Source organism: Maylandia zebra, linkage group LG6 (genome assembly GCF_041146795.1).
Source record: "Maylandia zebra isolate NMK-2024a linkage group LG6, Mzebra_GT3a, whole genome shotgun sequence".
In the NCBI taxonomy this organism is placed as follows: Eukaryota; Metazoa; Chordata; class Actinopteri; order Cichliformes; family Cichlidae; genus Maylandia; species Maylandia zebra.
Genome location: NC_135172.1, coordinates 35,319,181 through 35,422,703, shown reverse-complemented (window position 1 = coordinate 35,422,703; position 103,523 = coordinate 35,319,181). Strand labels below are relative to the sequence as shown.

The 103,523-nt window shown below is 40.3% G+C and overlaps 7 protein-coding genes across 8 annotated transcripts; 5 read left to right on the top strand and 2 right to left on the bottom strand.

The window, feature by feature from the left end:
- The first annotated feature begins 819 nt into the window (after positions 1-819).
- cp110 (centriolar coiled-coil protein 110) lies at positions 820-17,688 on the top strand. Its single transcript, XM_004539013.5, has 10 exons — positions 820-1,477; positions 1,734-1,853; positions 3,176-5,723; positions 6,376-6,503; positions 9,510-9,611; positions 10,123-10,233; positions 11,061-11,153; positions 11,310-11,426; positions 15,164-15,246; positions 15,464-17,688. The coding sequence occupies exons 1-10, from the start codon at positions 1,340-1,342 to the stop codon at positions 15,621-15,623; spliced, it is 3,600 nt and encodes a 1,199-aa protein (XP_004539070.3). The 5' UTR covers positions 820-1,339; the 3' UTR covers positions 15,624-17,688.
- A 37-nt stretch (positions 17,689-17,725) lies between these two features.
- Positions 17,726-25,516, top strand: sirt7 (sirtuin 7). The gene is made up of 10 exons (XM_004539012.5): positions 17,726-17,961; positions 18,067-18,204; positions 19,475-19,579; positions 19,662-19,732; positions 19,826-19,898; positions 20,440-20,538; positions 21,427-21,663; positions 23,305-23,385; positions 23,497-23,603; positions 23,764-25,516. Exons 1-10 carry the CDS (start codon positions 17,857-17,859, stop codon positions 23,963-23,965), a joined length of 1,218 nt encoding a protein of 405 aa, XP_004539069.3. The 5' UTR covers positions 17,726-17,856; the 3' UTR covers positions 23,966-25,516.
- A 2,969-nt stretch (positions 25,517-28,485) lies between these two features.
- On the top strand, positions 28,486-39,297 carry pcyt2 (phosphate cytidylyltransferase 2, ethanolamine). The gene is made up of 12 exons (XM_004539015.4): positions 28,486-28,794; positions 33,105-33,193; positions 33,783-33,944; positions 34,622-34,773; positions 34,853-34,894; positions 35,012-35,150; positions 35,259-35,341; positions 35,933-36,010; positions 36,401-36,466; positions 36,705-36,770; positions 38,011-38,099; positions 38,196-39,297. The coding sequence occupies exons 1-12, from the start codon at positions 28,670-28,672 to the stop codon at positions 38,311-38,313; spliced, it is 1,209 nt and encodes a 402-aa protein (XP_004539072.1). The 5' UTR covers positions 28,486-28,669; the 3' UTR covers positions 38,314-39,297.
- A 4,140-nt stretch (positions 39,298-43,437) lies between these two features.
- Positions 43,438-78,653, top strand: gnav1 (guanine nucleotide binding protein (G protein) alpha v1). Of its 2 annotated transcripts, XM_004539016.4 has the most exons (10): positions 43,438-43,490; positions 43,590-44,246; positions 44,465-44,556; positions 54,963-55,055; positions 55,553-55,713; positions 57,730-57,858; positions 70,846-70,975; positions 71,172-71,243; positions 74,379-74,466; positions 77,355-78,653. In XM_004539016.4, exons 2-10 carry the CDS (start codon positions 44,117-44,119, stop codon positions 77,543-77,545), a joined length of 1,086 nt encoding a protein of 361 aa, XP_004539073.1. In that variant the 5' UTR covers positions 43,438-43,490; positions 43,590-44,116; the 3' UTR covers positions 77,546-78,653. The 2 variants fall into 2 exon arrangements, with proteins under 2 accessions (XP_004539073.1, XP_076741251.1); XM_076885136.1 differs by having other exon boundaries at positions 43,455-44,246.
- A 14-nt stretch (positions 78,654-78,667) lies between these two features.
- On the bottom strand, positions 78,668-80,324 carry npb (neuropeptide B). Its single transcript, XM_004539017.5, has 2 exons — positions 79,815-80,324; positions 78,668-79,312 (listed from the first exon to the last, which is right to left on the bottom strand). Exons 1-2 carry the CDS (start codon positions 80,076-80,078, stop codon positions 79,184-79,186), a joined length of 393 nt encoding a protein of 130 aa, XP_004539074.2. The 5' UTR covers positions 80,079-80,324; the 3' UTR covers positions 78,668-79,183.
- A 4,602-nt stretch (positions 80,325-84,926) lies between these two features.
- On the bottom strand, positions 84,927-93,388 carry sgsh (N-sulfoglucosamine sulfohydrolase (sulfamidase)). The gene is made up of 9 exons (XM_004539018.2): positions 93,164-93,388; positions 91,292-91,452; positions 91,108-91,213; positions 90,657-91,033; positions 88,784-88,865; positions 88,504-88,707; positions 87,756-87,922; positions 87,035-87,252; positions 84,927-85,263 (listed from the first exon to the last, which is right to left on the bottom strand). Exons 1-9 carry the CDS (start codon positions 93,246-93,248, stop codon positions 85,080-85,082), a joined length of 1,584 nt encoding a protein of 527 aa, XP_004539075.1. The 5' UTR covers positions 93,249-93,388; the 3' UTR covers positions 84,927-85,079.
- Positions 93,389-93,446: 58 nt separating this feature from the next.
- slc26a11 (solute carrier family 26 member 11) lies at positions 93,447-102,283 on the top strand. The gene is made up of 15 exons (XM_004539019.4): positions 93,447-93,579; positions 94,115-94,237; positions 94,368-94,620; positions 94,764-94,956; positions 95,745-95,830; positions 97,635-97,851; positions 97,945-98,123; positions 98,266-98,338; positions 98,919-99,030; positions 99,110-99,165; positions 99,531-99,671; positions 100,001-100,128; positions 101,061-101,160; positions 101,235-101,368; positions 101,468-102,283. Exons 3-15 carry the CDS (start codon positions 94,417-94,419, stop codon positions 101,573-101,575), a joined length of 1,731 nt encoding a protein of 576 aa, XP_004539076.2. The 5' UTR covers positions 93,447-93,579; positions 94,115-94,237; positions 94,368-94,416; the 3' UTR covers positions 101,576-102,283.
- Positions 102,284-103,523: the final 1,240 nt, after the last annotated feature.

Below are 103,523 nucleotides of genomic sequence, written 5' to 3'. Positions count from 1 at the left end.
TGTAAATGGGTCATGGTCGGGAATGGAATAATGAAGGAACAGCCCACACCTGGTCATGAAACTGCGCAACATTCAACTGTCCCATTACTTTTGAGCCTCTGTAAATGGATCACTGTACAAAAAATGTAAACTTTAGTATCTAAAATAGAGAACCTGTTAACCTTCATACACCCAAGCTGTGTACTTGATTACTTTAAGATTATTTTACACTAGAACCATAACAAATATTTATTCTTTACTTGTTCTTAAACCATTGAGCACCACTGATATACAGGAAAACTATTACACACACAAAATAACACTCAGTTAGTTTAACAGAACACACAGCTTTAATTATAGTCCATCCTTACACACTTGTTAATGCGATACTGCTGCTGCAGGTGTTTTGCTTTCAGTCTGCTGCTCTGCTGCCAGTAAACCAGTACCTGTGTCTGTTTGGTCACATGCTGCTGACACTGCTCCCCCCCCCAGGTGAACACCTGGATTGATATGGGTGAATTGCGGGGTTGATAACCACCTTCATGTTACAACTTAGCCTTATAGGTGCTGTTGGCTTAAGTAAAGCCAGATAAGGAAAACATAAACTTGCTTTTTGGGACAGGGCCCTGGAAGAACAACAACAAGCAAATTTAGATTTTTAAATTCTTTGGATTCTAATTTTAATCGTAAAAATATTTAACCAGTAAATAAATAAATAAATGCGAGCGTTGTATTCCCTTAATTCTCTTCCGTCTGACACCAAAGTATCTCCATACTTTTCTGCATGTTTTTCTTTGGTCAGTCAGGCCTGTAGGGGGCAGTATCACGTTAGTCTGAGTTCAGTGAAAAGTAATTTCTTCTCATTATTTTTTAAGTATTAAATCCACTTCTTATACTTTGTCCGACGTAACGTTGTAGCGGTTTTCTTCCTTTCCCGTGAAATGCTTTTGTGTTGTAAAGGGGGTGTTTGTTGAACCCTGGTGTGAATCCACTCCGGGTTTTCGGCGCTCTGTAACCGTCACTGTCGTTCTTTACCCGGTTGTTGCCCCGGAGGAGAGGCGGTAAAAATGTAAACATTGATTCCCCCCAGTGGACCTGACCAGACTGTCTTTTGTGTTGCTTATAAGAGGACCAACAGTATAGCTGTAGCGTCTACCTTTGCTGAGTTTAACCCAGTGTCTTCTTTTTTTTTTTTTAAGTTTATGGGTCTACTTTTAAACGGTAACAAAAAGCAGCCAAAGCTAGCGTTATGTTAGCTAAGCTAGCTAGCAAACTAGCGTTAGCAAACAATAACTTGGTAGTAATTTTTTAGCCGTTAAACTGCCCAAAGTTAATCTCTACTGTGTTCCGATGAAGAGTAATGGAGGAATACGAAGAGTTTGTGCAGCATCTTCTTCCTCAGCTCAGGAGAAGAGAAGAGAAAGAGGAGGAAAACCACAGACCCTCATCTGCATCCTCTGTCATCCGCTTCTATGGACGATCCATCCTCCCTCCTCTGGTGCTGGACAAGTTTACGGCTGTCATCATGGTTGATCATTTTAGCAAAAGGCTGAACTTATTTTTTTATAGATAGATGCACTCTTAGTTTGAAGGAAAATGACGCATATTAATTCAGTCACTGAGACATGCTGCCTATCTCCCTTTAATGTAAATTATAGGCATCCATTAATAATAATGATAAAACAGAAGCAGACTTGTTTGAAATGAAACAGTATTAATTCCAGATAACTCATGTCTGTTTTGTGATGACACAGCTCTCAGAGAAACAGAGAGAGGAGATGCGTCGACTCAGAGACGAAGCTGCTGCCCACACAGTTCAGTTCAGAGATGATCCCCGGATGGCCTACATCCAGACGATTCTGCACAGCGTTCAGGTAATTTAAGCTTTGTTTTGTTTGTAACCTATGCTGTTGGCTCCTTGTGTGAGAGCAGCTTCAGTTGAGAATGACAGAGTCCGGGCACAAAATACGGAAGGAATATTGTAATCTTTAGTTTTCTTTTATAGGGAGAGAGACGTCTAATGTATAATAGTACATCACCATCACAGTTTGCACATATGATTTGTGGACTCAAATGCAACAATACAGTTTAATATGACAGAAGTAAATCTATAGCGCTTTCAGGTGCTGTATGGCCAGCTGTGCCATTTAACGTGAGTAATTACATGAAATAATTAAAAAACAAATTCTGCTTGAATCTGGACTATCCACCTCCCAAGAGGGTGGTCACTTTATATAAATTTGTCCAATACAGATGGACTCAAATATTGCAATTAATCAAGTATTCTTTGGCTGATAGCCTGCGCCGATACAAATAAGGTTATGCATTTACCCAATGGACCATTGATGCAGTAAAACAGTTGCTTCAGCCATCATGAAATGTCACTATACTGGCTCACAGGGTGGGCAATTAATTGGAATTAATGTAAGTTTTGGCTTTGGCTCTTGGCAGTTGTGCAAAAACTATCATTTTTATATTCAAACACAAGACAAATCTCTTATTTGTTTTGTGTTTTAAATCAGTTGCACACCTTTCATTTAAATCTTTTTAAGCCCCTCCTTAAAAACCCAAATCACTCAAAGTTCAGCTTGAGTCAAGAACACAGAAAACATTTGAGAACCTTTTGGTAGCAAGGTCTGTCTGCTGCATTGCCCGTCTGTCACTGAGGGACTCCTACCTGGTTTGCTTTTAGTAGTGCATGACCGAGTTGAATATTAGGCTTTGCCTGTCCATCTCTCTTCCTGTTGATACTTTGCTGGTCTTCCAAGGAAGTCTGCTGCCACCTGGGCCGTTTTTAAGCTTCCATCTGCCAGTATGGACATTTTGCAGTGGAAGCTGTGGTATATATGTACATGGCCCTTGGCAGATGGACTTTATGGTCCAAAACACCCACTACTCTGGGCCTAGCTCTACCAGACAACACACTGTACTCCACGTTGTACACCCCGCTTTTTAATAATTTATTTATTTGTTTGTATGTTGAAATTATTTTTAAAGTTCCAGGGTAATCCCCTGTAAAAAGATGTATTGAAAGTTCATTATATGCATAAGTGTTGAAAATTAAAATTACCAACTAAAATAGCTGTAATTATGTTTTTTGGCATAATCAGCGTTTGGCATTGTTGTATTGAACAGGGAAAAGCACATTTTTTAAAATCTCATTGCATTATTTTTGTTTCTGCTCATGTTTTTCCAGCTGAGGAAGACACCAACACTCGAGGAGTTGCTTCAAGAGTCAGAAATTATCACACAATCTTCATATTTCCGTAAAACCACTGGTGGACTGGTGTGTCCGGATGATTTTTTTGCGGGAAGCAGTGATAATGTTTCGCTCCCAGCTGCAGCGAAAGGAAAAGTTGGTGTTTGTCTTCCTCCACTGACATCGACGACATATAGTCCCTTTTTCGCCTCTAACGTGACACCTCAGGAAAATTACCAGGAAGGATGCCTTACTGACCAAGTTAACAGCCAACAAGGATCACAGCCAAATTTTTTACATAGTGCAAGCTGCCAGTCGCTCTCCTCAGGTTATGTCACCAACGAGAATGTAGAAAACTGTACTGCTATCCCTGAAAGGATTAATGCAGAAAACGAGAGCAATGTCTCCGACTACTCAGAAGGATTTTATAACACAGTGGGCTTTTTTCTTCACAACACCTCAAATACAATCGCCAAGATGCCAGATATTATCAGCCACCCTCCCATAGATGGAGAGGAATTAGAGAGGAGTGGGCGGGAGTCATCTTTTTGTGATAACTTAACAGAGTTGAGAGAAATTTGTTGCACGTCATTTGAGGAGGATTCACTCTTGTGTAATCCTTTACCAACAGAAAAATCTAAAAATGGTCAACTGGACAGTGTGATGCGTGATGATAACGATCCCTTTAGTTCAGTGCATGACCCTGACAAAGATGCACATTTAGACAAAAATGAGGACTCAGTTGCTTTTTTGGAAAAAAGCAGCTTTTCAGATAATCCAACACACACACAAAGCACTCGTCACCGTCTTACAACAGAACTGTGTGTTCAGCGTAGTCCCAGAGAGACTGAACTAGAGGACAACCAGGTAGATGAAGCAGACTCAAAGCTGTCTGAGGAGCCTTATCGTCTGAGCCTCCAGGCCTTGCTGAAGAAATCTCAGGAGTATCGACGGCGCCAGCGGATGCTTAGGAACCAAGCCAAAAACACTAAAATCCAAGAGAGAACCCAAGAACAGCCAAGAGCAAAGGCAGAGGAGCAGAGCAGCTCTGATAAGGAGAATGATGAGATCCCTTACAAGGACACTGTGACTGCAGAGGGGAAGAAGACTAAAGACAAGAGAAGTACTTTTATCTCGTCAGTGGAAACTTCGTTAAAGAAATCCTATGAGAATGAGCGGATGATTGAAAGTGAACTCTCTGGGAAAAATATGACACATTTAACAGGAGATGGAGATAATAAGGAAATGACTAGTGTTGATGAAGAAACAATCATCATAAGTAATAGGCTGAACAGTTCACAGGAGGTCTTAATAAAGCCAAAACAATTCAGTGCCTTCATCCAGCAACAGCCATTAGAAACTTCCCTTGTTAAAGATCCTCCAGCTTTTTTTAAAGGAGCAGGGAAATATCGCACAGTCCCAGCCCCTAGCTTCTGCAGGAGCCCTGTTCACTACAAAAGAAAAAGTGGACAAAAGGTTGATGTGGAGGAGACCTCAAAGGGGAAACTTGAGGTTGGTACTGGTTTGAAAGACCATCACAATTCTGAAGAAGTTAATCCAGGTCATCAAAACAGTCCTATAGTGGGTCCTCCCGGAGTGAATCTCACAGTTGAAGGGGAAGTAACAAGCATTTTAACTGAGAGTTCACAGCACATGGATCAGTTGGAGTCAGACCTGTCCAGTCTTAAGGTTCTGATCACAGATCTTGAGTCAACGGTGAAAGAAAACTTGAAAGAAGACAGTCACAGCCAAGCTGAGAGCAGCCTGCAAAGTGAGTTAAGTTTTAAGGGTATGACAAATGAGCAAATAAAAAGTGATTATTGGGAGGACAAGCAGAGAGCTCATGGTGATAATAGCAGTGATGCAGAGTACAGGAAGTGGTCGAGCAGACAGTTATATAACAATTACAGAAACATGCATGGAGACTTAGTTCCGGAAGCGACTGTCAGTGACACAGATGATGTTCCCCTCACAGTTAAGGAGAACGGGGATGAGCTCTGTGATTTTAGCGAGCGCAAATTGATCAAAACCTTATCTGCAGAGAGAGAAAGTTGGAAAAAAGTGAGCAGAGAAGCACTAACCGGGAGTTCTGCACAGCCTGGAGATTGCGGAAAGCAGCAGCCACCTGGTAAATGCATCCTTTCTGTGGCTCAGCAGATGCGCATTCCCGATGTTTTCCGAAATGTTCCATCTGATCCTCCTTTTCGGAGTTACATCTCAGTGCCTTCAGATAACACTAAACACCTTGTTGAAAGAAGGAAAGAATTGGCCCTAGAAGGTCACAACTCCACCCACTCACCATCTCTAAATCAGTCATATGATGTGGACACACCGTCTGGCCTGTGGTTCACTGAAAGATCAGGGTCACAAGGTCATCCTGAGCAAGAAAAGCATCTGACCCCACAGAGTGGCAGTGACGGTCAGGGAGGGGTGTCCAAGGTCAAACGGAGACTGCTAATGCACACGATGGAGGAGACACTGGAAGGGAGTGCCAATACCAGTGGGGGAGTGGACTCTGTCAGACCCAACTCCAGCACACCCAGAGGTAAGACGAGAAGAGGAAGTGTTGTTTAAATAACCATGTTAGTTATTAGATATTTATTCTCAGTGACATCATACAGAGCCAAGAGTAGAACAAACTGCCTGAAACACAGTGTTTAGAACAGTTTGAGGCCTGACAGTTTATACATGCACCAAAAATAGCCGACGTCTTTGTGTTGTTTTGTCTTGAGTTGGAGACTCTTGGTGTTTAATACAGGAGGGGATAGTGCATCACGTGGAAATGATGAGGTGTTGTGTAAAAAAAACTCTTTGATCGAGTGGTGACACCTTTCTTTCCATCGTGCCTCGGGTGCCTCAACACTATAAATGGTTAGGTGTGCTGGTAATGTTACAGCTCACCCAGACACTGACAGACACCTCGCCCATAATGATGTCTTTAGATTTTGGTTTAAGTGTAATATATGACAGAAAATAAAGGTAAAGAAAAAAGATAACAGCTCTTCTTTAATCTTTGTGCCACAAAAAGGGGAAAAGGAGAAAATATTTAGACTCAACCCCAGACTCTACATCATTAGAAAGCTAATTTTTCAAATCTTATAAAGTATAGTAACAGTTGTGCAAATGACCTGTAGGCAAATGTAGTGGGCCAACAGTGAATTTCATATGTGACCACATGTTGTGTTTCCTGTCTGTAGCTGCAGGGCAGTGGTGTGAAGGTCTCGGCAGTCAGAGGGATAAGCGAGAGCAGTTGAAAGAGATACACGCTGCTCAGGTCAGAGCGCTGCAAGAGGAGCACAGGAGACAGCAGGAGGAGCTACTACAGGTGAGACTTATTTTATTATTTATTGTATTGTACTATACATATTACTGCTATTTTGTTATTGGATTCATATATTTCCTTTAGATGATAGATCTGAAACATTTTTTTAAAAGTGTGGAAATAGACAAATGTGAAGCAAAGAAAAAGAGTGGCAGAAGGTTTATTTGAGAGTCCAGCTATGTACAAATTACTCTGTATATTTCAGGTATTTTCTTCCCAAACTCGTTTGTTTAATACTTGCTGCACCTCTGATGGTTTGTTGCCAATTTGGATCAAAATCTCCTGATAAAGTTTTAACTAATGGTACAGTGTAAGCACACATAACCCAAAGACTTTAGACTGATGTAAACACCCATTTTTCTGCTCTGTATGATGTCACTAAGAGTGGATATCCCTAATAGGGTAACCTCCTATTCAAACCTTTTGAGAATGAGGGGCAGCCAATCAGAAGAAAGTTGGCTTAAGTCATCTTGGTGGAGAGAGAGGATGCTCTGAGGGGCTACCCCATGGCCCAGTATAAAACAAATAAGGATTATTTTGAATTGTGACTCATACAAAAGTATTTTAGCAGAGTCCAAGAATAAATCTATAGAACTGACAATGAGAATAATCGGGCACTTTAATAACGATGATAATTATTTGCATATGTTTAGTTGGTAATACCAGCTCATCGTTATCGTCTTAGTGAGGAGTGTTTGATGTACAGAAAAAAAATATCAAATTAACCAATAGTGCTAAAAAAGTAATGTTTTTAGATCTCAGGAAGTGCTATGGTTAGAAAAAGTTTAGGGACCACTGCTGCAGCTAATGGATTTAATCAGAACAGCTTTAAAATATCATGCATACAGAGCTGACATCAAACATGTCGCCCAAGGTGTTTGCAGTTAAATAAAAAGAGTGTTTATACTTTATTTATTTTTTTATGGTAATTTCACTCTACATCTCACTGAGATTTATTTATTCACAAAAGATCTCAGAATATTAAGTGCTAGATGATATCGATGATAATTACTTACAGTAAGTCACACAATAACAAACCAAAAATGCTAATAAAAAATAAAGAATGATAACAAAGAATTGAATTAAATGGGAAAAAAATACAGGTGTAGGCTTATTACACCTGTCCTGTTTATTTATTAATTATTATTAATAATTTGTTCAATATGAGTTGTAAGTTGGATAGCTTGATGTAAAATAGATTGAAATAGATTGAAGACTTGAAATGTTATCCAGAAACTGCTGTATGCGCAGAAATATTGCATTTTATATGCTGAAAAACATTTTTATACTTTTCTTTAGTCTGTTGCTAAAAATATTCACATGCACAAAGAAAGTTGAGAAGAAATACAGCATTTACTCATATCTGAGTGGCATCTATTAATATTTTAGCAGTTCTTTTAGCTTCTTTTTTTTTACACAGAGTATTCAATCATGAGTTTAAATAAATAGGCCACAGATTAGAAAAGGAATTTAGACAGTTTGCTTCTGTTAATAGATTTCTTCAACAATGATAGAGAAGCGGTATAGAGCACTGTCAGGGTCATTCTGTCATTGTTTTATTTGATGCAATCTAAAGCTGTTTGTCAAGTTACATCAAGAAAATGGAAAAAATAATCTGAAATTATATATTCCTGAGACCCCCGAACAAGTGATCATTTATTCTAAGTCTAAATATGGTAAAAACGCAGTCAGTGATATTACCTCCCTCCCATTGGTCTGCTTCTTGCATTAGATTGCATCACGTATTGCTGTACAGATCTAGCACTGCGTAATTCCAGTACAGCAACCATAATTCACTCCGCCAAGGTTTCCGACTTCACCCAAAGTCACCTATGAGAAATAAAAACTGAGCTCCAGTTTTAATCTTTTAAAGACGAGGAAAACAGGCGTTGTGAGTTTCTAGCCAATTTACTGAGCGGTAATACAATACTGACCCTAAATGTTTCTTTGAAACTAGAAGCAGGCATTTGAAAAAGACTTTGGCATTGTTCCACATGTGACCATGTGCACACAAACGCACACACACACACACACACACACACTGTCACCCTACCTGTTAGAGTGAGCTTTTGGAGACCCAGGTCGTGGGCTGACTACAGACGTTTGCTCATTACAAGAGACCTTCAGACTCTCCCCAGTAAAAAAAAAAAAAAGGGTTTCTACCATAAATGTTTCATTACATCCCTAAGAGGCGAGCTGGCACGGTCGCCTCTTTCTGTGTGTGTGTGTGTGTGTGTGTGTGTGTGTGTGTGTGTGTGTGTGTGTGTGTGTGTGTGTGTGTGTACATGCAAGACTTCAAGGACGCCTGCTGTTCTCTGGCAACCGGTTCCTGTTTCTTCAGCTTGTGTCTGTGTTTGTTCTTGGCCCGTGTCCTTGCCCTGTTAATCACAGGCTCTGTTTAATTTATGTATCCTTAACAACAATATAATTAACATAAGCTGTTTCATAAAAAGACTTCTTTTTGACTCCCCTCCGTCCTTCCATCATCTGCGCTGTGATGAGAGCGAGCTGTCTGCTGGACTCTCTGGTAGTGGGTGGAGGGGATCGAGGGAATTGACACAGAAAAGGAAAGGATAATTTGTTTAATTCATGAGCGTCTGTGGTTAAGTGCCAGATCGTCCCGCTGAGTGCCACCGCTAATGGTCCCTTTGCCTTCTCCTCCCTCCTTTTTTTTTTTTTACCTCCTCTCTCCTCTGATCCCACTTTTTGTTTTGTTTTATACCTCCACCAACATTGTTTTTACTCTCTGGCTGTATTAATTTCCTCCATCTCTCTCGTCTCATCATCCTGGTCATCCCTCTGCTCTGCTGCTCATCTCATCCCTCTTACCTCTGTGCCCCATCTCTCCCCCTTCTGTCTCTTCGTCTCTACCCTCAATTAATTTCTTTCTCCTGCCTCATTTGCTGTCCTTTCCAATTCAATATTTTCCAACCTTGCCTGCTCCCAAATGTGCACTCACATACACATGAACTTTTCCTCTTATTCCGTATGTGTCTCTCTGTCTCTCAGGCGCTGGCAGTCCGTTATCGTCTCCTTCAGAGCGTGTCCTTCCCCTGCTCCATGTCAGGCTCACGTCTTGGGGACACGTTGACCTTTTCTACCCTCTCTCAGGTATTACCATAATATTTGTCCACTCATGTGGGTGATGCAGAAAGCTTGCCCTGCTCACCCTTTTATCTGAAGGATTTTTAGTCATCACCAGTTGGCTGACACGCTCATGTAAAACACACTCCACCCCCCACATGTCTTAATCCTCATCAGCATCCCTTTTTATCTGTTATTGTGCTTTTATACGTCTCCCCGCACAGCAGTTCAGCTTCAGTAGAAGTACATTTGTTCAACAAACATGTCTTTTTAATGCAACCGCTCTTGAATCAACAAGTGAGTGATGGCACATCAGCTGCTTATTATTCTGCTTATTATTCTCTATTATAATGATGAGCCACGAGTCCACTTGCGTTGATGCACTAAACAGATGCCAACCAAAAGACCTTGAGAAGCTGCGTGGGAAATTAATTGGTTGTCACTGATGGAATTAGCATTCTCCTCTCTCCTCCCCTCTGGTTCTCATTATTCACCCCTCTCTCATCACTCATTTTCCCTTCTTTCTCCTCTTCCTCAGCCTTCCAGCTCGCAGCACTACCGCCCCCTGCTGGCAGCGGCTGTGAAGGGTTTTCTAACTCGCAGGTTGCTGAGGACGGAGAGAGTGACACAGCTGGTGCGCACCGTCAGGGTGAGTGGAGACAGCAGCGACACGTCTGTTTCTTGCAGCACATGCTCTTATTGTCATTAAATGAGCTCTGCTTGTGTGCAGATGTGTACAGCTGTGCCTAATTTAATTTATTAGGATACCCTTTAGCTACAGCCATGCAGCTGCGATCCTTCCTGGAGTCCTTGACAGTGCAGCATACAGTCTAAAACAGAGACTTCCTCAATCAGGGGTCGCGTTAAACAAATATTTTCCATCACTTATGAGGTTTTTGCGTTCGTTTGTTTTTTAATAGTGACAGATGAATCTGATCATCTGGACAGGCTAAAACACTGGTAGTGGGTTAAGCATAAGATTAACCAACACACATGAACACAGTGTTGCTGGCAACATCTTGTCTTTTATACCATAACAAAACGCAACCACCAGAAGTCCAGTCACAGCCACTGGATGCCTTTGAAAAGTGTGAATGTTGCAGTGAAGTCTTCAATGTCTTACATTTGTTTGTAAAAACAACCCTCAAATGGACTGAGGGATTATTATACCATCCATGTTTGATATTTGAATAGAAGAAAAAAAAATTGGGGGTATCTTCAGCAGCTGAAGCAACTGTGTTCTTAATTTTGGTGAAATTTAAATTTTTACTAAATAACATGTAAACCAGCAGGTGCTGGCAGCGTTTTTTGTTTTTGTTTTTTGTACTTTAATTTAATCGTAAATCCATGAATATTTTAAATATCTATTTGACAGATTTCACCATTCAGTTTGTCTCTGTGTAAACATAATATTCATGATAAATATAACTAAATAATAGCGCAATCTTTGCTGTGTGTGTGCTTTTGCTCATTTAGGACACACAGCAGTTCCTGCAGGCCCTCCGGCAGCAGAGCACTCAGCTCTGCAACAAACAGGACCTCTTACTGGAGGAGAGAGTCACACTGCAGGTATAAATGTTGTAAACACATCTGTTAACCTCTCTGCTCTCCTGCACACCGTCAACTCAACAATTACTCGCTCCATTAGCAGTTACCACAACAGTTACTGTGACTGCACGCATTCATTGAAGCCATCGTCTGCTCTGTAATTGTTTGCTCCTCCAGCTGCGCGCTGCACTTTATGAGGTCTACGACATATTCTTCAACCTGTCAGCCAGAGAGCGAATGCAGCTGATCAGCTGGGACAGAGAGCTCGCCAAGGAGAGAGAGCTCAGACGACAGGTAACCTTTTCAGGAGATCATAAGCTGTGTTTACACATGTGGTCAGTAGTCAGGTTTTCTTCTGGTTCTCCAGTCAAGTGACTGTAAAGTGACCCTGGAGTATTTTAATGGCAGTCTTAATAAGAAAATTCACATTCTCTAAGTACTGTGGAAAAGTGCTTCAGTGCTTCCTTTATTACCACCTGTATTACTTCCTTTTGCAGAGGCTACACAGAATCTTTTGTAAGAGGAAAAGAGATAATGCACTCCCACAATTCACAGAAACACCAAAGAAACAGTCAGCATGACTGAGAAGTGATGCAGGTCATTTAAATGTTAATGAACAGTATGTTTTCCATTTTGTGGCATAACCTTTATTATGGTTGAACCTCTAAACTAAAAGGTGAACTCTGAATATACTACATTGCAATAGTAAAACTGAATGATATGATGTTGTTACATTGTTTGACAGACTTCGTGTGTGTGTGTGTGTGTGTGTGTGTGTGTGTGTGTGTGTGTGTGTGTGTGTGTGTGTGTGTGTGTGTGTGTGTATTTATATATGTGCACAAAATCATGAATTCATTTTAGTGCAGTCAGAGAAAGCTTTTAACAAAATGAACACTGGATCATCTCTCCAGCAGGAAGAGAAAATATGAGTGGATGGGATGAGCAGCTAATCATATTTCACTTTATGTTCTCTATTCCTTTGACTTAACCAAAGTGTCCTTCATAACAGGTGATTAACCTTATGTTTAACTCCTGACATGCACAGGATATGCATATAGTTAGCTGTAACTTGTTACAATACAATACTACCCATGTTCCGGTGTACCACACCTGAAGACTCATTAATTCATAAGACTGTGTGTTCATGTGACAGCAAGTCAAAAGGTTAAAGTAAGAAAGACTCATACTGTTTTGTTTTTGTTTTTTCCTCACTTTCACTATAAAATTAGGGCTCATGAGGATGTAAGAGTACACCAGCTGGGTCAAAAGACACATCACACAAATGCAGTTGTGGTTAGAAGTTTGTATACACTCACTGTCGGCATGAATGTCACAGAAATTTTGGTCTTTGTTTATTTTTAACTTCATTTTTCAGGGTGGAGTGGTACATCGTACAGCATATACATCACACATCTTTAATGACTTTTAAAAAGTCCAAAGATTTAATTTATTTTGGGTTTTCTGCAACCCACACAGAGTCAAGTATACATACAAGCTCAAATATATCCATGCACCCCCACTAATAGTTGGTTAAATTTCTTGCAGCAAGTTCGACCTTGGCCAGATCCTTTTTGTAGCCATTAACGAGCTTCTGGCACAGTTCTGGCTGGATATTTGGCCACTCTAGACCCAACTGTATGGAGCCCCAGAGCATGATGATGCCACCACCATGCTTGACAGCTGGGCTAGTGTTCTTACATTTGAAAGTCTCCCCTTTTTCCTCCAAACATACCTCTTGTCATGTTGGGCACAGGACTGAACCTCTGCCTCATCTAACCAGGAAACTGTTCCCCAGAAGGCAGTCGGCTTGTCCATGTGGTTAGCTGCATATTTCAGTGAAGCTGGAGGTGTCAGTTTTGGGTCAAAGACTTCTTTCTCTGCACCCTTTCAGTCCATTTTGAGTTTCAACTCATTTCACGGTGGATACTGATGCTGATGTTCCAGCAGTTTCCAGTTCATGGCAGTTTTGAGCCTTGGTGGTCCCTGTGTTGTTCCTGAACATCCAAACCAATTTCCTCTCATCTGAGCGTGACAGTTTGGGTCTTCTTTCAGACCCTGGCAAAGTGGTGACTAGGGCAAGGCAATATGGCCAAAAATATTTATCACAATATATATTTGAAAATGTGCGATAACGATATAACTGAGGATATAATTGACACAAGACAAAATACTTTACAACTCCACAACTTTATTAGTGCAAAAAAACCCATCAATGTATTTTCACTTAAACAAGCAGCTGTTTTTTATGTGCATTAAAGTTATATAAAAATTTAACAGTGCAAATGCAAATTCCTTGCTGACAGTTTAACCAAAAGGCATTTCCAATGGAAATTGGCCAACATATCCTCAGCATAACCATGTATAATATCCACAAAACTTAAAAAGAGGTTATACACACACAATACGGTAATATTATGTTGAAGCACAGTACGTATTACTCCACGAGGCTCCCGACTACGGTAGCCGTAATGCTCTGACATCAAGCAGTGCGGCTTTGTAGCTTCCGAAAGTCGTACTAAAACATTTTTTGACAAATTTCTGAGCACCGTGTACCACATAAAATCAGTTCGAAGTCAGTAAGCACAACCAGAATTCATACATAAGGCACACAGGATTATAAGGGGCACTGTCAATTTTTCAGAAAATCAAACGATTGATTTTAAGTGTGCCGTATTTTCCGAAAAACACGGTAATAACGACAGCCCGCTAGCATGCTCTACCAAAAAATGTGCTCTGGTGTGTATCTGACAGAAGAAAGCCAAACCAGTTCCACACCACTGAAGTTGCATTTTTACAAACCAATTCTGGTTCATCCGTTTCATTCAACGATCTGCTTTCGCCCTTCTCATTCTCTGTCGCCGCTATGCTTTTTCCGCCATGTGCGTATGGGGGGGGGGGAAGGCACTGTGCATGCGTATTTTACCCATATTATATCATGATATTTCATTTTCTTATCGTTGCCCAACATTATAACTGTATTACCATGAATGTTATGATATGGCCCAGCCCTAGTGGTGACACATAAAAATAATGTGAACTTTGATGCAGTTGTTTGAACTGGTGATGTTGGAATCTCTTTAGAAATGACTCCAAGAGACCTTCCTAACTCTGGTAAATCCACAATTCTCCTTCTTAGATCTTCACTGAGTTCCTTGGACTTTCACATTGTTCTAATTATTGATCAATCCGTTGAGTGCCATCAAACAAGTTCTTCTAATGCTGGCAAAGAGAAACTATCAGCTCTAGTTTGTGATCTGAGTTTCTAGGCTGAGAAGCAGAAATTCTAATATTCCATCAACAGTGTATAAATTTGCTTTTGATACTGGTGGCATACATGCCAACCCTCCCGATTTTTCTGGGAGAATCCCGAATTTCAGTGCCCCTCCCAAAAATCTCCCGGAGCCACCATTCTCCCGATTTTCCACCCGGACAACAAAATTGAAAAACCCCAGATTGGGCCGGTCAATTCCAGTTTCCAACAATGGCTTCTACTACTGCAGCTACTTAGTTTTAATATTACTCTTATTACTCATTCTGGGTCGCAAAATAAACTTTTCGAAAATTTACGCCAGCGTCCGGTTATATTTTAGATAACAAGGAGCAGACAGCAGAGTTTCACTCCACCGAGAGAGCTCGTGACGTAATTCTGAAGGCTAGACTGTCCAATTTCACAGTCGCTCATTTCTGGTCTAGCCGGCTTTCTGTAGTGCGCGAAGGCCGGGTCCTCAGGTGGACGCAGCCTCTGAATTTGGACAGCCCCGCTGTTTCCGGCTGGACAGTATTAACAGTGACATTTAACTTATTTTATCCAATAAATAAACATTGTAAAATTCTAATTTTCTGTATATATATGTATATGTATACCACTCCCCCACCCAACATCCCTTTTGAATGTCTCCCTAATTCTGAGGTCTCAAGGTTGGCAAGTATGACTGGTGGCTGCTGCAGAGACTATGTTCTAAATATTGTGCATTTTTACGTGTGTGTGTGTGTGTGTGTGCGTGCGTGCGTGCGCGCTTTTGTGTGTTTAGGGTTCACAGACTGGCCGCCCCAGAGGAAAGAGCTTTCTGTCAGCTGCAACACAGAAGTCGCTGGAGAGGAAAAGAGGAATGATGTGAGTTTTTCCTGCATCGTTGCTGTTTTTCTGTTTTCTTCACAAACCAAACCCAGTCATTACAAGTAACATAAGAACCACTGGAGTGGCTTTTTATTGCAAGGTAAAAATGCAGCAGTTCCTTTAATTTTGTGATGAATTGAAAATCCTGCACCACAGAAAGAAAAAACTTTCTTCTTCATTTCTTTGTCAGCTCTAAAACTTGTCTTTGTTTCAGGATCCAAAGAAAGGCTGCAGGAAGGCACCGCGGGGTTATGACGAGGACAGCACAAAAGTCTGGATTCTCTGCTGAGCCCCTGCCAGAAACCAAACGAGGACATTTCAGAGCAAATCCTCAGAGGGTCCCCAAGAGCGCTTCCTCCTCTAGACCCCAATGACACCTTCCTAATTGGCCCCAGTGAGAACTCCTAACGAGCCCTCTAGTGATTACATGAATAGAGTATTACTAATCATTTGAGAGTTTCCAAATCCAAAAACCAAATTTGATTCAAATGGATGACTAATGCATATCATTGTATTTCATCTCGGGGGCTTTGAGAACATTTTTGACACCATGGTGTCTACAGAGGAGCGGCTATGTCACGTCTGCTTCCGGCATTTTTTAATTTATTTATTTATTTAATTTTTTTTGCCATCTTCAGATTATTCATGTTGAAGATATTTGTGCGAAAATGTTGAGTTGACAGAAAAAATCGGTTGGCAGCAACTTTAAAGGGTTGTTCACAGCACCTGAAAGATTTATAGACTCGCAGCAGACGTTCTGACAGCTACAGTGAACAGTATTGATCATCTCTCTGTTCCTTTGGGTACTAGAGGAAGACAGCAGTTCATAAATTTGGGGTCAAATATTAGATTTGTGTTGGGAACAAATACTCTTTAGTAGGTTGTGCATTGTAGTCTTCAGATAGGCAATCGCTTTGTTTAAAGGTGACCAATTGTGCTTATTTCCAGCCTAATATTTTTATTCATGAACTCCACTAGAGTGGCTTTGCATGATTCACAGGTAGCAGATATCCTTATTTGTCTTTTGCTGAGGCTTGGTGCAGCTCCTCAGTCCATCCATTGTCTGAAATAAGATACTTTAGCTCCTCTTTTGTTAACTTTGTGACCACTTTGACTGAAATTTCAGGACCACAGATCCTGAAACATATTCTTAAAGTGTGACTGCTGTCACATGCCTTAAAGTTGGCGATCTAATAGATACACAGCAGCTTGTTTCACGTTTGCTGACATTGGCAGCTCTTTTCCTGCATAAGCTTTATAAACATCTATGAAACAGAATAAAATATACTTCAATCTTACTCTCAGATTTGAAACATAGCTTGGAGTTTTGTTCTGCTTATTTCCAGTTCCTTTTTTTGTTGTTTGACTCTACCAGCATGGCTTTGCATGATTAACAGTTAAAGGTTTTCCTTATTATCTGATACTACATTTTGGCGTAGCACCTCGCTCTCGTTCACTAGCTAAAATGAGCTGTTTTAGTCAACTTTCTCCTGATTGGCTGCCCCTCATAAAACAGGTTTCAAGCAGAAAGTGGGTGGGGCTTCTGTGAGAAGACCATATTAGGGATATTACCATTCTTTTAAAGCCAAGCGTAGATAAAACAGTTAGAGCAGTGTGAAGCCTTAACTTTTGTCTGTGCCAAAGTATTTATGACAGAAAACGAGAAAAATTATAATAGATCCACTTGATGATGTTAGGAAGTAAACATGTGGTAGATAAGCTTTTTCAGAGCAGACACTTTGGAAAAGCACCCTTGTATGTGCTGTGCTATATGGCTCAGTGTTACATTTAATGGGAAATAAGCATTGCTTGTGTTTTTCCTGCTGCTGTTATAAATCTTTGTCTTTTGTGGAAAAAACAGTATTTCCCCTTTTCCACAAAGACAATGCTGGTGCCCAGTGTAGTGCAGACTAGTCCCAAGTGACAAAAGCTGAGGCCAGCACTACGCTTCAGAGATCCCAGGCACGGTGTTTTAGGCCCTCAGGTCAGTGACCATGAGAAGGACTATCACAACAACCAGCAGGCAGTCGTCAGATTCTCTCTGTCATCATTTTTCTTCCCACAGTATTTCTTAACTTCTCGCAACTCAGCATAATCGCCACTAAAACCAGTTGAGAGGTGGGCCGGTTCTCTGGAAGGTCTCTGTGTGGGTGGAAAAGAGGTGCATTAGGACACCCAGCTGAAACACACCTGTTCGTTCATCCCCTTTGTGATTCGCCACCTCTTGTATTCACACATATTAAACCCTGCTTTTGTGATATGAGTAGTATTTTGTTCGTCTTCATATCAATGGCTGATACTTGAAGTGTTACTCTTCGTGTTGCCTTAAATATTTGTAGCTAAAACCTTTTGCAAATTTTGTATTGTTGTGGATTTTTGATTTGTTTTAAATGTTATTTATTTGTTCGTGTTTGATAATAATAAACTTATTTACACTGAGTTGTTGATGTGAGGTGTGAAATTGAGGGAAAGTACAGACTCCCACCGGCAGGGGGCGGTGTTCCCGGCTCCCGCCCGGTTTCTTTTTTAACTTCCGCTTCCGGTTGTATCTGGTGCTATGAGCTTTGTTTTGAATAAACGTCTTCTCGTCAGCTGATTGAAAACAGGATGGCGGAAGAGCAGGACGCCGGTGTTTCTTCTCGGACTCAAAGGAAAGCTTTGAGTAAGGCTAAAATACTACAGCGGGAGAGCGAGAGGGAGGTCTTCAGACTGGTGAGAGGGGGAAAACATGCACATTTACAGCTAGCAGGCTAGACTAGCTCATGTTTGCTGTGTCCATTGTGAGGCTTACCCGGTCCCTCTGTCCTCCTCCCGCAGGTCGGGCGGGTCCTGAAAAAACCGGAGTCTCAGCGGTCAGAGGAGGAGGCCGCTGCTCTGCTGCTGCACAGAGACACTGTGGAGGAGCTCTGCAAGAGACAAGTCCGCAGAAATGTGCTCAAGAGGAAGCAGGAAGAGGTGAGACTCCGGCCCAGAGAGGCTGGCCTGCTAAGGTTGGTTTGTCAGCTAGTGGGACAACTTCAGAACAGACGTGGAGGCAGCAGGTTTCTGGGTTGATTGTGTGAAGACTCAGAGAGGTTGAATGGTAGTCGCTCTTTGTGCACAAACTGTAGTAAATACAAAAGGACTAAAACCATTCTGGTAAATGCACTGGTACTCATATAGTGCTGTTCTGCTCTAAGTGGGCACTAAAAGCTTCATTTGCCCAATCACACACATTAATTTCTTACACCTAAGCACCTTTTTACACTTTTCACACATATACTCACACTCTGATGGATGCAGCAGGCTCAATTCGAGCTTCAGTACCCATGGATAAGTCAAAATGCAGACTGGAGGAGCCAGAGATTGAACCATTGGCCTCCTGAGCTACCACTCGGGTCCTCATGGATTGCTCATGGAGGAGCAGTATGAGGGCTCAACATCTACCCATGTGTGCGTGTGTTAACTCAATAAGAGTTAACACACGCACACATACACCCAGAAGCAGTATCTCTCAAAGAGCCCAGAAAAAATGTTAGCAGCTATTTTTGTTGGTTTGTAATCCTAGACGTAGCCAAAGTATGAACTGAGGAGCTGCACCAAACGTGGTTTAACTCTTTCCCCCCTAAAGACGACATTTGACAAGATCCTCTGTACCCTTAATGACATGTATTGACACCGCAGTACCAATATACTCTGGTTTGAGTTTGACAACCACTAGAATAGTTTATGAAGGTCAGCTGCATAGGTAGAGTCCACCCTCACCCATTTCTGATGAAAACCCAGTCATTTTGTTCTATAAGCAGGTCTGAAATATGGTAAAAACCACTTCGTTCAGAAAAGAGCTTCAAGGGTTATTCCTAGTAGGCTAAAGCAAGGTAGAAGGTAGAAAACTTCCTCTCTTAGAAGTATTTGTGGTGATTAAAAAAAGTTTCATTAAAGATCATGGTTGGGTGAAAGAGTCCTCCTGCTGTTGTGACGGCGTCTAGCTCTCTCTGCTGTGAGAGGGCAGCGAGGCTTCAGAGTGAAACGTACAGTAGTTTACTGCATGATTTTAAAAAATAAAACTGCTTCTTTTGCTTGGACTTCCTCCCTTCAGTGATCATTTTACATTATTTTGTCATGGTTTAAAAAAATCAGATGCAAACCACCGTCACTCCCTGACCCACTCTCCAGGCAAACAGTCTATTTCTGATTATTTTTGAAGCTCTAATGGTCTTCAGTACAGCTCTGATGTCTTTTTCAGGTATTTGATGGTGTTGATGAGCTGAAAAATAAAGTCAGGCAGCTCGCTGTAGCAGTCAAACAAGCCAGTCACCTGGTGGTTTACACCGGAGCCGGTATCAGCACGGTATCTTAAACTCTTCCTCTTCATTTTCGCCTTACTTTTCTTTTTTAAACTTTCACAAAACTGACGTCGTCTGTAATTTCAGGCAGCTTCTATCCCTGACTACAGGGGCCCTAACGGGGTATGGACGCAGCTACAGAAGGGTCGGGCCATTAGGTGAGATACAGAGTCTTTACTGTGGTATGAAATATATGTATTACTCTCCCCTAGTGTGTTGTTTGATTTATCTCTGCGTTTCTTTACAAACAGCTCGTCAGACCTGAGTAAAGCGGAGCCGACGCTCACGCACATGTGCATTAAGATGCTTCATAAGGAAAAGCTGGTATGTCACACCAAAGTCCAAAAACATATTTGAATTTCCATTTAAATGAGTGATTAGAGATTTGTAACTTCAGTTTCAATGGTTACTGCGACATAAAAACAGCATCTAAAGACTCATCCGTTAAATCCAATAATTAAAAAAAAAAAAAAAAGCTTCAAGTTAAAAACGTTATTTACTTTTTCCAGTTATTCTGACTTATTCCAGTCATTCCGACAGAAGCTTCAAAATAACTTCCAGGATGTTCCAAAAATGACAACTTATTCTAGAAGGATTTTAATAAGGTTAGCCAAGAAAAACAATAGCTACATTTACCAGAATTTTACTATGATAACAAGCAGATGTGACACACACACCTGAAACATAATTGGCTATTTGTGTTTCCTGGTCTGGCATTGATAAGGACAGGACAGCGTCCTTCTTTAGCGTTACAGAATATTACCTCAGTTTACCCAGGTGCTGCGTCTCCTCCTTGTAGCATCTCTGCTCGCATCACATTTAAAGGCAGTGCTTCATGTTCTGTCTTTGTTTGCTCTGTGTAAAGGTTAAGCACGTTGTGTCTCAGAACTGCGATGGACTCCACCTGCGTAGCGGTCTGCCCAGACACGCCCTCTCTGAACTCCATGGAAACATGTTTATTGAGGTAAGAACCACGGATCCTCAGTTCTTAGACTTTGTAGAAAGCCTGGAAAGAATTTGCTGTGATGTTTCTAAAAACAGCATCTAAGCCTAATCCCCTACAGATCCAGACGTGTTTGTTTCGCATCAAAAAATATTTCTCAGGTGCATCACGTCTTAAAAGCGCTGGAGGTTAATCTTGCCTTTCAAGAGCCATCACACACGCTGCTTAAATTGCTGCTCGACTCTCCACATAGGCCCGTTTAATGTCATTTGTGTGCTCCCATCACTGGCTGCCTCGTCATTTAGTGTCTGTGCAGTCCTGACCAAATATTTTTATGCAAATGGCAGGGATTTGCATGAGAATATTACAAGAGCTCAGGCTAAGTGATTAACTGTTAGAGGTGATCCAGACATTAAGTAAATATGTTTTTTAAAAGGATTGCAGACCAATGTGAGAGGGGCCAAAATTGCTGTGAGATGTCATTGTGATGTTATTGAGAAAGATATGACAAACTAATCCCGATCCAGATATCTTTCCTGGATGCAGGGATTTGATTCATTCATGGTGTGGAGGGAATTTTCAGCCTCAGGCAAAGTTATGCAGTCTCTGACTGCTCTTATCCTTTAAAATTTCCAGGCTTGGGATTAGTAAAGGTCTCTGAATTGAGTAATTGAATAAAGAAATTTGAAATGTAGAAGTGAATTGCATCAGCAGTGTAAAGCATGCATGGATGAGTGAACACTAAAAGTTGAAAGAGTAGAAGAAGCCCTAACATTAGATGTGTGTGCAGCAGGATTAAATGTAAAACATGAATTGATAAACATTATAATACATTTCTTACTGGCCTCAAACTCTTTATTCAGAGAGTTTAAACTGCTCTGAAACGCTGGGTTTCCCTTCTGTCGGTAGGTGTGCACGTCCTGCTCCCCGGTCAGGGAGTACGTGCGTTTATTTGATGTGACCGAGCGGACGTCGCTACACCGCCATGGGACGGGACGGAAGTGCAGCCACTGTGGCGCCGAACTGAGAGACACCATAGTGCACTTCGGGGAACGTGGGACCCTCGAGCAGCCTCTCAACTGGAGGGGAGCAACAGAAGCTGCCAAGATGGCGGATGTTATACTCTGTTTAGGCTCCAGTCTGAAGGTAGGATTTATAAAGCTGTCGGAGTCTGTAAATGTAATCTGGGTTAGGTTGCATACACTGTACAGTTTTATACCAGTTAAACAGCATGTGCCCTCAAGAACAGACATCGAGTTTGCGTAAAACTGAGCAGTCCAAACAAGATTTGAGCCCACAGTAAAGTGACGATAAACCCTAAGGCCTGATTTGGACTTCTGCAGGGAATCTTTGAAGAGCCTGCGACGTAACCTACGTATGCTGTGCCAGCCAATAGAAACAAATGAAATGCTGGGTCTATTTTCCCTACTGGGTCTCCACTTTTTGTTGTGGTTAGTTTTTGCTAGACCACATACAAAAACTGTGGTGAGAAAAGAGGGATTGATGGTAGTGAACAGATCACAGTAGTTGCGAGCTGCATTGTTACATTTCTAGAGAGCTGCATCGTCAGGTTACACTGTAGGGTTTCACGGGGGTTTGCGGTAATGGTAAAATGGTTCGTATATAGCGCTTTTCTACTCTAGCACAGTACTCAAAGTGCTTTACACAACTTGTCTCATTTAGCCATTCACACCCATTCGCACAAGCACTTTTGTCTAAGCTTTTTCTCTGTAAGTGCTTTCTGTCTAACATTCACACACATTCATACTCTGATGGATGCCTCTTGCCAAACGATACTTGGCATGCAGACTAGAGCAGAGCTGCGGTGTAGATTTCCCCAGTAACTCAGTCATGTGCACCTTTAGTGTCTCCTGGTTATTAATGATCCTGGAGCATTCAAAAGGTCACAGCCTCTGTTATTATTCAGTTAGTAGTTTTTTTAAAATCATATTATGATGCAAAGAAGGGTTCCCACACTCCCACACAACTTAAATCTGGGACTCTCCACCATTTGACCCTAGAACTGAAGAAGCTTCTCGGATTAGAGGTGAAATGTCTTCCAGCAACTTAAAGAAGTCCAGACGCTTTTCTTTCCAAGCTCCTTAGACAAAGGGTTCCCCTTGTCCTGCCAACTCAGTTTTCTTTTATTTCACTTGCAGGGATTTTTTTTTTTTTTTTTTTTTTTTTTACTTTATCCAACAGCTCTCATTAGCAGTTGTATTTCAGGTAAATGCAGAGAAAAAGTATGAAGAACTTATCAGTTACTACTGCGAGTTAATTTATAACTACATTTGAGTTGTAATAATGGCAATATTGACTTCATTTTTAACAACACAGTACTTTAATTGTACTGTTTACATGGACAGCTAACTCCTCCTGGTTCTGGTTTTCATGCAGTAGACCAGTATATAAGTTAAAGTTTACCTTAAACCTTATAATATAGTCTAAATATATGTACAATATAAAAAAAAACCCAAATATTTTTTGATGTATTTCCATTTGTGAAGAGGGAAAAACCCATTTATTCATTTTACTGTGTGTTACGTTCCCCTGAAAGGGGTCTAGGTGATGAGGGGGAAGTAACAAAATGTGTCCGGGTCAGAAAAAGGAGACAGAGGCAAAATGGTTAAATTAAAGAGTTTTTGCAGAGGGACGTAACACTGTGTGAAAGAAGCAGAAATCAAGTAGTAGGACAGTTAAATTCCAGCTATATGGCTTTATTAACTTTTTAAAGGAACCTCTATTTTGACGAGTGGTTTCCCTTTGTACTGCCTCTTGCTCTTTCAGGTGCTGAAGAAATACACTTCTCTGTGGTGCATGAACAGACCAGCAAGCAAAAGGCCCAAACTCTACATTGTCAACCTTCAGGTACATTTAATTTTTTTCAGTATAGGTGAAAAACATGCAGATAAATAGATGAGATGCGGGTAAAGTTCTGAATGCTCAGTGGTTCATTATGCACTGGCGTTTTTGTTTTAGTGGACACCAAAAGATGATCTGGCTGTGCTGAAAATTCACGGCAAGTGTGACGATGTCATGAGACTCCTCATGGAGGAGCTGAACCTTCAGATTCCTGCATATAACAGGTAGGATGATAACGCCCATCAAACACAGATGATGTAAATAATATTGGCTTATTGATATAAAATCTGTCATTCAGATACAGATGGAAAATTACAAAGAAAACAATTTAGCTGAATTGTTCACTGCCCTGAGTTCTCCTCATTGTTTTTTTTTTTTTATCAGGGCAGACGATCCCATCTTCACTCTGGCTACACCTCTGCAGCTTGAAGAGGTGCAAAGCCACTCTCGTGAGGTCGTAGCACCTCCCAATGATCAAAATGACTGCTCAGATGACCCCGAGGAGCAGAAACCCACATCTGTGCAGGGCGGCTGGTTCGGACGAGGGTACGGCAAAGGAAGGCAGAAGAAGAAAAAAGTTGCGTGACTGACAGGACATTGTGAACTTTTTGGTCACTGCCAGCAGTTTATCCCATCAAGAGATTCAAGTTTCAGTCCTGTGATGATGGAAAGTTGGACTTGAAGCTTCTGGGGTGTTGTTTTGTAGGATTGTTTCCTTGCCATTAGGAAAATGGCACACTGCACTGAACTGTCGTGTTGTACAGCGTACACTTTAGAGTGATACCTGGGTTCAGAGCAGGGTTTTGTTAAGCAGCTGCAGTTTGTTATGTTTTTGTGTTCATGGCAGCTAAGCCAGCTGGGTTAGACGGAGCCAAATTTTAGCTCAGTGTGGCTAGGATGTTTTTTTTCTTTTCTTTTTTTTTTCTTTTACAAAAACTGACAAGAAAGGTCTTAAAACGTGTCAGAAAATGAGGTCCTGTAGGGGTTTGGTTTGTTTTTTTTGTGAATGGATCACTTTTGACACCATTTCAGGTGTTTTAACCAGACTGGTAACGGGTGCTTCTTAGAGCCTGATTGATATCACCAATATCAGTATCTGCATTTCCCACAAACACAGCCAGCTGATCTGAGTAAAGGTGGGGGGTAAACAAGTAATTCCTGGCTTACTGGAACAAAACAGAATTATTTTTAAATATTATCCTAGTAAGTCTTCATAAAAAATGACAAATGTTAGAAAAGTCTTTGTTTTATGTGTCTGAAAGGGGAAATAATATCACCAAATATTGGTGTAGCTCGTATTCCTGCATCGGTTGGGCTCTACAGTGTCTAATTTACGCTCTGCTGGTGTAGTATGACCATGATGTATTAAAACATGGATATCTGAGGGTAGAGTACTTCATAAATACTGTATCATCAGAAGAACATGAGTGGCAGATAACAACAGCAGCTTAAGCAAAAGTCCATTTTGAATTATGCTTTTCTATCTTTTACACATGTACTGATTATAGTAGAATATATTTTTGTAGTGTTTGTTTTTCATATGTTCAAGACTTCCCTTTTTTTAAAAACATGGCATCTTTGTGTTGATGTTTATTTTGAAGGTTTATGTTGGCCGTACTTAATTATTGTGTGCTGCCCTTGACTCTGCTGTAATCCTTCCTCAGGTATGCAGGCTGGTTAGTACAGCCGCTACTGTATTACATTTGTTTACGTTTAAACTTTAGTGTGATTTTTTTTTTTTTTTTTTTATTAATAAAAAAAATGATTTTTGTTTACAGCATAGGAAGGTAAGCTGAGTTTTGAGTTAAATTACTGTTTGCTTAAGTGATTGGAAACAGCAGCCAGAGTCATTGTATCTGTTATTTTATCTCAGGAAGAACCTTTAGTGTCAACAGTCTCATAATGTCTGGTATAGTGTTACACATTATTAAAAAAAGTGCAGGCTGTCTTTGATAAGCTAGTGTCGGCATTCCTAAAACTCAAACCAGTGCTAAACCTGAATGTGAAGCCTCGTTGGTTTTTGCTGTATTTCTTTTCTCTCACACGCAAAGATGTATTTGTGAGAAAATAAATCATGATGCAATGAATTTTCTTTCTGCTACCATTTGTTTGATAAAAATAAAGAAACCATATCTGATTTGGTGCTCTAACTTATCCTATTGCCTTTGTAGGTTGTGTATAATTCTATACAAAATAGGAAATGGGTGCAAACAGAAATGAAAATGCTGTATCTAATCCAAAAACAGTTTGTACAACTCTAATGAGCTTGAAAGTCAATATTTAGTAGGATTACTTTTATTCTTCAGCACAGCCTGAACTCTCTAAGCAAATGCTGATGTGAAGTGGTGTATGACTAATATCTTTATCCCAGTAAAATATGTTTCATGGCGATTTTGGGCAAAATTTTTCTTCCCCCAAAATACTGCTTCAATAACATTGAGGTGCAGGAGGCCAATCCATTCATCGCTGTCAAACACACTGTCAGCAAAAGTGCTCCTGGATAGGAAAACTGTACCTCTCTCCTGAGCTCCTCTGAACATACTGCTGATTGGTTAAATAAAAACAATCGTATTTGGACTCATCACTTCATCAGACCTGTTGCCACTGAAAACCAGCTTTTTCTCCATGTTTCACTTCCTTAAAATGGCTTCTTAATACAATCCCACTTCCACTGAGACCATTTCCACTGATCAATGGCCATGAGTACCATTCACAGAGAGTTGGGGAATGGCTGCAATTGTAAGATGGCGAAAGATGTACCCTTAGTCCCCCTCCTCGATACAGAGATGGTCTTTCCCTTTTCACGTAAATGGACTCCTTGAGTCTGCCCTCCAACCAGCTTTCCTCCCTGTCCAGGATGTGTACATCCTCATCATTGAAAGTGTCCACTGGCCTGTAGGTGTAAATAGACTGCGTCCTGGCCTGACGAGGTGGCTCTTCTGTGTTGTGCCATCCGCTTCGCCAGAGGTCAGGGCCGTGCAGACAGGTTTAAAGGGGCGGGTGCTCAAAGTTAAAAAGGGGCACATTGAACCAGGCTGAATAACAACAACACACATTCATCAAGAATCTAATATGGGAAGGGCAGGGCTGTGTTGATCTGAGACTGTAGACATTAAAAAGTCCATAGGAGAGATGGTAGCTGATTAAACAAGTGTCATGAGATAATAACAAAATGCAAAGATTGGTGACAGCGCTTGGAACCATAAGGCAGCAAAAAACTGTGAGAAATAATTTAGGCTCTGCCTGTGAATCACTCTTTGCTTCTCTTCTTCCTTCCATCCCATCATTTCATATATCACTCTCCACTTGCTATGTGGGAACAAGGCACAACTTGCTATTGCAATAAACTATAATCTAATTATCCACACCTAACAACTCTTCCACTTAATCTATAATAAAATGATGACAGAAAAATGTTATAGCACTGCCTTTAGTAGCCTCACACAGCTCCTGCTGTTTCCTCCTCATGTCCTTACCAGGCATGTCTGGACAATATTATATCATGAGTAATATATTTTTTTTAAATCCATCTAAATAAAACACACACATGCACGCACACACAGTGACATTTTAGACCTTCTTCAGAATACTGTATATACTATGGGCATCATGGTGCTGATCCAGAATCCTTACATATTTATTACTAGAGCTACAATAATAAAGCAATGAGGAGGGGGAAGTAATAAATATGAAATAATGTATTTATGATGATTCCATTTGTTTCACTATCCACTCTGTGCAGGGGCAAAGCTTATTACATTTTTAAACTGTAGAGATACAATAATTTTACTGCTGTAAAATCCAAATTTTGTCTTATTTAAAATATAAATCTGATATAATCTGCTTCTTAATGTATGTTCTTTAAAATACAGCTTGTGTTTTTTAATATATTATAATTATAATAATTATTATGTGGACATGCATATTAGATCGTTTTTTAGTGAAATATAATCCCTCCAGAAAGGCAGGAAAAGCCCGGAAACTTACTTTAAAACTAAATATGTTCTAAATACTTTAAAACTAAATATGTTCCCTAAAACGGTGACAGAGCTACAGACCCATGACAGCCTTACACAGGTAGCCAGCAGCTATGACCAGCACTACTTGTGCAGTTAATAAAAGGACAGGTAATGTTTGTCGTGCTGTTGCACACACAGCACGCTCGTTTGTTTCAGTTCGTCAGCTGCCACAAGACAGCTTACCAACGTGTACGTAATAAGCTAATACTCCTGGGTGCTATACACTACAGTGTACGCTGTACACCTACTTACTGGTTTTGTCGCATCAGTCTGTGTCTCTGAGTTAACTTGTGTTTCTCCTACAGCTCCGGACCGCTAAAAATGCGCGTGCTCTTTGTGAGCTCGTTCCCGGCTCGTAACCAGCGCGTTCTGCCGTCAAGGGCGATCATTGGTTAAATGTGATCATGTGACTGATGCAAGCCAGATCCTTTTATTTAGCAAAACTGTGATTAATAGTTAAATATTATTGTTGAGGGGCACAGACAGGACTCCGCACGCACACACACATAAAAAAAAAAATAATAATTTTTTTTTTTAAAAAGTTGCCTCAACAAAAGGGCACTTTGGGCACCCATCAGGAAAGGGGCGGGTGCTCAAGCCCCTCTAGCCACCCCCCCCCCCTCTGCACGTGCCTGCCAGAGGTTGTTGATCAATGGTCATGAGAATTTGCATAATTATAATGAAGGAACTGACCTCCCAGCCCATTGTTCCTTCAGTGGGCTGGTTTCAGTCATTATGCAAATGTTGTGTTTATAAGGTTGGGGAAACTTGCAGTCAGAAGAAGTCACTTGGATGAGTGACGAAACGTTTCTCCCACTAAAAACGCTACGTCCAGATGAACAGAATCAACTTTTGGAGATTTACTTACCTGGATGATTGAACACGCATCAAGACATTACACTGTAAATCTTAAAGCTATAAAAAGCAGTAACGTACACAGTGAATGTTTACATGTTGATTAAATGTGTATTATCACTTATCTAGCGTGGGCGCCCTTGGCTTCTCACACAGCGGTACTTGTTACTGCCGAGGGCACAAAGTTACGCTGAACATGTGATCTGGCGCAATCTGCACGTCAGCGGTTCGATGTGACGTGGTGCTAGAGGCGTTGCCCGGGGCACCCGGTTCAGTGTAAGTCTGAGTTAGAAAACAGGAGGCGCACAGGAGGATTTCATTTGAAGTGTTCTTTAACGATCCAGATACTCCTAAACTTAGGTCTCCTCTCGTTTTTACTTGTTTGGCGCTGCGCTGTTTCCCCTGAGCCCACAGAGATGATCAGAAACGGTCACCACGCTACTAGCGAGCCTCGTGAAGAAGCCGACTGCACGAAACCGGGATCCTCGGCGTGCAGCCCAGAGAAAAGGAAGCGGGTGGTCCGGTTGTGGTGTGATGGCTGGTGAGTGTGTGTACCCGCTTCCAGTTCTTATTATTAGTGTCGACTTATTAAACTCTTCTCCATAGTTTATTGGTCTGATACGCTATTGTTATGCAATCAACAGCAGGGGAACAGGAGGTTTAGCATGCTATTGCTAACTAGCCGCTTGGCAGTTGGTAACTGAGCACCGGGGCTTATCTGTTACTACGATAACCAGCTTAAATAGCGTATTACGTATAGCCAACGCTACATGATGAAATGCGCAGTGTTTAAACTGCGCTAGAAGTTCAACAGAGGTGAATGCTGTGTTGTCAATAATGTTATTAAGCGTTTATTAAGGACCCCGTGTTTCACTGATAAGCTTGAGTTGTGGGGAGCTCCGTTCAGAAAGCTGGGCGTTGTTCCTGAGCGGATCATCACGTTAGACCTCTGAGCCCACCGTTTTTCTTCTCCGGTGATCACACACATGCAGAATAGCTATTAATCATTATGGAGATGTGGACTGTGCTGTAAAATGAAAAGTAGCCTCGATACTTAAAATATCTAACCTTTAAAAAAATAATAATTAGCAATATTGTGTTTAATTTAATGTCGTTTCCGTCCTGTTGCTCTCCTCTGCTCGGGCGGCATTTTTCGGTGTCTGTCTTCCTCATGACACACATTCCTTGGTAAGTTTGGAGCTCGAGCTGCGTTTAAGTTCAGAGAAAAAGTACTTGTTTATATATGGAAGTATAGGTAAAGTTTACAAGAACAACACACGCAGTTTAAACACATACATTTGTTGTACCCCAGTAAAAAAGCCGATTAATGAATAATTAAAAGCACTGAGAGCCTGTACGAAAGTTAAAAATGTTTCGCCCGGCTTGAAACCCGAAAATCTTCTTCCTTGAATGACATCTGTGGTGAACATACTATACTGGTGTTGACTTGTGATAGTTACTAAAAGGTAATGACAGGATATCTTCCAGATGACGACGGTGGTTTTGTTTGATTGTTAATATTTAAACGCAAGCAATTTATGATGATGTTAAACCTGCTTATTTGGCCCACCTGTAGTATATTCACTGCCCACACTTTGGTAATAACTGCACTAGCACTAGTGACTTCTCAGCTTTTGGGATCGATAAAGCATCCATCCCATCTGTCTGTCTATCCTTCCTTCCAATGTCTGGTTTTGGGTCATGGGGGAAGCAGCAGTCTAAGCAGAGATGTTCAGACCTCTCTCTCCCTGTCCACCTCCTCCAGCTCATCTGGGGACAACCCGATGCACTACTGAGTCACCTGAGCGACATAATCTCTCCAGTGTGTCCCGAGACTGAGCTGGAGCTTTCCTTAGGCACGATATGCCCAGAGTACCCTGGATGTGTCTGGAAAGAACCACCTCAAGTCCTTTCACTGTGGATGATAAATACTAATAAATAAGTATATCTTAGCTTTTCTTAAATATGTAATGACTTAATTTACAAAAGTAATTTACAACAAACCTAAACAAACAAAATATTTTAAATGAGTGCAATTATATATAGATCAATAGTATAAAATACAATGATAAAATAAATATCTTAATAAGATAAAAACTCCAGCAAAGCAAAATAAAAACATTAACCTGCATAGAAAGTGTCACATTATTTTTAAAGCGGCTCAGTGTAACAGTGTAAAGTATAGTGACAGAGGAAGCTTGAATTAAAATGTTAAAAGTAGCAAACAGACGATTCTCTGCTCCACAGATGTGTTGCATTGTACAGAGATGCTGCACGAGGCGTGAAAGGTTTCCTGCATCTGTCCTTCTTGCAGCAGATCTGAATCTGTCTTAGAAAAAGTTTCTTCGCTGCCTTTCCAACAGTTTGTCATCACAGCTTCATTTGTGTCCAGTTTTCTGCCAGTCACAGAGTCATAAAGTCCAGGGCTATAAATAAAATAACTGGCTTTACCATTAGAGTAAACAGGTGCCACATTCATGATCGAAACATACTGGTGCACACTTTCCTTACAGAAAATGTATGTAAACCTACGCCCATTTAATAAACTCTGCCTGGACAGAAGTGAAACTGATTATTTAAAGGTCAGAGGAACCTCAGACACAACACCTGTGAGTTGTGTTGCCTGCGCGGATGTTAAAATATCTCTTTTTTTTTTTCTTTTTTTTCACTGCTGTCCCAGTGAGCATTAGTCATCCTTCTTTTACACGTGCACCTTTATCCCATTAGGAATCCCGTCACGAGCACCTGCAGGTCTGACAGAACTGTTTGTTTATTTTCTGATTCGATCAACTGAGTAACGCCGAGTGCTGCTTTGAACGTATATTTACTCAGGGACACGTAGTTCTTTACGCTGCCTGTCTTGCTGACAGCAACAGACGGGACTTACTTCTAAAACAAACAAGCGTATATCTGTCATTGTTGTGATTTTAAACTCTTCTGCCACAAGCGCATGCTGTGGGGAAAATGCCTGGACCCTTGCTGCGGCTGGACAGAGAGCTGAGTCCTCATTTGTGATGTGTAAATTCTCTCCTGGATTCACTCAGGCAGTCAGTCATGTGGTGGTTATAAATATCTAGTGTACACTTTGTTCGCTGTATTGCAGAAGAGGCGTGTTGGAGTGGTGTGCAGGGCCTGTGGATGTCCTGAGACACAGAAATTATGCAATGACAGGTGAAATATGAGCGTATAGGAGCTCGGGATTCAAATGTTGGCCATGTGCGTTGGCCTCGTGACGGACGGGCGGCCCGACCAGGGTTTACCCTGTCCTCTCACCTGATGACAGCTGGGGGGAGGCTCAGATTCAGTTGTCATTAAGTAAAAATGTTAGTTTCAATGGAAGCTGAAGAAGCATGCTGAGTAGCTTTTCCTTACAGTCGGTATTTTCATGTTAAAATGATAAAATGGCAACAGAAGTTCTTCATAAACTGTGTACTTTTAGTACCTTTAGTCTTAGTTTTTAACTTTTAATCTCAGTCTGTACCTTAATGACGAGTTTTGACACCTCAGTATATATCAGTAAAGCTGTGGTTTGGTGATCATTAGAATAGTTTCTCGGGTTTTTCAGATGGTAGCTCCATAGACACCCTCTGATTCCACATTCACAGTCAGTTTGTTCCATAAGCAGGTCAAAAATATGACATACAAAAGAGCTTCAAGGGTTACTCAAAGTATGCTTCTAAGGTGCAAAGAGTTAAAGGTGAAGCAAAGTGCTCTGTTGAAAGCGCTTCCATTCACCCGGAGTTTGTTTGCCACATTTAGGGCAAAACTGAATTAATAAGCAGCTGAAATGAAAGATCTCTGTGTGAAGACACTTTGTTCAGTTTGCCAGAAACTGTCAAATGGATAAATCTGTCAAATTTCTTGTAAACTTCGTAAAAAAGTTGACAGCAACCACCCACCTCTTCTTTTTTTCCCCCAGCAGTGATACCTGCAGCACGTAGGACTTTATTTTAAAGCTTTAATGGCCCTTTTTTGCCATTTTAGTTTATTAATAAAAGGGGGAGGAAGATCATAGATGGATGTAGTGAAGGAAGACATGCTAGGGTTGATGTGACTGAGGAGGATGCTGGGATAGGGTGAGATGGGGGCAAATGGACCACTTTGGAAAGATGAAATCTTTTTTTTTGTGGGCCAGTTCAAGGTCATAAGTGGCGTTTTGGGGAATATTGGAGTTCTAAAAAATTTTCAGCAGAGGATGAAAGAGTGACCTGGTTTGATCTGCAGGGCAGCGGACCCCCAACCTTTTTTGCGCCATGTACCGGTTTATGTCCAACAATATTTTCGCGGACCGGCCTTTAAGGTGTTGCCATGTTTGCTTTACAAACATAGTTATCGACTCTTTGTTTCACAATCAGGTTATGCCTTTCACTATCAGCAGAGACTTTGACTATGGTGCAAAAGAGAAAGAGTGCTCACATTTCCTTCCTATTTAAAAGGCAAGTCTACAGAACATTAACTGCACAAGTTGCCAAATAGTAGAAAGCAAATAAACACTGGAATATCGTAGACTTTGTGTCCGTCTAACCTTTCTCCCAGTAACCTTTAGCATTTTTGCTCACCACGACTGTCCGTCAGTTTGTTTTTAGATGGATATAGGCCATGTGATTTAAAGACACTGTCTGGCCCCTGCTGTGCAAGGTCACCAAAATAAAAAAAAGACACGACAAGGTCGTGAAAGGTTGTTTTAAAAGACAGTGATGCTGTGAGCCTGCAGGGCTTCAGACGAAAAGCCTAAAGCTGCAGGGTGCTGGTTACCAAGGCCACACTTGTGTTTTTATTCATTTGTTTGAGCCCTTAATGTATCCATTGTTTTCCACTGTGATGACGTGTCGCCTCTTTCCATCTCCACAGTTATGACATGGTGCACTACGGTCACTCAAACCAGCTGCGGCAGGCCAAAGCCATGGGAGATTACCTCATAGTGGGCGTCCACACAGATGGTAAGACCACAAGTACAGACCCTTTCTTAACCCTGATACAGTGATTAAATATTAATTCCTGACTAAACGGTCGGTCATTCAATGGAAAAATTGTCATTCACTCAGCTGTGTCATGGTTTGAATTTCTCAAATCTCATTTGATGTTATTATAATAATTTATAAGGGATCTAAATGCTGGAAAAATAAGGCAGTTTTAAAGACTGTATAACTCGAATGATATTTGTATTTCAGTGCTTTGCTTAATAGCTGATTCTGAGGGCGTCAGGCGGGGCTGATTTTCTATGGAAAGACTTTAGTCTGTTCAGTCACATCCAGTAACACTTTATCTCTAAATTATAATCAATAAAGTTTTATGGTAGAAGTAAATAAAGATGTTGCTCAATGATTAAACACGGAGCTAACCTTTGTCAGATTTTTCCTGCTTTAGCTGTGAACATCAGAGGCAGACCTTTGATTATAATCAGCTGTTTAATGTGGATGTTTAAGATTTCCTTACTGGAAATGTGTTGGTTGAAATAAAATATAAATGTAACTACATTTATAGCTACATTTTTCATTAATAATTCTTTACCTAAAACCCAATTTAAAGCTGAGATCTCCAAGCACAAGGGCCCTCCAGTCTTCACTCAGGAAGAGCGCTACAAGATGGTGCGTGCAATCAAGTGGGTGGATGAGATAGTGGAAGGAGCACCATACGTCACCACCCTGGAGACGTTGGACAAATATAACTGTGACTTCTGCGTTCATGGAGGTGAGTCCGTTTGAATCTCACAGCCTAAAACGTTTGTTGTTACACATTGTCGCTGTGAAAGAATCCTCCCGAGTGACTGGGTTGTGCAGTGCAGGGTTAAGGCACTCGTGAAATCAGAGCTACACCATCTTTTATGTGCCATCTCCACCAGTTTGCTGATGTAGAGGCTGCAGGGTGTCCTTAATGTGCTCCCTGCTTAATCTTTAGGTTGTCTTGCTGGTTTTGTCCATTTTTATCTCAAACAAATATGAGAACTGCTGGACTTTCACACGTCCACATATATCGTTAGCTGATTGCTAATGGACTTACGATGGACAGTTGTAAATTTTAACATTTAGGGGGGTTGGGAAGCGCATCTGTAGCCGGTTCGATCCCCGTACTCTCTGTCCCGGTCGTTGTGTCCTTGGGCAAGACACTTCACCTACCGCCTACTGGTGTTGGCCAGAGGGGCCGATGGCGCGATATGGCAGCCTTGCTTCTGTCAGTCTGCCCCAGGGCAGCTGTGGCTACAACCGTAGCTGCCTCCACCAGTGTGTGAATGCGAGAGTGAATGAATAGTGGCATTGTAAAGCGCTTTGGGTGCCTTGAAAAGCGCTATATAAATCCAATCCATTATATCACTCAACCAGAGTACATGATGTGGGCAGGCTTCAGGATGTGATGTTTATGTTTCCCAGATGACATCACGCTGACGGTAGACGGCAAGGACACATATGAAGAGGTCAAGCGAGCAGGCCGTTACCGTGAATGTAAGCGCACTCAGGGCGTCTCCACCACTGACCTGGTGGGTCGTATGCTTCTCATGACCAAAGCCCACCACAGCAACATAGTGAGTTTACGTGGTTCTCTTTGGCGTGTGGATAGCTGTTGTTTATTTTATTGTCAGCCTAATCTTTTCCTCTCTGCAGGATAACCCAGATTATCAGCAGCATACGGACAACTTTGGAAAGGTAAATGTCATTTACTTTTAGTTTCAAGGGTTTGTGATATTTGCTAGTCTTTGCTCATCATCCCGATGATAGGAATGTGTCAGAGGCGTTCAGTGCTGTTTATATGTCACCTTTAAGGGTCCTAAAGGCCACAGTCCCTGGACAGGAGTTTCTCAGTTCCTGCAGACGTCCCAGAAAATTATCCAGTTTGCCTCAGGAAAGGAGCCTCAGCCCGGAGACACCATCATCTATGTGGCTGGAGCGTTTGACCTCTTCCGTATCCTTATCACATGAAAAAAAAACAACAGAGCTGAGTTATGAACAAAGAGATTTCTGTGGTGAACATGTTGTTGTAGCTGTTTCCTTGACGACAGCATCTCTGCAGACATCGGCCATGTTGACTTCTTAGAGATGGTATATAAACAGGCGGAGCGGCCGTATGTCATCGTAGGTCTACACTTCGACCAGGTACATCTCAAGATTGAAAAATCTATTCCCCCCTGCTGCGTCAGCAGCTTTCAGGAGAAACATTTGGAACAAGTTAAATTAACAGAAGCTCACAATTAAATAGAAGTAATGGAAACTAAAGTCCTTAATGACTCTAGTCAAACTTTTGGGGAGAATTGAACGTGAAAATGAGCCTTGTAACTGCTGGCTGAGTCAGTTATATTAATAAGGGTTCTTATTTAAGACCAGGATTGACTAAAGTGCATTTTGATCCATCTGCTCATTTTCAGATGGCCACTCTTCCCAACATTTCATCCAATTTTGAAGAAATTGTGCTCCTATAAATAAATTGAATCGTGTTTTGCTGTGTAAATTTCACATCTTATTATCTCTATTAGAACTTTTGACCTCTATTTTTTTTTCTTTTTTTGTTTTGTTTTGTTGATTTTTGTTGATCAAACTCGGGAACAGCAGTCAGCTCTTTTCATTGTCACATTTAGAGGAAGCATAAGAAATAAGAAAGCAGTTTTGCTACTGTCACATCCGTATCTGAGATAAATATTTGAAAAGGAAGAGCATCGAGGTAATCACTGATCTCGTCCTGTTCTTCAGGAAGTGAATCGCTACAAGGGGAAGAACTATCCGATCATGAACATCCACGAGAGGACCCTGAGCGTCCTCGCCTGCCGGGTGAGTTCGCATAAGAGAAATGTTCATAACAGCGAGATGTTTTTTGTGCCCCGCATAATCACACACTGAACTTGGCTAAGCGCCATTCATTCCTCCTGATCAGCTATCAGTCAGGAACAATAAGTCTCTGTGCCCCTTCTGCATCATGTGTTGGTGTTACCTACGAGAGTGTTACACAGTCTATAAAAGCATTAAGTCGCTCCGCTCTGTCATCAGTTTTTACCAGAGGTTGTTCACTGAGCTGTAGAAGCATACTGACCTTTGAGGTCTCCTGTAAAAGGTTTTTGGTTAAACTGTGATGTGTAAGCAGAAATGCACAGATGTGATACTGCCATTATAAGGTTAATCATTTAATAACTTTTCCTCTCACTGGTCTCTGTGTGTCTGCAGTATGTGTCAGAGGTGGTGATTGGTGCTCCCTATGCAGTAGGCAAAGACCTGCTGGATCATTTTAAGGTGAGTTGTAAATGTGTGGCGCCCCCTGGTGGTATGAGATGTGTTAAACATGCTGAAGTGGTTAACCATTATCATTTCAAAAATGTGTATAGAAATCGGTTTGATAGCCTTGTATGTGATCACTGAGTTTCAGATAAATCTGATTTATATAGGAGCTGTTTATATACAAAAAAATAAGGAGATAAAAGGATGTTTCTGTATTTTGTCATGGTTTAATCGAGTGTGTTTGAATGTGCAGGTGGACCTAGTGTGTCATGGGAAGACTGAGGTACTTCCAGACAAGGATGGGGTGGATCCCTACGCTGTGAGTACACTGTTAATAAACACTGTGAAGATATTGTGTCACAGATGCACAAGGATTCACTGACGATCCAGTTAAGTCCTTTTTTAAAGTGGTTTGGCGATAGCAGGCAGGCAGCCTGATGGGAAGTACTTTAGTTAAATCCAGAGTCTCCACAAAGCCTCCATCCCTTACGATTATTCTTTTTTCCTTTCTCACATTTTCTGGACAAGCACTCGTGGCAACGGACAAAAAAACAATAAAACAGAGAAAGAAATAGTTTGAGGTTAGTCAGAGATAATCCTTGACCAATGTGGGCAGTGAGTATATCGCAGAGATGAGCAGCACAAATTCCTCTGAGAGGGCGTCTCAGCTCTCCCTTCGAGACAGGCTGAGGAGCTGAGTCACTCAGGAGGGACTCAGTAGAGCTGCTACCCCTCAACACTAAAAAGAGCTGTCATGGTTCAGACATCTGACCAGTAAGTGCTGGATACCTCTTAGGTGAGACGTTTTGGGAAAGGCCACACCCAGAACATGATGGAGAGATTATGTCTCTCAGCTGAATTGGGAACACCTTTGTTCTCCCTGGAAAGCTGGAGGAAGCAGCCAGGGAGAGGAAGGTCTTAGCATTTCTGCTTAGACTGCTGCTGCCCAAATCCATTTAAGCAGGAGAAAGGGATTTGATCCATCCATTAGGAGTTATGTGCTCAAAGCTAAGATGAGCATAAAAATCACTTTGTCTTGATCTGTTTTCACACGTGTACTACAGCCCTGGACTTTTACAGAGGTCACCAAACAAAAGGTGCATGTGGAAATGCAAATATCAGACGCAGCCAGGTCAGACATTGAATGGACTTTAACCTTTGCAGCTATGAGCAAATACCACAGCAATTTGTGCAGTAGATTCCAGGCTTGTGAGTGTCATGTGCAGTGCACACCCTGCACAGGCAGCTGCCTCATCTAAACCAAACACTTTTCTCATAAATCAATCTAAAGCTGGCTATTTCCTGCTGTGTACTACATGTTAAGGAAGGACAACTTTGGAAAAATATCCTGATCTGATTCACTTCTTCAAAGTTTATCTATTCAAGACTTTTCATGGTCCTGAATCAAATCATGAGTCCGCCACAATCGTTAGATTCGATGAATGATAGGTGCTTCACTTTGGATTTAAACCATTAACCCATCTGGCCTGAAGTGGCAGTATGGAGCAAAATATCTGCTAGTTGCTTTATTCTGATCAGTTATGTTTTTGCCCCCTCAGGAACCAAAGAAGAGGGGGGTATTCAGGGCTATTGATAGTGGGAACAATCTCACTACTGATGACATCGTCCAAAGGATCATTGAAAACAGGTCGGGGACTCGTCGCTTCTCTGGGTCTTCATTTTCTGTATTTATAAATCTGTATCTTCATCCTTTGTTTACTAATCGGTCTTTTCTTGTTAACAGGCTGCAGTTTGAAGCCAGGAACCAGAAGAAAGAGGCCAAGGAGATGGCAGTGATTGAAGCAATGAAGAAAAGAGAGCAGAAGCAGCAGGGCGAAGCTCCAGCTCAGACTGCTCACTAATAAAACGGCAAGCACGGCCCCAGAGTCTGTTTTACTCGTCCACGGACTCTCAGGTTTAAGAGCATGGACCCGGACAGAGTCCATACAGTCCTCAGCTGGGCCTGGCTATTCGGTTTCTCTGCTAGTCCACTGAGTGCAAAATCCTGCTTTGAATATTTTGGTGAATCAGCGTGCTTATCAGTATGGACTGCTCCAGCCTAAAGGGTTTAGGATAGATCCAAAAAGTCCAAAAACCCACTAAGACCTTAATCTGCAGCATCCCTTTACTCTTCCTCCACAGAAAACGTTTATTTTCTGTTGTGCACTGTTTTTGTCCATGAAGTCACACACTACATGTCCCCGTATAGGTGTAGAAATGGTATGTTAATTTTGTAAGTATCCTTAACTTATTGACACAGTGTTGATGTCATTGTCGGTTATGTTTTTAGATTTTTAACCAGCTTAGTTTTAACGATCATTCTTAAAATTATCATCAGCACGGTTGAATGTACTTTGTTTTTAAGTAATTTTCATCCATTTAATTTGTAGATCTCACTTTTTTAAAAAAAATCAGTCCTAAAAATATATCTTTTAAACGATCTGTGAGTGGTCGAATAGTTTTAACTACCTGAATTTGCACCAAGTGTGTGTGTGTGTGTCTGCGCGTGCGTGTGTCTGTGTGTGTGTGTGTGTGTGTGTGTGTGTGTGTGTGTGTGTGAGTGTGCATTGAATGAGGTCACTGAAGGTGTGTTTGGTCTATACTAGAATAGTGCCTCAAAAGCTATAACTAATGTAAGGGCTGTTAATTGTCTCATTGTCTGATTCCACAAACTACAGCATATCTGCAGCTACTCCTGTTTCTGTTTATTAAGGAATGTGTTGGAGAAGATGGGATTTTTTTTGTTTCCCTACTTCAGGAGACAATCCAAGAAGTCATGTGAACATAAAGTCCGTTGCTTTTCCTGTCTTTGTATGGGGAGCATTAAAGGTGAATTGTTACAATTATTCACAATCTTTCAATCATTGTCTCAGTTAAAATATTTGCTTTATTTAATAAATAACAATGTGGCAAAAGCGTGGTTTTTAATTTCATTTTATTAAGTTTTATTAAATAGTGCCTGCTGATTTAAAAAAACAAAGAAACACACAAAAAAAAACGGTCCTTAACCACTCGTTTCAAGATGCTTTACACAATGCAGATACTGAAAAAGACGTAATTCTATGGAAAAAACAAACAAACAATGCAGTGATTTGCAAATTTCATAAAATCACAATAGAAAACGTTAAATGTTTAAACTGAGAAACACAATTTTAAGAAAAAATATTTTCACACATTTCTTCCCATGATTCTCCAAAATCTTGATTTGGTGAAAGATCTGGACTGTAGGCAGCGACTGGACTCTTCTACTGGGAGGCCTTGCTGTTGTCATGAATGTATTTTAGCGTTGTTGCTGAAATGTGAACGACCTTCCTTAAAAAAGGCGACCGGATGAGGGCATATGTTGCTCTAAAACTTGTGTATCCCTTTCAGCACTGATGTCTTTCCAGAAGTAAAAGCTGCCAATTCTATAGACATTAATGCACTCTGTCAGCTTTGGAACCAAGTGCTGATAACAAGCTGAAGGCAGCATCCATGTTTCTCAAAAGGAATTTCTAGTTTTGATTCGTCGGATCACAGAACAGTTTTTCACTTCACCTCAGCCCATTTTAAATGAGCTTTGACTCAGAGAAGACTGCAGTCTAAGGGATTGGCCACATGGGATGGGTCGAAGTACCCTTGCACTCTGAGAGTGAAGTTGGTAATGCACTATATGGATAAAAGTATTAAGTCACACCTCTTAATCATAGTTTTCTCAGGTTCGGTCTGGGCCTGTTAGATCCAATGAAAGGAAATCTTATTGCATGAGCTTAATTTTTTTGTGATAATTATATGCTTTTAACTTTGTGGGAATACGTTGTGGAAACCCCTTTTTCTGTTGCAGCATGACTATGCCCCACTGCACAAAGCAGGGATCATAAAAGCAGGGCTGAATGAGCTTGGTGGAACTTGATTGGCCTGCATAGAGCCCTGACCTCAGCTCTATCACACACCTCTGGGATGAACTAGAACAGAGATGTCTGACCTTACACATCCTCTTCTGGATGAATATGCAAAGCTTTCCACAGACATAATATGAAATTATGTGGAAAGCCTTCCCAGAAGAGTGGAAACTGTCACAGCTGTAAACACAGGACTGATTTAGAATGGGATGTTATAAAAGCTCCTGTAGGTGGCTGTCTGTCTTTATCGTTAATCATACTATGAACACATTAAGATATGATGGGGCCTGAACATTCATGCCTTTGTATCTATGATGAAGGATTTTAAATCCAATTCTGGATTTAAAGTTGAGTGAAGAGACATATGAGCTCTGTGGTGTTTTGGATTAACTAAAGGCTTTTCAGGGAGCTTTTGGGACAGTCTAACGATAGTGAATTATGATAGTCCTGCCTCAAAGCAACAAATACATGAACTACTTTTTCAAGTTCACCCTGAAAGAGGATGTTTCTAATTTTAGCCATGTTGCACAGATGAAAGAAAGCAGCCCTACTTGTGCATTTGATGTCTGTATTACCGCTGCCACATAATGTGTGCTGCCTGATGACAGAGCGTGGTCAGCACATAGTCACGGTTCACTGAGGCGGTGAAATGAGGCCACAGCCACTCAGAAACAAATAACTCACATGGTTACCATCCAGCCACCCTCAGATCTGACCAAAGACTGCAAACCTTCACATAAAAAACAGTAAATCTTTAATCAGCAATCCTCAGTGTTCCCGAGGAGTTTGGGCATCACTCTGGACATCACACATAGAAGCTCTGTTTGATCTAACTTTCAGAGCTCTGTACGGATGCTGAAGGTTTGAAAACACATGGACTTTATTCCACATGTTGAGTTATTGAGGCACTCAACCAAGAGGAGATACACTTGGTTTGTGGAAATAATGCCAGTGGCTTTTCATCCAGAAAACATCTCACAAATTAGACATTCTGGAGGAAATTGTTTTTATGCTTTAAGAGTGATACAAATAACATAAAATAATACTTACAATAAAGGAAACACATAAAAGAAATCAGACTAATCAATATTTTAGTGTCTTTCAGTCACTAGGCTCACTTCAGGCTCTGACTTACCTTCATTCGGCTTTTGATACTTTCCAACTAGCACCCTTTAATCACAGACTTGATTTAAATGCAGAAAAGAATTATTGTATAAGTATAATTATGGTTTTCTCCACACTGACCATCCTGCAATTAAAACTTTAAATGGCATCAGCCTTATTCCTGCTGAGTCCAACAAAAACATGGAGCTTTGTATTAGTTCAGTCAGGCCGTGAAGTCGGTGCCAGCCCACATCAGTCAGTGGCTCAGCTGACACCTTTCTACACATCTCACTGGCAAATCTGAATTAGGGTGTGCTATTTAGCTTGTTTCTTGAACATGGTTACGGTGTATCTGCGAGCCACTTTGCAACCCACACTTCCATTTCCTCCTTTCATGGCTGTATCTGCCTGAATCAGTGTTCTGCACTGGCTCTCGCTGTGGCTTCCCATGCCAAATATGAATCACTGCAGACACACATAGCAATCTTTTGTCTATAGCGGCCCTGGCTAAAGCAGGAATTTAGCTCAAGAGCTACAACAGCAGACTTTCATTTGAGATTTATATCCAACATCTGGCTGAGAAAGTTAAAAATTAAACTTCTTGGATTGAATAAAAGGATGTCTGTCTTCTCCAACCTTTTAAGGTATTGTTAAGTCAGCCGTCATGTCTCTCCTCAACTATGAAGATATTCTGTATGGTCATGCAGCCTAAACAAGACTCCAGCACCCAACCCCTCCATGCCATAGTCCAATTTATAAAGATCTGCTGTTTATCATGAAAGCTGTCATTTAAGCCTTCCAGTAAACCAGTAAATATACATTTACTGTTGTGAAACAGGACTCCATCATTCCTTTAGAGAGTTTAAAACTATTATGGAATCCTGTGATCTTTGTAATAATGTATTGTTTATACTGTTTTTCTTTTCAGGTATAAGTAGGGTGACTATATCCCAACAAACTAAATGTGGGGCAAGCACTGTGTTTGTGTGAGACAAGATGGGACACGTCGACACTCCTAAGAGATATGAAATAAAAATTCAGAATGTGTGAATTTTATTTCACAGTTATTTCCTCTGCTCTTCTGCCTGGTAGCAGGCTTCTTTTTAGCTTTCAGTTTGGAGGTATCCATAAATTGGCATACCTTTTTTATTTTAACAATATCTGCTCATTTTAGCAGTTTTTTTTTATCCAAATATGACCCATATACCGTGTCACTACACACTGCATTTTCCTCCTATGCAAAATTTAAAAGTGACTCAAGCAAGAAAAGGAGAAAAAAAACTCTCAGCATATGTCATTACTTTTTCATTTGTGTGAGCTTTCATTATATTCAGCAATAACAATATGTTTTATTCAGCTCTGCAGAGGTTTTGACTTTTTGGTCCCTTTAACTTTCCCTGATGATGAGTACGCCATTAGACAGGCTGACCTTCTTCTGACTTGAATAAAAAGCCTTTCTTTCATATGCAGTGAGTAAAAGCCAGGCGTGAGGAATGTGCGTGTCCTGCAGAATCAGTCGAAAATGTGCAACATTGACTCAAAATGTGGGACAGATAGAAAAAGACTCAATGTTGCACAGTCTCTCACAAAGAGGGATATTTGATCAGCCTAGGTACAAGTTGTCTCAATGAGATCGTCTGATCAAATGAAATTTGAACTAATATAAAGGCAAAGTATTCAATTAAAATGTCTTCATATTGAACAGCTAAGTTTTTTTTAATGGAAAATAATAATTTTAAATTCATACAAAGGCTTTTTCATTTAGAAACCACTCGTTATTTCTAAATGCTCCAAACACTGATATGAAATAGTTCGCATTTCACAGTAGAAGTGTTTTTATGGTTACAAACACCCTTTTGTTTTGTTGCACAACCTGTTAAACCACGTATCTGTTTCTCTCTTTTAGGAGGCGGATTTTGACGAGCTCATAAACTGTAAATCCCAGCATGCCTTTGCACAACCTAACATGATAACTGAATATACCTGAAACGTCCTACCTGTGCGTCATCGCGACGTTACGCAAGTCGATTGTGTTTTTGTAGGCTACAATTAAAGTAAGTGTTAACAGCTGAAAAGTAAAGAGAAATTAGGTCTATAATGTAGTAAGTGGAGTTTTTTAATTACGTCACGCCTATTTTGTTTTTCATGAACAGGTGAAATACACAGAGTAACAGCAGCACTTCAGCACGTCGCTTCGCAGGAAGTCCAAAGGATTTCCATCTGGGTTGCGGGCAGCAGGGGGCGGAGGTAGTGTTTTTCTTTTTTTGGATGAGTTGGGGTCTTTGCCAAGGCGGCAGGACAGAGTTTGAACTGCTGCGGCGGAAAGCGGCCTAGCAGATTTGCGGTTTCTCTCTTTTTGTTTTTTAACGCCCAGGACAGGCGCTGAAACCTGACGCTAACTGGGGGGAAAGCGCTTGTGGCTGTGCGTAAAATCAGTTTTGTCTCGAAAGTTTGAAATAACTCTTGGAAGTTTGAAGAAGGTTGTTTTGGCAATGGCCTGGACTTTTTTCTTTGCCGAGGTAACTCCTCTTTTCGCTCTGCCGGTTTAGTTTTGGAGTAGAGGCAGAGCCCGAACTCGGAATATGCAGCTTGTAGAAAGAAAGTCGGACTGATCCCAGGTTGGATTGCCCTGCTTTTGTTTTCTCTCTGGCCGGGCTCGTGGAGGAGATGCGCGCTCAGGATGGGACTGTGCCTCGGTACCGAAGTTACAGAAGAGCAGAAGAAGGCGAGGATACACAGCGCCAAGATAGACAGAGAACTTTACGAATCTGCCAAGCGGGAGATGAACGTGGTTAAAATACTCATTCTTGGTGAGACTGACAGCTTTAAATGAACCCAGCTGTTGATGATTTTAGTTTAAAATAACTCAGATATTCCATGTAAACTTTAATTTTTGAAGCACAAATCCTACTTTGACACCACACTTTGATTTTATAGATAACTTTTACAAATAAAGCCCGATCACAGTTGAACACACAGTAAAACAAGTTTTAAAACACTTTTTTAACCATCTCACGTTCTCCTACAGGTGCAGCAGAGAGCGGCAAAAGCACTTTGGTGAAACAGATGAAAATCATCCACAGTAATGGCTTCACCAAGCAAGAGCTGTGCACCTTCAAGGTGAGAAACACTCTCACGCTCACCCTGCCTGTGTTTTTATCAGTTTATTAGCATATAGTGCTTCCACTAAGCTCTTGTAGAGAATCTAAACAAATGCATGACTTCAAAAGATCAGTATCACGTGTGGGGTTAGAGCACGGGTGTCATCTATAAGGCCCGAGGACCAGAACCTGGAACGGCAAAAACTCAAATCCGGCCCACTGGACAGTTTTGCAAACATGATAGAGGGCATAAAATGTAAGTTTTACAGCTTTTCCTGCTGATAAAGACCTCTCCAGTGATTCATACCACAGCACAGACGTTAAGTAAAAGAGAAATGATTAAATGGCAGAAAAGTTCCCTTTTTTCACTTTCTACTATAGAAATCTTGGTTAAAAAAATTTCATCAATCATAAAAAACTTTGCTTATACACACAGGCCACTGTGTGCAGTGAGCTACCAAAAACGTTTCTGTAATTTTATGCATTTATCATCTAGAAAAAATGAGATGTACTTTCATATTATTTAATTAATTAATTAAAAAAGCCATTGCTCTTCCTTATTCTATATTAAAATATCTCAGGAATTAAGTATGTAGTTAAACATCTTTGCAATGACAAAAGGGGGAGTTTCATTCGTCCAGCTCACTTAAGATGAAAGTGGTCTGTATGTGGCCCTCAATGTAAAATGAGTTTTTCATCCCTGATTTGGAGTCTAGTTTCCTTTCAGGTAATAACATGACTTCGACAAAGAGCTGAGATTATGCTGCAGACACAGGAATGCATTTCAGTTTTTTTTTTTTTTTAATGATTAGAGAAGAGATAGAGATGAGATGGAAAATGAAAGCAAAGCCTGGTTTTCCTGCAGGGGGGGAGATATCTCATGATACCCAGGATCAGGCACAAGTTGGTATGCAGTGATTTGGCTCACATCTGCTCTTCCTTCTGTTTGTGTGAGAGTGACTGAAAGCCAAATTCCTCTGTTGTACTAGAGGTTGGGATGGGGAGGGGAGAATGGAAACGGTTCAACACACACACACAGTTTTTTCTCCCATTAGCTTGTTTTTAACGAGGGCTTATCCTCTTTGACCTCTTCTCTTATTGTTTTTCCTGATTTTTACTTTGCTGTACTTTGCCCTTCTCATTCTCTTGCTTCTCCTTGCTGTGTTTAATGATGTGATGACAGGAAGGGTCTTCATCATGCTTCAGTTACCTGTTCTGTCTCCCAGCAATAACAGTCCTGTCAGTGGAAAAGTCTGACAGTCAAACCTCTTTTTAGATTGTGAAACAGACCACGAAGCTGAAAAGAAAGTTAGGAGGCTGGAGTTTTTCTTGAACCAGTGCTGACTATAGTATTCATTTAAAATAAGTTAACCGGATGTCTGGATAGAAGTGTGTGTGTGTGTGTGTGTGTGTGTGCGCGCATGTGTTGGAGAGGGGAGGGGCGTCCCCTTGATTTGCAATAACTTCGGGAGCAGTTAATTGGCCAGGATCAGCTACTGTCCACTAATGCTTTATGGCCACAGACTGTATATAAAAGATGGACATGGCTAGGGTTTTTGGGGGGGTTTTTTTGGGCTCAGAAGTGACCGTGTCTTAGCTATAGAGAAATGTGTCTTCATGCTAGCTTGTAAACTTGCTTTGTAATGCTGTAAAGTTGGGGATTTTTAATGTGGGAGTCTTTGTTTTGGGAATTTACCTCAAGTGGCCACTTGAGGAAATGCAGTTTTTTGGGTTTTTAAAATTTTACTTTTATCAAAACACAGAAAGGAGAAGAGAGTCAAGAAACTGAGTGTGAGTCTGCAGAGGTACTGTCTGCCTGACAGGGCTTTGTATGTTCACACAGACAGAATACCAACAGTACAGTTGGTTTAATGTAGGTATACATTAATGAGGCTAATCCATATACTATGCTTCATTCAATTTTTTTTATTTTTGGCAGGTACAATCCTCCATACATCATTTTTTGTTTCATAAATACATATTTGATTTCAGCGTTACTTTGCATACATGCTTCAACACATTTTGAGTTCCAGTTGCACCTCTCTTTTGTCATTGCCGGTGTCAGTTGGGTTTGGTTTTGTTCTCAGGTGACGCCCTTATTTTAAAGTGGAAAAATGACACCAACCCACAATCCTGCTCTTCCGCCCCCCTCCCTTCCCCTGTCGTCCCAGCCTCCCACAGCAAACAAAAACACGCCCTCTTCTCTCTCACACACATGCACAAAAATACACAGATGAGCTCATCGCTCTTTCACCTATTGTTTCACATGTGTTTGTGTTTATCTCTGACACATTGCCCTCTATTTGGAATAAGAGTCCGTGCTTCCATCAGTACAGTAGTAAACACCTCAACCCTGCCTTGACCTGAACAGATTATCCCTGCTCCACTTTGTTTTTTCTCTGATGAAATATCATCTGAAGCAAAAGCCAGAAAGGCATTAAGAAAACATTCCTACATTTCTCTGCGTGGCTCTTAGGTTTGGGTTGTGTTAGGACCATGACAGGACAGCCTGTTTAGAAGTAATAAGTGGAGGAAAGGTAGGACGTGGGCTCCTCTTTGTTTCATCCCTCTTTTATTTGCAGCCCAAGGCCGTGGTGTGGTTTTTACTTTGGACATGCCGACGGGCAGACATTTTTTCCTTTTGTTCCCTTCCAGTGCACACAGCTCTGTTTTTCTGTGTGTGTGTGTGTGTGTGGGTGCACTGTTGATGTAGTAGTTTTTATCAACTGAATTCGTATTTTTGAGCCTGTAATCTCGTCTGTTGACTCAGGTGTTTCACTAAGAACCTTTGTCAAGGACAAGTTGCTGGAGAAATGCAATAAATCTTTGAGCTTTTTCCTCAAATGTGACTACAAAGCCTGCAAGCAGACTCATGCTACACTCTTATACTTAGTTACTCATTGTTAAAAGAAAAGTTGGTAGTTAATGATTAAATATCAGGCCGCTGCCAGTTAAGTCACATTCTTTGTCGTGGCTTGCTCTGACACGAGACATGTGCTAATGGCTGTTAATTTTCTGTGCTCAGTGAGCTGATCCAAACGCCGAGCTGGACCAGGACAATAGTTCAGTGTAACTGGACGGATTTAGCGATTATGTTGTTGTAATGGGACTCATAATGTCTTTGCTGACGCACAGTGCAACACAAAGTTTCCGTAATACTTTGAACTGCTGAATCTAGCTGGAAACAGAGGTTCAAAAGGTGTAACAGGCTCTGTGGATTTCTATCTGGTGGACTTCCTTTCAAAAGGACACACAGACACACACACTGGTAAAAACAAGGTGTCACTTTACTCCTTGAGAGGTGAGGTAAAGCTGATAATGAGTTCAGATTACCATACAGTGACTCCTGTAGGCTGCAGGGTATGTGCTCTGTACTGATTGGTCAAATGCTCTGAAATGGTTAACAGTTATCACTTGAAAAGACAATGAGATATAGTGATATCTGCACACAAAGCACAGATGTCTCCAAAGGTGTTCATCACCATTGCTGGTGAAGCATCTCTGTATATTGGCATGATCAAAGAGAGATGCAGATAATGCATGAAAACAAGTTACCAGAGGCAAATCTGCAGATGCCTGCAAAATGGTGAAATTTGCTTTTAGGAGGAAGCCACCGCCTGGATTTAACCAAGCAAATGGGGATGAGCCTTGAACTGTATAAAAACTTTAGTCACTGGTATGTTTAAGTTGGTGACAGGTTATTTAACCCAAACTGGTGCAGTGAGTGGCTTCTCATTTCCTAAACTAAAGACAATATGTAGGAAGATGAAAAAAGAGCTTCTCTCTTTCAGAAGGGTTAAATAATTGGCATCAAGCAAAGAACTGTGGAAGTGACTCAAAATTCTTTATTGGGTTAACATCTGTCCCTCCATCCATCCATCCATCCATGTATGTCATGGGGCAGCAGTCTGAGCAGAGAACACTCAACATTTGTGAAAAGCTACTTTTACCCTTTTGAAAAATGTCATTTATGGTCTGTTTGGCCTGTGAACATTGATGGGTTTTCACCTACAAAATCCCTCCTTAGCTTTTCTTCCAAAATCCCAACTGCATGTTATTAGTCTTGGATAATCTATGTGCTCATCGAATGCTGATTGGTTGACGAGTGGAGCAAGAAATGGAACTAAATGGGAGAAGTGTGAAAAAAGAATCATCAAAGATAAACAACACAGCATGAAAAGCAGAAGCGGCGAATACTTTTGTTTTTTAAACACCTGGTTTCACTTCAGCTTGCTGATGGACCAACAGCAGCACAGGCACGAGTAGCCCACATAATACAGTATCACATAATTTCTACACTGCCTCTGTCAACAACAAATACTCTCCGCAGATAGACGGGCGGTCCGTGGGTGCCTTAGCGCTACCTGTGCTCAAGCATAAAGCAACCAAAATAGTGACTTCATGGAGCACGAGAGGTTGTTTTCACACATGGATTGGTCACCACAGAGCCCAGACCCCACTGAGAATCTTTGGGTTGGAAAAGACTTTACACAGTGGACTGACTCCCATCATCAATACAAGAGTCTCAGTGAAAAAATTGTGCAACTTTGGGTGGAACTAAATGCTGTCACATTGCACAAGTTCACTTAAAGGATGCCACAGTGAGCATCCTGCTACTCTTCTTCTCCTCTGTAAGTGCTAAACTAGAATAAGCTGAGTCAGGGAGGACGAACTGGGAAACAATTGATAAAGACAACAAAGGTGGAGAGGGGGAAGTGAGGAAGCACAACTGAATCACTACCCTGAGACGAGCTGTAAAGATAGAAGCATGAACTGTGACGCCTCTATAGTAAATGCTTCCATTGTCTTTATGAAGCTTTGATCACTTTAATTCAACTTGAAATATGAGAGTTCACCTTCCTCACTAAGCTGCATGTGTGTGTACTCCTGAACTTCTAAAAATATATCGATTGTGTTGCATTTTCTTGCTTTTCAAACTAAGAGCACTGATTTTTGGAGTCCTGCATTATTTGCATTCATGTTTACTTGCTAGCGGCTCTTTTTCTCTGCATCTGCTTATTTCAGTTCATTCATTTAGCTCCAGCTTCTTCAAAGTGAGTGTCAGTCGGTGCAGATCAGTCACAGGTGTTTGATTTGGTTTGTTAGGCTGGTGCAGAGAGAGAGTGTGTAGGTGCTGCTGACTGAACCGAGAAGTATTTCAAACTCAGATCTGAATAAACATTTTTCAAATTTTTTTGTGAAAGTCCACAAAACATAAAAGCATAATTCGCACAAACATAACTGTATTTCTTGTATCTTTATGACCACATGTGTTGTGCAACTGTTTTTATTCTGAAAGCGTCTACACACCCACACACATGCTTTCACTTACGCTACCTGGTTAAACCCAATCCTTGCTGGAGTCACTTGTGAGGTCAGATGCGAGAGTAAAGGCATGTTATCGATGAACAGATTCAATCTGTTTTTGCTGTTTTTAAATCTAAACAATTTAAATAATTTAAAACAAAATGAAACTTTGTCTGTCTTTTAACCAGTGACCCTGGTAAAAAATCTGGTGAAAATCATCAAATACAAGTATAAGCAATATGTCTGAGAGCTTTTTAAAGCCAATTATCTGCCAGACTTGTGACTTCCATTTGTTTTTGTGGCCTTGATCCGTTACTTTGATGAAGCCCACAATGCTGAAACAATAACCTGTTTGTTCTCATGGGAAAGTAAACTAGTGTAACTGAGATTTGTGAACTATTTCCCTGAAGTTTCATATTAGTGCTACATTTTACCTTTGAGCTACTCCATCTCCGAGAACCTGAGAACTCTGCTTCAGCTCAGTTTCAGCCCGGAGCAAACACAAAGTCCTCATTGCTACTTTGTGTATGTTGCAAAATGCTGAAAGTGGTAAACATTGAAGATGATCTCCAGCTTCGCGACAATAAATATACCTGTGAAAAATTTGAAAATGCCAATAAAGACATCTATTGTCTAAAGGAAGACACGCAGTGCTGTGAAAATTATTTGCCCCGTCCTGATTTCTTGTTTTCTCGCATACTTGTTACATATTTAAACATTTCTCCTATTCTGACGCTGCCTACCTTTCCTAATAGCTTACAGCTTTATACCCCTCGTCACACATTGACTTCTACTGCCGATCAGTCCTCTGAATCTCCCTTCCCCTCAGCTTTTCTTTTAGCCTCTTCATGTTAGCTTCAATCATTAACATCGTCCTTTTATCAACAGTTCTGGTTGTTATCTTTAATCATTTATATTTATGTTTTAATTTTTTTTTTTTTTTTTAAACTATGTCCTTTGTTGTGTTTTAATTATCCCAGTTATTTTACTGATTGTCATGCAACACTTTGCTCAATGTTTGTTGTGCTTAAATCTACCTACACTGCTGTGAAAAATTATTGGCGTCTTTGCTGATTTCTTATGTTTTGCTAATTTGTCGTACATATAGATACTAGCGTAAATGGGCTATAAGTGGGCCCCGGACCATCACACTACTGCCACCATATTTGGCTGTTGGTGTGATTTTCTTTTTATGAAATGCTGTTAGTTTTATGTCAGATACAATAGGATCCAAATTTTCCAAAAATTTCAGCTTTTTGGGGAAATATTCATTAGTCCACAGAATATGTCCACAAAAGGTTTTGTGAACCATCAGGATGTTTTCTGTGAGATGAGACTTTGTCCTTTTTCGAGCTCTCCCATTGATGCCATTTTTGCCCTGTCACTTTCTTATTGTCGAAACATTTATCCTGACTTTAACTGAGGAAAGTCAAGCCTGCAGTTCTTTAGATCCCAGACTGACTTCTTGAGTTTCTTTAGATACATGATGTTTTTCTTTTTAAGATATTTTAGCCTACTTCACTTTATCAGACAGGTTATATTTAAGTGATTTCTTGATCCACATGTCTGGTGACAAACATTACTTTTATTTATTATTAAAAAAAAATTTTTAATGGGCACTTTTGGCTGCTCCCTTGTCACAAGTGGTTGCCACAACTGGTACCGACTGGGTTAGGAATGCTATTTGGTGTGTCTCTAGTTGGAATTGAACCGGTGACCTTTCACTTGGCAAGTGAATGCAAAGTGTGAATCTTTGCCTTTTAATAAGCATTAGTAACCTCGATATTTACCCGCACGTCCAGTTTTCAGTCTAAACTAAAGATAATCTGGCTCCTTTGTCATCTTTCCAATAGGGACACAAGGATGTTGTACCAATGGGACAACCAGTTCTTTTTCTTCCTTTTACAGATTTAACAAAGAAGCTTGGTGAGTTTTTAAGATTTCTTGTGTAACCATGCCGTATTACACGTCACTGTAACTGCCTGGTCAAAACAACCCCTCGACTCCGGTTATGGAATATCGCAGATGAAGGCTGGTTGTCTTCTTGTTGTTTGCTTGTGTGCAGCTGTTATCTGTATCTGGATAGAAACAGAAGATGTGCTGTTGTTGTCATTTGAAGATTTTATCGCTTGAAGCTTTGCAAGCGCCCTTGTACCATACGGGCCATAGAAAAAGGTCATGGTTTGGCTTAAAATAAAACAGCTGCCACTTCTTTTAAAGCTCAGTTTTCTTGGTTGCCAGGGTTACACATCTCCACTGAAGGGTCTGAATAACATACGTCCTGCAGTTTAATGTCCGTAAACGTAAACAAATGGATTTCTTTTTTTGTGAATATTTCAGATTTTGCTCTGACACAGGGTTGAATACACAGGCCACAGAAAAGTTGTTTGGCAATAACGGATAACTGAGGTTTCTCGTGTGACATCATGTGGAGTTGCTCAAGAGTTGTCTATCATATTGGAAGTGATGCAAGCGCTCGTTGCTACAGAAAAACATGTATTTCCTGACTGATTGGCAGTGGTTTCTGGAGGCTGCTGGCTCCTGCTGGGTGAAATGGTTGCATCAAAGGTGATTGCTTTGGTTACTAGCAGATTGCCACAGCTGCCTGTAGTTTTTTATGTGCAAATACTTTGTAACTACTAGCCAAGCTTGGAAATGGAGAAGAGTTGTGCTCTTTGGAATATTTGAAATATTTTGGCTGCAGGGCAGAGGCACAACTTTCACTTTGAAGTCGAACTGTCTCCATTTCTCGTTTGCGTTCACGCTTTTCACAGTTTCACTAGAGCTCGGAAAGAAGCTGGACAGTGTTTGCAGACGAGTCTTTCACTTCCACTACAGCAATATGCCAGCGACCAAAGCAATCCCATAGTGGTTTTTACCAGCTGGCAGGGGGAATAGTGGTTGCTGTGACTGACCGGTCTCTAGGCTTGTGTGACTTGAGCCTACATTGTTATCACAGTTGTCACACCTCCAAAATAGGTAACCACTTAATATCACATAGTTAGTGGTCTCGTGTCTGTAAAACCTCAGTCTCTTAAAGTGCACATGTATCCATATAGAGGGCACATATAGACACTATTTGTACACTACTCTGCCCAGTGCAGGCGTGAATTTCCACTTCGAATGACCCCCATGAGCCAATGAATCTCGAAAGACTCATAAATATTAAAATTATAGTAATTATTGGAAATATAATCAAGTTTATATAAACTCTGTTAAACCTTTTGAGCTTTGGACAAACAACAGCATGCTGTCTATTGTGCCATACAGGTTTGAAATCAGAAGTGACTGCAGATGAAGTATATATTAACATATAAACATGTGATGTTGTTTTAATTGAAATTTCTTCTTCATAAACATTTCTTTTCTGAATAATATAAGCTGTGTATAATTCAAATCAGCTGCCACTCTCGGTCTTCTCCGACATCTCTGACATGCTGACATATCTGCAGCCAACAGCTGTTGATCAGCAGGGCGTTGGGAAACTGTTTCCTATATTACGTTTGTGCACAGCATGCACGCAAAGGTCTGTGTATTAAAACACTGCTTCGCAGCACTGCCGCTGGTCGAAAAATACAACAGAAAGAAAAATGTAAATATGTGAAGTCGTTCATCTGTCTGAAACAAGTTTCCTTCTGATTGGCTTCCTCATAAAAAAAACAAGTTTTAACACAAGTGGATTGGGCTGTTGTGCTTAAAGCCAGAGTGTTGTCCCTGAGATGACCATACATAATAAGCACTCTCAGTGATATCATGCAGACTGAAGACTAGAAAAAAAAGATGTGAAACTTGAGTGTGTAGTGCAGTCTCACAGAGATTGTTTGCATACATGCTGATGTCATTATGTGGAGGTTTGAGCATCAACCGTTAGAACAGTTTCTGTAAAAGAAATAAATAAGGACTAGCATGTTTTCCTCCATTTTCACTAAGTGACCTAACAAATCTGAGCAGCTCCAGGCGGATATCTTTTTTTTTTTTTTTTTTTTCCTATATTATTTGTTGCACATCTCAAATCTCGTCCCTTTACCGGAAGCATTCTGATTTTTAGTGAAGTTCACGGTCATAAAGCAGGAAAAACTGAACACATTATTTGGTTTTTAAGACTCAAAGTGACAAAGTTATTGTGATATTAAGTTGTATATCTCTGAGTGACTTTTATTGTGAGTCAGAGGGGGACGAAACACAAAGCAACTTATTTGTGATGCAAGTCAATGCAGGGCTGTTTGCTCAGCTCTTCTGGTTAGGTGAAGCCTTGTCACCTCTCTCTCACACACACACACACACACACACACACACACACACACACACACACACACACACACACACACACACACACACACACACACAAAGAGGAGAGCAACCAGACTGTGGTAGAATTGTGATGGAATGTGAAGCTTATCTTTAGTTGGTAGCAGATAGACAGAGACAAAAACTCATATATACACACACACACACACACACACACACACACACACACACACACACACACACACACACACACACACACAACCTGAGTTAGTTCAAATCTCCAGGTGTGTAAGCATGAATACAGATTTTTGAAATTAGTTTAATTTATGTTGTTCAGGTGTATTCAGGATCTTATGCATCACATTCTTTCTATGTTAGAGGACTGGACATGCTTTGGTGGGCTAGTAGTAGTAGATTTATTTATATAGCAGACAGCACAATCACTTAATCAAGAGGATACAACCAAAACAAGTTTATAACATTCAGTAGAATCAGAGGAGAATCATCTAAATGTCCAACAGATGGGGATCCCAGCCACACTCAGATACACTGACTGGACTCAACTAAGTTCCAAGTACCAAGTCAGGAAGGACATGAGTCAGGTCTCAGAGGTCCACAAACCTGAACTGGCAAAGTATACTATCAGGGGTTAACCACTCAGGGGCAGTGTTTGCCAGGGTTGTAACATGAGGAAAACTGGGTGGTTTTCCCTGGTGGGTAGCAGCTGCTTTTTGCAAATGAAGATGTGATCAGGAGCTCTGATTGGTGAAAGTCAGTTACAATACAAGATCAGAGAAGAAGCTTCAAACAGCTCGATAGTGCCTTTTATCCTGTGGTTGAACTTGACCTCTGCTCTGTGCTCTTTGGCAGCCGGCAGTGCTCGATAACCTCCTGACCTCCATGAAATTTGTCCTCCATGGCATGGGCACCCTCCGCATCAACCTGGCTAACAACAGAAACAAGGTACTCATGTTCGACTTCTCTCACCTTCAATTTTGGTCTTTTTATTTTCTGTCGTTGTCATCCTGCTCCTGCCCTCTTAGAGTTTTGTGCTTCTTGTGTCTCTGCACGTCACCTGGATCACCATTAGAGGGCAGCATCTTAGCACTATAGCTACACAGCTTTCATTGAAGGAGAGCATAAAGTTAGGCCACTGGTGGGTGGTTTGCTTGTGAGGTTTAATTTAATTTGAACTTTACTGTCAAAGTTATCAGAGTGCATGTGTTTTCCACCTACACAGCACATCCTGCTGGGCAATGATGACCAAAGTATTTCCTCTATTAGATGTCATCAGAATGTGTGTGTGAGCATCTCTTTGTGTATGTGTTTGTGTGATTAACAAGTCTGGATGTGGAGACAGACTCATAAACTTTTCTATCATTTGGGCTTCCTTCTATCTGACCAATCGCTCCTCCCTGATCATTAATCTGAATTTCTGTCTCCCTGTTGTCTTCTGGCAGGTTCACGCCCATTCCGTGCTGTCGTGTGGGCGTTGTTTTGACGAAGACCAGGTGCTCTTTCCTTTCCTGAGCCATGCTCTGTCCTGCCTGTGGGCCGACCAGGGAGTGAGGGCCGCGGCCGCCCGGGGATACGAGTACGAGCTCAATGACTCGGCGCTGTAGTGAGTACTCCTCGAGAACAGACTCACGCTGTGCTGAAGAGATGCAGGGGACTAATTAGCTGGACTTAGCAGCTGATGCTGAGCCATCTGCTTACTGTCACTGGGAGTTAATGTCTGGAGAAAGGAAGAAAGTAAACAGTGCAGGAAGATAGACCACAGTTTGGAATCACATATACTTCCACAACTGTTGTATATCTTAAAATAAAAGCCATTAAATACATACATAAACCAGATATTATTTTAGTTTTGGATGCGTGTATGAAGGAGGAAAGGCATTTTTAAAATTATCAGTATAGGGAAAAAATTGTGATTAGACACAAAAGTGATGACACCATAGTGAAAGCAAAGAATTGAGGCTGAAGCCTGAAAATAAGAAAGTAGAGTGTGTGAAACAGAAATAAGACAGAGCGCTGACCCACCAGGAGGCCGTCCGATCTCATCCTCCGCCCCTGTGAGAGGCCTCGCTTTGGGGTTATCTACACCGACAGGACTCTTGGTTCCTACTGAGAACCACCATGCATCACCTTCTTGCAAACACACATGCACACACACACTGTGCTTCTATAGTACTTATGAGGACTCTTATTGACACAATGCATATATTACTCTTTGATCTTAATTTGTGTTTTCTTAAACACAAATTAAGATGTTTGTTGTCTGCTGTCATTTGTTGTGATTGGATTCACCAAGTTTGCTGTTGAAAACTGGATATGCAGAAACTTGAAAATGAGGACAAACTAAAGACGAACACAAAGAGTGTGCACTGACGATAAACATGATATTTAAAAATGAAAACACAGGTTGCTACAGTGGGCAGCTCGGCACCAGGTGCCCTTCCTGACGCAACCACAAATGGATTCAATTGCAATAATACCACACACAAAACATCTTATAATTGAATTTGACTGATGCCATTACTGTTGTTATGATTACTATTGTTAAGTCAAACCATGTAAAAATACTGCTGGTCTGTCGATTCAATCAAACCCCTTTCACTGATTTCCAATAAAAAGGCTTGTTAGACGTTTCAGGTGTTTCCAACTGTTAACTGTGATAAACTGGCAACAGTTGCAAATCTCTTGCCATCTGTTAACTGCTTGTACGGAGAGTCCAGCCAGAATGTCAGAAATTTAAAACAGAAATCCCTCCACAAATGGTGACGAAATTTCTGCAGGATGGCGAATTAACCGGAAAATAATATAGTTTCTCAGCAACTTCGCTTTTGCATTTGAATAAAACCAGAACGCAAACAGCTGGCGAGCAGCTGAGTCGAGTCATCGTCTGCAAAAAGATGCTTTGCAGATCACTTGCAGTGCAAAAATCTGCATTATATACAGTATTTTGAGGAATTGCAAACAGATTTTTTTTTTTTTTTTTTTAAATTGCTGGCTTTGTAAAATAACGACTAAAGCTCAAAGTGGTCCTCACAACAACAGAAGTACCAAACAGGCTCTTGCATGTTGTTTGCCCTGTGTAACTTTTTTTTTTTTTTTTTAGCAGCAGGATGTGTGTCGCTGTCCAAGAAACGAATTCAGGATGACGGGTAGAGAATGTCACAGTCAGTTCACATAGGTGGAGATGCCATCGTGTGAATGTGTGTGTAAAAAGATCACATTTTACTGAAGGCACACTCACACACACACACACACACACACACACACACGATACAGTTGATTACACTAGCTGTGTAAATAGCTAATCTGTGTTTAGAAGCTGTGCCTCAGTGTGTTATTATGGTAAACCACAGTGTGAATATTCATCGTGATCAACCGCTGCGGCCCCTGGGGCTTCAGCCTTATCGCTGCACACCCAACACACGCACTCAGCCACACCAAACACACAATGTGTTAGCCTCCACTCCCGTAAGTGATACCTGATTTTTCTTTTGATCTCAAGTTTGTTTTCAAGTTATTAATTTCCCTGCCGCTCTCTTTCTTCTTCCCCTTGTTTCTCCTGGCTCTTTAACCTTTTTGCACCCTTCCCTCTGTCTTCTTCTCCTTCCTCCTCCTTTCCCAGTTTCTTTGAGAACATGAGCCGCATCATGTCTCCTGAGTACGTGCCCACAGAGACAGACGTCCTTCGAGTACGACTGAGGACGACAGGCGTGATAGAGACCCAGTTCAAAGTCAACCACCTTATTTTCAGGTAGTCACTTTTCTTTTTTATTAAGGTGAAGGATGATTCTGCATACAAGAACCGAGTCACTCAGAGCTGCTGTTGTCAGGTCTGCTCTTGACTTCTGCAGGGAGCGCCTGTCGTACCGACTTACTTCACTTCTTTAGCTGCGACTGTCTTATCTCAGTCTACAGCCATATGATAGTCCTGAGATATAAGATGGAGATGGGCGGCTTCATTCAATACGTCAATACGACACCTATCAGTTGGCTTTATGCTCATCTACAAACACACACACACACATACGCAGAAGCATCAGTGGCTCGGTCTTATCAGTGGAGCAGCAGAGGGCAGGTATCTGAGCTCAGGAGACTGCTGTCAGATGACCATATTCATCTCTGATCAATGGGCCGTTGTCACATAATACCACCTTCTTTATCATCTTCCTATGGCTGAACTCATTTCCTGAAGCCACTGACGGTCACGACAGGGCAATAGGTACTAATGAACTTGATTTTCTCTGCAGTGTGACTAATGCAGAATAAATGTCACTAAAGGAAAAAATAGTCATTTTTATTTCAAATCGATGCAGTTTTATTAAATATTCAACGCCTTACTTAAAAGGTGCTTCATTTGATTAGTGACACATTTTTTTTAAAAATATTTATTATCAGATTTTTTGATAAATACTCTTTTACATTTGTCGTATGACTGTTACACGCTCTGCAGCCCCAACTGTCCTTCCAGTTGAAGTCCAAGAACCTTTGGTGTGTAAATAAATTGGGTAGCACCAGTTTTTGGTTGCACTCATCATGCTGTCATGGCTGTTTTTGTTTCTTAGATTATAAGTAGTGCTGTCCCCGTTAATCTCGTAAAAATGACGTTAACGCCATAACCGCATTAACGCAGCAAATCTCTATAAGGGACTTAATGCGGGTGTGGCTGGACGGCGCTAACGTGTTAACGAGCTAGCCGTGCTAACACGTTAGCACTGTGCAGCCCCATGAACACATTAACTCACTAACAGAGATTTGAGGCATTAATGCGGTTATGGTGTTAACGTCATTTTAACGAGATTAACGCTGACAGCACTAATTATAAGAAATTTAAAGTAAAACCAATATTTCCAAAAATTCTTGTGTCCGTCTGTGCTACATAAATGGGGGTTTGTCCGGGATCCTTTGGGCTAGATGGCTGTGCTGTCCTTATATTGAAGCATATCTTTTTTAGTATTTTTTTCTTTGCTGATTTAGGTCATCGTGCTTGTTGGTTATTCTGGGTGGGAATCTGCCACGTTCCTGGAACAGTACTGCAGATGGGCGTGGTTGGTTATGCTATTTTGAAAAGTGTTTGGTTATAGCCTTGTGTGAACATGGCTGTGTTCATCTACATTACTGTTTATTGGTGACTTTTGAATAATGATGCAGTTCTTTTGTAGTGTGACTTTTAGAGTTGCGGCCCACTTTTGTTGAATAACTTGTAAATGTGGTTAACTGGAAAAAAAGTAACTTTGTGTTCCTTTGCCACACTGTGGGTGTGGGTGTGACTCTTTATTTGCAGATGGACACTTGCATTTATCTTGCTGAATTTTATGGCTGTGGAAACTTGTAGTCATATCAGACCACTTGTTTTGTGGGGACAAGTGATCACTTCTTGTTGGGATTATTTGTTACTGTTTTTGGTTGATGTTTTGTTGTAACTTAAATAAGACTTGTAGTCTGTAGCTGTTCTCCTGGTGAAACCTTTATGAGCAGAGGTGTTACATCAGGCTATAACCCAGACTGTCCTTATACAGGTAGCACAAGAGACTTTGGGTGTTGACTGGGTTTAATTGCTAATTATTTAAAGATGATGAGGTGTGGATAAAGGAATTCCCGAGGTTGGCTTGGAAGTGACGCCATTTTTTTGCTAATCCTTACTTCCCTAGCTGTTGTTTTCAGCTTAGATTTTTTTTTTTAAGTAATTTAAAGAAAAAACAGAGCAAAACTTTCTTGAGCAAATGCACCTGTGTTTGGGTATTTTAAGTTAAGCAGTAAAATGCTGAAAGTCTCGTACAGGTGGCAGACAAAACACAAATACTTTTGGAGGAAGTTTAGGTTTCAGTTCAAGTGAAAGCATCAAAGTACTTTATAATTCATCTGAAGTGCTGCCAGGAGTTTAAAGTTGAGTAAAAATGTGAGCTGAACTGTATGTGATTGATATGAACCGTCACTTTTAAGTGCTTTTACTGGCAAAACAAGTTGAATTGTTGGCTGAAATCTAAACACCTGAATCAGTAAACGTACAGCAGTACGTTTGGGAGTGAGAAGAGTTAGGGCCGATGGAATGAAATGCAGCATAGAATTAGAAAATTATATGTCAATTAAATCTGCCAGAGCATTCGCTGCGAGTTGTATTGATCGTCTTTGACAGTTTTCATTTCCTGCTGTTAAAATGAAATGTTCAGCTTTTTATGTTTTATTTTTGAGAAGAGATAAAAATATAAAATGTTTATATGTAAAACACACACACACATGCACATACAGTCTCTTACTCTGTCTGTGTTTGGGTGCGTTAATCTGGGACAGATCAGATGTTATTCAGTGATGGATGATAATGTATGACATTTGAAGGATTTTCAGGTTGTAGTTAAAGTACAGTCTAAAGTTACAGGTACATAAGAAACTGACTGACCTGCCTATAAGGTGTAATTATATTCACTGCAAATAAAAGATGGATGTAGTCACCTAGAATGTCATTCATTGGGTTGCAGACAGTGTTTTTTGAAGTGATTTCAGCCTTTTAGCCATCAAGATTTAGTGCTTTTGTTTTTGTTTTTTTTAACCTCCTAAGACCCGCACTCTTCCACAGTATGCATTTTTAATTTCTCTTTGATATTTGGGCATATTGGGGCATATTGGGGCCCAATGAACAACAAATAATTACCAGATTTTTTTTTTTTTTAACCTTATTTTTGTTTTTAAGAAAAATAAGAGCCACATATGACGATATTCGTTTAAAAGTTTGATAGAACAGTAGCAGTATAATGTCCTCGTAAAGCAAAATTGAGTATTCTGGTCTAAATAACCCAAAATGTGATGTCCACATATGTGGACGCCAGGTCCTAGGAGGTTAAATAACATTTTTAATCAGAGAGGTGGAATGCAGGCCTGAAGAAAGCTCACCAGGTGGTCGGTCCCATGTCATGTTAATTTTGTCATCAGTCTAACATTTGTCCCTAAAGTGGCCCCGCCCTTAACCCTTGCATACCTTAAAATCTTAATATTACTGAAAGCCAGTCTGTTAAATAAGAATGCGTCCCCTGCATAAATGTAATTGAAAGAGAAAATTATTTGCAAAGACCAAAAAAGATATTTTTATGTCAGGCCGTAAACAAGTTTACTTCTGTGTTTTACTTCTGAATTAAACAGCCTCTAGTGGTTGCTCCAGGAACTGCAGTTTTTATACCTATGTAGTGACTTTATTTTTCACTCTACTGGAGATTTCAAGTTTGGTGACATAGGTCAGCAGTCTGCAGCCCCCAGGCCATGTAAGTCTTTTGGTAACAGGCCACGAGAGTTGAGGCTTGGGGCGTGAAATTAATGGTTTTCAGGGTTTGTTATCGTTAACTCGGTTGACTCTGGGTCTTTTCCTGTGTTGTAGTTGTGTCTTATTTTGAAAGAAATATTTACCTGTTACCATAGTGACCAGAGAGCATTAAGGGGCAGAGAGGAGGATGTTACTCTCAATGTTGTTGGCGCATTTCAGGAGGACGCTATTAATAAAGTTACACAGTTAATTCACATTTCTTATTATATTTACAAAATACCACAGGTTTTGTCGTATCATTTTATTTTGTTGTATTTATCCGCGACACCTTAAAGGCCAGTCCTTGAAAAAATTGACGGACATAAACCGGTCCGTGATGCAAAAAAGGTTGGTGACTGCTGTAGGTGTTTTTCCTGAAAATTAATCTGTCTTTAAATAATATCCCCAATAGCCGCTAATTTTACTTTACTTTTAGAGGTAATATCTAGTATGATTCTGGTCTGTATATTAAATCCTGCTGTTTGTGTAGCTAAAAATCATGTAAATCTCAAATCAGGCAATGAATGTTAAATTGATGTTGTGTCTGTTGTCATGTCCAGGCCGTTATGGAGATAGCAAAGCTAACACAGTTTTTTCTTATGTAAAATTTGCCATCAAAGTCATTTTCTTGTAGAAATGAATGAAACATAATCCTGACTTGGTGGGAAAAAAATGTCAGAGTTGGGATGAAATGATTTACTCCAGAGCAGTAAGTTCTTATTGAACTTTAGCAACTGACCTCTACAGACCATAAAATTTAATAGTTGGTTTTGCGGTTCCATTTACCGGTGTGACTTTTATGGTACAGGCAACACAGTTCGCATTGTTTCTGTGTGTGTGGGTTTGTGTCTGTCATCATATTCCAGAAAATCAGATTATTTTCCACCTCTTTGTCAGTAATATCCACCAAAGGAGCGCTCCCTCCCCCTTTTTCCCACCACAATATCAACCTGTCCTTCATCTCAGTTCGACGTTACATCTCATATGGAATTATAATAATAAAACACATTACCCTCAGCGCTTCATACGATCTCTGTTTAGCATATAAACATTGTAGAGAAAGTCAGTTTGTCAGCACACGGCTGCCATCTGGGATATTGGCGTGACATTTAAATGCTTCTACTATGTCTCTGGATGCTGCAGACGTGACATGTTTGACTTGATTTGACAAAAGTAAGTTGTGGTTTGTTTGTTTTTTTTTGTTTTTTTTTTTGTTTTTTTTTTTGTTTTTTAACTCAGGAAACATTTCACTGCATTGAGATCCTTTGATCGTGCCCGAATCTTTTGTTCTGTGGTGATAAATGCTACCTTTCCCTCACAGTCTTATTAATTGCGTCATTTAGTTGCTCAGTTTCTGCTTTTTTTTTTTTTTTTTTTTTTGTGAAACACTAAGAAGCTGACGTCACCACCAAGTGACGGTGTCAGATCAGAGCTGGGGGAGCGGAGTCCCAGGTGGTGCTGCAGGAAGGAGCCCAGCATCTCACGCAGCCTCTTTCTAATCTGAATTCTGGAGAAGATAAATAATTGGCTTTAGTTAATTGACACTCTGCACCATTAGTGTGTGTGGATTTCCTTCTGTGACTTGAAAAGATTAAACCCAGAGGGTTGATGAAGAGCTTAGCATAAGTTAATGTAATTATTTCATACTTGGCCATAAAATGGGTATTACAGGGATTTGGAGAAGTAGATGGTAGGGGAGAAAGGGTGAGTTTTTGCTTTCAGACATAGGAAGTGTGCAGTTTTTTTTTTTTTGTTTGTTTTTTAACCTACTGTTAAACAAAGACTTTTGATTTCACATTTAAAATATTACTTCCCAGCATTTGTGTTAGTAACCTGCTGATATTTCAGAAAGTGTGGTGTTATTACAGAGGCGAGTTTTTGGTGTCGTTTTGTCGCCATTCGGGCCGCACTCAGAGCTAACACAATGCGAAACAGTCTCCCTCTCTTCAATGATTGTCTCGCTTGTTCGTTCATAAGGTTTCTCATCAGTGGCCACATCTGCGCCCTGTACTCCTTCCCTCTATTATTTAAGAATCACTGTAAGTGCTATTAGGCCTGTGTCTGTTTTCATTCTGACTCATTTAGTGCATTTTATAAGGTACTAAATCATCAGATTTTAAGTCACAAATTAAAGTTTAAAAATGAAGCTTCTATGAGTTTACAAAAACAGTTTAAAGTATATGAGTAATATGAGGTAAAGCACAGACTTTTAGGTTTATTTGAGTGCTATTTCGATCCAGATTGGAGGAAAGATTTAGGAATTACAGGGTTTTTAGGCTATTACTTTATTATTTATTCATCTGTTGTGTAGAAAAAAAGATTCCTAGTATAAACATTTTCTGTGTGAACACAACATATAGTTGAATGACCTCTCACAGCAAGTGAAAGAGAACAACATGCATTGGCCTTAAAAAATAGAAAGATTAGATCAGACCAGGGACCTCTGTCTTCAGAGCCACATGTGCTTCTTTGTTCATCTTTACTGGCTATAAAAGTCCTGTTACTTTTGCAGAACCTCACATGGATGTACAAATGGCTCATCTTTATAGTTCACATAGATTGGAACAAGAATTTAAGTGTTCAAGAATTTTAATGTGATTTCATTACCAACACTACTGGCTTGCAGGTATACTTGATCCACTGGTGGATTTTGTTTTCTTTAACAGGATGATTTATATATGGAATAGGTTGTATCAGGATGAGACATTTATTATCCTAAAGTTTAGACATTGTTTTATAGCAGCAGATATTAAAAAAATTAAGTTGCACACCACAAACATGTAATAAATACCATTTTTAAAAAAAGCCCACTTTAGACTCATATGCTTTGGAGCTCCAGGTAGTATTTTCTTTCAAGAATTACATAAAAATAGCTTTCGGTTGCTTTGGTTTTTTTGACCCCTGGAATAGCAGACGAGAAGGGATGGATGGATAGAGAGATGGACCTCTGAACTACAACAATAACAGCTTTCCCTAAACTGACTTCTTTGGACAGGAATCTAAGACCGGATATACCAGCATGACTGCTCACGATCCGAAGCACCTGTAAGACATTTTCGATGCTCTCATTGGGACTGGGTTACTGGTTTATTGATTATGTGACAGAAGCAGCTGGATAAATCCTGGAGTTTATAAAGCACGAAGGTGAAAATGTGGATTTGGGGTTATTGTACTTAAATAAAACTAAATGGAAAACTAAAAATAGACATGAAAAAGCAAAACTAACGAACTGACCTTTGTGAAAAGGAGCTACAGTACAATAAAAAAATATTGAGGAAATATCTTTAGTTTTAGTATCTGTTTGGTTTGATGAGGCAATAATGGGACTCTGGATGTCTACAAGAGTGAGTGCTCCGTTTTTATTGTAATACCTATCATGCCTCTGATATACCTCCCAAACAAAGACTGACACTAATTAAGACTAAACTAAAACAATTTCAAACAATGAGAAGTAAAGTGAAATAAGAAAACTCACTCTGGAAACTAAACTGAACTAAAAGGAAAAAGTCAGAATGAAAGAAAATTAAAATTAATTGTAAAATACAACAGTATAATAACATTTGCTTGGAATGGTGTGCAATGAGGCACTTTACTTATTTGGGAAAAGTAATCTTTTAACGGCATTTAGATTAACATTTGCATCTATGGTGGTGGCATACAAATCCAACATTTTTAAAAACTGTAGAAAGTATATTCAACCCATTTAAAAGTGAAAAATCGAATCAACCATAAAGTATTGTCAAATAAAAATACCATAATTTCTTACAGGTTTAACAAAAAGCTTCAGTTTTTGGGACATACCAAAGAATTTAGTATTTTAAATGAATCAGCAGGCCAGCTGAACATGGGGAAATCTGAAATCAATCTACAGGTAGATCTCCAATCCAACGTGCATAGAGTATAAACTTTTCAAAAGAAAAAAAATTAAATATATTGATGTTTCCAAATTTGCTTTCCAAACAAAATCACTTTTTCTGAGAAACTTAAATGCATTTTATGAGAATTTTGTGAAACCACTGATAGCAGTGTTCTACAAATTAATAGACCAATAAGAGCTTATTTCTGGTTTAGTACATATTCTGTGTGTCTGCTGGTAAATAAAAAAAAAAAGTGTCTTTTAATCTAGTTTTATAATCGAGGACGAACCCTTTCAGGAGTTTTATTCTCGTCTTATGTTCTCGTTCAAAATTAAATTCTTCAGGCACTAAATCAGAAGTATAAAATCCTCCAAATCTGTCATTAGATCTTTTTGTACAGCTGTGTTTAATTTCTGCTTCACATTATCTTTGTTACAGGAGATTTACTGAAAACCAAAAACATTGTGGGGAATCGTCCATGTAGAAGTAAACGTGTAGTAAAATATTAATACATTAACCAGTGTGTAACATCAAACTTTGTTTTCTATATTATAGAGGCTCTGAATAATGAACATGACCAAATGTTCATTTTTTAAATAATTCAATATCTTTTACTGATCTCACACTACAGTGGTGTGCCGGAAGTCTGTACGAAAATAAGTCTGCCTGCCTTCCTCCACCCACACTTCCCACAGCTGTAGTTGACCTTATTGACCCACTTTTGTTTAGTTATTTCAAATCACATTTGACGGTCTTGATTTCTGAAAAAGCTGCAGAGCGCTAGATGAGTTTCTTTAATTAGTTGAAATATGTAACAGGAGACACCTGAGGCACACATGATTACACTTTATTAAGTTGAAAATGTTCCAAGTGTGAGCTTTTGGTGTTCTTGGATTCAAAACAAATAATTCAAAAGAACAGTTTACCGTTTTATGAAATTTGCACGCTAACATTGCTAAGACTTTAATGAGAGGATTGAGACCGTGTGTGTGCGTGTGGGGCCAAACAGCAACTAGCTTATGTTAGTATAAAGACAGAATAGTTAATCTACTATGTAGAACAACTTTTAAAACTATATATTGTTTTAGAATTTTTATTAGTGTACAGATTTGATGAATAACAGTCAACCCCCTTTTATTACACCTGCTTTAATTTCCATTAATACAAATATCTGCTCGGCTCATTTAAGCATGTAGATGCAGCCAAAGTTCAAACTGAGCATCAGAATCTGGAAGAAAGGTGATTTAAGTGACTTTAAATGTGGCATGGTGGTTGGTGCCACACAGACTGGTGGGGTATTTCAGAAACTGCTGATCTGCTGGGATTTTCCCAAACAATCATCTCTATGGTTTACAGAGACAGTGGGGAAAAAATATCCAGTGATTTTCTCTTGGAGAAAAATCACATGTCAAAGTTTACCCATGTCCAAGGTGAGTGGGTAAACTGCCACAACCTGAAAGGAGAGTAACAGTAGCCACTTGTTAAAACCAAGCAATGCAGAAAAGCCAAAGTTCAAACAGTATGTCACCCTTTGAAGCAGGTGGGCTACAGCAGTAGCAGACCACACCTAACATGATAACACTTGTGAACAGCCCAGGCAAGAGGTGATGGTCTAACGGTGTCTTGTACATTTTCTTGGCGCATTTTGGGTCCTTTAGTACCAACTGAGCATCATTTTAACACTACAGCCCACCTGAATATTTTTTCTTACGTTTATAACCACAGTGCAACCGGATGCCAGTCTAATAGAGCATGTTTGGGGTAGAAGAAGAGATTCAGATCATGGATATGAAACAAATGCCATGAAGCACTGAGGCAGTTCAGAAGGAGAAGCCATCTTTTACATGTAAAACATGCAACTTGTATTACATACCTCAAAAACATATAATAAACTAACAGCACTGCACTTCTGTTGAATCCTTATTCAGACACTTTTGATGAAGTAAGTGTGTGTGTGTGTGTGTGTGTGTGTGTGTGTGTGTGTGTGTGTGTGTGTGTGTGTGTGTGTGTGTGTGTGTGTGTGTGTGTGTGTGTGTACAGTCTCGCAATTTTACGCCCAGACACAGCCTAGTTAGCATACAGAGGTCCTGTTTGAACTTTGACCTCTCTGTGTAATAAGGTTCTGAGTCTTTTCCTGGATCATTAACATCAACTGCTCTGGTAATTACAATTACAACACTGCAGATGAGGGTGAACATCAAGGGGCAGAAGCAGGGGAGGGGTGAGAGGAGGGAAGGATGACATAAACAGAGATGTCTTATAGAAAGAAATGTGTTTCTTTATGCAGGCGAGGTCGGCGTTTGGATGCTGGGAGTTTCATCACTTTTCATTTTGAGAATATTACAAACGCAGTAGAGCCACGCAAGGAGCTTTCCATCAAACTAAATGCTACAGCATACACCGATGAGCCACGGCATTAAAAAATAATGGCAGCTGTCCTGATATTCACGTGGATGTACCACACACCTAAACACTGTTGCTGCCACTGCAACAGCCAAACAATGTACCTCATGGTACCCAAAGGTTTCGCTGCCAGTGTACTGGTTTTTATCAGCACAGGTGTCTGTGTCCTGATGGGTCAGAGCTGTTTTTACTGGCGCAAGGAGGACACACACAGTGTTAAGCAGATGGGTTTTAATGCTGTGGCTGACAGATGAATATTTCCCTGGTCCATTTAACTCAAATTGCACCCTCCAGCTTTTTATTGAGCACTGGTGCTGAAGGTGGTATGTCACGTAAAATTGATAAAACTTACTGAGAACCACTGATCTACTGAGAGGCTCTAATAGGCACATTTCAATGTGCAAACTTTTAGAGACCACCTGCCATAAAAAAACAAGAAAACAAACATGCAGAAATAGAAATGCATCAAAAACACATTTTATTTAGTATTTAGTTAGCAAGTAAATAACTGTAAGTTACATTCTTAATATAAGATGGATTATGGGCTTTATTTTATCATTTTTTTTTTATAAACAGTAAGTTCATGGATGACAACTATAATTGTATTTTAGCACTGTAAATATCATTTTAAGTAAAGCGCTTACAGATCTCGGTGGAGTAACTGTTACAGCAACATAATAAATGATAGAGGCTCTCAGTGACATCATCCAGAGCCCTGACTAGAGGAAAAAAATAATTTTGAGCAGTTTGAAGCCTGAGCGTTTTACTCAGAATATGTCAGTGATGTTGTTTTGGTTAAGCTGGGCTTTTGTGTATCTTGACAGATTTATTAGCTTATGGAAATGTCATTTAATTTTCCAGACAGATGAAGGGATTTTTCACCGCCTTTCCAAATATCTGAGTTTTATTTTGGATGCTTGCATTATTTTAGATTTTTCCAAAGTTATTAGCCCTGCTGAGGCTATAGTGTATTCTTTTTCCTGGATAACAGCCGACAGTCATTTGTTGTAGGTCTAACACACATCTCCTGAATAATCCCAGCACATTCTTCTTTGTCAGATCCCTCAAGCTCCTCTACATTTTATGGTCTTCTGGCATGGATCTTGGTCCTCAGTTCAGCCAACAGATTTTAAATGAGATTTCATTGCACAGTCCATTCCTGTGCAGGGTTCCAGTGATTGTCTTCTTTGAGACTACAATTCCTGTCTTGGTTAAATTATTCACTAGTATCTCTGCAGTTGTTCTGCGGTCTAGGCACACGTCTCACTCATTTCTTAATCTTTTGCTTCCTACCTCTGCCAGGCTTGTTCTATACTGTGTGGCTCTCTTGAAGTACTTGATGATACCTCTTGGTCTGGTTATTGACCCTTGGAAACGCTGTGATAACTCTGCTTTGTGAGCATCAACAATGTTTTTTCTCAAACTTTGGAAAAAAGTGAAAGTTCAAACCCTTGCTGAGGTTTTTGCGCTGTGTTTAAATTGGAAGATTACGCTCAGTTTTAACTTGATTTCACAAGCTTTAAGCACTAAAAGTGAAACGCATCATCACGCAGCAGTGGTTTGTGCTAGGGCTAATTAAAAATGTCAGGTTTTTTTTAGGGGGTTAAAAATCTGTTAAGTGCAAATAGAATATATTTTTGTTTCCTGAAGAAAACTAGCATGTTTAGAAATGCTATGCTGAAAATCCTTTGCTCTCTTTTTAGGGGCGCTAGCAATTTTGTCCTCATCCGTAATTTGGTTTATACTTCTGTTCAAGAACAAGTACCTGCCAAATCATGACTACCATAAACCTCTGCTGTGTTTTAATTTTAGCGCTAATGAGCAAATATTACATTTAACTGGCAAACCATCAACATGCTAGTAGTAGTAATTAGCTAAAAACGTCACTCTGCTGGAACGCAATCCACTGGATGCTAACTACATTCAATATAATTCGGAAACTAACAGTTAAACTCAGTATGTGTGCACATCAGAAATCCTACGTTACTACATTTATTTGTAATACAGGTGTCATTATGCACGTGGCTTATTAGTAGGTTTGTATAATGAACTTTAGCTTCAATGACAGCTCCTGTGTCTGGAAACAATTCCACTGAAAATTTCCAGCATAAATCTCATCTTTATGTTGCAGTCTTTCCTGTTTGTTTCCCCTGTGTGTCTGTGTCTCCACATGTTCATTTCCCCTCTTAATAAAGAGCTGCACTAACTCAACAGATGCTCAAAGGAAGGTGGCACATCTGGCTTTGAAAAATGGGTGAAGTGGCAGAAACTGATCTGTGGTGCTCTCTGTGTTCCTCGGCTCTTATTCCTGTTGTGTTTTTCTTTCTATCATCTTTCTGGAGAACATTGACCTTTACGCGTTTTGTGTGCCACGGTGTGATTGTCTCTGGAAAAACTGAAAAAGTAAGGGGGGGTCTGCAGAGACGTGCGGCACGAGGCTCCTTGTTTGTGTGTGTGTAAGTGTAAATAGCATTTTTCAAAAATATGACCTTATCCAAAACCAATACAATCTGTCATTGATGAGAGGCATCCTGAGGCACTTCAGCAGGCTTCATCATCCATATGGGAGGTCATGAACACGCTGACGGCACAATCTCAGATCATACACTTAATCGCAAACACAGACATGTGGTCTATAAATACTTGAATGAAAATGAGCAGGATTTCTATCGTTTTGGTAAAATGACAGACAAGAGATCTGGATTATAAATTTATGCTAACTATAATAATAATAATAATATGTTGCTTACAGTAAAGGTAATACAATGTTTGGGTGAATAATCACTGTTTGTAATGTGTGTTTAGCCCCTTGAGCACTCCTGATTAAGTGTGTTGATCTGCCGAATCAGAAGCACACACCTATAGTTTGTCATTATCTTCTATGTCATGATAGATTTTGTGAAAAATGTGTTCTACTGAAACAAAGACTTTTCAATGCAGATATTATGGCATGTTGTGAGACATCACAGGGTTAAGGTATGAATATTCTAAATTCCTTTTATTTTTCTTAAAAACAGTGAGGTGAAGGTGGTTCCTCATTACTGATAGTGACTTTCTGGGATCTCACAGAATGACGTGTGTTTATTATATTCATCAGCAAGTAACTACCAACCCAGTAGCGCTCCGGACTGCTGTGCATCTCTCTTTAGATGTTTAAACTGTCTCGTTCCCTCCTTTCGTCTGTGTGTAGGATGTACGATGTTGGAGGTCAAAGAACAGAGCGGAGGAAGTGGATTGGCTGTTTCGAGGACGTCAGGGCGGTGCTATTCGTGGTATCGCTCAGCGGATACGACATGACCCTGGTGGAAGAGCCTTCTGTGGTACAGCATGCACAGAATCACTCATTCACAAATGTTTGTTTTGTTAAGTGACCGAACGTAGAAGTCTTTTTTTAATTTATTCATTTATTGATTTATTTTTTAGGTCAGACTACTATTAAAGACAGAGTTTAAAGTGAAAGTGTGTCTGCTGTTCTCTCTGCAGCTGTTTGATGGTTGTAATATCTTCTCTCTGCAGAATCGTCTTCAAGAGAGCATGAAGCTCTTCTCCTCCATCTGCAATAATATCTTCTTCCGCAGCACATCCATGGTGAGAAACTCATCTTTGACCTCAGGAGGGTAGATGTGAGTCCACAGAGCATCATCATAGGAAGGAGACGTGTTTTATTCATAGACTGGCTTTATAATTGTTCACTTTTTTAAATCAGAAATATGTTGTGAAACTGCATAAGTGATGATTCTGTGCTTAAGTGGGCTAGTTTTATTCATTATCATCTTATCAGACTGGTAATTTGTACAAAACAAATTCAGTTCTCTCAACGAGGACTGACAGTAGCTCCCAACAGTTTTTGGCTTAAGGGGAAAAGTTGAAGGGATCACAAAAAACGATCGGATCCATCAGGAAAACGTAATGGCAATATCTGCTGAGATATTTCAGTCTGACCGCTATTGGTGTTACATTTCAGTCTCATTTTATCAGGCAGCTGTGGCTCAGGTGCTAGAGAGCGTAAGCTACTATCCACATAAAGTAAGATGAAATACTTTATTTAGCCTAGAAGCTGGCAAATTACATGAAAAACAACTTTCCTCAATGAAACAAGATAAAATGGATCAAAGAGGGAAAGAAATACACAAAAGAAGGGGCTCAGATGATTTTTTTTCTTTTTAAAGTGAAGTGCTCAATAGATCAAAATTTAATTGTAATACAATAAAGAGTTTAATAAGTAAAATCTGATGAATGAATGCAGATGTGATACTGTGATTCCCGTGGGAGTGGAAGCAGTGCTGAGCAAGTGGCTAGGAAGCTGTCTCATGTTACAAAAAAGGTTTCAACTAAGTCAAATCTTCAGCTGAATATTGATGAAGTTGATAACAACACACTTTGTAACAAAATACCAGCAGAGACCATTTCCAAACTTTTTTTTTTCATCATCATAAAATAGAAAACGTTGAAGTCAAATATTTATTATTTTATCTCCTTCACTTGGCTTTTCAAAACACAAAAGAAGACGTGCAAGTTATGAAAATATAACAAAGCTACTTTTCTGCAAGTTTGAAAGGAATTTGAAGGAAACTGCTGCTCGTGTTGCAACATTATAACCAATCCTTTAAAAATCAAGTCCTACATAGCAAACTGTTGCAGTTTCGTCTTTATAACACTCGTAGTCAATATAACATTTCAAGTTCTGGGAATTTACCTCTATATTCAGGTATGCATCTCATTTTAAAGACTGTTTTTTGTCCTAAAACATTTAAGGACAGAGCTCAGAGCAGCTCGAGGGGAGTCTAAAGCTCCTTCGAGAAGTTGTGCTTTCTCTCAATGCGCCACAAAAGAAAGTAGTAAACGTCCTGTGAACATGAATCTCTTAATAGTTGTTTAATGTTTAAGTTCCTTTTAAAGATTAATGCTATATAAGTTTGATGGTTCTTGATGGTTGTTATTTTTATCAGACTTGGGTTTGTTTTGTGATTCTATATCAGCTGCCGTGTTTCAGTTTGTTAGGCCGGGAATCTGTTACATTTTTATAGGTCTTGTTTGTTTTTTGTGCATTTTATTCCTGTTTGACTTGCTCGGGGACTGCAGATGGAAATTAGCTAGTGGCTAAATCTGATAAAATGCATCTCTTCTCTTGGGAGAGTGATGTTCTTGTACAAAGTCCCTGACAAATAAATACAAACAGAAAAAGATGTCCTTGAGTGTCTAATGTAATATACTCCTTCCTATCTTGTTAACCCTCCTGTAACACCATGTTGCTCCAAGACTTATGTTGGAAACCACTTTATTATATTTTTACAAGGTTACAGCGTAAAGCGATGGAAAGGAAAATGTTAAACATGTCTTTCTGTGAGACGGGAGAGAGACTTTGCCTTTGTTTTAAAGTCAAAAAACAAAAAGGACCCGTCCAGAAAAGGTGGGAACCTCGGTTCAGTTTGACAGCTCGGCTCAGGCGGGCGGAGCTCGCCGATGAATCGAGGAGAAATTAGTTAAATCTTTGTCGCTCTCCGATTGTTCCCTATGACACCACGAGACGAGCATAAAGCTAATGTGTCTGGTAAATGTTGTTTCCACACACGGATCGCTGTCTCTGCCTTTTGTCTCTCAGCGCGCTGTCACTTGCAATTAAACGGCGAGTTGTAATTAGGATGATCTTTGGCTCTCTGTTTTTCCATTCCCATTTCTGGTTGACGATCACAGTAAAACAACCGTGTAATGAACTTGTTTAGTTTATTCCCACTAATTTGGAATTTGCGGTCCACTTAGAATACAGTGATGCAAAGGCTGCGACCTCTTTTTAACACTTTTGATTAACCTTTGGAAAAAGGAAACTCCAATCTCTGAGAAAACAAAGGCCTTTTTTTGCTTTATTTAACTTAAAGTTTTAAGTTGTGTGTGTATTATAGAAAATCTCTTCATGTGATTGTTTCTGTATTGCACCAAATCCTCTCCTAGTAGGTTATTCATTTTTACGCTATAAAAAAAACGTATTTAAGGCTTCATTAGAGCCAAATAGGCAATTAAGTATCTTTGTGTGACGTGTTTATGTGCAGGGTTGTGTGTGTGGACCTGCATGTTAACATGGCCAACAGGCTCATTAAACAAAAGTGTTTAATGATACCCTTTTTTTTTATATGTGGGAGGGAAATTTGTAACCTCCACCTCAATTAACTTTTCACTTTGGCTGGTCAGTGATAATTGCACACCTAGGTGTCGCCCAATTTCTTGTTCATTGAAAATGTGCACAACCTTTCCCCTCTGTTGTTATTATTGGAAAAAACTAGTCCTTGTTTTTTTTTTTTTTTTTTGTGATCAGACAGGCCAGAAAGGGAAAACCTGGTCTGAGTTTTAATTGGTACACTACAAAGCCAAAAGTAGCGGTGTAGTTTAGTTGTAGTCAGGTTGAGGAAGTAAACAAAGAGACAGATTTACGAAAGGAGTCGCTGAGGTTGTGGAACTCGACTGCAGGAAAGTGCGCGACAGATTACTGAACATTGATGTGAGCGAAGCCATTGATCCACCATCAACACACGATGTTTGTGTCAACACAGCTATTGATTTTTGCATTTAATGTGAATATTTGTGATTTATTCGAGTGGATTTCATGTTTTTCCACAGTTACTGCAGAGTTTTAGTTGCAAACGTGATCTTTCACAGTTGTTCTTTCACACTGATTTTCCTCTTGTTATGAACTCCTTCTCTCAGCTCATTGTTTTTCTCTCTTTGCAGATTTTATTCATGAACAAGATAGACCTTTTTCAAGACAAGATCTTGCACTCTGGGCGACATCTGCGGTTGTATTTACCGCAATTTAAAGGTAGGATTGATATTCATTAGGAATGTTATTACCACGGTCAGCATAATAGCATGCAAAAGTCCATGGCTGTGTCCAGAATCACTCAGTAGACAGTAAGTTCACCATCTTGCAGTGCTGTCTGAAAGCACAGTGCATTTAGAGCTGCATAGAAAGTACTGCACAATTTACGGTAACTACCCAAACATTGAATACCATCATGAAAAACAGCAGATGCATCACAGCCTGAATTTGTCTTTAGATGCTCGCTATCATATGTGTTTATAATAAAAAATTAATGTTGGTATTTATCTGTTTGGCCAACACTGAGCTGCCAGGTTTTAGTGTTTAAAAATCATCAATACTATGTCAAAACTTTTTAAATTATCAAGAGTTAAATGAAGCTTACACGTTTTACAAATATAGATATTTGCTGTCATAAAAGCATAAATTTAGTCCAGCGTCACCTAGGGGATTTAAACGCGTACAATGAATGATGAGCTCTTAGCCTGCTGCAAACTGTGATATTTTGGGGGGATTTCTGCATCTGCTCAACATTTCACTTCTCGTGTCTCAGTGGGCTCAACAGGGGCCGTGTCCCCTCTGCTCGCATGCAAATGTCAATAAAAATGCTAAAACACTTGGGATTGGGGTCAGCCTGCAGAGCAAGAGTCTATTTCACACTGACCTCAGATGTGATGATGAGTAATACAGCAGCTCCCGGCATTTTTATGTGTGTAGGCTGTGTTTTTGTTTGCTTGGAGCTGACAGAAGTTGGATGGCTGGACTGTTGATTCATTATTTTCTAGTTTAGCTTCTCTGCTTGGTTAGTATCAGTCGTGGAAATGGACTAAGTGCATTTATTCAAGTGCTGTTATTAAGTCCAATTTTGAAGCAAGCTGCAGTGCACAGACACACAAATCTGCTAATTAGTGGTTAGTAACAGACTAATGAAACACTAGAATTTCACTTATTAAAACTGAAGCACAAACTTCAAGCTGTTATTTGTCAGATAATGCCATTTATTGCTTGAAAAAGTACCAACAGCACAAACACAGATGAGAGGTCCAGTTAGGTTAGTCAGATATGGTTGGGAGGAGGCTTGGTGGACAGCTGTCTGCTCCAGCTGCCCTGTGTGGGTACACCTGTCAATCAATGTGGCCACAACTTTAATTTAAAGCCTGTGACCACGTAGTTTTCTCTTGAATTAAGAAAATATCCAAACGGTACAGTTATTAAAAAAGATCTTTCTACTTCATCCCAGTATTTATTCTTATCTAGTATAAAATGTTACTACAACTTGCTTTTTATTCCTTTCCTCTCTCATAAATCATCTCACGACTTCTTTTATTTTTAGACCCTACTACAGAAGATTCACAGTTCAAAATAATCATTATTTATCATAAACGGCACCTTGGTTTGACCTCTGAATTCGTCCTCTGGCTGAAATAAACTCCTCTGTTTAACTCCTCTCCCTTTAAACCGCTTTTCCTCAGAAGTGCTGCGCCTCGCAAACAAAAGGTTTGAACATCAAGCAGGTGGAGCTGCTCGGATATCCGCTCTGTCACATCACAGAGAACAAAAAAACTGAAAAGCAAACCGTTTAAAACCGAGTGTTCAAAGCAGTCTGAACATTCTGCCTCACAGGGATTACTCATGTATGCCTAAATTTAATGATTTAAAAATGCTGGTCGTGATTAAAATGAGATTAAAATAAACATTCACCATTTCAAATCATGACCACTGGCATTACAGTGGAACAGTAATGACAGAAAATAAGGAAAAGTATAATATAACATCTTGTGCAAATTTATAATTTGGCTAAAAAATGGAGATAAACCTAAAAAAAACTTTGGGATTCACCAAATCTACAACCTGATCATTTTTAATATGAATGAATGCACTGGGCAGCTCAGCAACACCAAAAACATTTGAAAGATAGTAAAGTGCACGATGACAGGATTATTTCCATGGTTAAGAAAATTAACTTTCACACATCTGACCAAGTCATTTACTAATCAGGTTGGTGGTTCGATCCACTTAACCTTCAGTCACTCGCTGCTCCAACCTGGATGCCAAAATATGTTCACTGGAATGTAAATGCTAGATAGAAAACACTGATATGAACGGGTGAATAACACGTTTTATAAAACTCAAGTAGAGTAAAAAAAGTGCTATATAAGAACCTGTCCATCTATTTAAGAAAGCCTCACAAAAGAAACTGAAGGTGGCTGCATCAAAGGTCTAACAGAGCATCTCAAGGTAGGAAATGCAGCATCTGGTGATGTCCATGGGTCGTGACCTCGTTCAGACATTTATTTTTTTTGTCTTAAAATGGAAAAACTAGTCCTTATATTTCAAATCGTGTTAGTTTGTCCAATTAATTATGAACCTCTGACTGTGAGGGACTGAGTATAAACATGGTTGTAACAAAACTAAAGCTGAAAGTTTGCACTTTATTATTTGATTTAAAATTCACTGTGGAGGTGGAGGTGCAAAACTACAAATACGATGTCTTTGTCCAACAAATTTATGGACCAAACTGTAAATAACCCACAAGCAGCTAAGGCAGTAAAATGATGCTTACACACCGCATCAGTTTTAATTCAAATCAAGTGGCAGAAAATGTGCTTAAATATCTGCACCTCAAACTTTTTTGCCTTTTTATTACATAATTTGCAATTGTTTTGTCTTATGTCCACTTTCTTGTCAGTGAAAACTTGAATAGTAAAGCTGTTTTTGTAATAGAAAAGTAGAAACTTCCACTGCCTCAGTGGGCCGGTTGCCACTGGTGTCACATCTCCTCCTAAATGCAAATACAGAATTCAGAATTTCATTCTTTTCAACATTAACTAAGCAACTCTGGGAGTTTTTGCAAACACATCTGATCTCTCCCCCTTCATCTTCGTCAGGTGCAGACTGTGACGTGGATTCGGCCGCCCGCTTCATCGCCGTCACCTTCATCTCACTAAACAAAACGCCCAGCAAACTCATCTACCACCACTTCACTACGGCCACCGACACCTCCAACATCCAGATTGTCTTCCAGGTGGTTATGGAGACAATAATCAAAGAGAACCTGGAGGCTGTGTCGCTCCTGTGACTGCGTGAGGACTTTGTCACATTTTAAATACTGAAATATGGAGATCATGTCACGCAAACATGATTCCTGATCTCCCTAATGTGAGGAGAACCCCAGGAGCTCTGCTGCTCCTCTTCGATTTCATGATCACATGTGGCTTCTAAAAACTGTTTCAAAGCAGATTGAAGTGGAGGACCACTCGGTTCATGCTTTGCTCGTGTTGGTCCCCGAAATGTTGACTTTTGAAACCTTTAATTGAAAGTAAAAGGCATTAATGTTTTATACTGTAGATTTATATGAAGTCAAACTATGAAAAGTGACACTGATTTTTATGTTTGAAGACTGGATATAGATACATGTGGCATTTATTTGTGTCCTCCTCTGTGAACGTGGGGCCAGCATGGAGCGTGGGTGAGGGTTTGTTCAGTAACTTTGGTGGCGCAGTATTCCATCATGTGTTTCCTGCTCATCCATCACTTTGTCTCTGCTGTGCGTCATCCCTGGTTTTTTTTTTTTTTTTTTTTTTTTTAATGAGGTCTTAATCACTTTAAAAACACACCAGAGTGTGTTGACTTGACATCCTGAGCTAAAAACACCCACATCCGTGCACAGCCCCTCTGTCTTCTGATTCCTACCAGTCACACTGATATGGGGAAACTTATTAGAATTTAAAAAGTGAAACGTCTGACTTGTTAATTTCCTTCCCATCACCAATGACAATTATTGTTCCAGTATTACACACAAACCCCGTTTTTGTGTTTTTCAGCCAGGATGAAACCACCTATATGTGATTTGTTTGCACTTAGCTGAGCTGGAGTTTGTTTCCAGGGCTCCCCTGTGCTACTGACTCCAGTAATAAACAAGATATGGTAATGACTGATGCAGTGTGATTATGGATACTAAAAAAGAAAAACTGAGGAAAAACACCCCCAAGTGCCTGATGAAGTTGTTTTACTGTGCTGTAATATAAATGCTTCATACACATGTATGAAATGTGTTTTTCATTCTTTGTTTCTTCTTTCTGAATTATTTTTTATGTTTACAGTTCATTAAGTGTTACGTCCTGAGACTTACTTTATGGGTTGTACTGAATCTGGAGTAGAGAATAAATGTTATGCTGCAAACTCAACGGAACTCATGCAAATGGATAAGATTCAAATAATCCCGTGCTGGACCACTTATGTGTCCCCTGTGCAGTTGAAGATTTAAAGACACAGTTAGACCACACAGCAGGTTACCAGTGTTTGTTCATTTTAATAGATAAAATAAATAAAAGTACTTTACAGTAAATCTGCTCTGCAGTCGACTTCTCGTATATTTAATACAGTTTGGCAACACAGGTAAATGTCAGGGTTCAAACACTAAAGATGAGAAATAATTTGGGAAGAAAACGGCTTGAGCGAACATCTCTCACACCGATGTTTTTCTTGTTTTTTCTTTTACACTCATGTCTACGCAACAAAAGCAAAACTGAACAGTGTTGAGGGGTTTAAATAAGAGAACATTCAGAGTCTGCAGCGGTCCGTCTTTGACAATTTGTGGGTCTTTCCCGGGAGTCGCCACCTAACCCTCACACTCATGCATCCTCGTTACTTTTCTTTTTTCCGGTTTCCACAGCAGTGCTCCCGGGATTCTGCGGAGGACGAGTCCAGTCGGGACTCACGCGGACAGGCAGTCCAGGGAGTCCAGAGTGAGGAAGACGTCCGCCTTGCACTGGAAGGTGCCCGTCCCGTCCCGCATCAGCTCGCAGCTCTTCAGGTTTGGGGAGATGTCCTTCACGCAGATGGCCTGAATGAGGCGAAAATGACAGATGAGAGAATTTAAAGGCAAAAGACGAGTCCTGTTTAACCAGCCTGAAAACCTACATTTCACTGATTTACACCGATTACATAAAATCATGCAGACTAAAATAATTAATCCTGGAGTTAGGGATGTAATCAGTTTAGATTTAGTTAAATATGCGATAGCAGTTTTATTAAAGCTGACCTTCAACGCCCAATCATTTGATTTTTTTCTGTTTTCTTTGTTTGTTTGTTTTTGTCTTTATGATATTTTAAAAAAAACAAACAAATAAATCAGGAGTATTAATTCAATCTCATCCTGATTTTTTTTTAAAATTTATTTTATTTTTAAGATGTCAAACTTTCAGCACTAATTAATCGCCAGTGTGCGAGCTGAATGGAAAGCAAACTTTACGCGCATACCTTCTTCGTTTTACTCTGAATGGTCATGTTTTAAAGCGCTTCCTAACAAGAATAGCGTTTGTAGTATGTTCTTTTTTGGCACTCACCATGCTTTTGAGGATGGAGATCTGCCTGGAACTCTCCGGGATTACGTTGTTACCGACTGTCTCTCCGCTCTCCATCAGCGTCTCCTCGGATTCGGATCTCCGGACGTACGGTGACCTCCTGATACCGGACAGCAAACCTGAGGCGCGACCAACCGAGTAGTAACTGGGACCGGTGGTCTGCTTGTACCAGGCTTCAACTGAATAGCAGGAGATGAGCAGAGACACTCCAACGCACACCACAGAAAACCTGGCTGATTTCTCCATGTCTGGAACCGTCTTGGCACGTTTTACGCAGGACTTTTCTCGTCAGCGGTGCGTTTGTTTTGCTTGGTGTTCAGGAAACTTTCTGCTGCTTATATAGGCTGACTGGGCGACGTTATCGTGACCCAGGTCGTTCGTCAAATCAGAGCCATGAGGTGGGCGGATGATGATCCATCTTCAAAAGGAGAAAAAAACATCCGAATTGATCTGCTCTTGATGGCTTATTGGCGCCACTGGAATGTGTTTGTGTATGTGGTAAGTGATAGAGGGTCATAGGACGTCAGCAAATCTCTGACCCTTGAAGAGGTCAGAGCGAAATTGATTAACATCAGTCGACCATGACAGACACTGAAGTCAAAACACAATAGACACCGGATACCGACAAATTAAAGGAAGACACCTTGTATTTCACTGATTCATTCCTAAAAGAACTCTACTTGAGCGACAGGTGGTTTTCTTTTTTCCCCTTTCCAAAAGATATTTCCGGATTTGTCGTTTTGTTGATGGTTGTTGAGATGCTGATTAAGAAGTTGGTTGAAAATCCCTCAAATGTTCAGTTAGAATCAAAATTGGCAGGCGATACGGTCTCTCAATCACACCACCACACAGTACGGACCCACACATATGGTTCTTACACACACACTGGACTTTCTGGACATTGTTTTTGCACACATTGTTTTTTTGCACAACACTGGTCACTATATTCTTCATTTCCGGTTAATACTTGTACAGCTGCTGTTATTGTGTATATATTTATTTATATTTCTTCATACATTCTTATATAGTTCTATATTGTGTATTTTGTTGTACAGTTATTTTATTTTCAACTTTAATTTATATATTTTATCTTATTCTCCCAGTTAAATTTACCCTTCATTCTAATTTGTGTTGTACAGTTATTTCATTTTTAACCTTAATTTATATTTTATTCCTTCTTAGTTAAATTTACCCTTTTTAATTTTTCATATTTATTTCCTATCTTATTCATAGCCTTTTCCTTTTTTGTTTTCTTTAGGTCACGAGCAGTTGTCCAAGCATTTCACTACATATCGTACTGTGTATGACTGTGTACGTGACAAATAAAATTTGAATTTGAATTTGAATTTGAAAATTGGTAAGTGTGAAGGTCTCAGCATATGATTCACATCATTCTCATTCTCGTGAAACTACTAAGTGAGTCAGTGCCCCCTTTGGATGAGGAGCTTTGTCATCTTGGAAGAAGCAGTCATCTAAGGGAATAAGTGGAGTGAAACCATGCCAGCAAAATGCCGCCCACAGCATAACAGAATTACTGAATAACCTCACTTGAGGGGTAAAGGGTTCCAATTTTTCCTTCAATAAATCACCCAGTAATAGCTTATGAGACCGTGTGTGTGTGTGTGTCCTAACTGCACGTATTTATTAAATCTCAATGTAAAATAATCAGACTGACCAATTTTCAGAATTTCTTGGTTGAGTTTTCACATCAGTGAAAAGTTACGATTCATTACTTCATTCACAGAAATCAGCTCGATCAAGCAAAATCAGAGCAAAGGGCTTCAAAATCTTGAATTGAAGTAAAGGCAGATGGATCAGGAATGACAAGATGAGCCGATCGATGTAGGAAGCTGTTAAAACTCGTTCACCCAAGGATTTAACGAACCAGTCTGACTTCAAAGTGGAGCTCAGAGGAAAAACGGTCCTATTTCAACAGAACCCATTTCGAGATTGATCCGCTGACATCACCAGTCATGCGTCATTTTTAATGGTCAAATGCAGACCTTATTATCTCCCCAGAGAATTCACTTCGATCATACTCACTGCCGTGTATATACCCCCCGACGCTAATGCTAGGTTGGCCATGAAAGAACTTTCTGCAGCCATTAACAAACACCAGAATAAACACCCCGAGGCTGCTTTTATTGTTGCTGGCGACTTCAACCACACCAACTTAAAGACAGTCCTCTCCAGATTCCACCAACATGTCTCCTGCCACACCAGAGGAGACAAGACTTTAGACCATGTGTATTCCAACCTGGCTGGAGCCTACAAAGCAACACCCCTCCCCCACATTGGACAATCGGACCATCTCTCCCTGTTCCTCACACCTCGGTATTCACCACTCATCCAACGTGTGAAACCTGCTGTGAGGACAATTAAAGTGTGGCCAGAGGGGACAGACGCAGTGCTCCAGGACAGATTTAAAAACACAGACTGGAATATGTTCACCCACACAGACCTGGACCAGTACGCCTCATCTGTACTGGATTACATCTCCAAAACCACAGACAGTGTCACCACCCAGAAACGGATCACCATGTACCCCAACCAGAAGCCTTGGATGAACCGGGATGTTCGTCTCCTCCTGAAGGCCCGCAACACTGCCTTTAGGTCAGGAGATGCACACGCCTACAGTACAGCCAGGGCTAATCTAAAGAAGGGCATCAAAAAAGCCAAACACCATTACAAAAAGAAGGTAGAAGAACACTTCTCCAACTCCAACCCCCGACGCATGTGGCAAGGACTCCAGACCATTACAGACTACAGGACCACCAAACCCTCCCCCGCATCCTCTGATGTCTCCTTCCTCAATGAGCTCAACAACTTTTATGCTCGTTTTGAGCGAGGGAACCCCACAACCACAACCAAAGCAGACATGACGCCAGACCACCAACCTATGACTCTCTCCCCCACCGATGTAGGAGCGGTGCTGAGCAGGATCAATGTCCACAAGGCTGCAGGCCCTGATGGCATCCCCGGGCGTGTTCTCAGAGCGTGTTCTGGGGAGCTTGCAGGAGTGCTCACAGACATATTCAATCTGTCCTTGGCCCACGCTGTGGTACCGGCCTGCTTCAAATCCACCTCCATCGTCCCGATACCCAAAAACTCCAACCCATCTTGCCTCAATGATTACCGCCCAGTAGCACTCACCCCCATCATCACTAAGTGCTTAGAGCGACTGGTCCTAGCACACTTCAAATCCTGTCTCCCCCCCACCCTGGACCCCCACCAATTCGCATACCGCCGGAACAGGAGCACAGAGGATGCAGTCTCCATCGCAATGCACTCTGTCCTCTCACACCTGGACAACAACAACACCTACGCCAGAATGCTGTTTATAGACTTCAGTTCAGCATTCAATACAATCCACCCCTCACAACTCATCAGGAAACTGACAGACCTGGGTATCAGTTCCCTCATCTGCAAATGGTTACTGGACTTCCTGACCAACCGCCCCCAACATGTCCGGCTGGATAACCGCTGCTCATCTACCATCACAATGAACACCGGTGTACCACAAGGCTGTGTGATGAGCCCTTTCCTCTACTCCCTCTTCACCCACGACTGCAGACCTGCTGATGGTTCCAACACCATCATTAAGTTTGCAGATGACACCACGGTGATTGGCCTCATCAGTGACAACGATGAGGCCGCCTACAGGGAGGAGGTGGATCGTCTGGCTGAGTGGTGCGACAGAAACAACCTGCTGCTTAACACCGAGAAGACCAAGGAGCTCATCGTGGACTACAGGAGGAATGCTGACCCACATCCACCCATCCACATTAAGGGGACGGCTGTGGAGCGTGTGAGCAGCTTCAAGTTCCTGGGAGTCCACATCTCCGAGGATCTCACCTGGACGACCAACTGCTCCAAGCTGGTCAAGAAGGCTCACCAGCGCCTCTTCTTCTTGAGGACTCTGAGGAAGAACCACCTGTCCTCAGACATCCTGGTGAACTTCTATCGCTGCACCATCGAGAGCATCCTGACCAACTGTATAACAGTCTGGTACGGGAACTGCTCTGCCTCGGACCGGAAGGCGTTGCAGAGGGTCGTGAAAACTGCCCAGCGCATCGCCGGAGCACCACTTCCTGCCATAAAAGACATCTACAGGAAGCGGTGTCTGAAAAGGGCTAGGAAAATCATCAAAGACCCCAGTCACCCATCACATGGACTCTTCACCCTCCTGCCCTCTGGGAGGCGCCACAGGAGCCTCCGGACTAAGACCACCAGGTACCGGAACAGCTTCTTCCCCACAGCTGTCAGACTCCTGAACTCTGCCTCCTGACATCTGACCCACGTTAAACTCATGGACTGAACATACACACCCCCACAATGGACAACTGTACCCTCAAACACAATAATAACATGGACTGAACCACCACTCACAACCACTAGCACTTTATATAGCCTCTGTAGAAACTATCTACACCCTCACTTATCTTAACTGCACTACTGTATAGCTCTGTGTAAATAATCATTCTGTACATTCGATAATTTTTAATCCTACAACTGTTTACAACTTGCATAGTTCCCATTTCTGTATAGCTGTATATCCCAGATTCTGTAAAGTTATTTATTTCATATTCTGTATAGTTTTTCATATTTATATTCATATCCTGTACATAGCTTGTACTCACTACAGCCTGTACATACTTATAGTTATAGAATATTCACAACATACTTCATACCGTGTACATTATAACATACCATAATAGACCCATTTCTGTAATATACTCACATATCTATATTATTGCTAATATATATTGTAATATATCTATATCACTAAAGCACTTCTGGATGGATGCAAACTGCATTTCGTTGCCCTGTACCTGTGCATGTGCAATGACAATAAAGTTGAATTCTATTCTATTCTATTCTAGTCTATGAACTCCACCACGTCTTCAGTTACCAGATCAATCTATCAACAATAACAAAAACAGTTAAATGGTGTCTAAATATGTTGCCTTTCTATAACTCAGGGTTATCGTGAGAGTCTGGATGAAAATGGTGAAAATGAACCTTAAATGTACAGAGACGGAGAAAAACGATGAGCGATTAAATTATGCAGTAAAATAAAGCGGACGGTACAAATTAAAGCAACTAAAATTGTTTATTTTAAGCATTAAAAGCATCACTCACATACAAAATTAGAAATTAAAATAAACATATTGTATTTTACAAAGTACATGTCCTCATCCATAGAGCTTTATCAGTCAAGATGACTGAAGGTACCATTAGGGTCCCTCATAGTCCATTGTAAAGTGGTCTGCAGTGCGGCTCCAGTTTGTCCTCCAGGACATAGTCTGGTCCACAGACCCAGGGGTCGCCAGTCTTCCACTGCCACTTCTGCAGATCCTGCTTCAGGCTCTCCAGCACGCCGCTGTAGGACGGGTCTAACACCAGGTTCTTTGTTTCCAGTGGGTCTGTCCTGCGTTAGCGATGCAATTATTAATATTTAAACATTTTAGAAAGACTGAGCTCATAAGCCACAATTACTCACTGCAAATCCCTCCATCTAATGCAAAAATAATGAGTTCTATTTACTAAAATGACTATAGACTATAGCAACTATAGCTTCTGTTAGTTTTATTAAAATTATTAATTTTTCAGGGAAATATGTTGGCGTTAAACTGTTGAACCGTTCAGGGTTTAACATGAATCTCACCCCATGACACATGTGATAGGCTACAGCTTCTCCACAACCCTAAACCCAGTAAGAGAATGGTTGCTTTGCCTCCATTTCTAGTGAAAATAATAAGCATTTTATTGGCTAACATAATATCTGACCAGTGTTTTTTCCCCACACATTACATTTAAAAGTACTAAATATAGCCTATGAATGAAACCAACTTTTACCTCTTAAAAGCTTAATATTACCATCAAATACTTTTTTAAAGTGCACTACATACCTATGTTTAAATAAGGCGTTTGTTGGTATATTATTAATTAATTAAAACCTTCAGGTCAACAGTCATTAGCACAGCAGGAAAGAGGAGTAAGAAATGAATGGTGAAATAAATTATGACAAGTAATAATCCGTTAAAATGTTCTTATACAAGTGTATGCCTTCATTATAGTGTGTTATAAGTCATTCATTAAATGTTTTTATACTGTGCATTCAATCAGGTTGTTGAAAATCAGTTTTAAATTAAGCTAAACATGGTTTTCAACGCCAATCTGTGGTGTAGTTTTAGTTTTAGACTATCAATAGTGTTCATTATTGGAGAAAAAAGAAACTTGATTACGTTTGTGCTCGTTCACTCTTCAGCTAACAGTCACCTTCATCCGTTGTTATGAATGTCATCTTTAAAAAAGCTTTACACTCTAAGAAACTGAGGGAACAGTCTGTTAACAGTCTGATATAAGATGTGAACGATGTGTCTGCAGATGTGGTGGACTCAACTAGTGAACCATCTACGTTTTTTACTCACAACTGATTAACCTCAGTGTAAAAGTCACAGCAAAGACAGTGCTGCTGATTTTTAGTGTGAAAGACGGCACAGCTCGTTATCAACATCCTCCTCAGTTTTTCACTTGTTACTGCTGCAGTGAAAAATGACGGACACACAAACCGTGAAATAAAAAGCTTTAAATGGAAACAGCCTGCTATTTATGTGTCGCATTTTTTTTAGTGACCGATCAAAGTGCTTCGAAAGACGAGTTGCATTTGACCAGTACATGTTTCTTCTGTACTCTAAGCACTTTATCCTTCTCACATCCACAGCAGATTGAGAATCACCAATTAACCTAACATGCATGTTTCTTTCTGTGTTGTTGAATATGTGGGTGGGGGGCAGGAGATTCATGCCAGGAATCTTTACCATCAAATGCAACAGTGTTTGAAGAAAAAAAGAAAAAAAGAAAAAAGTTTTAAATACTGATAGATCACCAAAAAAAAATCTGAACAATCATGGCAAATAAAATTTGCTCAACACGTGATTCTTGTTCTGTTTTTGACCTCTGCTCTTTGTTTTCTGAGACAGAGTTGTTATCGCTAAATCAGCTGTTTTAGGTTTATCTCACTGGAATCGGTGGATGCCCCTGTCATCCACTGATCAAGGTCAAGTATTGTGATCCACTTTTCCATGAGGACCTTTTAACTCCCGTCCTTTGCAGGGACTGATACTTATCAGGAATAAGGTTGTGTTTGCTTCTCTGGATCAGCTCTAACAAAGCGAGCGACAGCAGCTGTTACAGACCTGGTGTCGTACAGCTCCCAGCGAGCTCTGTAGTAGTACTGCTCCAGGCTTTTAAACCAGTGTGTCGGCTGACTCAGCGTGGTGCGGTTCAGCAGGTCCTGAAAGGTGGGCGACACGTACAGATCTTGATCGATAGGGAAGGGCATACGGTAGTGCAGGTTGTGCAGAAGGTGGTACGGCCCCTGGTGAATAGAGCGAATCGGGTAGTACATGGTGACCTGAAATCACAGCAAAAGTTTTAGTTAAAGACATTTTATTCTCTCATTAAAGTGTTGCTGTCATGTTTTTCTTGATTTTCTGTCTTATTAATACTTTTGCAACAGCGAATTTAAAATAAAGATGTCAGTGTACGTGCAATTAATCCTTCTGAGCCAAAAGCTGCACACTGCTCTAAGCACTTGGTTTTAGACTTTTGTTCCCTACTCTTGGCTCAGTGTGAGTCCAGTCAAAGCAGATATTCTTATATGGTTGTGTCAGGCTTACAACTCTAGCTGTAACCACAGCAGCCCACTGCTGTTCAAACTTTTAGCTTGTAAGGGGCAGCCAATCAGAAAAAGGTTGGCTTCAAGTAAGAGGAGCGAAAATAGCTCATCATTAGTTTAGATAAGGGAATATTTTAAACTGAGACTCAAGCAAGGCTACCACAGTAGAGTCCAAAATAAAAATTTAGAGTTAGAAATAAAAATGATTCATCAAGCTAAAGTGGTGGTGATGTCCTGACCTCATGCAGGGACTGGCTGGAGTAGACAGTGTGCCAGCTGGTGGGCTCAGTTACCAAAGCAGGGAGTAACGAGCGGCCAGTGAGGTGGACCTGGGAGGCAGGGGTGCCAGGTAGGCTGTAGGATGGGTAAGGAACAGAGAACCAGTCGAGGATGGTGGGAGTGATGTCTGTAAAAATAAAAAGGAAAAGAAAAGATAGTAAAAACAAACAAAAAACTGACAAATGTTCAACTTAAGTTACTAATAATTAAAGGAATTCTTAAAAAGGCACACAGACCAAAATATAAGACCCCTTAGCTTTAAATAGTACATTTTAAACTAAGGGATACCCTCATATTTATACAACACCGTCAAAAGAAAGAAAAAGAAAGCCACATATCTCTGTATTTTTGTTAGTATTTGTTGATAGGTTGAGAAAATACTTCTACCCCTACTTGTACAGTCTATTACTCTATTATTTTTCCTTCTATCAATATTTCATGCTCTGTTGTTAAGTCTCCATCTAGTGTCTGCTTCAGATCAACACACCGACTCTTCTGCTCTGTCACTCTTTACTGGATCGTAATTATTAGAACTTTTTTATTGTTTGTTATTCACAATCCAGAAAGGTTTAGGAATGAGTGGCATCAGTATTTAACTTTAACCTGCAGCTCACTCTGTGCTCATAATGGATAGCTGCTTAATTTTAAGGCCTAAAATACTGAGAAAAGGTCCATTTGCATCGTTCCTTGTATCTTCAATTTTCTTACCCAGCAGGCTGACGTAGGCCTCGCTGGTGTCTCCCCATCGCTCCCTGTGCTCCGGAGAGGACACCAGCATCGGCTCTGCCGTTCCAGAGTGATACAGGTTGGTTCTGCCATTCGGGAAGGGGATCCCGTTGTCTGAGCTGTAGATTATCAGAGTGTCGTTCTCATAACCAGCTTCTCTGAGCTCCTGAAGAACTAAACCGATACCTGCAGGGGATATGCACAGCATCGTAGTTTAGTGTTTTACAACCTTCTTTTTCTATGTTATAAAACCGTTACGCACCCTGATCCAGCCGGCTCACTGTGGTGTACAGTGCAGCCAAGTCAGCTCGTGATGCAGGTGTATCCGGCACAAAAGGAGGAACCTGAAGTGCAGAAGATGAGGAAATTCTGCATTATCATGTGTTAAAGTTCTGTAGCTTTAATTCAACCATAATGTAATGTGAAAAGTTTAAAAAAAAAAAAAAAAAAGAGTAAAGACTAAGACAAACTGGGAAATAAGAAAAAGCTGTGGAAAATTTGGGCATTTGAAAATTTCTGTTAATTTCAACTGCAGCCTGTGCAGGCTGTAATGCAAAGCAGCAATGAGCTCAAGACCAAATCTTAAATGCTTTATCTGGTGTTTGGTCAAATATGAAGTCCGTGATAAAACCATCATCGATGAGTACTCCGTTTAGAATTTATTGTTAGGCGAGTACGTCATGAATGAACCCACATTTATTAACATTAATGCACTCCCAAAGCACGTAACTGTAACTACAGCTAATTCTGACATTTAAACAGACTTTTGACTTGGTGTGAAAAATATGACATCTGGCCAAAACAGTCCTAACTTTTATACAACTTAATCAGTCAGATGGTTTAAACCAGCGGTCTCCAACCTTTTTTGCGCCACGGACCGGTTTATGCCCGACAATATTTTCACGGAACGGCCTTTAAGGTGTCATGGATAAATACAACAAAATAAAACTAGTACCGGTACTGAAAAAAAGAAATTTTATTCATAACACACGTGAAAAGACCCAGGAAAACAGAGTAAACGATAAAAACGATAACAAAATAATGCTGAAGACCGATAAAAACCCTGAAAACTATACATTTCACACTGAGCCTCAACTCTCGCGGCCTCAACTCTGGGGACCGCTGGTTTAAACCGTTCTCAGAAAAACCTGAGTATATGTTTTGTTTAATTTCATTTATTTATTGTCTTTAGTTTCCTGTAACAAATGATTTGACTCACTCATTTCGTTTGAATGAGCAGTTTTGCAGAAATCTGCACAGCCACATTTTAGGCACAATCCCAGAAACAAAAACACACTACTACAATAAACAGTTTTGTAATAATTAAAGAAACACTTTAACCAGAGTATAGCATCAAGCCAACCTCTGGGATATTGATCTGGAGCCCTACAGCAGGCCACTGGTGTGAATGTCTCAAACTTCATGACGGTGCACTGAGGGCTTAGTGTACTCTAGTTGGTCCTGTGCTCACTGCCCGGCACCATAGAGCCTGACTGTCATTTACTATAAAATGCCAAAATTTGTAAGTCCACCACTGTCACCCTGTACTTTTCATTAATGAGAGCAGGCTCATCCTGAGCACATGTGACAGACAAGAATGGGTTTGGACAAGTTGGAGAATAATGCTGCCTGTAATGTTGTTCAGCATGACCAGTTTGGTGATGGTTCTGTGATGGTCTGGGGAAGAATATCCATGCAGGCTAGGCAACGGCACACACAGTACAATGGCACAGTGGTTCCTGGGTTCCTCCAGTTGCACGACAAAGCCTGGCTTCATGTGGCGAGAGTATGCATGCACTTCCTGGAGGATGAAGTAACTGATACCACCGACTGGGCCCCTAAATCCAATAGAACAACTCTGGTATGTTATGTTTCAGGCTATCTGATGCTGCCAGGTTGAACCTCAGACTACCTAGGAGCTCAGTGATGTCCGGGTCCAGATCTGGAGATCAGGAAATTCCTAATGATACCATCTACCATCTCAGTAGGAGCATGCATACAACAATGTCAGCTGCTGCAATGAAATTTCAGCAAAATGGACTAGCCTGCTTTCATTTTTATAGCCTTTTTCTTTTTAAAACAGTTAAATAATGACATAAAACAGGTATTAAAGCAGAAACTGGGATTTCTCTGACCTTTACTTGGTCTGGCGTGTAATACTGTGGTGTCCAGTCACCGATTCTACCCATCCCCTTTTCACCATTCCCAAACTTCTCACAGAAGGCTCCGTATTGGGGCTGCGAGTGTCCACATCGATGAGTATCATGGAAGGCAACATAAAGGAAAAATGGCCTGTCTTCATTCTTTATATTCTCCCGGTTACTTTTTTCTGCTTTTTTCCCGTTCTTTTGTTGAAAGGCTTCCTCTTTGTGAGTCTGGAAAAACTTGCGGACCAGGAGTTTAATGCGAGTGATGTTCCTCCCCACCTGGAGGACAGAGCTGTTTTCCTCTGTGTAGGCAAAGTCAAAGGGGTAAACAGATCCAGGGCCAACGTGCTTCTTTCCAATTATACCTGTGAAGAAACAATCAGTGAGTTCAAAAAGTAAAAAATAAGAACGATTTTTTTATAGACATTTTGTTATCTACCTGTGTGTACGTTGGTTTGTTTGAGAAGCAGCGGCAGACTTTGTACTTCATCAAAAGAATTAAAGTGATGAACTCCTTGATGAAGTCCATAAATGCCATTCTGATGCTGGAAACCACAAGAGAAACACACCTCAATAATTCACCTCGCTTTAATGAGTGGCATTTACAGGTGTGTGTGTCTCACCTGTGGCAGGCCGGTGAGGATGGCGGAGCGGCTGGGTGAGCAGCTGCTGACAGATGTGAAGGCGTTCTTGAACACCACGCTGTGCTGAGCCAGAGAGCGCAGGTGAGGCGTGTGGACCACAGAGTTGTTATAAACCTCTGTCTCGAAACCTGCATCATCAGCTGTGAGGAGAAAAAGACAGAAACTGATGCGGGGGCTCAAACAAAATGCCCATAACTCACTTTTAATAATCTCTAAAATCTTTGTCATCTACATACTGCTTTGCAAAGTCAGTAGAGTAATGAAACCTGGCTTTGAGTCACAATTCCAGTTCTTCTCAGAAGTACAGGATGGGTTTAAGGTTGGGGTTCAGTGCAGAGGATTTAAGTAGGAAAAGTGTTTCTTGGTGGATCAGGCTTCATGTAAAGAGACACTGACATTTTTCTTTTTCCCCGAGTATAGTTTTCATTTTTTTTCCAATTGTTTGGCATTTTCTGACAGATCATTTTAGATTAGTTTTACTTTAAACATATTTCTTTATAGAATATTTGTACGATAATAAAATCTACTTGCATGAAGGTTAAAACGGCTCAAGACTGTAACATACAAACCGACTTCTGCCTCATATTTAGTTTGTATTTAGTCAACTTAATTATTTTTTGTTATGGAGAGAGGTTCTACTAATAAACAAAATAAAAGCAACTGCCTAAAACAGTTATAACCTCCATCATGCACTTTCAGTACTGTGCAAATCTCATGCCTCTACTTATTTGTATATACAGAGTTTATACAATCCAAAAAGTCAGCAATATGTCTGTGAAGGTTCTCAGTCATCCAGGTCATTGTAGTCAAAGGAGCTTGCAAAGAAAAGTGTCTGGACTTCTTTCAGTTACTTGAAGACGTTTCACCTCTCATCCGAGAAGCTTCTTCAGTTCTAAGGTCAAATGTCTGGGACTATTATCTGGGACTCTCCACCATTTGACCTTAGAACTGAAGAAGCTTCTCGGATGAGAGGTGAAACGTCTTCAAGTAACTGAAAGAAGTCCAGACACTTTTCTTTGCAAGCTCCTTTGAATCCAAAACGTCAGTATTTGGTATGACTATCTTATTTCTTCAACACAGCCTGAACTGTCTTGGGCAAGCTTTCTTGTAATTTTTTTTGAGCAGTCTTCAGGAATCATTCTCCAGGCTTGAAGGACATTCAAAGCTGTTCTTTTGCACTGTTCCCTTTCACTATAATGATAAAGTCTCTGGGGAGGCCGATCCATGACTGATGGTACTCCAGTATGTGTTTTTCTATCCAGGCATGCTTTCACTGCATTGTCGGTGCATTTGAGATCATTTGATCATCCTGAAAAATTAAAGCTGTTTTTAGTAAGACGCTTTCTGCATCCATCTCAGTGTCCATCAGTTTTTATGATCCCCAACTGCAGCTCCAAACCATGACAGAGCCTGCACTGTTACAGATAGCTGTAGACACTCGCTGTTGTACCTCTCTCCTGATCTTCTCTGTAAATACTAACAATGATTTGAACCAACAATCTCAAATTTGGATTTGAGACTGTTACTGCTGATTTTCAGTTCAATTCTTGTGTAATTTGGTGTACTTAAGCCTTTTCCCCATGTAGCTTTCATTAATCATTAATGCTGTAGATATTTTTTTTAAGCCTGGCACTTTTAAGTGGATTGAAAATGAGTGAACAAGCAGTCAATGTCCAATGAAAAACTTCGGGAACTATTGAATCTCTGTTATATAACGAATTAAAGGGTGGCTCGAGATTTTTGCAGATAATTGTAATGGCAACAGGAGGGTGTATTTCAGCATTTTAAATTTCCAGCCAGATAACAGAAATGATTTATAGTTTCTCCAGGAGCACAAAAACGTGAACTCACCAATTATTAGAAGCACATTTCTTGTTTTGGACTCTCCGATGCAACATGATGCTAAAAAAATAATAAAAACAACCCGAGGGAGCATGCTGGCCTCTTCCTCTATTTCTCCACAGAAAAATAAACTTTAAATATGAAAACAAAACTCGCTAAAGTTAGCACTTAAAAGCATTGTTGGAACGACGTGAAATATGCTTCCTCAAACAACTTAAACCCCGCCCACTGGGAGTCACATGACACAAGTCACGTGAGGAGAAAAAAACAGGAAACGACTTATTTTATTTTATTTTTTTTAAACAGGAAACGACTTATCTCGCGCCTAGTCAGCGAAATGTTTTTGGAGAAGTGGGTTTAGCAAAAGGAACAGTAGAGAAGGACGTGAAAAATCACAGCCCAGCCAAGAGAAAGCATCACGCTGTGTAAGAATTTATGTTTTATTCAACTCTATTCTATTTTATTTACTCTTTTCTACTTTATTTTGGTCTGTTCTTGTCTATTTTAGTCTATTTTGGTTCAGTTCGGTTAAACACTGCGGAGTTATTTTATATTATATTGTCAAATTTCTATTTTATTCTGTTTTGTTTCATTTCTGTAGTATACGAATTCAGTCTCTTCTGTGCATTCTTCTCTCTTGCACTCAAACACATCACTGTTTTTAGTGTATTATCATTCTTTTTTGATAATTACAAGGTTGTTATAGTCTGGGTAACATAGACTCATAATCAGACACAGTGGGAGATAAAGTATCAGTCTGAGGTCAAGTTCACGTAAGACTGTGGACCTATCTGTTGGACTTTTCTGATGAGGGAGTTTATAGTTTGAAGGTAAAGGTGACTTCATGAAAAAAAAAAGTCCTGACTGTTCAGATAGCACCCAGCTGTCATATGATCGCCATATAATTGTAAATGACACACAGTGAGCTTGTGAATGGTTCTTTTTTTGTGTGGCACGCAGATCACAGCATGCACCTGAAGATAAGTCCTCGGCTTGAAGAAATGCAAACAAACAGGTTGACAGCTGCTTGCATGAGCAGCATCTTTGTGGCGTTTTCCTGAATGCTGCATATCTCAGCAGGAGGTAGGAAATAAAAGGAAAAAACAGAAACTTGGGCAGCACCCAGCAAAGCTGATGATATTTAAAGCTGAGGGGAGAACTCATGCTTTGTGTGTGGCTGTTGTTTTGTTCATTTTACTTTTTTCTGCTACAGATGTCTCTTTGCTGAATTCCTCTCCCGCCGGTCTTTACCTCTAAGTGTGATGCAGCGGCGTCTGATGAGAAGACAGTCAGCCCGGTGCTGCTGTTCCTACAGCACCCTGAAGGCCTGGTTGCCCATCCTCTCATGGCTGCCAAAGTACAACCTGAAATGGCTAAAGATGGACGTCCTTGCTGGTCTCACTGTTGGATTGACGACTGTACCACAAGCGCTGGCTTATGCTGAAGTGGCCGGCCTTCCTGTGCAGGCGAGTCTTAGGCTTTCCATTAGGGTTCACCTCCCTCTGGATAACTAATTTGGCTTTCCTCTTTTCCTGAGACATGAGCTTTAAGATGAAAAAATAATTAGCTGCATAATTAGTTCAGACTTTATTTTATTTTCTGTCCACAGTTCGGACTCTACTCGGCCTTCATGGGGGGGTTCATTTACACCTTTCTGGGAACCTCCAAGGATGTGACCCTGGGCCCCACGGCCATCATGTCCCTCTTGTGCTCCTCTGTGGTGGGAGGGCAGCCTCACCGAGCCGTGCTGCTCAGCCTCCTCTGTGGACTCATCCAAGCTGTGATGGCGTTACTGAGATTAGGTGAAATGAGTGCTCCCGAGGTCATGTGGAAAGCTTGTGATTTCAGTTTTGGGCTTTTCCTGAAAAACTTGTGAACCATTGACAGCAAAACAAAATATTTTTTCACAGTAACACACATTGTTGTGTGAGTCTGAGAGCACTGGTAGTTTATCACATCCTCCAGTATGTAAAATTTAAGGTGAAGTCCAAAAGTAAAAACAACATCACAAAAATCAAGTAACTATCATGTAGGAACTTAAATTTTAGAGGTAGACAGTCTACTATAAAATCTGTGGCTCTTAAATAGTCATGTGGTCATCCATTTTATTAGCCACATATCTAGTTCAGGGTCGTAGGGAGCTGGAGCCCCCTCACTGCTTTCATATGGTGTGACGCAGGATACACCCTGGACAGGGATGGCACACAGAGATAGCCATTCATGCTCACATTAACATCTAGGTTAGAATTGCCATCACCCGACCAAGCATGTCTTTGGACTGTGGGAGGAAGCTAGAGTACCTGGAACAAACTCCACAGGCACAAGGAGAACATGAAACCTTGTCTCATGTTCTCCTTGGACAGGACCCAATCCAAACTTAATTGTGCTGCGGGTTATTTTTAAATGACTTACTAGTCTTGTGTCATTTTACGGTAAAATGTCAATGAATGGGCAGCCTACGAACATAAGCTCCTTATCAAATGAGAATTTATATTTTTTCCTTAAAGAGTTACTGTAATATTTGAAATCTGGAAGGTTTAATAATGTCTTGGTTCTGTAAATCATCCACTGCTTTGCTTCTCTTCTGCAGGTTTCCTTCTGGACTTCATCTCTTTTCCTGTAATAAAAGGCTTCACATGTGCTGCTGCAGTAACCATTGGATTTGGCCAAGTCAAAGTAAGAGTGAAAACATGCACACACAGCAAAAACTAACACACATACATAGAGTTATCTCAGCATATACAACACATCGAACTGTATGCCTCAGTAGGAAAAAAGTCTTTAAAAGAATGAAAAGATAAAAAGTGAGTCTTTATTAAAACAAAGCAGAAAGGAAAATATTATATAAATAAACACGCCAGGATGGAAATGAGACCGGAGAAAACAGGAAGGCATAACAGATGACACAACAAAGAGCAAGGGCCAAACTGGGGGTATAACTGCACCAAGGCAGATTAGGGGAACGTGGAACAGCTGGGGCAAATAAACACAGGTGTAAATAATCGACACAATGAGGCAGGGGGAGAAAGTAAGACTAAACACAATGTAAAGGAGACAAAATGGTAGCAAAATAAAACGGGAAGAGAGGCACAATAACTAAACTGCAGACAGAACTAGCCTAAACGTAGGGGAACTGGCATAGAAGGAAAAGGTAGGAAACAGTAATTTGAACTAAATGCTCAAGACTGAAATGCTAAGGGAGTACACAAAGGTGAAAGTCTAAACCAAAACCAGCAAACTAAAGATAATGAAAAATAAACAGAACTTGAAAAGACCAAAAAACACAAAACGCTGGGTAAAAGACCCAGAATCATGACAGAAGAAGTGCTGAAAAATACGCTGAGAAGCACACAGAATTAAAAAATAATCTCTAGAATGATCAAAACTAGCTTATTGGCATCTAAGAAAATAGAAAAGTCACCAGAAAGCACCACAATAATGATTTGAGCATTGGGTCGACCAGTGGTTAGTACTGTTGCCTTTAAGCTAAAAGGTTGTGTGTTTGAATCCACCTGCTGGGTCCTTTCTGTGTGGAGTTTGCATGTTCTCCTTCTGCCTACAAAACTCCTTATTGCTTTTTTTTTTTTTTTTTTTTTTTACCAGCACAGGCTCTGATGTACATTCCCGCTCTGCTTCAGTCAGGTTCTTGTACTTCTCTGCGGTTTAGTCTCTTAATAAAACACTTAAACACAGCAGTCTGCTCTCTACAAACTAAGCACATGGCTTTACCTCTGACTTTAGTAAATAAATATTTGAAAAGTCTGTCTTAAAACTCTATATTCTGCATCAGTGTTTCTTTATTAATTAATGCAAGTTGAAATCTCTTTGCTTGCACACGCATACATAATATACAATAAAATTAATAGTTGCCTTCAAAAAAAAAAAAAGGAAAAAAGTTGTGGTGTGGTTTCCCACAAAAATCACACCTATCAATTTCCCATTGACCTCATGCAGACAGGTCAAAGATGTGACCGGTGAGCACTATAATCTGTGTTGAGCTTTTACTGGTGGATTTGCATCATTGTTGGTGAACTGATTAACAATAAATGGTAAATGGCCTGTATTTGTATAGCGCTTTATTAGTCCCTAAGGACCCCAAAGCGCTTTACACATCCAGTCATCCACCCATTCACACACTGGTGATGGCAAGTTACATTGTAGCCACAGCCACCCTGGGGCGCACTGACAGAGGCAAGGCTGCCAGACACTGGCGCCACCAGTAGGCAACAGGTGAAGTGTCTTGCCCAAAGACACAACGACCAAGACTGTCCGAGCCAGGGCTCGAACTGGCAACCTTCCGATTACAAGGCGACCTCCCAACTCTTGAGCCACAATCGCACACGCGAATGTTTAGGTTATACTCAAAAATGCATTTTGATTGCTCTGAGTGCTTAAACTCCAAAGAGAGAACTGCTCTTGCCCTCTCATTTTTTCCGTTCATAATGTCAGTGGTTTTACCCGCTCTTCCTTTTTTTTCTAGAATATTCTGGGAATCCAGGGTGTCCCTCAGCAGTTTTTCCTGGAGGTTTACTACACCTTCCACAAAATTCCCGAGGCCAGGATCGGTGATGTGGTTCTTGGTCTGATTTGTCTCGCTCTGCTGGTCACGTTGATGTTCATGAAGTCGAGTCTAACCTCTGACAGTGACTCCACCTGCTCCATGTATGCCAGGAAAGTAGTGTGGGCTGTAGCTACCAGTGAGTACCTTTGTGTTTGAGTACACGTGTCTCTCTTTTACAAAAAAAAAATTCTGTTCATTACATTTTTATTGTATTTCTTTATATCATCAGTGCGTAACGCTGCAGTGGTCATCGCTGCATCCCTCATAGCATTTTCCTGGGAGGTGTATGGTAATCATGTCTTCACGATCACTGGAAAAACTACCCGCGGACTGCCACCATTCAGGCCTCCACCCACCTCTGACACTACAGCTAACGGCACCGTCGTTTCCTTTGGAGAGATTGTGAAAGTAAGGAGGAAACCGCCAGTAACCCGATGAAGACACTGGATCTTTTTGATAAATGATTGAGCTGAAAGTTTCACTTCCAGAATCCCTCTGCTCTCAGAAAGAGCTGCTGACTGTCTCGTTTTCCTCTCTGTGTGTTTTAAAGGACTTTGGAGGAGGGCTAGCGGTGATCCCCTTCATGGGCCTGTTGGAGAGCATTGCTATTGCGAAAGCATTTGGTAAGTAATGTTAGTCACTGGTTTCAGAGGATAATCATAATGATGCTGGTAATTCCTTGACGTTTCCACTTTTTCAATGAGATGTCTTCAGACAGAATTAAACGATAGACATAAAATATGGTACAGATATTCACATTTCTTACCAGAATAATAATAAAAATAAGTATCTCCAAAACTAATAGCTGACAGTCCCATAACTTAACATGTTAAACTAACACTGTAAACATATAAAACTCCAATAGCAATCTTAATATTTATCATGTATTTAGCTTGTAAGTGCAACCTGGCTGTCAATTTAAGGCTTCATCATGAAGATGAAATTAATAAAGATCAATACTTTATACATTTTTAAAAACAAAACATGTTTCAAAAGCATTTTTCTACTCATTAAATAGTTATTAGAGAGACTTAGACTTAGAGCTTTTTATTGTCATTGTGCGGTTTCTTGCACAGCGAAATTGGGTAGCTGAACCACAAAGGTGCTAAAGAAAGAAGATTAGATATTAGATAATAAAGGCAGCTAAAGAATGTTTTTCCTCATCACACTGGTGGCTGATTTTAACTTAATGTTTCTCCTCAGCCAGTCAGAACGACTACAGGATCGATGCCAACCAGGAGCTGCTGGCAATCGGAGTGACCAACATCATGGGCTCCTTTGTGTCAGCCTACCCTGTCACAGGCAGCTTTGGGAGGTTTGTGTGTCTGTGTGTGTTATTTTCATAGTTATAATAACAGTTATGTTTATACTGACATGTTTTCTTTCACATCCAGGACAGCTGTGAACTCCCAGACTGGAGTTTGCACTCCAGCTGGAGGGGTTGTCACCAGTAAGTTGTGACACTTTCAGCTTTTACGTTTTCCTCTTCTGCCCCCTTGTGGCCATTTATGTTGTCATACAGCAAATTATCCTCACTTCACATTTCTTTAGTTTCTTTTTTCGTTATTGGTGAAATTAAAAGGCTTATCGTGCAGGTTGGAGACACTGCAAGAACAATGTTTGTACAAGAATTCAAAAGTTTATCTTTCAGTCTGTCATAGCATCCTTCTTATTTAAAAAATTTGCACCTTGAAGTCAAAACCAAAATAACAATCACATATTTTTTTGCTATTTTGGTGCAAATAAATATCATATTTTATGTTGTTTATACTGTTTTTAAATGTTTCATGATTTTCTTTCTCTTTATTGTTGCAGGTGTAATAGTGTTGCTCTCCTTGGCCTTCCTCATGCCGGCCTTTTATTACATCCCCAAAGCTTCTCTAGCTGCTGTCATCATCTGTGCGGTGGCTCCCATGGTGGATTACCGTGTGGTGGCTAAGATGTGGAGGATACAAAGTGAGTTTCATCTTGCTATTGTAATTAGTCAAGTCACTTTTATTTATGTAAGATATTTAAATTTAAAACAGAGTTTACCCAAAGTTCTTTGTATTCGACTATACAGAGTAGCCAAAATATATAAAAAGGATGTGGGAAAAAATGATTGAACTGAATTCAATTTGTCAACTGTTGTAAACTTTATATGGGAGGGAGAATTCTGGAGTCTGGAGCCAGACTCAGTCACCGTCTCAGTACCCCATTTTTAGGCAAGAACATAATATGTAACATGTGTAACGTCTAGTATCGATGGCACTTAAACGTTAATGATGATGATTTATCCCCCATAGAGCTGGACCTTCTCCCCTTTTTTGTGACGTTCCTGATGAGTTTCTGGGCGGTGCAGTACGGCATCGTAGGAGGTATAGCTGTGTCTGGAGCCCTGCTGCTCTACAGTATGGCCAGACCCCAGATAGAGGTGCGTTATCTTTTTATGTCTGTGTGCAAGCAGTGTATGAAACTAGTCATGTGAAGTGAGTTTGTTTGGCTCAATATCACGGGTAAAGGGTTAAAGTGGTTCACAAGCATAAAACAGGAGAAAAAAACAATTAAGAAGGTCACAAATATTAAGTCATGAAATGGTCTTAAAAGTCATAAAATACTAATCCGTAAAGTACTAAAAATGTAAAAAAATACATGAAAAGAGAAAGAGGGGAGGGAGAGATGAAGGACGCAAAAGAGGATAATGATTAAGGATGATTTGACCGTGAAAATGTCTTAAAAGCTTAAAAGCTAAGATTTTTTTTTTGTTAGTATTTGCCTGGGTTAAACATTTGCTTTTTGTAGGTATGTGAATCAAAGCTGGATCCATCCTTATCCACCCAGAGAAAAGTCATCATAGAGTTAAATTGTGATGTTTTGCTGCTTCTTCCTGTCACACCAGTGTGTGATGACTGGCCCAGCTTCCAGCAGCTAAACTCTCTCAGACTGCATCTTATATCAGGACCAAACTAGAACCCAGATGCAGGAGACACTGTGTTGTTTCGTAGTGGGGTATTCACCATTTCAGTTTATTTTAGAGCCAGTTACAGTGGTGGGAAAAAGTGTCTGTTCATGACCTCTGCTGAAGCGCACTTGGGTTCTGCAGCAGGACAAAAGACACCAGCGAGTCCACCTCTGAGAGGCTTAAGAAAAACAAAATGAGGAACTGGAACTGGAATGTCAACAGAACTTTGAGACTTTGTATGAACTTCTTAAATCTTGCCCTGCCAATACTTAATAATGAATAAGCAAAAAATAAAAGTAGTAAAAACTAAAACTAAACATTTTTCATAACTTTGATGAGGACACATTTGAAATATGTGGTATCAAACAAGACTAATGCTGTAATATTGCATATCTGCATTGCAGGTGACTGATCACGGCGTGTTGGTGATGGAGTTGAGCAGTGGCCTCAGTTTTCCTGCTACCGAGTATCTCAGCCACATCATACACACTCGGGCTCTGCAGGGTAATGAAATGCTTGATAGTCTGCGTGGGCACATTTCAGTGTTTCCTGCTGTTTACTTGCTCGTCTTTCCCCAGTGTCTCCACCACGGTCTGTGGTGCTGGACTGCTCTCACGTCAGCGTCATCGATTACACAGTGATCAGTGAGCTCAGGGACCTGCTGAGGCAGTTCAAACTCCGAGAAGTGCATCTGATTTTTGCCGGATTGCAGGTACACCCTTCAGTCCTTAAAAACCTTTAATCCTTACTGAATGAGTTCATACTCATCATCTTTTGCTTTCCCCTGCCTGTGTCTTCCTCCCTCCTTCAGCCCTCTATTCTGAAGGTTCTCCTGGCAGCTGATCTGGAGGGCTTCAGGCACAATCACAGCGTAGACGAGGCACTGCAGATGGAGTCAAGGAACCTTCTTGATGACTAACACAAAAACTATCCAGTTACAGCCTGGACAGGAGAGATGCCCCTAATCTGGAATTATAAGGCTCTTAAGACCTCAAAAAAATCTATAAACTACCTCCAGCGAGTAATTTCTCTGCAGTTTGCAGCGACTGCCACTGACCAAGTGAAGAAATAAGGAAATCTGTTAAGTTTACAAACACTGTCCACTGCACAACAACTTTGGAGCACAAGTTTAATATAATGTCTGTAAATGTAAATAATATAATCTATTAATATCTGGACTGTGTAAGTAATAGTGGATATATGTGGTATAATTTTGCTAATAGATGTCTGTGTGGTGTTTTAAGGTTGAAAGTCCAGAGTGGGACCAAATATGTTCTTAAAAATAAGAAGTTACTGATTAATGAACTGAGCAAAGTCAGGCTAACACAAGTGCCATCTATCGTTTTATTTATTCATATGTGTAAAATGTACTGTAAGGCAGTAGTCTCTTATTTTATGTTGACAAAGAAATGCTTCTAGGTGGGAAAAAGACAAAACTTTTCTCTTTATAAATAAATTATTCCAGTGTTGCGAGAGACCTGGTGCACACAGCCTCCCAGCCAATGACAGCTGGGACAGGATCTCTAGTTCAGTCGTTAAAAAAATGTTGAAGATGAGTGAATTATATTTTTAACCCAAATCATCACATTTATACAAAGATTTTTCCTGAATAAATCATTACAAGTTATTTGTGTTTCTATGTACATGAAGAATTTTCTTTTCATTTATCATTTATTCTTCTATTTAATGATCATTAGTTATCATCACTTGTCATGGGCATGATCCTTGGGATCACCATGCAACCGTGCTGCAACTGAAAAGCTGGTTCAGGGTTCTTTTCCATTTCTATTAGTTTTATTTTTGCTAGTTTTCCTTCCAGTTTGCTGCCACATCTTTTCATAGTCTGTTCATAACTCTCCCCAGAATGCAGTCGTTTAAAAAAAAAAGTACGCCATCTTTCTGTTCTAGTTTTACACATCAGGACACAAGTTAAAAAGTCATCTAGTCTTCACCAGATTTTGAAATAATTTAAATAAAACCTCAGATGAAAAAGCAACACATGACATGTTACACTGTGTTATTATCTCTTTGACAAAAACTAAACCAAAATGCAAGCATTGTGTAAAAAAAAAAGAAAAAAGTGCACTCTATGATGCAGTAGGTTTTAAAACTACTTTTAACAGGAATAGCTCAAGTAGTAAGAACAACAATTAAGAAGTAATTGTAATTTTTTCACCGTTTGGACTGTTTTTTAAACGAGTCAAAACATTTTTGAGGTATTTCAAGCAGATTTTAAAGCACTTCACAGCAAAGAGTCTGCACTTTGAGAGTTTTTAATGATATCTTACTAACTGCTGACTCTGGGAATTCTGTCTTATTTGTGCTTTTGGATCTCACAGCAGCTTTTGATACAGTAGATCACAACATTTTAATTTCCCACCTAGAACATCATGTCGGAATTAGAGGCACTGCCTTGGAGTGGTTCAAGTCATACCTGTCTGACAGAAGTTTCTTTGTCTCACTTGGGAAATTTTATTCATTCGCCGCCCCCCTCCCATGTGGTGTACCTCAAGGATCCATCCTCGGGCCCCTTCTTCTTTTTTTTCTTCTTTTTTTTAGCATTTATTTACTTCCCCTTGGCCATATTATTAAAAAAAATATAGAGTCTCATTTCATTTTTATGCAGACGACTGTCAAATTTATCTACCCCTGAAACACAATGACCCTAACCCCCTCAGGCCTATTTAAGAATGTCTTAAGGATATCAGAGCATGGCTGGCTCTGAATTTTTTAAATTTTAATGAAAAGAAGACTGGGGTCATTATATTTGGGCCGAGTGGCCCTGGTGTCCCACCATCTGACTTGGGTCCTCTCACATCCTGTGTCAAACCAATTGTCACCAACCTTGGAATAAAAATCGACACAGC

Excerpts from the sequence above, each read along its gene's own strand:
- cp110 (XM_004539013.5), top strand. The coding sequence starts at position 1,340 with ATGGAGGAATACGAAGAGTTTGTGCAGCATCTTCTTCCTCAGCTCAGG. Across the intron at positions 1,478-1,733 it reads GATCCATCCTCCCTCCTCTG|CTCTCAGAGAAACAGAGAGA; the intron begins GTGCTGGACAAG and ends GTGATGACACAG. Across the intron at positions 1,854-3,175 it reads CGATTCTGCACAGCGTTCAG|CTGAGGAAGACACCAACACT; the intron begins GTAATTTAAGCT and ends ATGTTTTTCCAG.
- sirt7 (XM_004539012.5), top strand. The coding sequence starts at position 17,857 with ATGGCGGAAGAGCAGGACGCCGGTGTTTCTTCTCGGACTCAAAGGAAA. Across the intron at positions 18,205-19,474 it reads TCAAGAGGAAGCAGGAAGAG|GTATTTGATGGTGTTGATGA; the intron begins GTGAGACTCCGG and ends TGTCTTTTTCAG. Across the intron at positions 23,604-23,763 it reads CAGATTCCTGCATATAACAG|GGCAGACGATCCCATCTTCA; the intron begins GTAGGATGATAA and ends TTTTTTTATCAG.
- pcyt2 (XM_004539015.4), top strand. The coding sequence starts at position 28,670 with ATGATCAGAAACGGTCACCACGCTACTAGCGAGCCTCGTGAAGAAGCC. Across the intron at positions 34,895-35,011 it reads ATACGGACAACTTTGGAAAG|GGTCCTAAAGGCCACAGTCC; the intron begins GTAAATGTCATT and ends GTCACCTTTAAG. Across the intron at positions 36,771-38,010 it reads ATGGGGTGGATCCCTACGCT|GAACCAAAGAAGAGGGGGGT; the intron begins GTGAGTACACTG and ends TTGCCCCCTCAG.
- gnav1 (XM_004539016.4), top strand. The coding sequence starts at position 44,117 with ATGGGACTGTGCCTCGGTACCGAAGTTACAGAAGAGCAGAAGAAGGCG. Across the intron at positions 55,056-55,552 it reads TGGCTAACAACAGAAACAAG|GTTCACGCCCATTCCGTGCT; the intron begins GTACTCATGTTC and ends GTCTTCTGGCAG. Across the intron at positions 70,976-71,171 it reads TGGTGGAAGAGCCTTCTGTG|AATCGTCTTCAAGAGAGCAT; the intron begins GTACAGCATGCA and ends TTCTCTCTGCAG.
- npb (XM_004539017.5), bottom strand. The coding sequence starts at position 80,078 with ATGGAGAAATCAGCCAGGTTTTCTGTGGTGTGCGTTGGAGTGTCTCTG. Across the intron at positions 79,313-79,814 it reads TCTCCATCCTCAAAAGCATG|GCCATCTGCGTGAAGGACAT; the intron begins GTGAGTGCCAAA and ends CGCCTCATTCAG.
- sgsh (XM_004539018.2), bottom strand. The coding sequence starts at position 93,248 with ATGCTCCCTCGGGTTGTTTTTATTATTTTTTTAGCATCATGTTGCATC. Across the intron at positions 88,866-90,656 it reads ACACGCCAGACCAAGTAAAG|GTTCCTCCTTTTGTGCCGGA; the intron begins GTCAGAGAAATC and ends TCTGCACTTCAG. Across the intron at positions 85,264-87,034 it reads TGGGAGCTGTACGACACCAG|GACAGACCCACTGGAAACAA; the intron begins GTCTGTAACAGC and ends TCGCTAACGCAG.
- slc26a11 (XM_004539019.4), top strand. The coding sequence starts at position 94,417 with ATGCAGCGGCGTCTGATGAGAAGACAGTCAGCCCGGTGCTGCTGTTCC. Across the intron at positions 99,031-99,109 it reads GTCACAGGCAGCTTTGGGAG|GACAGCTGTGAACTCCCAGA; the intron begins GTTTGTGTGTCT and ends TTTCACATCCAG. Across the intron at positions 99,166-99,530 it reads AGCTGGAGGGGTTGTCACCA|GTGTAATAGTGTTGCTCTCC; the intron begins GTAAGTTGTGAC and ends TTATTGTTGCAG.